The sequence below is a fragment of the Phacochoerus africanus genome, chromosome 7 (assembly GCF_016906955.1).
Source record: "Phacochoerus africanus isolate WHEZ1 chromosome 7, ROS_Pafr_v1, whole genome shotgun sequence".
Taxonomy (NCBI): domain Eukaryota; kingdom Metazoa; phylum Chordata; class Mammalia; order Artiodactyla; family Suidae; genus Phacochoerus; species Phacochoerus africanus.
In genome coordinates, this window is record NC_062550.1 from 83,217,003 (window position 1) to 83,337,503 (window position 120,501).

At 38.8% G+C, this 120,501-nt stretch overlaps 2 protein-coding genes and 1 pseudogene across 5 annotated transcripts in view; 1 reads left to right on the forward strand and 2 right to left on the reverse strand.

Moving 5' to 3' along the window:
- Positions 1–4,733: 4,733 nt before the first annotated feature.
- WASHC4 (WASH complex subunit 4) lies at positions 4,734–61,655 on the reverse strand. 3 transcript variants are annotated; one of them, XM_047788116.1, is made up of 33 exons: positions 61,511–61,655; positions 57,639–57,778; positions 56,690–56,743; positions 56,530–56,595; positions 55,780–55,825; positions 55,239–55,306; positions 51,091–51,173; positions 49,168–49,210; positions 48,343–48,446; positions 47,390–47,510; positions 45,598–45,721; positions 45,366–45,493; positions 43,820–43,980; positions 39,075–39,201; positions 34,715–34,840; positions 32,366–32,473; positions 31,424–31,570; positions 31,220–31,299; positions 29,934–30,039; positions 29,027–29,143; positions 27,508–27,676; positions 27,086–27,240; positions 25,161–25,235; positions 24,783–24,887; positions 23,858–23,992; positions 21,132–21,240; positions 16,560–16,626; positions 15,729–15,815; positions 14,237–14,384; positions 11,347–11,443; positions 10,260–10,456; positions 9,829–9,928; positions 4,734–7,175 (listed from the first exon to the last, which is right to left on the reverse strand). In XM_047788116.1, exons 1-33 carry the CDS (start codon positions 61,644–61,646, stop codon positions 7,108–7,110), a joined length of 3,597 nt encoding a protein of 1,198 aa, XP_047644072.1. In that variant the 5' UTR covers positions 61,647–61,655; the 3' UTR covers positions 4,734–7,107. The 3 variants fall into 3 exon arrangements, with proteins under 3 accessions (XP_047644072.1, XP_047644073.1, XP_047644074.1); XM_047788117.1 differs by lacking the exons at positions 55,239–55,306; positions 57,639–57,778; positions 61,511–61,655; XM_047788118.1 differs by lacking the exons at positions 51,091–51,173; positions 57,639–57,778; positions 61,511–61,655.
- Positions 61,656–79,119: 17,464 nt separating this feature from the next.
- The window catches only part of ALDH1L2 (aldehyde dehydrogenase 1 family member L2), a 59,647-nt gene continuing 18,265 nt past the window's right edge, over positions 79,120–120,501 (forward strand). For both annotated transcript variants that reach the window (XM_047788120.1, XM_047788119.1), the window contains exons 1-15: positions 79,120–79,272; positions 89,920–90,064; positions 92,093–92,327; positions 95,197–95,362; positions 96,082–96,183; positions 96,394–96,483; positions 98,851–98,985; positions 100,105–100,230; positions 100,802–100,893; positions 102,789–102,936; positions 109,546–109,665; positions 110,510–110,637; positions 112,091–112,241; positions 114,991–115,061; positions 115,140–115,245. In XM_047788120.1, the coding sequence (XP_047644076.1) occupies positions 79,225–79,272; positions 89,920–90,064; positions 92,093–92,327; positions 95,197–95,362; positions 96,082–96,183; positions 96,394–96,483; positions 98,851–98,985; positions 100,105–100,230; positions 100,802–100,893; positions 102,789–102,936; positions 109,546–109,665; positions 110,510–110,637; positions 112,091–112,241; positions 114,991–115,061; positions 115,140–115,245 (1,863 nt within the window). In that variant the 5' untranslated portion in view covers positions 79,120–79,224. The remainder of the gene's footprint in view (positions 79,273–89,919; positions 90,065–92,092; positions 92,328–95,196; positions 95,363–96,081; positions 96,184–96,393; positions 96,484–98,850; positions 98,986–100,104; positions 100,231–100,801; positions 100,894–102,788; positions 102,937–109,545; positions 109,666–110,509; positions 110,638–112,090; positions 112,242–114,990; positions 115,062–115,139; positions 115,246–120,501) is intronic.
- Positions 104,794–107,999, reverse strand: LOC125131613 (cytochrome c oxidase subunit 7B, mitochondrial-like; annotated as a pseudogene).

Genomic DNA, 120,501 nt, shown 5'->3' on the forward strand with positions numbered 1-120,501 from the left:
GTGTGCTCCATCAGAGACACAGTGAGCTGCTGGTCAAAACAGTATGAGATTATATACCATAAAATCATTACTTCAGTGTTAACGACTGCCTTAGAAATTTGCATATCATAGTCACAGTAGATCAATAAGCTCTGACGAGCTTCAAGAGCCACAGTCCCCTAACTAACCCTAACCCTACACCGCAGCTGATGGCAATGCCAGATCTTTAACCCAGTGATAGAGGCCATGGATCAAACCTGGGTCCTCATGGACACTAGTCAGATTTGCTTCTGCCGAGCCACAGCAGGAACTCCTCTCCAGCATGTTATTTAAAAGTTTCTCCTTTACTATGATTGTTCAGCTCAGCTCATGTTTGTAAAAGGCACTACAGTTATTTCTAACAGTCCCTAACTAAAAAGATTTCAATTAATAATGTGTGGCCTATGGCAAACACTATGGAGGTTCCTTCAAAAACTAAAAACAGAGCTACCACATGACCCAGCAGTCCCAATCCTGGGTATATATCCAGAAAAGACAAAAACTATAATTTTTAAAAAGATACATGCAGCACTATTTACAACAGCCAAGACATGAAGACAACCCAAGTGCCCATCAACAGACAACTGGCTTAAGAAGATGTGGTGTATATGTGCAATGAAGTATTAGCCATTAAAAAAAAAGAATGAAATGTCATTCGCAGCAGTGTGGACGAACCTAGACATAGAAGTCAGCCAAAGACAAATACTCCATTATATGTGGAATCTAGTTAAAAATTATATACAAAACAGGAGTTCCCGTCGTGGCGCAGTGGTTAACGAATCCGACTAGGAACCATGAGGTTGCGGGTTCGATCCCTGCCCTTGCTCAGTGGGTTAAGGATCCGGCGTTGCCGTGAGCTGTGGTGTAGGTTGCAGACGCGGCTCGGGTCCCGCGTGGCTGTGGCTCTGGTGTAGACCGGTGGCTACAGCTCCAATTGGACCCCTAGCCTGGGAATCTCCACATGCCACGGGAGCGGCCCAAGAAATAGCAAAAAAGACAAAAAAAAAATTATATACAAAACAGAAACTCAGAGAAAACAAAGAATTACCAATTTGCAGAGTGAGAAGAAAGGCGGGAGTAGACAAATTAGTATGGGATTAATACATTATATGTGTACTATCTACAATAGATAAGCAGCAAGGATTTACTGTATAGTACAGGGAACTATATTTGGTATCTTGTAATAACAGTGGAAAATACTCTGAAAAGTATGTATAACTGAATCACTTTGCTGTATACCTGAAACAATATTGTATATAAACTATTTCAATGTTTAAAATTGTAGCTTAAGCTACAAAGCATGCAGATCATAAGAATAACCAAAAAAGAATGAAATCCAATACCTGAAAACTTCATTAAAAAGAAAAATGGCAACACAAAATTAACGAGTATATTAAGCAAGCACACATGACCAACAAAAATTAGTATCCAGAATATATAAAATATTCCTAGAGATACATTGAAAAAAAAATAGAAGTCATGCAGGCATTTCATAGAATAAAAAGGGCTCTTAAACAGAAGTATCAATCATGTAATAACAAAGAATTGCAAATTAAAACCACATAAATATTCTGTTGACCAAACTGCAGAAATTCAGCTGCTGGTAGGGATGGAACAATGGGGAATAATCTCACCTACTGCCGGGATGGCAGAAGAGTTTGGCTTTCTCACCAATGAACTTGCAGGTGCACCTGGCCCCACTTGCCAGGTGCACTTGTGGCACACACCCTGGAGAAACTCAACACACATACAATAATTACAGCAGCACTATTCATAGCATCCCAAATTTGGAAACAACCCAGATCTCATCAACAGAATAGATAAAATATCTGTGTATTCATGTAACAAAATATGGGATAAGTAAAGCTAAACTATGGCTACATACATCAACATAGATGAATTTCAAAAATGATACTGATTCTTTTGAAGTCATAAGCACACAGAATTCATTTACATTAACTTTAAAAAAAAAACACGTAAGGAGTTCCCGTCGTGGCCCAGTGGAAACGAATCCAACTAGTATCCATGAGGAGACAGCTTCCTCTCTGGCCTTGCTCAGTAGATTAAGGTTCTGGTATTGAGCTGTGGTGTAGGTCGCAGATGTGGCTCAGATCTGGTGTGGCTGTGGCTGTGGTGTGGGCTGGCAGCTACAGCTCCAATTGGCCCCCTAGTCTGGGAACCTCCATATGCCACAGGTGTGGCCCTAAAAAGACAAAAAAATTAATGGGGGAGTTCCCTTGAGCAGCAGGTTAGGGATCCAGCATTGTCATTGCAGTCACCTGTGTAGCTGCAGTGGTACAAGTTCAATCCTTGGCCCAGCAATTTCCACATGCTGCAGGTGAGGCCAAACCCCGCCCCCCCACCCCAAACAGTGGATGATTTGCCCTTGCTCTCAGCTTGACGCCAATGTGTATTAATGCATATCAAGGCACTCTGAACAATTAACAAGTGTCATGTAAATAAAAGGCGGGAGGGTGAAAAATATATTATCCGGATAACCTAGCCAACTTTCATTTCCCAGCCCTGCCTCTGGTTGTTAGTCACCTGTCAGACTTACCTTTAGGGAAGAGTACAACCTGCCTTACATTGTCAACACTTTGCTATTTAAAAAGGAAGAGTTATTATAAAAGACCAACTCACTGTTTATTGTCAAACTTTTCCACAGCTAACAGTTATGTGCCAAGTATAGTTCTGCAGATAAGAGCAATCATAGCCATAGCTTATATTTACAGCAATTACAGTTTCCTAATATAAAGTGCTTTATATAAATTAACCCATAAATAATCATGAGCTACATTATTAGGCCATTTTATGCCTAAGAAAGTGAAGCACACAAAGATTAAGGGTAAAAACCCTGGTAAGCAGCAAATCAGGATTCAAATCACAGTCTGGCCTCCAGAACCTATGCTTCTAACTACTATGTGCTACATTATTAGCACAGAGGAAACCGGAGACAAAGCAACCCCCACACGCTTCTCTCAATACATTTGCCTTTGAAGGTTATTCGGATTTCAGCAATTAAATCAACTTAAAGCGCATCTTTAGGGCCTTGTTACCCTTTGTACAGATTCTGAAGTGATTGCTGTAATGCTACTTTTATATAAACAGGTGCTTCTGGGTATACAAGTGTTATTTTTCCTCAAGTTAAAAATAATGACATCGCCAAAGAAAGTTTCAGTACACACAGATCTTACATACAGAATGTACAGTCCCCAAAGATGATCCCAGAATTATGACATCAGCTCTACACTGATTGGGACATAAATTTCACCTACTTTCCTGAGTGTCTCCACTGATGGGAATGACTGGAGCTATCAGGTAAAGTAGGTGGTAAAGAAGAGCCAGAAACACCCATATACTTGCTTGAATTAACTTTTACACGCTACATCTAAGAACTTTTTGTATAAACCCAAATTTTGCCATCACCACCTGAGCTTCCTGAATAGTCCTATGACTTCACTTAATCTCTTTAGACCCACTTATTCTGGATTCCCTTTTTTAAACTGAAGTATTTGACAACTTGTTAAACTGTTCCTAACATCTAAAAACAAGAAAACTGTAGCATTAAATCTCCCTTAGGAAAAGGATTACTGTCAGTCTGAAACTTCTGCAACTTAAGCTGGGAAAGAACTAAAATTATTAAAATTGGTTAAATTCTACCTTTGGCCAACCCAGCAAAAAAGAGTAACATGACAATGGATGTGATGGTATTATCTCATCTTTCCCACAAACTTACAAATTTACTACCTCAGAAGAGAAAAGGACCGGCAATCAGACTTGGCTAAGAATAGTTTCTCCAGCGTAGAATATATGTTTACGGCCGCACCAGCACATGTGGAGGTTCCCAGGCTAGGAGTCCAGTCGGAGCTGAGGCTGCCAGCCTACACCACAGCCACAGCAATGCGGGATCCGAGCCACATCTGCGATCTACACCCCAGCTCACAGGAACACCAGATCCTTAACCCATTGAGCAAGGCCACGGATCGACCCTAGGTCCTCATGGATGCTAGAAAGATTCGCTTCTGCTGAGCCACACCGGAACTCCTCTCCAGCATAGTATTTAGAAGTTTCTCCTTTACTATGATTGTTTCAGCTCAGCTCATGTCTGTAAAAGCACTAGTTATTTTTAACATTAAACTGCAAACAAATGGCCACTTCCCAGGATTAATATTTAAAATTAAACATTCATGTGGGTTCTTTTATTTGAAAATAGCAGAGTAACAGGAAGATTAAGAATGTTCATAGGGGAGTTCTCGTTGTGGCACGGTGGGTTAAGAACCCAACATGGCATCCCTGAGGATGCGGGTTCGACCCCTAGCCTTGCTCAGTGGTTTAAGGATCTGGCATTGCCACAAGCTTTGGTGCAGGTCACAGATGCGACTCGGATCTGGCATCTGGCATTTCTGTGCCTGTGGCATAGGCTGGCAGCTGCAGCTCTGATTCAACCCTTAGCCTGGGAACTTCTGTATGCCATGGGTGCTATAAAAAAGGAGAAAAAAAAAAAAGAATGTACAAAGGAAAGAAAACAAAAGTCTATCACCTGGGATACACGGAGAAGAGCCAATACCAATTTTATACTTGGAATTTTTTGCCTATATGCATGCAAGTATTTTTTGAAAAACATTCACATACTATTAAAGGGAACTCCAAAAAGATTAATAATAAGAACTAATGATTTAAGACACTCAATTTTGAACATAAACATCCAGAGGAAGTACATTTTTGAAATTATATTTATTAATGTTTTTTATTATACATACTGTATTGTCTTAGAATTGGGGGAGAGGAAAGCCCCACTCAAGGGAAGTAAAAAACTTGCCGTCTTTTATAAAATTTAACTAGAACTGACAATGTTATGGTTAGTCCTTAATTCCTGAGAATTTGAACATTAAGTTTTTTATGAATTTACACAAATGCTCACACTGATTTTACACTGTAGTATGTCTGAAAAAAAATGAAAATATTAACATTAACACACTGGCAAGGAAAACAGTCATCTAAATATATGAATTTAGGTGTGAAAACACTGAAGCCCTATTGCTTTGCACCTTAATAGCATTTAAATATGCTTAAGTCTTTTCAGAGATTTTATTTCAAATAAGTGAAATAAACTTATTTGAAATAAAATAACTTATAACTTATCCAGACTGCAATGACATTATTTTGAACTAAAGATAAATTAATAATCTGTCACATTTTCCTCAATTGTAAGTATCCATGGAGTCAGCATGTGAACTCTACTGAATTCTATTAATAAATAATTGATCTGTGTGGCGATAATAACAGAGACATCTGATTCTCTCTCTCTTTTTTTTTTTTTTTGGCATTTTAGGGCTGCTCCTGCGACATATGGAAGTTCCCAGGCTAGGGGTTGAATCAGAGCTGTAGCCGACAGCCTATGCTACAGCCACAGCAATGCGGGATCCGAGCCGCATCTGCGACCTACACCACAGCTCATGGCAATGCTGGATCCTTAACCCACTAAGTGAGGTAAGGGATCGAACCTGCGTCCTTATGGATTCTAGTCAGATTCGTTAACCACTGAACCACAACGGGAACTCCTGATTCTCTTCTAGTGACAGTTTCTATCCCTATTAGATAGGAGATGATTTTAGGGAAGTTAGAGAGGAAAAAGAGAAAAGACTATACTGTTGCTATGAAATGGTGATGAATTTGATACAGTCAAATGCAAGATCATGAAACGTTTACAATAATGGAGATATAAATTAATTACGCAGCATGCTTTAGGGCCATTTCTACAGTTAGTATGAATTACAAATATTAAATACCTTTAATCCATCCATTGTACATAATTTTGTAAGTCATGTTTACATAATAAACAAAAACATTCCTACCTATTCTGTGTCTTATAAATGTGAAGAGTGAACGTGTAGCTTGAGCTGGGAAAATCACCCTGACCATGATCAGTGAGCAGACAGGGCGCTGCACAACATTTCAAAAGCTGGAAATCAAACAACAATGTTAGAATTACTTGCGGGATTTACCCAAAGACATGCTTAAGAGGCAAGTGCAATGGAAAAAAATTAAAAATTTCCTAAAATGATGTTAGAATTACATGTCAAGTTTTAAACTTTTTGTTTTCCTGTAAAGGTATCACTGTAATACATTAAAAGATTACAGGCCATGATTAACCATTTAACTATTAACTGACATAATCTTTACAAAAATAAAGTTAAGAGCTTGCCAGGAACTAAATTTACTCAAAATCTTTCTGTACTTTTTAAATCAGTCTAAATAAGTTATTAGAACTTTATTCTCACAGTGGTAATTTCTAAAAGCCTACACAGTGCTTAATCTGATTTCTTCGATTCTACTCGATTTAAAGAAACAGTCTGCCCAAACCACCACCAAGATTTCAATTCAACCTAATGTCAAAGAAACCTGAGTCTGGATGGAGAAGTAAGAAGTCACTCAGTGTTCTCTGATCTCATACATAGCGCCTTCAACCAAAAGTGAAGCTTCAAGCAGGACTCTATGGCTTTATCTGTATTTTCCTCCACCTTGAGTAATAAGTAAATCTGAAATTTAAAGCAGCTGTTGGAGGTTAAATGTTCTCAAAGCAGTGTAAACTAATTACAAAATATCTCACCAAAGACAGGAGCAGCTCTAGCGAGACACCTGAAAGTAACGATGAATCAGTTCATACTGTACATAAAGGTCACGTAACACTTGTGTCTCACCTCTGATATCAAAACCATCTTCATATATCCCTTTTATAAGAATAGTGACATGTCTGCTTCATGAATTTCAGGCTCAGTTCCTTTTGCTGAAACATATTTACTGGCTGTACACAGTATATGCATTGAATTTCCAATGACTGAGACAAATATGTATCAAAGACCTATGCAAATACAAATTATAAACATTCATGTTGATTACAAGAGATCTGAGTGGCAGCAGAGCCTTCGGAAGAAGGATGGACGTAACTTTAGAGCGCTGCTGTAGAGAGTTGCAGCATCTAAATGTTCCCCAGAGATGTGGCTCAGGAAATACTTCATCATTAGCTTATGAACATCCATTTCACACAGAATTCTGATGATTTCACAGGGGCAAGGCATACCGTCAATATCATTTGACAACAGGATCTGCAGACACTGTGCTGTCAGACAAGTCTCCATTGCTTGTTTTAGTCTCCTCTAGAAGCATGAGAGAAAATAATGAGCATGTTTATGTTCATTTTAAGAAATAAATTAAAAAGCCTGAGAACTATATTGCTAAATTTTAAATTAAGAAAATGTTGCATCTACCAAATAGTTCTCCAATATCACAAATTACATGTAGTTCATTTACCTTAGTTTTTTAGAAATCTAGGTTAAATATTGCAAATGTAACATTTTTCCTGGTTTGTAATGGGGGTGTAGAATTGTGAGAGATCAGAACTGCATCTGGGGTGGAGTTTCACACTGCATGTTGGAAGGCATGCTTCCCCGAAGTCAGTTCCCCCAACTGGGCCAAGAAAGCACAGTATTATTACTGCGAGAAACATGGCTGCAAATTCACACATAAAATTGTCCAGAATGAATACCTTCCCAATTGTATTTCTAATTTATTTTTAAATGCGGTTTTTTATGATGATTGGGATAAAATGAATTTTTGGCTTTTTTGTGCAACATGTCAGATGCACATATTCATCAACAAAAACAACTTAACTAACGCATTCAGCCACTTTGACAGTATCTATGGCAACCGTTAGCTTAAAGAGTCCTAAAAGAGAGGTACGACCCAGTTATAGGGCATGTGGGTGACATTCCTTAAGAACAGTCCAGGAGTTCCCATCATGGCGGCAGCGGAAATGAATCCGACTAGGAACCATGAGGTTGTGGGTTCGATCCCTGGCCTCGCTCAGTGGGTTAAGGATCTGGCGTTGCAGTGAGCTGTGGTGTAGGTCGAAGACGCGGCTCGGATCTGGTGTTGCTGTGGCTCTGGTGTAGGCTGGTAGCTATAGCTCTGATTAGACCCCTAGCCTGGGAACCTCCATATACTGTGGGTGTGGCCCTAAAAAGACAAAAAAAAAAAAAAAAAAAGAACGGCAGTCCAAAGCAAGGAGCTCCACTAAGAACAAAATGTTTGTTTTGCCTTGAAGTAAATATTCAATCTGCCCACAAAGTATTCGCAGCGCTAGACTGGAGACAAGGTTCTGACAACACGAAAGGCTTAAGCAGAACCTAAGCAATAGCTGAGTTTCTTCACAACTTAGATGATACTGACTCAAATTCTTAAGAGAGGGATTTGCTAAATATTATTTTTAAATGAACCCAAACATTAATATGTATTTTTTCATTTAATAAATATTATCTGCCAGGTAACAACCTGAGATCATTTTTTAAGCACATTTTTCAGTCTAGATTCCAGAAATGCCTGCACATGATCCTAATAATACTGATGCAACATTAGAAGTGAATAAAGTAACTGATACAAGTGATCTGCCCAAATGAATCACCTCTATTCAGTGTAAAATATATGTATTTCAAAATTTAACTGACAAAATTAAGACTAAAACATCATGTTTTATGAAATATCTTTTATTCCTGATTTGTGAACCACAAGTAAGAAAAAAAGAAAAAGAGCAAACATGATCATGTTGCTGTACTTAGTTTTGAGCTTCCAAGCAAAGAGGAAACCTAAACTACATACTGTTTTTTTCTTTCTCTTTTTTTTGCTTTTTTATGGCCAGAAGTGGGGCATATGGAAATTCCAGGCTAGGGGTCAAATTGGAGCTGCAGGTGTTGGCCTACGCCACCACCACAGCCATGCTAGATCCTTAACCTACTGAGTGAGGCCAGGGATTGAACCTGCATCCTCATGAATACTAACTAGTTGGGTTCGTTACCGCTCAGCCATTACAGGAACCCCGAAACCTAAGTTATATAATTTCTATAACAGAAAAAAAGGACACATCCATTCTTTAGGGAAGATAATTATTGCTAAATTTCAAATATGGCAGAAATGTATCATGAAGGTTCCTTGTATATGAGCAATGTACACCTACAAGAATATAATGGACAGAATCCTTTCCTTAATGACTCCAGTTCACTGATGTAACTCTCCGTTATTATGGCTGTACTGCTGATTCTCTAAGGCCTGGCAATGGAGAAGCACAGGAGGCTCTTTATTGTGATACTAAAATAGCCTTTACTTTTTATGCCTCCTTAATCACCTGTGCCACACATGTAGTCAGCACCTAGGAATCAGCAGCCCTGCCTTCAGCAACATTTACCCTCTTCTAATTTGTTCCTTCTTATCTGATACAGCTGAAAGAGGAAAGAAAAAAACGAAACTTTTTTTTTTTAATTAAGAGAAGATGAACTGAATAAAGAGTTATCCCCAGAATGAAATATATTAACTATATTAAATTTCTTTTTGGTTTCACAAACGATCCACTTAGGCTTTACTTTTTTTTTTCTTTCTTTTTTCTTTTCTCCAGCCCTACCTGCAGTATATGGAAGTTCCCAGGCTAGGGGTCAAATTGGAGCTACTGCTGCCAGCCTACACCACAGCTACAGCAATACGGGATCCGAGCTATATCTGTGAGCTAATCCACAGCTTGGGGCAATGCTGGATCCTTAACCCACTGAGTGAGGCCAGGGATCAAACCCACATCCTCATGGACACTAAGTCGGGTTCTTAACCCATTGAGCCACAATGGAAACTCTGGGCTTTACTTTTTTAAAAAGACATTTCTGGATCTATTTTATATTTTAAAAAGAAAAGTCTGACTAGATAAATGGGGTATTAGTGTTTGCTAATTACAGAAAGATTTATTGGTCTTTCAAAGTTTAAGCCACTCACCTTCCTTCTCTTTCTTTTCTTGGTTTTCTTCAGCTGCAGTCTTGTCAGCTCTGAAGAAAATTCTTGCACTGCTCAGTGAGAAATAGAGCAATTCAAATTCCTAAGTAAATAAATAAAAAAAAAAATAGAAAAGCTGAATACACTTGTTTTAGCAAAATAACAAAATTACCATATTTAACATCTCTATTATTTCTAAAAAGCTCTAGGGAGTGCAAATCATAAATACAGAAACTGATACAAGTAATCCATCCAATTTTAAGATCTGAGTCAAATGGCCTCCAAATACCATTTATTTAAAAATATATCCCCCTTATAACCCCTATCCATCTTACTTGTTAAAAACGGAGGTTTCCATATGATTTGTTTTTAGTGATCAAGAAGTAATGGGTATTTAAAAAGTCAAAGCAGATTAGACTATTAGTCTCCTCTACCTGTAAATAAACATCCAGTCGCTTCTGAGTGAGATTCATGGTTTGGAGGAGTTTCTCATCCTGACTAGTTGACTGCACATTCTGTTGTTTAGCAACTGCTCTTATCTCCTTTAGATACTTCTCTCTAACAGACTGGAACCAGTGAAGTGAGTCAAATTCCTGGTACTGATCCAAAAGTTTTAGAATGTAAGCCACTCCTAGAATCATCAGCAAAATCAAAACAAAATTAAGGTGTTCAGGAGTTGTATTCTACTCAACCAATAATTCTTAAAATTAAGCTAACCATTTTGAATCAGTGCTCTTTCAAATTACAATTTACAGCACAAATGAATAAGTTTAGCAACATGGCTTAACTCCTCCTTAAAAAAAAAAAAGATGTGAATGTATAAAAATAAGCCAATAAAGAAGAAAAAAAGAAAAAACATAACTCTAAAAATCACCTGGAGGAGTTCCCATCGTGGCACAGCAGAAACGAATCCGACTAGGAACCATGGTTTGATCCCTGGCCTTGCTCAGCAGGTTAAGGATCTGGCGTTGCCGTGAGCTGTGGTGTAGGTTGCAAACGCGATTCGGATCTGGTGTTGCTGTGGCTGTGGTGTGGGCCTGCAGCTGTAGCTCTGATTCAACCCTAGCCTGGGAACCTCCATATGCCATGGGTGAGGCCCTAAAAAAATAACACATAAAATAAATAAATAAAAAAAAATAAAAATCACCTGGAGATAACATGGCTGGAAGGGTAGGGGAAAACTTCCACTGCTAAATAGACAACTGAGGGAACTACAGGGGAACCAGGGAAACAATGCAAGATGCTGAAACTGTAAAACCACAACAAAAACAAAGCCTAAATATTAGGTCCAACTAGACAAAGTGGTTAGCAATACTAAAGGAGCATGAATAATAACAGTACAAATGATGTGAAACAAGTATTATCAATCACTTGGCCCAGCCAAAAAATACACAGTAAACATTACTGCCCCTGAAAAACAAATTTACAAGAACACATGGATCTATTCTCAAGCAGACATTTCTAAAAATCCATTCTAAAGTGAATATAAAATTCATGTGAAAACAATTCCATTAAGCTTACCCATGGCAAAGCCATCATCAGTAAAGGCAGCTCCAATTTTATTTTTTTTATTCAATTTCTCCTTGCAACTAATGGAATGCTCTACAAAGTTGAGGGTCTAAAAAGATATAACAACATATTAGAGAAACAATTGTGCTAAAAAATCTTCAGAATTTAGTTCTTAAAACAGACATTTCAAAAATTATAAATAGAATCTTTTTAAGTTCCTGTCCTTTTGATTTGAAACATTTGCCTCATTTAAATAGCTTCTTGGTGAGGTCATAATTTTATTATAGTTGATTTACAATGTTCTGTCAACTTCTGCTGTACCGCAGTGTGTAGTTCTTAATGGATCTTCTTTCCAAGTCCTTTAAATATGAGCACTCCCTCAGGCACCACTTAACGCAAGCACAGGGCACAGGGTCTTGGTCATAGTTTGTTCTAGAATATTATGCACCTTTTATAGATGAAGGGCCTGAGGCTTGGGAGGTTTAGTAACTTGCCTAAAGTCATGCTGTATATCAAAGTTGAAGTCAAAAGGAGGCCTGCCTAACTTCAAACCTTAAGGGCTCCTATCATGGCAGTCCTTACCCTGCACACCCTATTCATTCTAAAATAGTATTTCTTGGAGTTCCCACTGTGGCGCAGTGGAAACAATCCGACTAGGAACCATGAGGTGGCAGGTTCGATCCCTGGCCTTGCTCAGTGGGTTAAGGATCCAGCAATTGCTGTGAACTGTAGGTCGAAGACGTGGCTCGGGTCTGGCATTGCTGTGGCTGTGGCATTAGCCGGCAGCTGCAGCTCCAACTGGACCCCCTGCCTGGGAACCTCCATATGCCATGGGTGCAGCCTTAGAAAGACAAAAAACTAAATAAGTAAATAAAATAGTATTTCTCATCATATTCTTGGCTAAAATGGCTAATTAGTCATTTGGATAAACAAATTCCCCCCAAAAAGCACTTTCTGGAGTTCCCTTGTGGGTACAGCAGATTAAGGATCTGGTGTTTTCACTGCAGTGCCTCGGGTCACTGCTGTGGCACAGGTTCAATCCCCGGCCCAGGAACTTGCACATGCCACAGGTGCAGCCAAAAGGGAAAAAAAAAAAAGGCACTTCCCTAAAAATTTAGCCCCTCCAAAATACCTTATCTAATCATAACATTTATTCAACAAAGATTTACTGAAACTTACTATGTATCAGGCATTAGTAAATAATTACAATAAATAAAGAATACAGGGTTCACCCTCTATAAAACAGCACTTCCAGCAATGACAGAAATGCTGTGTATCTCTACTGTCCAATACAGTAAGCCACTAGCCACATATGGCCATTGTGTTCTTGAAAAGTGGCTAATAAAACTGAGGAACTAGATTTTTTTTCTTTCCCTTTTTAAGTCCATACCTGTGGCATATGGAAGTTCTCGGGCTAGGGGCTGAATCAGAGCTGCAGCTGCCAGACTATGCCGCAACCACAGCAACACCAGGTCCGAGTCCCATCTGCGACACCACAGAATCCATGACTCACTGAGCGAGGCCAGGGATCAAACCTACATCCTCATGGATACTAGTCAGGTTCTTTCCATTGCACCACAATGGAAACTCCTATACTTCTCTTCTTTATAGTATTCTTAATCCATCTTGTTTTCTCCATCACTGAATTCTGACAGCTGCCCTGCAGATCGCCACTCTTCGTCAAATCCACAAATGGTTCCCCACTGTTGTTTAGTATGGCTCCAAATTAAAGAAACATGGTGAAAACTCACCATGAGTTAATTACACTACTCATCAAAGTAATAACTAAGACTCACCTTGAGTCTGACACTGTCTGAAGATGAAAAGATACTGCCTATCAGGCAAATATGGACATTTTTGCTACATCATATAACAATGACTATGCTGGGATTAACAATAAATGTATTTTTAAAAAAACAGTAGAAAAGAAAATGCATGAAGAAAAAAGCTGTCCATGGACCATCAGCTACTTTCAGCCTATAATAATGGTTATATGTTAGAATATATGTGTTAATTCAGGCAACAACATGAAAAGTTTTTTCTCTTGATCAGTCAGATATAATCAAAAATTACTGCTCAGTGATACTTAGATTTTAGAGCTATTTACAGTTTTTTAAAATAATAGCTTTGTTGATGTTCCCTTGTGATGCAGCAGGTTAAGGATCCCTGATGCTGTCGCTGCAGCAGCTTAGGTTGCTGGTGTGGCTCAGATTTGATCCCTAGCCTGGGAACATCCACACATCCATATACCGCAGGCAAGGCCAAAAAAAGAAAGAAAAAAAAAGAAAGAAAAAAGAAAGAGCTTTGTTATAGAAATTTTTAGAGAAAAATAACTCTCACTGCTATATACCTCTCTAATCTCTTAACTCTATTTTCTCCGTTACAATTATTTTTATATTGGGATTTTGGTTAACTTGAGCCATTTTTAAGATGTCAGCTATAGAATTAGAGCAGAACACACTATATACTATAAAGAAGCAGCACTAAAAATTTAGTTTGGATATTAGTATTTACTACAGAATAGAGAGAAGTTGTCCCCAAACGGTAATGTTTTTAAGAAATACTTCATGCTGTCAAAGTCTACATTAATCACTGAAAATGATTATATAATTCAGCCCCAAAATTATAAGGTATGTAGATATATAATGATGTATACTCAAGAATTTAAATCACACTAGGATTTATCTGGCAGTTATTAAAAAATAAGAATCTATCTTAGCTATAAAAAAGCCTCATTTTGCATAGCTAATATGTAGAAATTCTAGGCTACATTCACTGAGAGCACATTTAATTTTATCACAACCAGAAAACCAACAATACAGTCTGCATTTCCTGCTGCAATAAAACTGTGTTTATTAATACTTTTGAAAAAAAAAATCATTTTGGGTACTAAAATACTTACCAGAGGGGGAACAATGATATAAAAATTTCGGAGATGTATATTCTTCGGCCTGCGAAATTCTGGAGCAAAAACATCTACAAGCATTTTGAAATACTCTGTGCCTTCAGCAGAATTTCGTGTGTGATCACTGAGGACTGAATCCAAATGCCTAAAATGCAAAAAAATTTAATTACTTGGTTCCTTTCCCAAAAGAAAATGTGGCTTTTTAAATCCATCTCTCATTAGCTTAGATGAGAACACTCAAAAATATCAAACATTTTAGGTTCAGAACGAACTCATTTTTTCAGACAGAAGTTAATCAATATTGTTTAATTTACTTTGCCCCTATGTAGGACTTCTCCAAACTGTATATAATTTTGTATTTCTTCTCACAATAAGCCTTGTAGAATTCCATTTCATTGTAAATAAATTCCTTTTCATCTTAAATCTCTTCACTAACACTGTTTCTATGCCTCCTTACCTCAACTGAAACTCATCCTTTTTTCAATAACTTAGCTTCCTGCTCAACCTTCAGAAACATCAGCTGCTTTTCCTCCTACAGCCTTCATGTACATAACTACCATTTTCAAATTACTTCCCTCCACTAGACAGTAGAAATCTCTCCTTTGCGATTCACACGATCCAACTATATCCAGCTACGCCCTCCCCAAAGCAGGAAGGCGGCTTTTACTAACGTATTAACCATTGCTCTGCGTTTATTTATCGTGGACTGTGACACCTATACTCAGGTTCTTCCCCATCATTCTCGAAGATTCAATGTCCATTCAGATCATAAATTCATTATCATAACCTCATAACTCCTTGAATTCACCGGCCATGAACTTTCCTTCACCTAAGGAATAAACGTTTCTGGTGAGAATGCGACATATAGGTTTTACGCTGCATCAGGGGGCCCTAAATGTCAGTGTCCTACTCCTGGTGATGTTAAGTCTGATCACTTGGTTAAGGTGGACTCCATCAGTCTCTCCACGGTGAAGATGGTTTTTCCCTTTGTGATTAGTAAGCAACGTGAGAGATAATTTTTTTCATAGTGAATGAATACTCTGTTCTCCAAAATAATGTAAGAATCCAGTGATGATTTCTGTCCAATTTCAAGTATCACAGTGGTGGTTGCACAACAATGACTTTTCCTCTGAAATTTCTCATCCCTTCTGTATCAGCTCAGATATTTATCTATCAGACCAGATAAATATGGACATCTTTGCTATAACATCTAACAATTATTATGATAGAGCATTAATGATAAATATATTAAAAAAAAAACAGTAGAAAGGAAAATGCATGAAGAAAAAAGCTGTCCATAGGATCTGGCAACCTACACCACAGCTCACAGCAACACCAGATCCTTAACCCAATGAATAAGGCCAGGGATTGAACTCTCGTCCTCATGGATGCTAGTGGGGTTCGCTAACTGCTAAGCCACGACGGAAACTCCTAAGTGAACATAAACTTTTAAAATCTCCAAATTTAAATTACTACAAAATTAGATTACCTTGCTGCTTTTAATGTTTCTTCTGCAAGACCTTCTTCTTTTACTAGTTCTTCAAAATTTACAATATCTTCAAGATCAGGTACAAATCTACGTAAGAATTTGGGGAGAAATTTATTAAGGCAAATTAAATATGTGTGGTTGGTACAGATATGAAAGCAGTACTGTAGGACTCTAAATTTGTCATTTATATCTTTGGAAAGAACTTTGCATTTCAATTGTATTATTAATATCACCAGCACTTTAGTTCCTAAACTGAATTTGATTTTATTTTATCTTTGGTCTTTCTAGGCCACACCCATGGCATATGGAGGTTCCCAGGCTAGGGGTCCAATTGGAGCTGAAGCCACAGGCATTCGCCAGAGTCACAGCAACACAGGATCTGAGCCGTATCTTTGACCTACACCACAGCTCACAGCAACACCAGATCTTTAACCCACTAAGCAGGGCCAGGGATCAAACCCACGTCCTCATGCATACTAGTTGGGTTCCTTAACCACTGACCCATGACGGGAACTCCCCAAACTGAATTTCAGATATATAAATAATCAAATTATAATCCTTAAAGATAATTAATCTATAGAACCATTTACAAACTGTATTGATAAAATAACCTATAACTTGAAAAGAAATAAAGATTTTAAAATGACTGCTATAATCTTAAAGTTTAAGAAAAATTTAACCAGTACAATTATTGGTTTTCTTCCATATTTGATCTCAAAATATATCAACAAGAAAAAAAAAACTGTACTATTTCTTACATTAAAGATAGATTTAAACAACATAAAATATCTAAATGGCATAAACAAGGCAAAAATATGTTTGCATCCATACCTAATGGCATTGCTGCTACAATGAAGGCCACCAGATCTTATCATTCGTACATAGCCCATAGCATTACCTTAAAAACCACACACAAAAAAAATCAGATGTTTATACATATAACTATGTTCTAATAATCAGGAATACAGTTACGCATAGCAGTCGATTAGAAGGTTTCTACTCCTAAGTACCAAAAGGTTCTCCTATATTTTACTTCAGATTTTGGTCCATAAAAATAAAACTTACATATTTGTGCACTTAAAATATAAATGTACTATGTACTTATATACAACTATATTAAATATTTTAAAATAAATGCAACTTTCATTTGATAAATGAAATTAACGAATTGCTAACTGTATTTTTAAAAATCAAACATTTTAAAATTACTCTATCAATTTCTTCCCTCTCAGATTAAGTATGTTTTTGTGACTCTCTCCCATACACACACACAACTGAAAGTGATAACAAGTGATTCCCATTGTGGCTCAGTGGGTTAAGGACCTGATGTTGTCTCTGAGGATGCAGGCTCAATTCCTGGCCTTGCTCAGTGGGTTAAGGATCCAGTGTTGCCACAAGCTGTGATAAAGGTTGCAGATGACAGAGGATCTAATCCAGTGCTGCCATGGCTGTGGCACAGGCCACAACTACATCTCTGATTCTACAGCTGGCCCAGGAACCTCCATATGCCGCAGGTGCGGCTATAAAAAGGAAAAAAACAAAAAAGAAATCCTCATTTGATGCTTCCCAAACTAACATCTCCCAACTGGACTAATCCTCTAGGTTTTTTTTTAATTCAATGTCTACACCTACATGTTTAAGAAGAATCTGTAATTTAATAAGTTCAATTCAAACACAAGATCTTCTCCTCCAATGATACTTTCTATTTCAGAAACTAACAATTCTATCTTTAGGCATCAAAATCATCCCTGACACCTTCCTTTCTCATGCCTTATATCTAAGCAATGGGCAAAAATTATGTTGGCTCTACCTTCAAGATGTAGCCAGAATGTAATCACTTTTCCCTACCCTCACAGCTTTCTTCCTATTCCAAACTACCAACATCTCTTGCCTAGACTACTGCAGTATGCGATGGCCTCCCAATTTCTCTACTTCTACCTTCAGCATCCTGCCGCCCCGCAACGTTTCCTTTACATAATGGCTTGTAGTTCTTTTAAAACTATGCTGGAGCATTTCATTCCTTTTCTGAAAATTCTACAATCGCTTTACATCTCAGAAAAAGCCCCAAATTCCTAACATGCTCAAGACAGACCTGCATGATCTTTCCCTTTGCTGCTGTTCTGGTATCATGCCCTGCCATTCAGGTCTTCACTAACTTCCAGACCCTATTTCCCCCAAATGCTAAGGAGACCCAGGGCTTTTGCATTTACTGCCCACCTCTGTCAGGTATACATTGTCCCTAGATATGCATACATGTGGCTTACTTCTTTTTAGGTTCCTGCTCAAATGTTACCACCTTAGAGTTTTCCATCAAACCCCTAAAGAGCACTGCCCAGCCTCACTTCATCACCTTACTCAGCACCTATTATAGACATCATATATCTTTTTGATCGATCTCTTCCCATTAGAATGCACGATCCAAAATACAGCTTTTGTTTTCTTCTCCGCTCCATCCCTAGAGCCAACATTTCCTACTCAAATGATTCAATGAAATTACTAGAGAGAAAGAACAGCAAACAAGTAAGAAGCAGTTAACATTTCACAACCATATGTTATAGGAATATATACATAAATGATCTCATCTGATATCTTTAAAAACTCTCATCACAGTAATTATATTTACATTACATTTACATTATCTCATCTGACATCTTTAAAAATCCTCAAGTAGGTATCACTGAATCTATTTTAAGGCCTATCCCAATATGAGAGATAATGTTAAAATGTGTCTTTAATATGCATCTTAGAAAAATAAAGTATCTATTTTGACTGTTTTCCTCCAAACCATCAAACTGGTAGCTGGTTGACCAAAATGTGCCAGGGAGAAGCAAATACAGAGTAGCAGTTAAGAACGATCTCTTAGGCCAGACTACTTGGGTTCAAATCAGGACTCTGCACTTTTTAAGCTATAAAACCTATGTCAATTTATAAACTCTGTGTCTTAGTCTCATCTGTTCAATTAAGCTTCTAAAGGGGCAAAGACTTTTATTGATATAGATATATATGTCTATATCAAATCAAACATTTTAAAATTACTCTATCAATTTCTTCCCTCTCAGATTAAGTATGTTTTTGTGACTCTCTCCCATACACACACACAACTGAAAGTGATAACAAGTGATTCCCATTGTGGCTCAGTGGGAGCCTTAGATATAAGGCATGAGAAAGGAAGGTGTCAGGGATGACTTTGATGCCTAAAGATAGAATTGTTAGTTTCTGAAATAGAAAGTATCATTGGAGGAGAAGATCTTGTGTTTGAATTGAACTTATTAAATTACAGATTCTTCTTAAACATGTAGGTGTAGACATTGAATTAAAAAAAAACCTAGAGGATTAGTCCAGTTGGGAGATGTTTGGGAAGCATCAAATGAGGATTTCTTTTTTGTTTTTTATCTATCTATCTATATATATAGAGAGAGAGAGATACATATCACACTAGCACCTAGGAACACTGAAACACTGTGTTGCCCTCAATAAATATCTACAGAATGAATGAATGGAAATAGTATTTACTTCATAGTTGTGAGTTTTACATGAGCTAGAACACAAAAAGCACTTGTAGTAGCCTTGGCACATAATGAATGCACAATAAATGTTAGTGGTGGTGGTGATTATTTTCAGCAGGCAGGTTATCAGACAAAAGGACTTCTCATTTTTCTCCCAGCTCTGAGAGTACTTACTACTCCTTTTCTCAAGAGATTTAACAGACTCAAAAGCAGATTATACTTTCTTATAGGCAGAAGTAAAGAATTTATATTTCCTAAGGAGAGAATAAAGAATAAAATGCTGGAACATAGTAAAAAGGATAATATTTGCCAACTGTGGATAATATTTGCTGGTGGCAACTGTGGAATACCTGTGGAATAGCTGCCGGTGCTATTATTTTTTGTACACTGGGGGAAAGTGTACTTTAATGTGTTATCAGGGGGAAAATGATAAGCATACTAAGCTGTTTTATTAAGTATTTCATAGTATAAAATTATACTTTTAAAAAACATAATAAAAATGTGAAATAAATTCTACACAGGCAGTATTCACATGGGGGGAAACTCTGATATTGGTACATGAATTAAATGAAGTTTTAAACAACACTGCTCTAGAAAAACAGCTCTTTATTCAAGGGCCATACACTAACTTTGAACTTTTTTTTTTTTTTTCGGTCTTTTGTCTTTTTAGGGCCGCACCTGAGGCATATAGAGGTTCCCAGGCTAGGGCGTCTAACTGGAGCTACAGCTGCCAGCCTACACCACAGCCACCCAGATTCAAGCTGCGTCTGCGACCTACACCACAGCTCATGGCAACGCCGGATCCAATCGGAGCTGTAGCCCCCGGCCTACGCCAGAGCCACAGCAACGCGAGATCCGAGCCAAGTCTGCGACCTACACCACAGCTCACGGCAACACCGGATCATTAACCCACTGAGCAAGGGCAGGGACCGAACCCGCAACCTCATGGTTCCTAGTCGGGTTCGTTAACCACTGTGCCACAATGGGAACTCCTGATAATACCTCTTGATTACATTGTTTAAAATTTACAAAGGTAGGCTTCTCTAAGTTCTTGTACTAATAGAAAGGTTTAATAATAATAGAAAGGTTTAATATCACTTAATTGATAAAACTTAAGCTACTGCTCATTATCTTTACTCCCTAAATGCTTATAATACCTTTCACACTAGTAAATTTAAAGCCCCTTGAGAACAAAGACTATCTGTATTCTCAGCATCTAGAAAAATATCTGATGCAATGGATTGTTTATATATGTTTGAGAAATGAATAAATGAATCTCAGGAGGCACAACTTTATCAAATTGTATAGACAATAAGGACTTACTAACTGCTTGGTGTCCTAGGATTATTTTTAAATGCAGTTCTTGCTTCTGAATATAATGTTACACATTTCAGAAGAAAAGTTCTACTTGTAAGGCAGAAGGACAGCTTAGGAAATTACATATAAATATAAAACAGTATACCATAGAAAAATTATTAGTTAACTTTTCACATAAACCTTTTACATCTTTGCAATTCAGCTTAACTTGAGGGAACCCTTTTAAAAAGTCTAAAACAGTGCCTTGAACAGAGTAGGTACCCAATAAACAATTATCAGCTGACTACTGAGTGTGGCCTTTGAGGTGAGTTAGTCATTGTATTTTTAATTTAATTGAAGAGGTTTTATTTATCCACAATATTTAATTATTTTATAATTTAAATTAATCCATAATCTATCAATTATTTCTGTACCAACAGTCTAATCATACTTGAAAAACTTTCGATAAGAAAGGAAATCAGTGGCATAAAGTTGAACTCAAGTGCTCACATGTTAAGTTTATTCATCTGAGAGCCTTAATATATGAAACAAAATCTTGGAGGTTTTTACTTTATTTCTCAACACTTTTACAATAACTTACCAATCTGGCTGATGAGTTGCCTGAACTGATCAAGGTAGCTTTGTCCCTCTGGGGTTATTCCAAGTTTTCTGATACCACGATTGAATTTTTCTGCTCTTTCAAAAGGATACTAAAGACAGAATTTGGAGACTACCATTAATTACTAAAGACTCCTAAAACATAAAATGCCCACCAAATCAACCATGCTAACACCACTTTTCTTTCTAATTTTGTTTACATTTTGCTTAAAAAAAGAAAAAAAAAACACTAAAGTCTAATGGCAAAAAATGTATATATAGCGCAAAAACTACCAATATTCAAGATCAATACAAATTAAGATTTTTTGACATTAGCTAAGTGGAATAATAATGCCACCAAATTTAGGTTTTCCACAATTATTAATCTCCTAATACCCAATTACTCTATTAGAAAAAAGAAACCAATTCTTCCTAGAAACATTTGTTCAGAGATAATGTGACCAAGTTTCTGTGGTCTGAAAAGTATTAGGGACTTATATAAACACACTCCTTCCCAAATAACACATATCAGCTAAGCTAAAATTTCTACTGGTAACTGTAATCTGTAATTTTAGTAATTATTCCACTAAAAGTAGTATTTTGCTGCTCTGACACTGAAAAGAACAACTAGTATATAAGAGAGTTGGAACTAGGTGATATGCTTAAGAGTAATTAAAATAGCTCAGGATATGATATGGCAAATCAAACATTAAGATCCATCTAAGCCTATTGGTTCTCTATCCACACGGCTATATGCCTCCATATTATGACCATTTACAATTCATTTCGCTGTGGGAAAATGGCATTCTTATAAATTATAAATGGAAATGTCAACTGGTGCAGTATTTTTGGAGTGCCTGACAATATGTTCAGATTTTTAAATACTCATATTCTTTGCCCTTTCCCTCTTCAAGAAATCTGTCTTTCAAAAAATAGTCTCTAAGTACAGACGTAAATGTGCAAGGACGTTACGTGCAGTACTGTTTTTAACACAGAAAAATCAGAAAAACCTACATATCCATCAATAGGTTAACAGAGTTACAGCATACATCTCTACTATTGACTCTTAAAAAAAATAAGGCAGGTATGTAACTACTGATATGTGATAAGCACAATACAAAACAGTATGTATTGTATTAGTCCATTTTTGTTGAGAAAAAAGCAGTATTTGTAATGTACAAATATGTGGGGTTTTTTTTTTTTGTCTTTTTGCCTTTTCTGGGGCTGCTCCCATGGCATATGGAGGTTCCCAGGCTAGGGGTCTAATGGGAGCTGCAGCAGCATGCCTACGCCACAGCCACAGCAATGCGGGATCCCAGCCGCGTCTGTAACCCACACCACAGCTCATGGCAATGCCGGATCCCTAACCCACTGGGCAAGGGCAGGGATCGAACCCGCAACCTCATGGTTCCTAGTTGGATTCGTTAACCACTGAGCCAAGACGGGAACTCCACAAATATATGTTTATCACATGGACATCTGGAAAATGTCACGTGACACTGTTAATGTCAACTGCTTCTAGAAAATGGAAGGTAAGAGAAATGAGGGAAGATATTTACTTTATGCACTTTGTGTTGTTCAAATGTTTCAAAATGAGCATATTTTGCTTTTGTATTACTCTGCCTTTTTTTTCTCTTTTTTTTAGGGCCACACCCGCGGCATGTGAAAGTTCCCAGGCTAGAGGTCCAATCAGAGCTGTAGCCGCTGGCCTACACCACAGCCACAGCAAGGTCAGATCCGAGCCAAGTCTGAGACCTACACCACACCTCATGGCAATGCTGGATCCTTAACCCACTGAGTGAGGCCAGGGATCAAACCTGCATCCTCATGGATGCTAGTCAGATTTGTTTCTGCTGAGCCACGATGAGAACGCCTAGTATTATTTTAAAATAAGGAAAAGTAACATTTGCTTACATTGATCATTTAATTTTTCCTTACACTTTCACTTATAGACAATGTAAAGAGTAAGAAATTGCAGAGTTCCCGTCGTGGCGCAGTGGTTAACGAACCCGACTAGGAACCATGAGGTTGCGGGTTCGATCCCTGCCCTTGCTCAGTGGGTTAACGATCCGGCGTTGCCGTGAGCTGTGGTGTAGGTTGCAGACGCGGCTCGGGTCCCGCGTGGCTGTGGCTCTGGTGTAGACCGGTGGCTACAGCTCCAATTGGACCCCTAGCCTGGGAATCTCCATATGCCGCGGGAGCGGACCAAGAAATAGCAAAAAGACCAAAAAAAAAAAAAAAGAGTAAGAAATTGCAAGGAAAAATATAGAAAATTGAAGGCCAAATCAAGGAGACATTATGTGACAAACAATAAAGAAAACAAAAGCTCCAGTTCAGTGACTCATAATGAGTTTTAGCATAAACATCTAGTATAGAGGCAAGCCTTGGAGATAGTGTAGGTTTGGTTAATAAAGTGAGTATCACAATAAAGTGAGTCATGTGAATTTTTTGGTTTCCCAGCACATAGAAAAGTTGTATTTACACTACACTGTAGTCTATTAAGTGTGCAATAGCATTTTTTATGTAAAAAACTACATGCCTTAATATAAAAATACTTTATTGCTAATAAAATGGCAGCCATCATCTTACAATACAGATTTGCCACAAACCTTCAATTTGTAAAAAATGCAGTATCTGTGAAGTACAATAAAGCAAAGCACAGGAATAAGAGGTATACTTATATATTCAACAGTTGACTTAAATGACCTTAAAAAGAATATATGAAAATACCTTATGATCATTTTGGTCCTTGATTTCCCGGAAAAAACGAATATCTTTAATCAATCTGGATTTGATATGTTCATCATACATAAATTGGCTAAATATATAGAACTTCTTTTTCAAAAACTGGTAGGTGAAATTAACCTATAAAATTAAAATTTGAATGGAAAAAGTTAATATAAAAATCAATATTACTGAATAAAATTATTTATGAAGTCTAATTCATGTTTGACCTGAAATATTTAAATGAATGAGGTTTCTACTGCCCACATTTTTTTTCTTTTTTTTTTTTTCTTTTTAGGGCTGCACCCATGGCACATGGAGGTTCGCCGCAGGCTAGGGGTCTAATCTGAGCTACAGCTGCTGGCCTACACCAGAGCCATGCCAGATCAGAGCCTCACCTACACCACAGCTCATAGCAATGCCAGATCCTTAGCCCACTGGGCGAGGCCAGGGATCGAACCTGCAACCTCATGGTTCCTAATAGGATTTGTTTCCGCTGCACCACGATGGAAATTACCACACAACTTTATAAAAGCTCCTCTTAAATACTTTTATGACACAAAAAGAAAAAAAATTTAATGGAAAATAGCTCTTGATTTGCCTTCCAAAGCAACTTAGAGAGACTATCAGATAATCCACATAGATATATATTTATGATGATGTTCTCAAACTCCAATGTTATTTATAATGATGATCCTGAGATGGTAAAACAATCTAAAGTGCCTTCGAAATCAGTTTCCATTACATCTAACACAATTTCAGTGCCAGACATTTTAATTATACCAACCAGAAAAACGGAAATTCAGGTATAACCTAAACAGGCAATAATGTATGTTTACAGGAATACTGCATGAAAAAACTATTTTTCAAACTACCAAATTAAACAGTGGTCTATTACCGCCCCCAATCCCCTGTCCCAAAAGGTTCCTACTGTTGTATTCATGATTCCTGTGCCATGTGTTCGAATTGAATTAGCAATATGCCGAATGTTAATAGTGTTCAAATGTTTGTTGTTGCTTGTTCGTTCAATAAAAATCTGTAATAAAACAAACACAGTCCATAGCAAACACTGGTCAGTTAGCTCAAAAATTTTAGAATCTTTTTCATTAAAGATAAACTAACTGGAAAGTCATTCAAGAAGATAATATAGTCAAAAGCAAAGGAGTAAATAAGATGATCTTAACAATTATTTTCTGTTTTAATTTTCACTATTCAGACTCAATTCTTTGCCCCTCAGCCTTCCTACTATATATCCACCACCAAATTTAAAAAGTAAAAGTAAAAAAATTTTGTTCTAAAATTCACTCACTTGATTATTGAGATTATAGAGATATCGAGACACAAATATATGAATGTTTCTCATAATTTCCAAGACATCCAGGCCCTACAAAACAATCCACACAGAAGTTTTACTATTATTAGTTTAAAATAACCAGTTAGACATATGAATATAGTGACTTACTGCTTATACTAAGTCTTCCAACATTTGAAAATGATTTTAAAGAACAACTATACAGGAGTTCCCGTCGTGGCGCAGTGGTTAACGAATCCGACTAGGAACCATGAGGTTGCGGGTTCGGTCCCTGCCCTTGCTCAGTGGGTTAACGATCCGGCGTTGCCGTGAGCTGTGGTGTGGGTTGCAGACACGGCTTGGATCCAGCGTTGCTGTGGCTCTGGCGTAGGCCGAGGCCGGTGGCTACAGCTCCGATTGGACCCCTAGCCTGGGAACCTCCATATGCCGCGGGAGCGGCCCAAGAAATAGCAACAACAACAACAAAAAAGACAAAAGACAAAAAAAAAAAAAAGAACAACTATACAAAAAGTACAACCAAAGGTTAAAAGAGCCTTCTGACATGTTCAATTCAAGACTATCTGCTTGGGGAAATCTGAATACTTGCTATCTCAGGCCTTCTGTACAGACAGTAAGAGTTAAACTTAAAATTCCAAGGATCTATGACTCACAATTATTTTCCCACCACTCTTGAGAATATAAGTCTTTCCAAGGATCTTTTATATACCTTTTACAAAGTAAACTAAAGGCCAGATTCTAAAAGGTAGCTAGAACATGTGGTGATATATACATACTATTTTTTAGGCATTGTGCAAGGTTCTTTATATGTAATTCAAAAATGAGATATTATTCTTCTAAATTCCACAGCTGAAGGAAATAAAGCTAAGGGAGTTGCCAAGGTCAAATAGCTAGGAAGAGGCAGAACCCAGGAATTTTAGAAAGTCTAATTCCCAATCCTTATGCTTCTTTTAATTATAGTAGAGCACCTTTAATGTCAAAGTTACCTAATAAGGATCCTTCATTCTTCAGTTATTACTCTAATACCTAATGGTATCATAAATTGCTCCACAGCTTTTCTAATTGGGACTCAAAGTAATACCACAATAATCCTCTGATTAAGTTTTCATTATAGATTTTCTCAGGTTTTAATCTAAAAATTTATTTACTCACTCTTTTCTCTCACTAGGCCATGGTACATGAGCTGATACTGTTTCTATTTATCTCATGTATCCCCATATATATAGTTCAGTGCCTAGCATATTTTCAGTAAATATTAAATTTATAAATAAATGAATGAAAAGATATATAAACTAATCCTGGAAATGGCCACTATATATGCACTAAGATTAAGGAAAAATTACAATCCCCAAACTTTGGAACTGAATATACATTTTTTGGTAAATATTATCTGGATTATCTTAGAAAGAATTACATGCAAATTAACTGAAAACATAAACCTTTGCACTCATGAGATACTGCCATATTGTAAATTAGTTTACTGAATTAGCAAAGCTAACTATTTCTTTGCACTTCTCATTTTAAAAACAAATAGATTTATAATTATATAAACTTAACCATTTTTCTAAGATATTAAAATTTATATATTATAATCTAGGTTTTAAATCCTTAACTGTGACTTTGACTAAACTTTCTACAATTCTGCAGAAGTCACCTCACTAACCCAGTATGTTTCTGAAATACTATATACAAATCTATGTATATATCAAATGTTCAACAAAAGGCAAAGTATAAACATTTGGAAGTCTTTGGTAAATTTCTTCTTAAAGCAAACTGGCACTAATTTTTTATTGTCAAGTATGAGATTTTAGACAGCAAATATTTTCTTGAAATATAAACACATACAAAAAAAGGTTAAAAAAATTCTCTTAAATAAATACTATTATGCTACAATCAGACTTTACCAAAAACACTTTACATTGTACCTGTTCCAAAGTCTGACTAGGAAGATGTGCCTCTGTCATAACCAATCCATAACGCTGAGTAGCTAAATTTCTCATTTCACTATAAGTGGCCCAGTCATGAAGAGCTACAGTTGTTAGATTGTAGAAAGTCTTGTCTAGGTAGTGAGTTACATAAGCTACAAAAAAAAAAAAAAATCAAAAAATTTTGATTCATAAAATAGTAGAGAAGGAAGAGGAACAAAACTAAAAAAGAAACTTGTCTTCGAGCATTAAATTTCTTCCTTTAAAATAAAGAGCTAGGAAAATAAAAATGAAGAAATTCAAGAGTAAATGAACTAACTCCAAAAAAAAGACACTCTCAAAGTTTCATTTTTGTTATTTGTTCTTTAACAGATGGAACGAATAGATATAGACTATGACACTAAGGAAAGCAGAACACTCACCTCGAATGTCAATGAAACGGTTGAAAAACCGAATTGGATTCAGAGAGAAAAAAAGAGCCAGGTCTTTCATGCCAACTTTGAAAGGGTTTCTGTCATCCAACTTTAAATGAGTATGCACAGAAAGTCGCAGGTCCTTCTCTATTTCTTTGCACAACTTGTCCAGCAAATGCTAGTAACAAAAGAATTGATACCTTAATTTTTCAAAACAATATTCCAATCATATTGTTCCTCTAGGTGTCTATGTTCTAACCATTACAGTTTTATAATCAGTGCAATGATAGAAAAAAAAGTTTGTCAAACTGGTTTAAGAGTCTAAATGCTGTCTGATAAAATATTTTTATTTGGAGAGTGAAATTACTTTGCTGTCCATTTTAAATCAATGATTTTCTTGACCAGGGAGCAGTTACATAAGTTTTTTTTTCCAGTAATATTCGACACCCTTGAAAAGGAAATCAAAAGCTAATGTCTGACAGCTTCATTACAAGAAACATGAATATACAGAATAAAACATAAAATTTATAGAAACCAGCAACAAAGGAGAAAAGGTCCTGAGAATGTGCAAGAGAGGAAATTTTAAAAAAGCTTCCTTGTAATAGTCGCTGAAAATCGTATAATTCACTGGGCTAAAAGGTAATGAAATTAATCATCTTTTCTGGTCTACCATGGAATTCTAAACACTGGCCAGACATGTATCAGAATATTTAATACAAGAAAATTTTATGAATATTTAATACAAGAAATTATAATTTTCATAGTTTTATCAAAAGTGAATGTTTATGTGATGAAGTTTACTCATTTTTAATTCCTCCCTCCATATAAAATATTGCTAGCTGGAAATTTAATTTTAAAGATACCAGTATTTAAAATACACACTTCATTTAAACAAGGAGAAATGTTCTTTATTCCATTCAAATTATTTGCTACACAGGTAATTGTGTTTATCCTTTTAAATACAAAAGATTTTACTCTTTAGCTCTCCAAATGAAATTCAATAAAACACTGAGAGTTGTCTTAACTGTATTCCCATTAACTGCAGACAATATTCAAACCAATTTTGCATTTCCATTCTTCTAATCAACTTTAAATTCAATTATACAATTTGCTAAAGTAAAAAAAAAAAAAAGGTTTTCCAAATTCCTATCTGGATTTCCATATTAAAATTAGATATTGGCATTCTCTCTATGGTCCAACAGGATTGGCAGTGTCTCTGGTGTGCTGGGTTCAATCTTTGACCCAGCACAGTGGGTGAAGGATCCAGCACTGGCCACAACTGCAGTTCAGATCTGATCCCTGGCCTGGGAACTCCATATGCCATACTGTGGCCAAAATAAAATAAAATATAGAAAAAAATAAAATTAGGTATTAAAGACCAATTTAGCACAACAGTGATATCTCCTTTGTTCTAGACAGTGATTTATAATTTTTAACTTGTGAAAGCCTGCTTTAATCCAAAAAGTTTTTAAAACACTGCATTTCACATACATGTTTTAAATAAGCTTTACAATCTCAAATATGTTACCTCATTTAAAATTTCCATAATTTCCTTGTCATAGCAATCCAGAAGTATTTCATAAGACTCTAAATGCCTTGCATTCATCATAGCTGGTACACAGTCACGTAAAGCACTGAACATGTACTAAGAATAAAATCAGAATGTACATGAATTTAGAAAAACTAAATCTCTAAATTATGTTCCAAAAGTTAAACACCTATCTGAAGAGACAAAACCTTAATCTGAAGGCTGTTTTTTTTAACACGTGATTGTCTTACTTTCCTAAACAAGAGCTGAATTTTATTCTCTAAGGCATGTACTATAAATATACCAAAAACCCACATTCACTTATCCTTTTCCTATCTTTAGCATTCAAAAACACTCATTTACATAAAGAAATGGAAAGATCTGGATAACATGTACCTTGCTAACAAATAAAAGTGAGATTATTTTTACATAAACTAAAATCAAGTGAAGTAAGAATGATTAGGAATATGAGAAGAGTTACATATTAAATTAATTCATTAGTATTAATATAAAATTTATCTACAGACTAAACTTTGAGTTTTTAATTTCCCCTTGAATTTTATATATAGTTTTTTAAGTTAAATTTTTTATTTTTAATTTTAAAGGATGCTTTCCATTTACAGTTATTACACAATATTGGCTATATTCTTGTTATACAACACATACGTGAACCTACCTTACACTCACTAGTTGGTACTACCCCCGACTCCTCGCCCCTATATTGCTCTCCCCGCCTCCCACTGTAACCACTAGTTTGTTCTATTTACATAAATTTTACTGAATATGCACAGTCCTGTAAAACAGCATCTCGGCAGTTTTAAAATGGTTTATTACGTGATCTATTTCAAAACAAATTAAAATGGTTTGTACAGTAACTAAAAAAATAATGGGTTTATTCTTTACTTACATGTAATCTGGCTGCATCAACAGCATTTTCATATACATCATCTAAATAAATTGGGAAGACAGCTCGATGCCAGTATAAAAAACAACAGTCACATTGTGTTTGGACTCTACAACGTAAAGCAGTAATTCATGGTTTCAAAATTGAAGTAACACAAAAAAATAATGAAAGGAATAACATTATATACCATAAGGGTAAGTGCTTTGTCTTACTCATTTTTATACTGCCTACATCACTTAACCCCAAATTAGTACAGAAAAGCCACAAAATATTTTTCAAACTGAACAGTAACAAAACACTCTAATATCTAACATCCTCAGAATTCTGCACATAAGCCTTAGTTTTAAAGCATACTTTAAAAACAATGTAACTTTAAGAGCTTAAAATAAATTTATTTTCAGTATTATTTGATATGACTAGACTTATAATACCTGCATCACAGACATCATTTTACCTGTCTCAAAATTGAAAAGCGGACCACCTTTCAAAAAAAAAACTGTGGCCAAAACAACAAAAATGAGTCATACTCAACCTGTCTATAATCTTTGTCAAGTGACTATTTTACAACTATGGGGCAAGAAAATGATCATTAAGTAAATTATAGTGAAGAAGGCTCAGTATCTCTTCTAAAGATGGAAAATTAAAAGCTACTAGCTACAAAAACTTGAGCTTCTTAGGACAACAAAAGCTTTATGTTATAAATATGAGCATTAAATAAAAACTGTGCTATAACTTTAATTCAGCTGGGAACTGAAATTGAGACAACCCACTTTCCCGTCAAAAACTATACTGCTTATTCAATAAAAAGAAAATAAAGCCACAGGAGCTACAAAAATAGGCCGTCCAAAAACTAATTTATCTTATGACTGACTACCAACAATGTAATTTGAATTCATGTTCCAAATTACATTACAGAAGACTACATGAGATGGCTCCAAGTCTCTCAAAAATATATAAAGCCCTGTTATACAGCAGCAATTTTAAAAGTCCATGAGAGATACTCATCACAACAAACACAAAATGTAACCAGGGTCTGCCAGATGCGCTAAGGGCTATATCACAATTTCTCATGAGAGTTCTTCCAAAAGCCACATCCCTTTTGTAGCAGCAAAGCTAAAGAAACATAATCCCTCGTCAGAGTCTCATTTTCGACATGTTAAAAATGTTTTAAGGAGGAACTAATGGTCTACCTAGGTTTTATTTCTTCTCTTACTAGGCTTAAAACAAACAAACAAAACCTAATGGTTCCCTTAGCCCTATCCTGAGTGTCATTTCATATCCTTACTTACCTTTCTCTAAGTTCACTGATAAGATCCAGCTTTTTTAAGACTACCTGAAGTGGAAAGAGTTCTTCGTCTTTAAATGTTTTCTATCAGGGAAAAAAAAAGGCAGAGAGTGGTAGTTCAAGGACAGGTTTCTTAAATCAGTGACAAGGGAAGTCTGATTTCTCAAATCTCATCTTTATTTTCCATAAGTAATAGCAATACACTTACCATCTGTGTGCCAACACTTAGTGCCAAAGAAACAATAAGTCGTCGTTGCTTTGTGCTTGGTCCATTTAGAGTGTTTTCAGCCAAAACTAGAGCAGAAAGCACATCAAGACGCTGTTCACTATATTTTTTGTCAGAAATTACTCTTTTCTTAAAGAGAAGAGAAAACAGGAAATATAAGCTTTTTATCTGAGGCAGTAACAAAAGATTCAGAAGAAAAACTACTCAATTACTTTCTCATGATTCAATTTAAGAGTGCTTAGACAGGAGTTCCCGTCATGGCTCAGTGGTTAACGAATCTGACTAGGAACCACGATGGTGCAGGTTCAATCCCTGGCCTCATTCAGTGGGTTAAGGATCTGGCGTTGCTGTGAGCTGTGATGTAGGTCGAAGATGTGGCTCGGATCCCGCGTTGCTATGGCTGTGGCGTAGGCCAGCAGCTGAGGCTCTGATTTGACCCCTCCTGGAACCCTCCATATGCCTTGAGTACGGCCCTAGAAAAGACAAAAAAAAAAAAAAAAAAGAAAAAAGAAAAAAGAAAAAAAAATAGTGCTTAGACAAATACTTTGTGTTCAGCTTCTTATGATAATGTTAGATGCTTTACTTGTATAACATTATCACTTAGCACTGTCAGGGACAGCAAATTACTACGCATACTTCAAAATTACCACATAAATTTAATACGGAAATCTTTCTTAGAAAAAGATGCATCATTTTTAAAAAATGCACAATGTCATTTTTAAGAAGAAGTGTGTTAATGTTGCAAATTCAGAGTAACGATAACCCCAATCACTCTAAGAAAAACCACGGAAAACATGGAGATTATGACCAAGAATATTACGTTTGAAGGAACGGAGTAAACAGGCTGAACTAGAAAATACATAAAAGACAACAGAAGGGAAACTCAGAAAGATAATTATGCTGAATGCATAATAACTTTCATACCTTGGCCACAGAAATAGAATTAAGAGCCTGATGTTGAAGGTGCTGTGTTATATGTGAGACTGAATCAGCCACAACCATACTTCTCCTGTAGAACATATGCTCTATTGCCTAAAAATAATCAGAAGTGATTTTGTGAAAATCGACTTAAAAACTTTTAGCCAAAATTACAGAATACTTTATGATCTTGGCCTAGGTAAGAAATTTGTAAATGAGATGCAAAAAGCAGTACCATAAAGGTTAAGATTGGTACAATTAAAATTAACAATTTCTGGGAGTTCAGAAATTGTGGCTCAGCATGTTAAGGACCCGACAATGTCTCTGTGAGGATTTGGGTTCAATCCCTGGCCTTGCTCAGCATGTTAAGGACCCGACAATGTCTCTGTGAGGATTTGGGTTCAATCCCTGGCCTTGCTCAGTGGGTTAAGAATCTAGCCTTGCCACAAACTGCGGCATAGGATGCAGATGCAGCTTGGATCCGGTTTTGCTGTAGCTGTGGTATAGGCCCCAGCTGAGGCTCTGATTCAAGTCTTGGCCTAGGAACTTCCATGTGCCACAGGTGTGGCTATAAAAAGGAAAAGGAAGAATTAAGAATTTCTGTTTATTAAAAGCCAATATAAAGAAAACAGAAAAGCAAGTCAATGTATGAGAAAATATCTGCCACATATAAGGGATTAGTGCTCAGAATATATAAAGATACCAAATAAACACTTTTTTAAAAAGGCAAATAATTTGATAACTGAGCAAAAGACATGAACATATGTTTCACAAAAGAAGAAACAGTTAATAATTGAAATTAATATTAAATATAAAAATTTTTTGGTCATGCCTGCAGCATGTGGAAGTTCCTGGGCCAGGGATCAAACCTGCACCACAGCAGCCACTCAAGCGATTACAGTGACAACACTGGATACTTAACTCGCTGCACCACAAGAGAACTCCAAATATAAAATCATTTATACACATTAACTTGTGCATGCGCATGTGTGTATATATTTGTATTTTGTATATTCACTTGTCAACTACACACACACACACACACACACACAAGTCTGATATACCAATTTGCGCCAGTTAGGGAACACTGGGAAGTCTAATACATTGTGGGAGATATGTAACTACTTTGGAAAACAATCTGGCATCATCTTGAAAAGCTGAGTATGTACATAAACAAAGAACTCAGCAATCCATTCACAGGTACAACTCCTCAGAAAAACTCTTGCACAAACACCAAGAACCAAATCAAGAATGGCAACATTGTTTATAACAGCAATGGAAAACAACCCAAGTCCCTCCCCAGGAAAGCTACACAGTAATGAAAATTAATGAAGTACAAGCTACTCATCCCAACATAGCAAGTTTGAGCAAAAAACTTTGAATAAAAAAACCAAGTCAAAGAAAACACGAAGTATTACTCTATCAGTATAAACCTCAAAAACATTTATAACGAAGTAAATGGTTTACAGATTCATTCATACGTAGCAAACAAAGAAACAAGGGAGTGATAGATATGAAATTCACGACAGTGGTTCCTCTGAGGGTGCAGGATAACATGCAGTCAGGGAGGGACAACACAGGGGACAATGGGCTTTGAAAATACTGGTAACATCCTATTTCTTAAATGGTATGATAAAAGGTCCTTAAGTGTTTATTATTTTTTAAATTATGCTTATTAGATATAAAATACATATTTCATTAAATATATAGCTGACAATATCATATCTTTACAAAAGGCTAAAAAACCAAAGACAATCTCCAAAACTATTTTATTTCCTAAGCACATCTGAAACCAATATTAGCAGAAATTTACCAGCAAATTTTCATTTTAGTTTTTTCAAAAGGTTAAAAGGGGACTCTCCTGCCTATGAAGGATTTTTTAAAATTTATGTAGAATATGCTAAAAAACATTTTATCACACTTCCCGAAGTATTCAAATCACAAGATTACAACACTTTCTCTAAATTACAAAATAAACAGCCTTGTGCTGACTGGCCTCATGCATTTGAAATCTATAAAATAATAAATATCACGTGTATTTTTTTAAACTCCTGCAACATGCTTAAACCTTTCATGAGTAAAACTACTAATATTTATTTAGGCTAATCTTTTCATCTGCCTTCTTTTCTCTTTTACTACATGTTAACTTTCAATACAGTTTAAAAAGATTGGCAATTCATAGAAAATTACTCGAAAATTTCTTTCAATAGTTCCTTTATCCAACTTAGAGTTAAGTGTGTTTTACGTATTTTTTTATTCTCACAATCAAGAAGTCAAATCTTACCAAAAAAATCCTAATTCAATCTCAGATCATTTCCCAATTATAATGACAAAGTAAAATAATCTAAAACCTACCTTGAGAAGTTCAACAAGCCTGCATAATGCCTTAACTGAGGTTTTGGTCATTGGCTTTTGCATGGACATGTAGAGATTCATTGTGGTTTTAATAATGGTACTAATACTATATGCATATAAAAAGCCCTATAAAAATAAAATAAAACACTGGTTATAATCACAAGAAAAGATTTCAAGTTCTAGAATTCATTCTGTAAGTAGTAATGATTTACTTTTCAATTTCCCAATAACTAGGGTTTTTAAAGTTCATTTTAAAATCACCTCTTGGAGTTCCCATCGTGGTTCAGTGGTTAACGAATCCAACTAGGAACCATGAGCTTGCGGGTTCGGTCCCTGCCCTTGCTCAGTGGGTTAAGGATCCAGCGTGGCCGTGAGCAGACGCGGCTCAGATCCCTTGTTGCTGTGGCTCTGGCGTAGGCCGGTGGCTACAGCTCTGATTAGACCCCTAGCCTGGGAACCTCCACATGCCGAGGGAGCGGCCCTAGAAAAGGCAAAAAGACAAAAAAAAAATCACCTCAAGATTTTGAAATATTCTTTCTTACACAATGTTTCTTACACAATGTTATACATAGTGAAGTTTCAAAGCAGCCTTTAAAAGTTATATAACCTATCACATGCCAGAAGTTTAGTACTGTTGACATTATAGCAAAAAATCACAGTTAAAAAATCTTTCCACTAAAAAACCAAAACTTTCAGAGAAATGATTTGGATGTCAGGAAGATATATATTCAGCTTCATCCTACCTGTCAGGCAGGAGGCTAAAGACACCTATCTACTGCAGCTTAAGACCAGAGCTAAGGAGCCTAAGGCAGCAGGAACTGAAAAGGAGAAGGAGATAAAGCTGCTCTCTGGCCAGTACAGACATCCAATGGCATTTCTCAGCTCCAAGCCAACACCCCTCTTCCTCTCCACCCAGGCCAATCCCTACTTATCCATCTGCTATTATGTCCCCTGCTTATGTTGGTTCACTCCTTTCAGTCCCAAACAACAGATTCTCTCCTACCCCTGTATTTATGAAGGAAGCACACAGGTCTTATAGGGTTTTTTTTTTTTTTAATTTAGTGAAATAAACCCAGGGAAACAGTATAGAATAAAAGAAGAAAAGGATATTACCTCTCAAATATATTTTCATATATATATAAGATCCAAAAAGGACATACAGAAATATAATGGAGATTCTTTGTGTTTATAAAGAAGGGCCAAAAAAAGATACATGTACAGATTAGAGATGAACCTAAACTATATTACAGTGAATATATCCAAGGAGCTGGTGCAGAAGCTATATGCCAGTGATTCTCAACTGTCTTCTACTGCCCTACCATCAGCAACAGTGGCTCACTAGAGGAATGATACTCAATGAGGGTGGGGGTGGGGGGGTTTATGTGAATCAATAATAGCTATGTGGTGAAGAGATGTGATAAAATTAAGAGAATGAAGAAATGAGATAGAGGGCAGTATTCTAAGAAAGGTGACAATAAGGCCAAAAGCTTGGGGCATACATGCAGGAAAGAGCCACAAGTCTTACCTTGTCAGCTACAGGACTATTACACCAGACTCTGCCCTAGTGCAGCACTGGGAAAAGTTAAAAAGCAAAGACAAGGAAGAGCAAATGCGTAACTCTAAGGCAGGCAGAAAAAGGGAGTTTCTTTTTTCTGGCAGGGCAGGGGAGGGAGCACAGACTCATGGGCCAGTATCACACCATTCCCAGATGGTCATTAATTTGTGAAGGATATACAATGAAGGATGTATTTTAAATATCTAAGCTGGGAGGGAAGAGGTCTGGGATCTGTTTCTGTCAATGACATAATAAATCATTTGGACCAACCATCCCAAAGAAAACAACTAGAAAATCTGGGCAAAACATCTTTTAAACCTCTTAGAAGGCATCGAAGAGCTATCAAGAAATTAAGGAAATAAAAGAGGAGAAAATAGAAACCCAGAGAAGTGAGCCTGGCATTTGAGGCTCCCATGGAGGCATGTGCCCATTCCAAAAGAGGCTTAATAAAGACAGAAGCCAAACATATTTTCCAACAGCTCATGGTAAGGGAAGGAGGATAAAAATACGAGTTCATGCCCCATCAAGGAGGGGAGGGGATCTTAGTAAATCACCTAGGCTCTGAGTTGGGATTCTTAAAAACTACCCCCTTAAAAGTAAAAGTGAACCTGAAAAAACATCCCACTTCAAATCATCTCAATCCACGACTGGGTGGAGGTGATCTGGGAGTTGCTAGTTGTCCTAGAATAGCTGTGTATTAGAAGCAAAAACTAAATTCTCTCTGGAAGAAGAAAAACAATATCCAGACCCTCAAATTATATCTATAGTGTTTCCTATAGAATGTGTGTTACAAAAAAAAAATTACCAGCAAATAAACAAAAACAACAACAAAAAAAAGAAAAACCCAGATAATGAAATTATTAGACATGGACTTTAAAACAATTATGCTGAATATATTGAAGGAAATAAAACACAAAATTATTTCAGAAAAGAACTGGAACATAAAAAAGAAACAAACTGAAAAGTAAAATAATTAAAATTAAGAACTCAGAGGAAAAAAGAACTTGGTAGATGGATTTAACAGGAGATAATTAGAAAAAAAGAGAAAAGAACAGAAATATATTTAAAGAGTCAATGGCTGAGAATTTCTACAAATTACAGAAGCTCTACAAATCCCAAACAGCATAAACACAAAGAAAATTGCACCTCTGTGCAAAGTAACATTGCTGAAAACCAAAAAGTAAATCTTATAAGCCATTAAACAAAACCGTACATTAAAAAGCAACAAAACCAACAGCTGCTTTCTCAGCAAAAACAGAGGAAACCAGAAGACAATAAACTGGTATCTTTAAAAGCTAGGGAGAAAAAATAATTGTGATAATTCATCAACAGAAAGACCTTTTAAATGAAATACTAACAGGTACTTCACAAGCAGAAAAACAGAAGAGACACAGGAAGGATAAAAAGCAAGAGAATGGGTAAATATATGGGTAAATCTAAATGACAGTATCAACTATTAAAAACAACAGCAATAATGCCTTGTGAGGTTTACAGAATCAAAAAACACAACAGCAACACAGGTGAGGGAGGAAAAACAGAATTTAAGTGGTTTAAGATCCTTATACTGTCTGAAAGGATCTGAAAGTGGTAAAACTACTAATTTATGCTGGAGTTGAATGTTAAATAATGAATCTTAAAATTTCTACAGTAACCACTAAAAAATAGTAAAATGTTGCACTAACAAACTAATAGAAGGCAAAAATAAAAATATAATTTGTAAAGAGAGGAAGAAAGGAAGAGAATAGGGGCACAGAATAAATGAGACAAATAGAAAGCAACTAGTCAGTTACTAATTTTAAACATGAATATCAGTATGAACATAAACAGAAAACATTTAATAAAAAATAAAGATTATCAGATTGAGGAGAAATATATGCTGCTTACAGAAGAAACACATTAAATAAAGGAGTGAGACAGGCTGCAAGTAAAAGAATCAAAATAGATGTACCATGTAGACCCTAATTAAAAAAAAAAAACTGGTACAGCTATGTTACTGTCACATAAGAAAGAGACCTATGCCAAAAAGCATTAGTAGAAATAAAAAGTGACATGTTATAATGACAAAAGGTTTGACTCATCACTAAGAACAATCCTAAATGTTAGGCACTTACTCAGTCTCAAAATACATACAACAAAAGCTGACAAAGCTACAAAGTATAGAGGAAAACACAGTAATAATGGGAGATTCTAACCCAACTTTCTCAGTAACTGACAGAATATGCAGACAAAATCATTAACAAACCTGACCCTACTTGGCATATACAGAAAACTAGAACCAACAAAAGCAAATTATATAAATGTGCATAAAATATTTGCCTAAGTGGTCCATAGGCTGGGATATAATGTGAACTTGAACAAATTTCAAAATACTGTATTTTAGTACCACTAGAAATCAATAATAAAAAGATAACCAGGAAATCCTCATGCATTTAGAAATTAAGAATTATCTTTCAAAATAACCCACCGAGCAAAGTAGAAATCACAATTAAAGTTTTTAAATTTTGAAGGACAGGAAAAATACAACACATCAAAAATTATGGGATACAGCAAAAAAAAAAAAAGTTATGCCTTGAAGGGTATATAGATATTTAAATATACATATATATATATATATACACACACATATATATATATTAGAAAATCTAAATAAGTCACACAGATCCAAACACACATAACCAAATCAATATCAATTTTAAAAAGAAAAATATATCCTATCCTTTACATTTTTTTCAAAACGTACCTTCTGTACACAGGATTAACAAAGATATGACCCCCCAAATACTCTGAGTAAGAAGATGCAACTACCTGTATAAAAACATTACATCTATTGGTGAGGTCTTCAGCAAATTTATCCATTCTCTGCTCTTTAGATAAAATAGATTCCATTTTCATCATCCATGAGCTCACAAAGACGTAGTAAGACTGTACATCTCTAACAAAGGAAAATATTGGAGTTATTCAGCATTGGAAAGAAAATTCACTTCCATGTCTTCATACTGGGTGGGATAAATATTTCCTTGCAGCAGCCATTATATCTTTCTGGTTTTCAAAATACACATGATCATATGTACATACACAATGTACTTATGCAACAAATATTTACTGAATATCTACACAGGCCAGGCATTGTTTCTTAGTATCAAAACCAAAAATGAGCAGTAAACAAAAGAGACAAAAATCTTTGTCCCCTGCAGCTTACATTCCAGAAAGGAGAGTTGTATAATAAGTCAACAGTTGAAATCTGTAAGATGTCAGATATGTGTTATGGAAAAATACATCAGGGAAAAGAGAGAGTGACTCAGGTAGCAGGTACAATTTTAAACGCAGTGATCAAAGCAGGCTCATTGAAAAGGTGATTTTGAGCCAAGATATGAAGAAGTAAGTAATCCATGCAAAGATGTAATAGATGAGGATTTTAGGAAAGTAAGTAACAAATACAATCCTCCCAAAACAGCAAGAGTGTCTGGCATGTTCAAGTCAACAAAGAAGCCTGTATGACTGGAGCAGAGAGCTGGGATGAAAACAAAAAAGGAGACTAGAGAGTTACAGGGGTGGGAGCATTGGAAGAACAGGGCAAGTGGGGAGTGGACAGAGGTTAAGTGTAAGGCCTGGCAAGGAGTAAGGACTTCAATGGAAAGCCACTAGAGGATCTGGGCAGTGATCTACTCCTAACTCTGAAGAGGATCACTATCACTTTGGCTGATATGTTGGAAACAAACTATAAAGGGGATAATGGTAAAAGCAGGAAAACCATTTAGGAAGCTCCTGTGATAATGCAAAAGAAGGGGTAACAGCTTGAACAGGAATTGAAGACTGGAATTGCTTAGAATCAATATAAAACCTAACATTTATTGAATGAATGCTTACCATATGCCCAGCCACTGTTACAAGCACTTTACATGAATTAACTCATTTAATCCTTACATTAGCCTTATTGGGTAAGTATTATGATCTCCATTTTACAGAAGGGGAAACTGACAGAGAAGCTAAGTGATGTGCCCAAAATTATATAGCTAGAACTCAGTTGAGCCAGGATTTAAGCCCAAATCTAGAAAGCTTTTCCATGCTGGAAAGACTAAATCGATAATGTAATTCTACTATGCAGCTGATTATAAACACTAAATCACTCTAAAATGCATTTTAAATCACTCAAGATGAAGAACTTTTAGTCCACAGGCTGTTTAAACTGTATTTCTTTTATTTTAAAAATAAACTAAGTTTAATTTTACTTAATTAATTCAATGTGTTTTAAGGAGGTGAAACCTCAGCATCGGATCTGAGAAAAACGATCTCTGCTGAGCCAGGATTCCGTTAGACAAAAGATACCAATATTTATACTTTTAATTTTGCCTCGAACGACCCTAAAAATGTACTGACTTGTGGATGGCTTGATTTAAAAGTCTGGAACACAGAGATAGAGGAGAATCGTAAGGCAATGCCTTTACTTTAAGGAAGAGGCTATGATCAGAACTCAAGCGGGGATACAATGCACAAAACATTGTGGGGAACAAAACATTCTGAGCAAGGACAGAAGGAAGAAGGCCAGATTGGAATAGCAATCAAACTGACGGCGATGAAGTCAGTCAAATTACGAAGAAGGACAATGTTGTTTGTGATGACCTTTTTTTTCTTTTTATGGTCGCACCTGTGGGGATACGGAAATTCCCAGCTAGGGGGTCGGAGCTGCAGCTGCCACCTACACCACAACAGCCACAACAACACAGGATCCAACCTGCGTCTGTAACCCAGACTGCAGCCTGTGGCAACAATGGAACCATAACCACTGAGTGAGGCCAAGGATCAAACTCACATCCTCATGAACACTATGTCAGGTTCTTATCCCACTGAGCCACAACAGCAACTCCAAGGTTACTTTTCAATTTCTTAAACAGCTCCCCTCAAAGTTGTTTTTGAATAGTCTCGCCATTTTTTTCAGCTGAAATAGTATCAAGCTTTCAAAAAATTAAGAGCCTCAGGGAAAGGCAGTCAAGAATCACTCAGTTTTAGATCAGACAATGCAGGATAAAGAAGAGGTTCATCTGTCACTGTGCCTGTCATTCCCACACCCAGATAATCTTTGTCTCTTGTAAATATTTAAAAATGAAATTGCTTCAAGTTTTAAAAAGCCAAGTTGACAAAGGGAGTCAAAAAAGGGTCCTGTCACATTGTCAGCTTCATTTCAAAGTAAAAGGAGAACCCCCCCCCCCCCCAAATAAACCCACATCTTCCGTACCAATATAAAGCGCTCAACCCTTCAGTTGCCAACAAAGATTCATACCTCTACCCTCCAAGGGCAGTATTCCCAGCATCAAAATGGCTGTGAATGAAAAGCAAAATGCAGCAACCCACAAGTCTTGACTCTGGTCAAGGCGATGGCTGGGGCAGTTGAGGTCTAATGCATAGTGTGGGGACAGGTAAACTATCCCCCACCACTTCCTCTTCCTACATAATGAACCCTGGAGCCTGACTGGGCCAGCTCTTAGTCACTCCCTCAACTTGTGCTAAACTGCCAAACAAAGCTCATGCTGACTGTACCTTCTCTTCTCTCCTGAGTTTCACTTTAGTGTTATGAATTTTAGGTTTCTTTGGTAGAATTACAAGGAGAATTAAAAAAGACACTGCTCCCCTTAGGTCAGAGGAGCTCTATAGTGACTGTATATTTTTCAAAATCAAAGAAGTCAGAAACATTAAAATGTTGCCATACTGGCGAAAGGGGGGGAGGTCTTTGAAAGTCAGCTTATTCAATCTTTTACTTAGTAAGACTCACTTCCTACAGCACCTTGGACTGATGGTCATCTCTATTCTGCCTATGCAGCTCTCATGAAAGGGCACCTTATCTCTCAGGGTGGCCTACACAACTCTGATGCAAAGACGGGAGTAGGATGGGCACAGGTTTGCATGCCCTCTCTGACACGAACCTAGCTGTGTGACCTGGAAAAGCTCATTTCTCTAGGCCTCATTTTCTTTATCTGAAAAGGGGATAAAAACAGTACTATAGAGAAGTGTTAAGAGCTTGTGCTCCAGAGCTAGACTGCCTAGCTCTGCCAAATATTAGTTGTTTTGATTTGAGCAAGTTTAATCTCTCTTATTTCAATTTTCTCATCTATAAATTGGACATACCAACAGTATATACCTCGAGATCTCCTAATGATTAAAAAAAGATGATACATATGAGGTTCCTGGAATAGTTATTGGTTTCTAGAAAGCCTGGGAGAAATATTAGTTGTGACTTTATTATTTTCCACATGAGAATAGGGTTTACTAAGACAACATATTTAAAGCCTTTAGCATGATGCCTGCTACATAGTTACAAACTTGATAATATTGGCAATTAATAATTTCTGTCACCTTCATCTTTTGGTTCTAGTTCAAACCTTCTGGAGTCTGTTCCCTCTTCAGCACGAATGCCCTTCAAATATTTAAAGAAATCTAACACACCATTCTTCAAATTTCTCTTTTAAAGGCCAAACTACACAGAGACTTTTCAATGAGTGTTCAAAGGTCACGGCTCTCAAATCTAACTGATAAGCTTCATCTAGAGATGCTGCAGTTTGCAGCCCTCTTAAAATGTGGCACTATTGGACACTAATTATAATCTGACCAGTAAGAATTCAATGCAACTACCAACTTTCCTAGGCTAGGTATTGTAACTACTAGTTATTAATGTAAGCTACATTTATACTGACATTTTTTAGCAACTATATCACACTGTTAAAGAATATTAAGTCTCTGATAACTACAACATCCCCATCTTTTTAAAATTACTATTAAACCTGATGTCTATCCATCTTACTGAATTCACCTCTTTAATCTAAGTCCAAACTTGGGTCTTTAACCCTCCTCAATTTTTAGAATGTACTGGAAAGCCCTGAAATCCCTACCATGAGCAATCCTGCCTGAACTGAACTGTCATTTTCCACTGACTTTAATCATAGGACTTGGGAGTACTAAGAGATGCTTTAGGGAATCTCCTCTATTCCAGACATACTCCTCCTTTCCCCACTGTACAGGAGTCACCCAACTTCCCTTCAATAGTCAAGATGAACAGAAAGGGATAAGTATCCCTATTACCCTTTCACCACATTACAGATATAATCTGTGTCCAACACTGGGCCAGCGGCAGAGTCCTGTGTTGCTTCACTGAAAATCATCAGCCAGGACAACATGTGATTTTAGCAGTATACTCAAGTGAAAATGTACAATAAATTCAACTGTTTAGGCTAGATGAGAACACGGGGGCTCATACTATTTTCTCTATTTTGGGCATATCTGAAATTTTATATAGTAAGAGAAACTAAAAATAAGTATTTATTCTAAAAAAATATGTGTATGTGTATATTTGCCTACATCTTTGAGTTTAAATCTAAAATATTTAAAACAAAAAAAACACTTCAAGAATATAAATCTCTTAGAGACTGCCCAATCAGTTTGCTGGTAATGAGTAATTATGTTTGATCTTATAATTCAAATGCTTTATATTTAAAACCAGAATAAGATTTGAAAATATAAAACATCTAAATATTTTCACCATGAGTATTTTAAAAACCTACTTGGTAAGAGATTGAGCTTTCTGCTGTAGGAAAGTATCTCTGTATGCTTTAATGGCTTGAAGACTTTTTTTGTCTAACATTTTGGCAGCTGCTGGTATTTTCTGGATCAAGAAATTATCAGGAAACCAAATAATATTAGCGGTTAGAGTGATGGCTGGTACCTGAAATTGGAAATGTTAAGAGGAGAGAAATCATTAAGCGCAAGATAAGCAATAAATTGTTTAATAGTTCTACAATATACAATGGAAGGCAATTTATTCTTGAAAAGTAACAATAAAAAGATCCCTTAGGAGTTCCTGTTGTGGCTCAGTGGGAAAGAAACTGACTAGCATCCATGAGGACGCAGGTTCGATCCCTGGCCTTACTCAGTGGGTTAAGGATCTGGTGTTGCCAGGAGCTGTGGTATAGGTCACAGACGTGGTTTGGATCTGGTGTGGCTGTGGCTGTGGCGTAGGCCAGCAGCTACAGCTCCAATTAGACCCGTAGCCTGGGAACCTCCATATGCTGCAGGTATGGCCCTAAAAAGCCAAAAAAAAAAAAAATTCCTTAATATGAGACAAATTACATTACTATGGCACAGAGTTAAAGCATTCCTATATCTGGTGTGGTGCATGACAATAATTTTATTCTGCCTAAATATTAAACAACACACACACGTACATGTGCTCACAGATTTTCAGATGAATATGCAAAAAATTAAATAGAACTTGAATCCTCATGACCTTTACTTTCATAATACATATCTCAAAAAAGAAAATATAAATATCCAAAATGGCTGTGTACTCATGGTCATGTATCACATGATTCTATACATAAATTAAATTTTTAGTTTTGAAATCAGGTGCCACATCATGCAAACAGTAAAGATATGGAAAAAAAACATTTCAATAATGAGAATGAGAGGTAAGAAGAGGGAGAGAAAGAAAAGAGAAAGTAGTAGTTAACAGTAATAGAAAGTTAATGTATAGAAAAAGATCTAGAAAAGCACTTATTATGTATTTATCCCCATACAAATACTATTATGTGTATGTATTTATTGCTTGGATTGCTATTTTTTTTTGGCCGCACCCATAGCCTGCACAAGTTCTAGGGTCAGAGATCAAACCTGCACCTCAGCAGTGACAACGCCAGATCCTTAACCCACTGCGCCACCAAGGAACTCCAAGTATTATGTATTTATATAATATGAAATTTTGGGGTATTGTCATTTACTGTGTTACTCACTTCTGGAATGCTTAGATTTTAAAAATAAATATGACATTATTTCTGTAATTATTACAAAATATTATTACACAAATTATTATTTTTATAAGCAGGAGTAAAATACATTTTACAATATCTAATTTTGGAGTTCTCTTCTGGCTCAGCAGGTTAAGGATCCAGCACTGTCACTGCAGCCACTCAGGTTGCAGCTATAGCGTGGGTTCAATCCCTGGCCCTAGAACTTCTGCATGCTGTAGGTGTGGCTAATAAATAAATAATCCAGTTTTACCCAAAATATTTTCTATCTACTTAAATTGAAAAAATAAAAGTTCCAAGTTCTTACCTTCTTACAGATGTCCAATAAAGACTTATAAAACTTTTTATCAACAGTTCGAAAAATCTGAAAGTGCAGTACAAAGAGTCCACAAATTCCAACATACTTGTCCCTCTGGTCAATTTCAGAAGGTTCCCCTTATAAAACAGTAACAGGAGAACAAAACAGAATATACTTAAAATTCTGCTTTAAAGGAAATGAAAACTTGATAAACAACAACCAAAAAATGCATTTTACATACCAAGTTTAGCTTCTACATTTGCAAAAATTGAGCGAATACTATGTGCAAATTCTTCGGCAAAAGTGCTATTTTTTGACACAGATATTCCTCCATTGAGAGAATCAAACTGCTGTTCTATACAGGCCTGGACAAAAAACATTTAGAGAAACTTTGACTCTCATAAGCTATTTTGACTCGATATGCTAGTAAGCAGATTTAAATCTAGAGTGATAAACTCCTTCATTCACCATTTTAATTTTTAACTTTAACAGCCTCTAAATCCTATGAAGGGAAAATGTTTATGTACTTACATATTTGAGTACCAGTTATATGAAAATAAAATTGAACCAAAAATCTATAATTCTAAATGAGGTAAACACAGTAATGTTTGGTGATGCACAGAAGATCTATCTGATGAGAAAACATGCTTTATTATTTTATTTTATTTTTATTTATTTTTTTTTGTCTTTTTGCTATTTCTTGGGCCGCTCCTGTGGCATATGGAGGTTCCCAGGCTAGGGGTCGAATCGGAGCTGTAGCCACCGGCCTACACCAGAGCCACAGCAACGCGGGATCCGAGCCGCGTCTGCAACCTACACCACAGCTCACGGCAACGCCGGATCGTTAACCCACTGAGCAAGGGCAGGGACCGAACCCGCAACCTCATGGTTCCTGGTCGGATTCGTTAACCACTGAGCCACGACGGGAACTCCGCTTTATTATTTTAATTTGCACTTTTAAGAGTAGACATCATTTCTCCTTTTACAATTACTTTCCTAGCACTTTATTAGACTATGTATAGAAGTGGCTCCTCGAAAAAGATTCAATAAAAAAAAAAGTTACCTTCTGAAATTAACAGATTAACAATTATAAATAAGATATAAGTAAGAGCTGGGTTCACTCCGCAAAGATTTTGATCATTTAAAATATAAATTAAAGAAGATTTTAAATAGAATATACAGCTGACCCTTGAACAAGCAGGGGTTATCACATATAATTTATAGCTGGCCTTTCGTATCCAGGTTCCTCCGCATACTCAGATTCAATCAATCATGGATTGTGCAATTCTGTAGCTTTACTTGAAAAATATCCATACATAAATGGACCCATGAAGCTCAAACCCATGTTGTTCAAAGGTAACTGTAATGCAATTTCTGGTTAATATTACTCAGAGAAGTGCCATCCAACAGGAATTTCTGTGATGATGGAAACATTCTTCACACATGTGTGCTGATATGATTATTAGCCACAAACTATAGACATCTGACTTTCTCCCTAACTTTATTAAGATATCACTGACATATATGTAAGTTTAAAGTGTGTAGTATGATGATTAGATTACATGTGGCTATGAAGCATCTGAATATTGCTAGAGTGGCAGAGGAAGTGAATTTTTAAATTTTAATTTAAGTAGCCACATGTAGTTAGAAGCTACCTGGATTGAGCAGATCCAAATTATATTCCCTGAGTCTGGGAAGAATCAGAGACTTTTAAAAGACTGTCTTAAGAAGCTAAATCTAGAGGTTAACAACAAACAAAACGCCTAACACAATAACTTAGATATTAATCCTTGAATAGTTTTATCCTTTTACATAAATTTAAAAAACCTTACCCCAAACGCAACTAGTACACTATTAATTTTGTTTGCTACTAGAAACTGATATAGTTATATTTCAGTACACTTACAATGCCTTAAACCAAAGCACTTTAAAGAAAAACAGTCATAACTGAATGCTACAAGTGTCCCACTATAATTCTGAGCTGGGTCAACTAATATAAGTTCATTTATTATAGCCTGATAGAGCTCTCATACCTGAAATACCATTCCATCAAGTAACTGCCCTTCTAGTTTCAGCAAGAACTTTTCAAATGGCTTTAGTTTTTCTTCTTGAATTCCAAATTTTGAAGGATTGTGATGGACAGATTTCAGTAACCTTGTGGAAAATTAGGAGAAAGGCTTTCAATTTGCTTAATAGAGTGTTATAGTAAAAATATTCCCAGAAATTAGAGTTTTATATTTCTATTCCTTATTTGGCTCTACACATTTGAAAACTTGAACAAATACAATCCTAATATATTTATTTTTCTAATATTACCTTTTCATATCATCTTAAATTCAGATACTTGGTGCCTTCTAGATACTAGACATTTAGTGAATACTTATAAATTGAATAAAATAAAATGCCTTGACTTTAAAGTCTTAGAGTATGCAAAAAAGTAAAACCAACTTCAGGATGAACAACTATCACTTGTTCGGAACAAGTAAAAAATAAGTCTGAGTCCTCGGACAGTCAACTTAACACTAAACTACGCTTTAAGACTTAGGATACTTCATGCAAGTATATCATACTCTCAAATAAAGCCATCTGAAATTAAAAGAATCGTTACTGTCTTCAAAAAACTTTGACGTAAGATCCTTCTACATACAGATATTCAGGTCCTTTAAAGGATCTGCACTATTTATATTTATTTTTCACTAATACATTAGCTAAACAAAATAAGAGAATTTTTTTTTTCTTTTCATGGCTGCACTGTGGTATATGGAAGTTCCTGGGCTAGAGTTCAAAATGGAGCTGCAGCTGCAGGCCTACACCACTGCCACACCAGATCTGAGCCATATCTGTGACCTAAACCATGGCAACACTAGATCCTTAACCCACTGAGCAAGTCAGGGATTGAACCTGCATCTTCGTGGAGGCCATGTTGGGTTCTTAACCCACTGAGCCACAAGGGGAACTCCTTCTTTAAACATTTTAATCGGCTTACCTTTTATACATAGTCCAGTGGTCTTTCAGTGTGATGTGATTATCAATAATTTCATCCAGGGTAAGCAAAATTGTTAGCAGCTCTCCCAGGTGCTCATACATAGTCTGTCAAAAAACCTTTAATGATTATCATTTAATCACTAGTTAGAAGTTACACCTCATGTGCTGTTTTTTGGTGTTTTTTTTTTTTGCTTTTTAGGGCCACACTCGCAGCATATAGAAGTTCCCAGGCTAGTGGTCTAATTGGAGCTACAGCTGCTGGCCTACACCACAGCCACAGCAACACCAGATCTGAGCCACATCTGTGACCTACACCACAGTTCACAACAATGCCAGATCCTTAACCCACTGAGAGAGGCCAGGGATTGAACCCGCAACCTCATGGTTCCTAGTCGGATTTGTTTCCACTGCACCACAACGGAACCTCCTCATGTGGATTTTTAAAGTTAAACACACCTGGGCCGATTACTAAATTAAAGCAGTGAAAAAATTAATTCATAGATGAAACTATTAATCCTCAGATGGAATACCCTTAAATTGGGAAACACTTCATCCAACATTTCATCCTTAATAGTGATGCTGTAGATTCTCCAAAGAGACCTCTTGGATAATCAGCATTGGGCAAAAAACTAGGAAAAAACTAAGAGTTACACTGAGAGTGGGTCAGTAACGCCTCAGCAACTTCACAGATGAAAGAGAACAAATGAAGAAAAAAAAAAATCCTTTAGGAGTCCTGAAATAATTGTTGTACTTCCAATCATATAAACTGCAAAGTATAGTACAGTAAAAATTACAGTTTTACAGGTCAAGTTATATTATTTTTTACCTGAAAATGAACTCCAGTTGTCTCTATAATTTTGGGTGCAATCCTGTAATAAAATAACATACAAGTTTTTGTTTGTTTGTTTTTTAATCTTTTTGTCACAGTTCATTTTTATTTTAAGGAAAACACATAAGCAGCAGAAACTCTTGGAATTTTAATATACATTTATCCTTTTTTTTTTTAGGGCTGCACCTGTGGCATATGGAGGTTCCCAGACCAGGGGTCTAATCAGAGCTACGGCTGCTGGCCTACGCCACAGCCATAGCAACGCAGGATCCAAGCCATGTCTGCGACCTACACCACATCTCATGGCAACGTCGGAGCCTTAACCCACTGAGCGAGGCCAGGGATTGAACCTGCAACCTCATGGTTCCTAGCCAGATTCGTTTCTGCTGTGCCACGACGGGGAACTCCAACATACACTTATCTTTATTTAGGTTTCAGTCACCAAGACTTATGAGATCCAAGGAATTACTATCATATTCTACCTTCCCAAGAAGGCAACTAACTTGTACATACAGAATCTGGGCTCTCCTTGCCTATATACAACTCAGTGAGTAGGTATATATGTCAATATGCAGCCCATGAATTACCTTAGCTATTCAAACCTAAAGGACTATAGCTTGGGATGGAGAAAGAGAAATATCAAAACATGTTCATTTCTTTCTAAACTATTAGAATTTCTCAATTCCCAATTAGAATCTTTATTATCCCGTCCCAACTGGCATTTGGGAACTAGTCCTCTCTTCAGATGAATTTATTTCTAGAGTTCTCATTCCAACTGAAAAAACACTGAATAGAAAGGGGATTATACCAAAGTCAAAAGCCACAGGAAAATTGCCATTTCACTTCCTGGAGAGTCAATCTACTCAATAGTAAATAAATTAATACTTGTATAACAAAGCACATATAAATATTCCACAAGATAGAATATTAAAAAAAATACACAAAATTCAAATAAATTTCATCCTTCTAGGACAGGGGTGTGCCAGTGGGGAGTCCCCTTTGAATAACACATCAGGGACTGCCATGCACTCATTCCCTTCTACCATGAGAACTTCAGTGAAAGCACAGAACATAAAATAAATACTTGACTGAGGGGGAAAAACATGAGGATGAGAAACAGTTAAGTCTTCCAGTTTATAAAGAAAGATAAGATGCAGCATGATATAGCAAAAACAATGAGAGGGCTGGTGACCAAAAAAACAGCACCTAAATTCCTATGGAGTCTTGGCAAATAATTCTTTTGGGCCTCAGTTATTGCTCTTATAACTAGGAATCCCTAGCCTTATAATGAAACAAAGTTATTGTAAGATTATAATTAAACAGGAAATTGGAAAAAATGTAAGTGTAAAATAAACTATTACTCAAATGTGAGATATTACTCTGTGGTGGTTAAGAATACTAAGTAAGAGTTCTATGAAAATTTGATCATTTTTCTTGATTTAGAGCAGGGGTCCCCAAACTTGGAAGATCATTAGAATTACTCACAAAATCTTTTTCAGCATACATCCCCTAGCCCTACTCCCCTAAGAAAAATCTTGTGATTCTAATAGGCCAGGGACCCTTCAATGTAAAGGAGAAAGGAAATAAACAGAGAGAATGTGAAACGTACTAATTCTACATTAGCCTTTTTCAATACAATCAAATTTCTTTAAGATTATTCTGTCAATGTTCTCATTCAGATAGATAATGGCTTCATTCACCATGGTAGAAACTGTGTCTTACTAACCTATGTATTATACACATCAAGCAGTGTTTAAAACATCATGAGTGTTCAAAGAATGCTGAAAAAGTCAATGAAAGAATGAGTGAATAAATGAGTGAACAAATGAAAAACTACTTCGGATAGATAATTAGCTAGTTTAAGAAAAACATTTCCTGCATCTCTATTAAAAATACAAAAATATTTCTAAAATCCATTACTTGTTACTGATATAGAGGGCAGCCAACTGATGGACTACATTCATCACCACTTCATAGCACCTCGTAACAAAACAAGACAGTTCCTGAAATGACAAGTTGAGTATATGTTACAAGTTAAGTAAATGTCACCATTTCTGACTGAATGTTATGGTAACAGTGCTAGACAAAAACAGAACGGTTTTCTAATAAAAATCTCCAGTTAACCTGCTGTAAGACAACTTCAAGCACCCTTCAAGGAATCAGTTCTTAACTCCCTCCCCAGATCACTTCTACCTCTTTGCCCCCACAGCATTTCACTCATACTTCTATTTTTTTTGTTTTCATTACTTATGTAATTCCTAAATAACAGAGACTGTCTTATTCCTTCTCTGAATATCCACTGCCATGGCAGCTAACCCTCAACTGCTTCTCAATAAATTTCTGTCCTATTAAATGAATAAATGAATGAACATCTGAATGAATGAAGAAGCTCAAAAGCTGCCAGTTTAGAAAGTATGACAATGAGGCAAAGGGGTCTCCAGAAGTCACTCTGAAATAACTTCAAATGTTAATGACCTTTATCTATAAATAGGCTTGGCACACACCAAATGAAATACTAATTATCCCAGGTATATGCTTATCATTATATAATTAAGTCATATCCCACACCTTCTAAAAAGCTCTAAACTTCTCAACCTGTATCTTAAAGTATTTAAAGCTTGATTACCGGTATCTGCTCTAAATTGTAAGCTCTGTGACGGCAGAAATTTCTGTTGGTTCTGTGCAATGTTGGTTTTACACACAAGCACTAAGAACAGTTTCTAATATATGTTAAGTTCATAAAACATTTGTTGAATGTTTAAAAATAGAATTATATGCAGCTGTTTGTGAAATTCGCAATTTAAATTTTTTAAAAGTGAAAACTGCATTTCAATTTTATTTAAACAGCTCTAGTTTTACACTTCTTATTAAACTTCTAAAGTCTAATAAAAGCAGAGGAAAGAACAGAAAATGCAGGATAAACAGAAAATACAAAGCAAAAGGCAGAAACAAGTGCAGATACATAAGACTATATGAGACAGAAATAGAATTAACCAATTAAAAGATTTTCAGATTATATAAAAAAGCAAAATCCAGAAAGATGTAGTTTTAAAGAAATACAACTAAAACTAATGATGCTGAAAATCTGAAAAATTAAAAAAAGAAAAGAAAATGCTATTTAAAAGAGAGCTGGGGCAGTGATATTAATATTAGGCAAACAGACTTTATTTACATTACTATAGCTAACTACTGTGTACATAATTATACACCATATAATTATTACCACAGCTTAAGAAGGTCACCACGTAACAGAAGATCTCATTTATTGGGAATGATTAACAATTCTAAACTTGTATGCACCAAATAAAACACCCTCAAAATAAGAAATGCAAAATTTGCTAAAACTAAAGGAAAAACTGGAGTTCCCTAGTAGCAAGAGTTTGGAGTTGTCACTGCTGTGGCTCAGGTTCCATCCCTGGCCCTGGAACTTCCATATGCCATGGGTGCAGCCAAAAACAAACAAACAAACAAAACTAGAGGGAGAAATTGACACATTCACTTCACCAGAGCAAACTAACATTTCTTAGACTCCTGCTCGGCAGGCTTCCTGTGTCAGGTGGCACTAAAGGAGACCAGAAGGCAGGAAAAGGACATCCTTTCTACTTCATGCTGTTTTTATCAACATAATCCAGGCAGTTCACCCCAGTCTCCAGCTTCTTCCATCACTACAGAACCAATTTTGTGTTGACTTCTTAGAAGGTACTGGCAGCAGCAAGGCAGCACTGGTTTCTCAGAGCTATGATACTAATTCCCTAGGCTCCCAGATTCTGGCAACCTCAACCTGTTTCTCCTTAGATATAAAGGTGATATTTGCTTCCTGTGGCTTACCTGTTTCCTTTTTTCTTTTGTTTGGTCACACTCCCTGGCATGTAGAAGTTCCCAGGCCAGGGATCAAACCTGCACCATAGCAGCAACCTAAGCCACTGCAGTGACAATGCTGGATCCTTAACATGCTGCACCAAAAGGGAACCCCTGCTTTTTCTCTCAGCTCTCCAATTCTTATATAACCAATTCTCTATATTATATCTCTTTATTTATTTGAAGTACAGCTGATTTACAACATTGTATTAGCTTTATGTGTAAAGTGATTCAATTATATATACATATATATATATATTTTTAGATTCTTTTCCATTTTGGGTTATTACAAGATATTCGGTATAGTTTCCTATGCTACACAGTAAATCCTGGTTGATTATCTATTTTATGTATAGTAGTATGTATCTGTTAATGCCATACTCCCAATCTATCCTTCCCGCTACCTTTCCTCTTTGGTAACCATAATTTTGTTTTCTATGTCTATGAAGCTGTTTCTGTTTGTTATTTAAAATCATTTTTTGGGAGTTCCCGTCGTGGCGCAGTGGTTAACGAATCCGACTAGGAACCATGAGGTTGCGGGTTCGGTCCCTGCCCTTGCTCTGTGGGTTAACGATCCGGCATTGCCGTGAGCTGTGGTGTAGGTTGCAGACACGGCTCGGATCCTGCGTGGCTGTGGCTCTGGCGCAGGCCGGTGGCTACAGCTCCAATTCAACCCCTAGCCTGGGAACCTCCATATGCCACGGGAGCGGCCCAAGAAATAGCAACAACAACAACAACAACAACAACAACAATAACAACAAAAAAAGACAAAAAAAATAAAAAAATAAAAAATAAAATCATTTTTTGGATTCCACATATAAGTGATGTCATATAATATCTATATCTGTCTAACTTAACTTCACTTAATGTGATAATCTCTGAGAAAACATGATACTCTCTAGTTTCGATCATGTTGTTACAAATGGCAATATTTCATTCTTTTTATGGCTGAGTAATATTCCATTGCATATGTCTACCACATCTTCTTTATCCCTTCATCTGCAGATAGACACATAGGTTACTTCCATGTTTTGGCATGGAAGTGTTGTATCATTGGGATGCACGTATCTTTCAGAATTAGAGTTTTCATCTTTTCTGGATATATGCCCAGGAGTGAGACTGCAGACCATATGGTAGCTCTATTAAATCTCCTCTTTTGCTCTTGTTCTTTTTCTTTTCTTTTTTTTTTTTTTGCTTTTTAGGGCCACACCTGCAGCATATGGAAGTTCCCAGGCTAGGGGTCAAATCGGAGCTACAACTGGTGGCCTACACCACAGCCATAGTAATGCAGGATCTGAGTCGTGTGTGCGACCTACACCACAGCTCCCAGTAATACTGGATCCTTAACCCTGAGTGAGGCCAGGGTTCGAACCCGCATCCTCATGGATATCAGCTGGGTTTGTTACCGATGAGTCACAATAGGAACTCTTAAATTTCCTCTTTTGAAATACCTTGTGTGTGTGTTTTCTGTCCTGGACTCTTACATGTATTACATACCATAACAGAGGATAATTTCAACAAAATGCTCCCAATTAAATCAATAAGACCAAAAAAATAGTGAAGATATAAAAGATCTGATATATTAACATACTTAATGAAATATATCAAATCTTATACCCCCAAATAATAAGTGGGATTATGGGTATTTCCTTATCTCCAATTTTTCCTTTTGTCATATTATATAAGCATTGCTTTATTAGCAATGCCTATTATCGGGGAGAAATAGAAATTATTTCAGTCCTTGGATAAAATTAAACCAAAAGACCTAGAATAACTATAAAACTTAGCAGTGATGAAGAGCATATTTAAATTGAAACATTTGGTTAGAAGCATCAAATACTGCTGCTTTTAAAAACCTCATCTCTGCTTATGTAACAGCATAATGTTAATGATCTCTACCAACAACTTTTTCTAACACAGATTATGCTTTATTACCAAGTACAAAATTTAACATATTTTAAAAGGCATGGTGAGAAATTGTCCATAATCAAAATTATACAAAGAAACTTATTCTGATAGCTTATTCCACTAAAAATGCTATGAAAATCTTCCAGGAATTGCAAGCTCCTTAACTGTAATCCAATGTCAACTAAGGGTCCTATCTTCACAGTACATGGTCTTAGCATTTAAGGTTTTGAAACTCTTTTTTGATTAGGCATGATTTACTCAAACTTTTCAAAGAAAAGCCTCAAAAAGTAAAAATAATTTACCTGTAAGAATGAAATAAATCTCCCCATTTGAATTTGGCAATCACCTTCCACCATGCTAGAATCTGTAGCTTCAAAAGGCAACATGAAGACTATTTCAATTTTTTAATTTAAACTCAATCAACATGAAAAAAGAAAAACACGTTTTTTTAAAATCACTACATTTCTAATTTGCATGCTATTAAAAAAGTTTTTTCACAGAAGAGAAAAATGAGGTAATCACTAATCACACAATTAAAAGTAACCATCTGTTTCCCTATTTAATTAATTCAAGGAAAATCCTCATCTAGCTACATGCTTTGTAATTTATAAAAACATCACAAATAAACTTTATAGAGAATTTGTTGCTGCTTCATCACTCAGGGTTGTTTTTTTTTTAATCTCTTTATCAAACAAAAAAATAAACCAATAAAAAATCTGGATGTTTATTTTCTCACACCAAGACTTCATATGATCATGATAGTCCTAGAACTGTCAACTTTTTTGTTCATTTCAATCTCAAAAAAGGCATCACAACATTACAATGTGAAGTTTTAATGCTTACCTCCTTCTCCATAAAACAAGAGACCATTATAAAATTTAGTTTCAGCCTGTTTAAAAAAAAATTAAAATAATTTTAAAGGTTGCCGTTTTGTTTTTAAATTCCTAAACTCTAAGTAATCCCAATTTAATATTAAACAGATGACATATACAAATCACTTAAATTCAAAAACTGCTTAGAATATAGGTACCAAAGATATTACAGATACTCAAAGTTATCTCTTAATTTCTCTAGCCTTCACTTTGTCTTATCTGATCAGTTTAATTGTCCCACATCCTCCCACTAGAGGGAGAAAGCAATTGAACAGTGTCAAAAAGGCAGAGAAAGAAAGACGAAGTTTATCATCTTCTACCAGAGTTTCAATGGCTCATGGGTGAGTAAACACAAAGCATATTAAAAATTCAAGGCTTTTTAAAAAAATCAGTTCTACCTAGAAAGCCAGCATATATGACAGGTAACACAAGACTTAGCAGACCCAGACTCAAATCATTACTACCAGTAAAATGGTAGCCTTTAGTCAAACATTAAGCTTTAGTTACTTCATCTATTCCTCACATACCTCTCTGTTCTGTTCTTAGTATTAACAGGGTTGGCAAGGTGTTTGGCACATAGTAAGTACATAGTGAATGGTACTATTTTCGCTATAGTAAATAAACAGTTCATTCAATATTAATATTTATGCACACTGTACATATATAAGCACTCATTTGCTTTTAAATCGTTTTTAATGTCTTAAGAATACAAAATAATTACCTCATATTTTAATTTCTTGATTTCACAACAAAGTGCGGCATAAACAGTGATGACTTTGTTTAAGACCTAGTTTCATGAGTAAAAACAAAAGGAAAAAAGTAAACTATAGCAGATAACTAAAGCATTTTAAAAACAGATTTTAAGGTTTAGGAATCTGTACCTTATTTTCAGTTTTTATGAGTTCCAAAAGAGAAGACTGTTCATAAGGCAAAAGCTGTAGGAACAAAGGAAAATAAATTATTTTAATTTGAAAAAAAAATTAAAAATTTAAATACACAAATTGAAACCAATTTAAACTTGGTTAAACCAATCTAAACTTGTCTTAGACCCTGTAATAGCACCACACCAGATGGGGAGTGACTGCTAACAGGTATGGGACTTTTTTTTGAGGGTGGTGAAAATGTTGTAGAATTGACTCTGGTAATGGTGGCACAAATCTAAGAATACACTAAAAACCAAAGCATAGTATATTGTGTGAATTACATCTCAAGAAAGCTGTTATTTAAAACGTCAAGATGTGACTTAGGACAAGTCTAGCACTTAACATATGCTCAATAAATAGTTATTACTTAAGCTGTAACAGGCTGCCGTCAAAGACAAAACATAACTATCTCAAAATGGAACAGAGCAGGAATGACTTATTTTATACATTAAAATATCACTCCCATATCAAGATCCCCTAAATAGCATAAAGGAGCTTTCGGGAAATGATGGAAATGTTCTATATCTTGACTGGGATAAATGACATGGAAACAGTTGTTTGACAAAATACACTGAACAGTGTATTTTAAATCTACATATTTCACTGTTCATAAAATAACCTCAGTAAAAAACAAATAAAGCCAGAATAATCTATTCTAACCCTCTTCATTTTCTTGATAATGAAAAACAAAAGCTAACTCATAGAGTTGGAGTATCATTCTTTAAAAATCAAAAACAAACACATGCAGAGCTTAGAGAAAAGGAAATTAACCATTTTTCTCCAAGTTTCTTTTAGTTCTCTAGATTCCAAATAATAAAAATACACATCCCATTGGTGAAAATTGTTTTCAAGATATACTATGTCCTGAAAATATATGTCTAAGTTAAGAAATAAAACAAAATCAAACCTTTAATGCTATGGGATCAAGATTGAAATCCCAAACATCTCCAATTGAATCATCCAGTGCATCCTCAATTCTTCTCAACTGAGAGGTATACTCCTCAAGAAATTTTCCATAATTCTTAAGTTGGACTTCAGCATGAATTTCTAAATTTAAATTTTAAAACAATTTGTGAGAAGTAATGAAGACATTTACTTGAAATAATTTCAAAAGTCACAGCAAAGTAGATAGTAAGCACTGTTAATGTATTACTTTGGAATGTGTGGACTTCTTGAAAATAAAGTTTCAAAGTTAAACAATAATTGAGCTTTCAATCTTTCCCAAACAGATAAAGTAATTGTAAAAGCAGATGTTACTATATACAGAGATATCATCTTAAAACCAAAACTTTATAAAGTATGATGAAAAAGTCACTATACCACTTACCCTATAATCTAAACAATCTGAATAATGCCTTAGACAATTCAATGTCCTGATTCTGTTTTATTCATAACTTTTTTGTGCAAAAAAAAAAAAAGCCCACAAGATTTACATCCAAAAATCTGTGTTGTCATAAAAGCAAAATTTTTAAATGCAATGCTTAACTCTATACACCATAAACTTTACCTAAAAATACACCTAGGGAGTTCCCGCTGTGGTGCAGTGGGTTAAGACTCCAACTTCAGGGAGTTCCCATTGTGGCTCAGCGGAAATGAATCAGACTAGTTATCTATGAGGATGCAGATTTGACCCTGGCCTCTCTCAGTGGGTTAAGGATCTGGCATTGCCGTGAGCTGTGCTATAGGTCACAGATGAATTGGTTCCAGTGTTGCTGTGGCTGTGGCACAGGCCGGCAGCTACAGCTCCAATTTGACCCCTAGGCTGGGAACCTCCATATGCGGCCCTAAAAAGACAAAAAAAAAAAAAAAAAAGAATCCAACTGCAGCGGAGGTGCAGGTTCAACCTGCAGCGGGCACAGTGGGTTAAAGGAGCCAGCATTGCCCCAGCTATAGCTCAAATTTAATCCCTAGCCTGGGAACTTCCATGTGCTGCAGCTGAGGACAAAATATATAAATAAAAATGAAAATACACCTAAATGCTGTTTTTAAAATGATTATAGGAGTTCCCATTGTGCCGTGGCACAGCAGAAATGAACCCGACTAGGAACCAGGAGGTTGCAGATTCAATCCCTGGCCTGGCTCAGTGGGTTGGGGATCTGGCGTTGCCATGAACTGTGGTGTAGGTCAGAGATGCAGCTCAGCATCAACGTGGGACGTTGCTGTGGCATAGGCTGGCAGCTACAGCTTGAATCTGACCCCTAGCCTGGAAACCTCCAAGTGCCTTGGGTGTGGCCCCCCCCACCCCAAAAAAAAGGTAAAATCATTTTAGATAGACCTGCTTCATCATAATAATATTCCTGTAATGCCCCAAATTTACCAAAGTATTTTGTTTTAATTATTGATCACAGTAAGAGTTGGGAAAGCCAGTAAAGAACACTGGGTACAGAATATTGTGGTGATATTTACAGAATTTACACATAAATAGATGACTCTAGGCACTCCTTGGAATAAACTGAAGAAAGGTATACTTATTAATCAAAATTAATGAAAGTAAATATTCCACCTTATGCATAAGAATTCACTATTTATTCCAAAGGCAGCAAATTTGATTCCAAGTTTCTTTTATTGATATGAATAACTTTATTCAATTGTTGTCTCCCAAAAAAAGTAAAATTTTCTCTCAAATTATCAATGCTAAGCAACTCTAAGTATGTCCTACTTAGGATACAGACCTAGATTCATACTCTTCTTCTATTTTCAACTAATGCTCCCAATCAAGTGGGTTAAGTTAGTTCATTAAGGTTCTTATCTCATTATAGCATTAATCTAGGCAATTCTGGGAAACAATTCATCTACATATGATTCGTACTCCAAAAATTAATGAAAACCAGGTACAGAGAAAAGAGGTCTTCTCTTCCCTACAGCTTAACTTTTAAAAACTGCCTAAGATTCTCATAATCCCAAGTATAGGTCTAATTGTCTGTTACATGGGAAATGACCAAAGTTGCATTTAACCAGCAAATAAGTTCTTAATGACATTGCTAAAAAAAAGTGCCAATCAATTATTCATTTAGGAGTTCTCATTGTGGATCAGTGATAACGAACCCGACTAGTATCCATGAGGATGCAGGTTTGATCCCTGGCCTTAGTGCGTTAAGGATCTGGCATTGCCATCAGCTGTGGTGTTGGGTGCAGATGTAGCCTGGATACAGCATTACTGTAGCTGTGACACAGGTTGGCGGCTGCAGCTCAGATTCGACCTCTAGCCTGGGAACTTCCACATACCACAGGTGAGGCCCTAAAAAGAAAAAATGTCCATTCAGCCTGTTTGAGAATTCATAAAATAACAGGCAAAAGAAAACCTGTAATAATATTAAAGTTCCTTACTGATAACAGTTTTAAAACTGATAAGAGTGATTCGAAAGAACTCCACAGTGATTCTTCGAGAGTAAAATTCTATTTACATGCTTATCTCTTCCAAAAGACTGAATTCCTCGTTTTATCTTTGTATCCCTAATATCTACCATAGGTGCTGGTATGCGGAAAATGCCTGAGTGAATCAGATCATTCTACTGATTGAACCATTTTCAAACCCCAATCATACTTTCATTCCACTATTTTGCAGACACTAGACTAGGGAGTCTCTGTCCGTAAAACTTCATACATGACAAGGTGCAGTTCACTTTAATAGTGAATATAGAATCTTCCCCACAAAAAAGTTAAAGAATTTTGTTATTACCAACAGGTCTGGTTTTTCACGGTGCATAAGAGCTAACAACTTACAGCATGTTTTGTGAAAAACCGAATCCTGAATTAAACTCAGACCACTTCGAGTAGTTAATAAAACCTAATTACATCTAATTTGTTTTTGTAAAATTATGCAAAAATCACACGTAATCTTTTAAAATTATGTTCACCTTCTGAAAAACCTACATCAAAAAAAAAAAAAAAACAAATTCTAGCAGTATGTCCCAAAATCTCTTTTATCACCTATAAAGATTAATACCACCAATGGCAAGAAACAGGTTGCCAATTTGTATTCATCTTAAGCAGAGTTTCACCAAAATAATTTGGCATCTAAACTTTGCTCCATGAAATTGAATTTGTTAAGTTTTGGGGGGTTAGACTTATAAGGTAAAATGAGACAACTCAATTTTGCATAGTAAAAGCTGAAGTAGACGTACTATAATTTCTGAAACCTTTCTAGGTGCGCTGAAAACTACAGGACAACACTGAAAAAGACCACTTAACATAAATAAAAGACCTCGAGGGAGATAAACTGACATTCGCGTGTATATATTTTACCGCGTGAAGAGTTCTTTTTCGCTATCTTCTACAGTAATAAGAATATGAATGAAAAAAAACACTCAAACTTCCACAAGTTGGTTTGGGAGGAAAAAGAAGAAAAACAGGAAACCGAAACAGGAACCCGGACTTCAGCCTCACCTAGAACTGAACGTTCTGAGGATCTGGTTGAAGCCCCAGAGGCCAGAGTCGCGGCGGCCTCCCCTCCCCGGGGTCCTGGCCTCCCGGGCGCGCCCCGTCAGGGCCCGCGGCTGCACAAAGTGGACGCCGCGCCCGCTGGCCTCTGCGGTCGCCCCAGGACAGTCAACGCCCAGATAGCCAAGCCCTGGCCTGGCCAGCCTGATCCACCATCGCGTGGACTCCCAACCCCGAAAGTTACGTTTGGAAGGCGTCCCTCTCACATCCTAAGGCGCAGAAAGTATCCCGAACCCGGGGGCTACGCGCCGCTCCAAGAGCCCTGCTGCACAAGCGCTGCCCTGGCTGAGGCGGGATGGGGAGCGTCCACCCGCAGCCCTTGCCCTGCCGCTCCCTTACTCTGTGAGCCGTCGTCAACGCGGTCGAACTCCCAGTCCGGGGACAGCGTCTCTACCGCCATCGCACCGGCGCCTCCCACAGTCACAGCCCCAACCAGCCTGAGCAACAACGGCGGCCTCACCCCGGCGGCTGTCATAGCACGTGACTTCCGGCCCGGGCTCCGCCCCTCGCTCGCAAGGGCCAGCCGGGCCCAATGCCCCTCCCGGGCCGCGGGGGCCGCTGGGAAAGCGAGTCCTCCGCGGTGGCCGAAAGCGATGGCCGTGGCGGCGGCGGCAGTGCTCGCGGTGTCCTCCCGCTGCTACTTCGGCCTCGCCACCATTCAGTTCACGTCTCACGCCCCATCGTTATCTTCACTTTTGCTCTACTGTCTCCAAGCCATTTTTATACCAGGGGAATTTATCCCCCAGTCTAGCCTGAAAAGCACAAAATTGATGGAGCAGCGGTTGAACAAGAACGTGTGGTCCTCGAGGACGTGGCTGTCCAAGCGCTTCTTCCAAGAAGCCCGTACAGCCAACGCCTTCCCGGTCGCCCCTGTCGGAGCTCTTTCAGCTCTTATCCTGCACACCTTTTCTTGAGTGGGGGAGGAAAAAAAAAAAAGGTGTTCAAGAGAAGGGGTTACTTTATGAACACTTAAGCGAGGAATTTTACTTCTCTGCTTATCTTGTTCTCATGTGCTCTCTACTCACCTCCTCTAAAAAGGCAGGGCAGGGACGACGGAGTGGAGAAGAAAAGCTGTTTTGAGTTCTAAAATGCGCCTACCTACCAAGTGGCTTTTCGGTGATCAGTGATCTATGTTACCCAGTAATACTGCATGTGTACAGGTAATTGCGTGGCAGTGTTCACTGCGGCATGGTTTTTAATAGTAGTAAGGAGATTTAAATGTCAATCAATAGGGAGTAAATACATAAAGTTTAATATGTGCATACTACGAAATGCTAGATCGGTGTTAAAAGAAATGAAGTAGATTTATAGAGACACCAGAAACTGACAGAAGGTAGCTGCAGAATAATGTGTATTTGTGGTTACATTTGTATTTTTCTACAAACGTGTACTTGCATGTGTGCATGTAAATACTAAGAGAACTCAAATCACTCTCAACAGGAAGTCAACTGGAAAAGAGTAAGTGTTGGTTATTAGTGAATTTTCAAGTTTTATTGTGCCTACCTATGTCTTTAATTTTTAACAATGGGAATTTTTTTAATGTCTTCTGTAATCTTATAAAGGACCAAAAATAATTAACTTTATCAAAGCAAGTAAGCAGTCTCTTGAAGAGTTTTCCCTGAGGCCGGTGAATCTACAGTAGGTCAAATATTTGAATGCCCACTATGTACCAGACACAATCCTAGATGCAGAGATTATTATGAAGAAGCAGATGAGAAAAGTGGACCCCACCCCCATGGGGTGCTTGATGTCTTCTTGGGCATTTTAGAAAAAAAAGAGGAAGAAAACTTGAAAATAGCAGGTAACATCAGTACCTAACGGCTGGCACACTTTTTTCCTTTTACTACCCGTGTGATCATGAGTTTGACTTTGCTGCATTCTTCACATTTGTCTTAATCACTGTAATTAATCTCCCAATAGCTCATTATGATACATTGAAATCACAAGTCAGAGCAATTTGAATCTGCATATTCACTAACCTATTAAATCAGGGCAACAGGAAGTGTAATGTAGTAATTAAAAGCACAGATTCTACAGTCAAATTGTGTTGATCCAAATCATAGCTCTGCCACTTACTAGCCATGGGATATTGGGCCAAATAATTTAACCTCTGCCTCAGTTTCCTCATTTGTAAAGTGAGAATAATAATAGTAAGCTCTTAAAGGATTATTATAAATGCTGAGGTCTTAGTGAACTTATTTCTTTTTTCCTTTTCTTTCTTTAGGCTGCACTTGCAGCATGCGAAAGTTTCCCAGGCCAGGGATTGAACCAGTGCCACAGCTTCAGCCTATGCCACAGCTACGGCAACATCAGGTCCTTAACTTGATGTGCCACAAGGGAACTTCCTGAACGTATTTCTTAATGTACATTTAAAATATGTTTCCTACAATAGGAAAATCTATGGTGAAAGCTCACTAAAGACATTTCTCTTAGTAATTTGTCGGAGTACGATGTGTACCTGTCAAGAAGATTCCAAATCTGTTCATTCATATATTTCTTTACAAAATAATCTAACCTGGAAAAGAGTCTGGGTCTTCCTAACCATTTTACTATAGATGCATGACAGATCTTTTCTCTCCATTGTCCACACACTGAGTGAAGTTCCTCAAAACCTGTCTGATCAGAGAATGTTCTACTTTAAGTCCTTCAGTGAATCCCATTGTCCTTGGCATGGAGTTTATGCTTCACAGGATATAACATAAGGTTTCCCATCCGCCCTCTTATTATTCTCTAAACTTTCTGCCTCATCTATTCCCCAGTTTATACCCACTTTGCTCTGCTGAGGTACCAAACCATTTGCAGTTTCTCAAACAGGTCCTGCTGCCTCCGACCTTCTTGAGTTTACACATGCCAATCCATCCCTTAGACAAGAGCATGCCGTCCAGGCCTGGTCCCCCAACCAACTATAATGTTGTCAAGAGTTAGTTCAGGAGATCCCTGGTGGCCTAGCGGTCAAGGATCCAACATTGTCACTGCTGTGGCTCAGGTTACTGCTGTGGCTTGGGTTTGATCCCTGGCCTGGAAACTTCCACATGGTGAGGGCAGAGAGAAAAAGAAAAAAATAGTTCAGACATTAATTTTTCTATCAGAGATTAATTGCCTCCCAAGACACATTTTCCTTTCTTCCCACTAACAGAAACCAGCTTTTGGTTGGACCATGGCCACCCAAATCAAAGATTGCCTTTCCCAGCTTCACCTGTAGTCAGGTGTGGTCGTACCATTAAGTTCTGGCCAATGAGATTTAGAATAATTAGGAGGGGGAAAAAAAGGAGATTAGGTGTGATAGTAAAGATAGCAGCATCTAACAGTTATTCTGCATTTACAATGTCCCAGGAAGCATTTTAAGTCCTTTATATATATTACTTTATTTAATCCTCATAAGACTGAGATTCAACCCTCTGACCATCAGTGCTATCTTTATCATGTGTTAGGTTTCCACATGTATATAAGTCTGTGTTATTGGACAATTCATCCATCCCTATGCCCAAAACTCCAGTCTTAATTACAACAGCTTTTTAAGTGTTGTTATCTAGTAAGGCAAGCCCCACACCTGGTTCCTCCTAAGGAATATTTTTATTTTTGATTCTTTGATTTTCTAAATACATTTTAAAGTCCACATTTGTGGACTTCCATGGGAAACCCTGTTGGAATTTTGATTGGGATTGCGCTAAATCAATTTAGTGAGAGTAGATCTCTCTAGTGGTGTTGAGTCTTCCTAAGACTATTATTTATTCAGGTTCTCCTTAATGTCTTTCAATAAAAGTTTATGATTTTCTCTATAAATTTCCTGGAATCTTTTGTTAGACTTAAACTAAGTCTGCTTTCAGTGGTTGCTCTTATAAATAGCATCTTTTTAAATGTTTTCTAACAGTTTCTTGCGAATATATCAAAATAATAGATTTATAGATACTAAACTTATATGCAGCCACCCTGCTAAATTCTCCTTTTAACTGTAACAATTTGTAGATTCTTTTGCATTTTCTACATAGTTATATCGTCTATGTGTAATGATGTTTTTGTTTTTCCTTTTTAATCCTGATGTATTTTTCTTACTGTCTTTCTGCATTCTTCAGAACCTTGTTCAATGCCAAATAGAAGTGATGATAGCAGACATCTCTGTCTTGCTCCTGATTTTTTGAAGGAAGTGCATACATGCAAGTTTTGGTCATGAAAAGAAAGGTGTTTGCTATAGTTTTTTTTGGTTTGTTTTTGTTTTTGTTTCTTGTCTTTTTGCCATTTCTTGGGCCGCTACCGTGGCATATGGAGATTCCCAGGCTTGGGGTCGAATTGGAGCTGTAGGCACTGGCCTACGCCAAAGCCACAGCAACATGGGATCCAAGCCTTGTCTGCAACCTACACCACAGCTCACGGCAATGCTGGATCCCCAAGCCGCTGAGCAAGGCCAGGGATCGAACCCGCAACCTCATGGTTCCTAGTTGGATTCATTAACCACTGCGCCAGGACAGGAACTCCTGCTATAGTTTTTTAAAATGTACATTTCATCAAGATAAAAATAAAGTCTCCTTCTAGTTTCGTTTTGCAAAAGGCGTGTTGGGATTTTATTTGTTTAATATTTATAAATGCACATTGTTTAGAGCAGTGATTAGAAAACTACAGCTCAATCCAAATCAAGTCTATTCTTACACAGCCCATAAACTATGAATGATTTTTTTCATTTTTCAAATGAAAAGAAAAAATACTTTATGACAACTGAAATTACATAAAATTCAAGTTTCAGTGTCTATTAATAAAGTTTTATTGGAATGCGGCAATATCCATTTGTTTATGGATGGTCTATGGTGCTTGTGCACCACAAAGTCATCGTTAAGTACCTGCAACAGAGACCATATGGCCTGCACAGCCTGGAATATTTACTATCTAGCCCTTTATAGAAAAGATTTGCCAGCCCATGGTCTAGAATCACACAGTTATATACGATTTGTTATGAAAAACAGCAAAACCGCACTTACCTCTTCCCTCATTATCCCATCCCCAAAGGCAACCACTTCTATCTCTTTTAGTTGATTATTTTAGTATTTACTTCTGTTTCTCTCAATAGCATAACTACAGTATAACTTCTTTAATCTTTGACTTTGGGAACTATATATTATCTTTCCACTATGGGAGATGAGGATATAACTATCTTCTTCACTTCACCCCACCATCCATATCTCTGTCATCCATCTTTTTCTCCAATATTATATATATTATGTAAACTATATAATAATTTGGGTAGGTAAATATTCTTTGTTATGACTCTGTTAATGCAACTCATAGTTGAGCCATGTAGTAGACTTTGGTTTCTTTTCCAATGCAAAGCTTTTTATTTTTCCTGGCATAATTATCTTTTTTTTTTTTTTTAATGTTGTTTCCTTAGTTTTGTTTTTACCAATTCAACCTGAAAGTATTCACCAATTGTCTAAATTTCTTCCCAGGATGTTCAGATGCATTGGCAGCTTCACTAATCTCACCATCCTGAAGAAGTTGACTAGAGCTTTCTAGCTCACTGCCATCTGGACATTTTTAGTAAGTTCAGTGTTCATTATAATTTCCTCTTTGACGCAGCAATTATTTTTATGTGTGATGTTGCATGTGTTTTTAAATCTCCAAATGCATGGGGATTTTTAACTTATTTAATATTGTTATGGTAACTCAATTGCATGTAGTTAGAGATGACTGTGTGATAACGATTCTTTCAAATATTATGAGACTTCATTTATATCCTAATTTGTAAGCCAATAAGTGGTAAAATGAGAAAATTCATGTGAGCCTGAAAACAAAGTTAAGTATCGAATGTAGAGTAGTGTGTTCATTAAATCAAACTTGCTACTTAGAGATACAATGAAATTTTGTTTCAGCCTCCTAATTCCTATAAAATCTGCCACTCAGCATCCATGGAGTCCAGCATCCATGGGTAACCAATGATTATGGGACCATGTACGGTTACCATCATATCTGATTCTGTGAATCTCAGTTTGGACTGAGCATTCCACCCTTGTGTTTCCATCATATTTACTTCTTCCAAATTGCATGTTGATATAATTGTCTCCCCTATTAGGCTGGGTGTTGGTTTTCCCATTATTGCTGTAACAAATTGCCACAAACTCAGTGCCTTAAAACACCACAAATGTATTGTGTTACAGTTGAGGCCATCAGGAGATGACTCTCACTGAGCTAAAACCAAGGTGCTGGCAGAGCTGGTTCCTCCTGGAGACACTGAGTGCAGAATCTACTTTCCTGCCCTTTTCGGCTTCCATGCATTATTTCCATCTCTAGCTACTGCCATCATCTGTACTACTGACACCGATTCTATTGACTTTCTCTCATAAGCACCTTTATAATTACACCGGGTCCATCCAGATAATCCAGCATGATTTCCCTTTCTCAAGAGCCTTAAGCTTTAACTTAATCACATCTACAAGGTCCCTTTGAATGAGCAAGATAACATAATCATAGGGTTGGGGATTAGGACATAGACATATGTTGGAGTCTCTTATTCAGCTCTATACATATAGGACATCTTTCCTGGTAATTCCAATATCTAGATTTTTCTGTATGTCTCTATTCTAGTTTGGTGTCTTTGGTTTTTTGGTTTTTTTTTTTCCCCCCTCTTGGTTTTCCACCGTTTGGTCTTGTTCCTTGATAAGCTTGATACATTTTTTTTAGTGCACCCTGGTCTTAAGCTTGAAAAACTATAAAGATAAGTTAAGAATCTGCATGGTGTTATCTTCCTCCAGAGAGGATTACTGTTTCTGCTGGGAGGTTATTAGAGTAGGGGCAGATTACCTTATGCCAGAATAGGACCATTCCAATTCCAAACTGAGTTTCTGTCTTTATGATGGCTGATCTGTTTCTGAACCATCTTAATCCTGGAATGTAACTCCACAGGGACACTTGACAAGTCCAGCCAAATTGCTGCCCAGCTTTTCAGTCTCACAGCTACTGCTTTCTGCCACTCAGCCTCTCAGATTCTTAGCTGCCACTTACAAATCAGAAAATGCCTCAGGGTTCATCTCTCAACTTTTTCTCCTGAATCTTGGCTTCTCAAAAAGATTTGATGCCTTTTCAAGAAGATTTTTAGCAGAGTTCTTGTGTGACTCAGTGGCTTAAGGACCTGGCATTGTTATGGTTATGACTCAGGTCGCTGCTTTGCTACTGAGGCACGTTCGTCCATGGCCTGGGAACTTCTGCATGTTGTGAGTACAGCCCAAAAAAAAAAAAAAAAAAACACCCATAAAGATTTTTAGCCACAAAAGCCAAAGTGGACAAATGAGACTACACCAAACTTAAAAACCTCTGCACACTGGAGTTCCCCCTGTGGCACAGTGGGTTAAGAATCTGACCACAGTGGCTCTCAAAAAAACAAAACCAAAACAAAACCCTCTGCCCATTAAAGGAAACAGTCAACAATGTGTAAAGGCAACCTATAGAATGGGAGAAAATAATTGCAAATCATGTATCTAATCAGAGATTAATATCCATTATATTCAAAGAGCTGCTACAGTTCAAGCATAAAAAAAGTAACCCAATTAAGAATTGGGCAAAAGACTTCAATAGGGATTTCACCAAAAAAGACATATTAATGGCCAATAACAACAAAAAAAAACAAATCAAAACTGCAGTTAGCTATCACCTCCCACCCATTAGGATAGCAACTGTAAAAATATTTAAACAGACAAACAGAAAAAGCAAGTGTTGATAAGAATGTGGAGAAATTGGGACCCTTGTGCACCACTGGAAGGAATGCAAAATGGCACAGCCTCTATGGAAGAAAATATGGACGTGTCTTTAAAAACTAAAATTAGAATTACCATATAATCCATTTCTGGGTATGTATCAAAAAGAATTGAAAGCGGCATCTTAAAGAGATATTTGCACACTCGTGTTCAGTTCACATTACTCATAATAGCCAAGTGACCAACAGCCCAAATGTCCATCTGCAGATAAATGGATAAAGAAAATGTGATATGCACATGCAATGGAATTTTGCTCGGCTTTTTAAAAGAAGGAAATTTTGCCACATGCTACAACACTGGATGCACCTTGAGAATATTATGCTGAGTGAGATAAGCCAATAACAAAAGGACAAATATTATATGATTCTATGTGTAAGAGCTATTTAGAGCAGTTAAAACCATGAGAAAGAAAGAAGAATGATGGTTGCCAGGGGTTGAAAGGAGGAGAAAATGGGGAATTGTGCCAGGGAGTATGGAGTTTCAGCTTTGCAAGATGAAAAAATTCTAGAGATCTATTAACAGTGTGAATTAACACTGCTAAACTATACACTTAAGAAGGTACATTTTATATTATTTTTTTACCACAAAAATTCTCCCCCCTCAAGAAGGGAGTGGGATGGACTGGGAATTTGGGGTTAATAGATGCAAACTATTGCCTTTGGAATGGATAGGCAATGAGATCCTGCAGTATAGCACTGGAAACTATACCAAGTCGTTTATGGTGGAGCATGATAATGTGAGAAAAAAAGAATGTATATATGTATGTGTGTCTGGGTACCTTGCTGTACAGTAGAAAATTAATAGAACGCTGTAAATCAGCTGTGATGGAAAAAATAAAAATCATCAAAAAGAAAATTCTCCCCCTGCAAAAAAGATTTTAAAATATATTTTACTAACTCTTCTAGATGTTCTCAGCAGGGGTTTTTCTTGATATAAGCTAGGCAGTCATAGCCAGAAGCCCTAAAGCCTTTTCTATTTTTGGTTTTAGTAAACATGGTTGCTGGCTCACCTGCTTCCATTCTTTTCCTCCCTCCAGCTAATTTTTTTTTTTTTTTTGACTTCCCCACAGCATATGGAATTATGGGGCCAGGGATCAGATCTCAGCCACAGTCGCAACCTACATGGCAGATGCAGCAACTCTGGATCCTTTATTATTATTTATTTATTTATTTATTGTCTTTTTGCCTTTTCTAGGGCTGCTCCCACGGCATATGGAGGTTCCCAGGCTAGGGGTCAAATCGGAGCTGTTAGCCGCTGGCCTACGCCACAGCCACAGCAACTCGGGATCCGAGCCGCGTCTGCGACCTACACCACAGCTCACGACAACACCAGATCCTTAACCCACTGAACCGGCCAGGGATCGAACCCGCAACCTCATGGTTCCTAGTCGGATTCGTTAACCACTGAGCCACCACGGGGAACTCCGTGGATCCTTTAACCTACTGTGCTGGCGGTTGAACCTTAACTTGACTAAATAGTCACAGCTTGATTTTTAAAATACAGAGTATCCTACTTCTTTGTTTTAAAAACTGTTAGTGACTTTAGTTCTGCTTTGCAGCAGCTCAGTTGGTTAAGGACCCTACATTGTCTCTGTGAGGAATGGAATGTACAGATTCCATTCTTAGCCTCACTCACTGGGTTAAGGATCGGAATTGCCACCAGCTGTGGTGTAGGCTGTAGATGGGGCTTGGATCCAGTTTTGCTGTGGCTGTGGCTTAGGCCTCAGCTGCAGCTCTGTGATTCCCCCTACCCTGAGAACTTCCACATGTCACAGGTTCGGCTGTAAAACAGAAAAGCAGAGAAGAGGAGAGAAAAGAAACTGTCAGTGACTTCCAGTCATGCTTACAATAAAATATAGCTTTTATAGGAAAAACCTACCCACCTCGCCAACATCATCTTCACCCTTTCTTTTTTGCTCATTGTGATCCAGCCAGATTCATCTTTTAGTTCCTCCAACAAACCAAGCTCTTTTCCACATCAAGAACTGTGTACATACTCACAGAAACCATAGGAAACCATTTACCCAGCAACTAGTAATAATCATGCATCTGTGGGTCTTTACCTGATCGTGTCCTCACCCCTTCAAATCCAGCTGTGAAATGCTACAGTCTTACTGGCTCAAGGTGGTGGCAAATTCAGGGTTGTTTGAAGAGAATCCGGAAGCTTAGGGGGTGGGGGAATCCTGAAACAAAGGGCCCACAGAAACGGATGAGATCCAAATTCAAGTATAAACTCTGCAAATCCCTGGCTGACCTCTGAAATTATTCTGCTATCTCGGCAGACCCTTGGCATGCATTTCAGAGGTCAGCCAGGGAAGCAGCCAGGATTCCTTGCGAAACAACAGCGCTAGGTGAGAGGTGTGTTTGCTGCCCTCTGACAATATAGATTCCCCAGCAGATGTGCGCCTCAGGTGGCAAAAGCTGAAGCCCTGTGGGTTTACAATAGCAGAAAACAGAGGCTGGGTTAGCAGAGCAGCTTGACATTCAGAAGGGAAAACTGATCATTAGGGGAACGACAGAGGGTCAAGCCCATAGTCTGAGCAAAAACACCGGCCAAATATTTGTTTAAATGAAGAATTAAGCAGAAACATAAGCTGCTGCACTCCACAGGGAATGAGTCCAAGCAGATTTCTTCTTTCTAAAGCAAAAACCCCAATATTTTTTCTTAAGAACATAACAGAATCCAGAATGTCTGTGAATTGGCTTTTTTTTTATACCAAGAGATAGAGTTTAATTAACTAAAATCTGAAAGAATTACAAAGAAGATATATATAAAGTAATAATTATAGTTGGAAATTTTAACGCTTCTCTCTCAGTATTTGGTATAAAATGTAGACAGAATATAGAATTGAACAATACTCTCAACCAGCTTGTCTTAACTGATATTTATAGAACATTTTACCCCAAAACAGTAGACATTTCTTCAAGTATAAAAGAAACACCCAGCAAGGTAGTCCATATGCCAGGTCATAAAATAGTCTCAACACATTTAAATGGATTGAAATGTTACAGTTATATCCTCTGACCACAATGGGGTTATATTAAAATCAATAATGGAAGGACCTCTAAATCCCTGGAAATTTTCTAAATATTTGCACAAATCTCAAGGGCATTATTCTGAATGAAGAAAAGCAATGTAATAACTTACATACTATGTGAGTCCATTTATTGACATTCCTGAAGAAAACAAACCACAGTGGAGTTTCCTGGGGGCATAGTGGGTTAAGGATAAGACATTATCACTACTGTTGCTCCTGTCACTTCTATGGCATGAGTTCCATCCCTGATCTGATACATCAAGGCAGCTTTTTTTTTTTTTTTTTTTGCTTTTTAGAGCCACACCTGCAGCATATGAAAGTTTCTAGGCTAGGGCTTGAATCAAAGCTACAGCTGCTGGCCTACGCCACAGCCACAGCAACACAGTATCCGAACAGTATCTATACCACAGCTCATGGCAACACCGGATCTTTCACCCATTGAGTGAGGCCAGGAATTGAATCTGCATCTTTATGTATACAGGTCAGCTTCCTTTCCACTGGGCCACAACAGGACCTGCTCAGGGTATCTTTTTGATGCCTTCAGATAGATATGCCAAAATATTTTATCCAGATTTCCTTGATATGAATGCAAGTCTTCTCAAAGGAGTATCTCTTTTATGTTTTCAATGTCTATATGATCTGTACTGATGTCAACTTTTCTGTTCTTAACACTTGTTATTTCACCTTTATTTTTTATCAATCTCACCAAATTTTTATTTACTGTATGTTTTTTCGAAGAACCAAAGAATCAATTTTGTTGATTCTTTTTATTACATATATTTGGTTCTTCTTTAAGCAGATGCCAAGATAAGATTAAACATGCAAGAGATTCTTTTAGGGGAAATAGCTTTGAAGGAGAATGAGGAAGAAGCCAGGGGATGCTTGGGAGAGCCATCAGGCTGCAATTCAGGTCTGACCCTTTGTGAAGGAGAGAGAGAAGGAAAGTAGGCTAAAGAGGAGAATCAAACTTCTGTGAGGTTCAGAGAAAATCCAATAGGCTAATGGGGAGTCACCCCATCAGCAGTGATCTGGATCTCGCTGCCTTAGTATCCCAGGCATGGACTCAGTGTGGATGTGGAGATAAACCTTGAAGTGCAGCAGCTGAAGCCATCAGTCAGTAATGCTCTCTACAGCTGAAGATTCATCAGTGGACATGCTCGAGAGTATCATTACTATAATTTGGGATCACAGGAAAGTTATACCAATGGGATACAAAATCCAAAAGAACTGCCTGGTCCAAAAGCTGGAAGTGAAAGATGAAAAGTGAAAGTGAAAGATGAAAAGAAAGAACTGAAAAAAAATTTTATTTCAGGCCCTTGATGCCCACTGTCATAATGCATCACTGTAAAGTTATCCCAAGAAACTTTTTATTAAAATTCATACACTTAATTAGATCAACTACAGAAAAAAAATTAAATGAATATTAATCCTGAAGTCATATTTGTAGAAATAAGAGATCTAATTATTTACCAGGGACATATTCAATATAGTATTTGAATTATGCACTCTAATTGTATCAAGGTTAATTCACTTAACTCATCAATGAAATCATTAACAGAATTCAGTCTTTCCCATTATAGATTCCTGGGTCAGTGCTCTCAAGTATTTGTTTTATCATAAATTTATTTTCACTTTAACTAAACATTAATAATAATACAGGTTCAAGAGTGGGTTAATTAAAATGAAAATTTATTTATTTATTTAGTCTTTTTAGGGCCACCCCCGTGGCATATGGAGGTTCCTAGGTTAGGGGTCGAATCGGAGCCATAGCCACCAGCCTATGCCACAGCCACAGCAACACCAGATCCTTAACTGAGCAAGGCCAGGGATCAAACCCACGCCCTCATGGATGCTAGTCAGATTTGTTTCCACTAAGCCATGATGGGAACCCCCTAAAGTGAGAATTAATAAAGAAAACACCATTCTAAAAATATTCAGCAGAACAAATTAAAAATAAATATACACAGCTATGTTTCCAAATAGTAAAAATGGCTGCATGTTATAGTCAAATAAGCAACCAAACGAGAGGAGAGAATGAAAACTCAAAGTGTTTTGGAGTTCCCATTGTGGCTCAGTGGTTAATGAACCCGGCTAATATTCATGAGGAGGTGGGTTCGATCCCTGGCCTTGCTCAGTGGGTTGAGGATCCCTCGTTGTGTTGCTGTGAGCTGTGGTGTAGGTCACAGACATGGCTCGTATCCAGTATTGCTGTGGCATAGGCCGGCAGCTGTAACTCTGATTTGAATCCTAGCCTGGGAAGCTCTATATGCTGCAGGTGCAGCCCTGAAAAGACAAACAAACAAACGAAAAACAATAGAAATGAGATAATTTACAATTCAGCTTTTTTACTAAGGCAGTTTGCTAGCCACAAGGAATGGTATGTGGAAGGTCATGTCAAGTGGGAATATGATCCTTGCCTCCTCTTTCTTAGAGTTCCCTCTGTGGTGCACTGGGGTAGTGATCAGTCTTGTCTCTGTGGCTTCTCCAGTTCAAGCCCTGGCCCAATGCAGTAGGTTAAGGACCCAGTGTTGCTGCAGCTGTGACATAGGTTGCAGATGCCGCTTGAATTTGATCCCTGGCCTGGGAACTTACATATGGTGGTGGTGGGGGGCAATGGAAAAGGACGAAAAATTAAAAAATAAAGATATCTTAGTCTCCTCCGTCTTATCTGAGGCTGCTTGATCTTTGGGAGGAGGGGCAAAATAGAGGTAGGGAATTAGATACAAACTACGACTGATGAACTAAGCTACAGGGATATAGTGTACAACACAGGGAATATGGCCAATATTTTATAAAAACTGTAAATGGAACATGACCTTTAAAAATGGTGAATCGCTGTGGTGTGCACCTGAAACATATAATATTGCACATCAGCGATACCTCAACAAAAAAGTTATTTGAGCTTCATTTTTGTTTCATCCATGCTGTAATTGCCAAAATTTTTTAAGTGGTCTTTTTGCAACTATTTCCTCAAAAAATCTACACCAAAACTTTCATCTCTGATGAGAATAACTTGCTTTCCACATTGCTTCTTCAGCTTTCTCTAGGCCCTTTTTCCTCCTGTTTCCTTTATCTCAGCAAAGATGTCTCAGGAATGTCTGCAGACACAGTGCTCCCTTGTTCATCTGACACTGAAAAAGCAAAGAACATGCCCTCTCTTCTAGTGACTTCCCCTATCAATTTCCAAAGAAGTGGCCACTACACCAATTATCTTTATCTATTTAAAAAGAAGGCGCCTTTGGTAGCTGGATGCTTTGAATTAGGCCAAGTTCTTGAATCATCTGTTTTAAATATTCTGTGTCATTGCTAATATTTTGCCTGCTTCTACCAGTTCTTAAGTATGTTAAAATCTTCAAGTATGGTTGCAGGTTTGTCTGCTTTTCCTTGAAGTTCTGTAATTTTTGCTTTATTAAAGTTGAGGCTGTTATTAAGCATATTCCAGTTTAGAATCTTTATGTCTTCCTGTCAGATTAACATTTTCTTTTGGTTAGTGTTTGGGTTTTTTGTATTTTTATTTATTTATTTATTTATTGTCTTTTTTGCCATTTCTTGGGCTGCTCCTGCGGCTTATGGAGGTTCCCAGGCTAGGGGTCAAATCGGAGCTGTAGCTGCTGGCCTACACCACAGCCAGAGCAATGTGGGATCTGAGCTGCGTCTGCAACCTACACCACAGCTCACGGCAACACCAGATCCTTAACCCACTGAGCAAGGCCAGGGATCGAACCCACAACCTCATGGTTCCTAGTCGGATTCGTTAACCACTGAGCCACGATGGGAACTCCAGGTTTTTTGTATTTTTAAAGAAATCATCCTTTCTTAATCTTTATATTTTATGAATCTCTCTCATCAGAGTTTTGTTTTTTAAGCAACCTGATCATCTATGTCTTTTTTTTAAGCAACCTGATCATCTATGACCTTTTTTTTTTTTTTTTTTTCTTCCCATTTTTGGCCTGCCTGGCAATATATGGAGTTCCCAGGCCAGGAATCAGATTGGAGCCAGATCAGTTGCAGTTGCAACCCAAGCCAAAGCTGTGGCAATGCTGGATTCCTAACCCACAGTTAGGACCCAGGGATCAAACCCAAGTCCCAGCACTCCCAAGATGCCACCAATCCCGTCGTGCCATATCCAGAGATCCTATGTCGTTGTTTGTTTGTTTGGCCTTGCCTGCAGCACATGGAAGTTCCTGGGCCAGGGATCAAACCCTGAAACAGCAGTCACTTGGGCCATGGCAGTGACCTCACTAGATCCTTAACCACTAGGCTACCACGGAACTCCCTCTGTGTCTTTTAATTAAAGCATTTAGTCTGTTTTCATTTGCTGCAGTTACTGGCTTAAGTCTAACGTCTTACTAATTTTTGTCTAGTTTTTCCACCTCTTCTGTGTTCCTCTTTCTCTCCTTTCTTGCCTTCTTTTGGATTGATTTTTTAAAATCATTTTATTATCTTGATAGTTTTATATTCTATTAATTTGGTAGTTATACATTGTATTACCATTCTTTCAGTGGTTGTGCTAGAGATATTAATATGCATCCTTAACTTATTAAAGTCTAACGTAAATTAGTACTTTTATTTTGCTGCAACCTTAGGCAGTGCTGCAACCTTAGAACCCTTTGACTTCAGCTTTTCTCCCTGAAAATCATATGCTGTTGTCGTGTATTTTAATTATATATTTTTTTGAACTCCAAAAAACATTAAAAATTTTTTTGGTCTTTTTTAGGGCCGCACCTGCAGCATATGGAAGTTCCCAGGTTTAGGAGTCTAATTGGAGCTACAGCTGCTGGCCTACACCACAGCTTGAAGCAATGCCGGATCTTTAACCACTGAGTGTGACCAGGGATTGAACCCACATCCTCATGGATGCTAGTCAGGTTCATGTCCACTGAGCCACAATGGGAACTCCCATAAAACATTATTAGAACTGTTTTAGACAATATTCACTTAAATTTGCCTGCATATTTAGCCTCTTCTATTGCCCTTCATCAGAATTTTCATCTCTGAGTTCTATCTAGGATTATTTTCTTTCAGCCTAAAGGATATTTCATTCCTCCCAGACCTACACATTTATCCAACAATTTTTATTATTGTTTGTATATTTTAATATATAAATGTATACCTTGTGGATATATATACCTACAAGATTTTATTATTATTACTGTTCAAATGGTTAGTGTTTACTTAAATTCACTCACATATTTGCCTTTTTTGTTGGTCTTTATTCCTTCCTGCATTTCCAGGCTTCCAAGTAGGTAATTTTCCTCCTGCTTGAAGGATACTTTAATATTCTCTTTATTGTATGTCTGCTGATGACAAATTCTCTTAAGTTTTTGTTTCTAAAGTTGACTTCATTTTATCTCCATTTTTGTTTTGTCTATACCCATGGCATGTGGAAGTTCCCGGGCCAGGGATTGAACTCATGCTGCAGTTTTGAACTGCACCACAGGGGCAACAACATCAGATCCTTAACCCACTGCACCACAGGAGAACTTCCTCATTTTCATTTTTGCTGGGAAAAGAAGTTTAGACGGGCGGGGATTTTTTTGTTCGTCAAACCCTCTAATTGCATCTGGCCTAACCTCCGATTATCAAGAGAACTACATTTTTGGTTCTTAAAGAAGAAAATCTTCCGACATCAAGGACATCTTGTTAGATCTGGATGAATATAAAATTATTTTCTAAAGTTGAGTTGGAGTATATAATAACGTCACTCAGGAAAAACCGCATTCCTTGCCCACCCTCCCCAGTTTAGAACAAATAAAATGAATACAAATATTTGGAAGTTTAGTAGAAGCAAGAAGTCACAAAATGCAGTCAGGGAGATGGGTTGAATTGTCAAGGAGTAGTTCCCAAGACAAAACCTTGGATGTTTGCAGCAATTCTCCAGGCTTTAAGAATGGTCTTTTTTCTTTCCTTCTTACCTTCTTAAATACATTCATTCATTTGTTCTCTCTCACTCTCTCTGTGTTTTTTCTTTTTATGGCCATACCTGTGGCATACGGAAATTCCCTGGCTAGGGGTCAAGTTGGGGCTGCAGCTGCTGGGCCACACCACACCCGCAGCAACATCGGATTCAAGTCACATCTTCGACCTACTCTGCAGCTCGCAGGCAACGTCGGATTTTTAACCCATTGAGCGAGGCCAGGAATTGAACCTGAATCCTCACGGACACTATGTCAGGTTCTTAACCCACTGAGCCACAATGGGAACTCCTGTTTTCTCTTTCAGCAAGTATCTTCTAAGCTTTTCTCAGTGGTAGATACTGTACATCCTGATAAATAAGGCATGGACTCACCTGCTATGAGCTTCCTGTAGAGAAGATGACAGAAACATAATTACCAGGAACAGATTCAGGCATCATAAGAAATGCATAGACAAAATCCTCCTCAGTTCAGAGGAATGAAAACTTACCCTGTGAAAATGCCATGGAGGTGATGAGGAAAGCATCACAAAAAGTGCCTACAGGAGGCAGCATTTGAGCTATACCTTTAAGAAGAGAGGAATTTGGTCATGCCTAGATGGTAAGCTTTCCTGGGAAGCATAAACCAGGAAGGAAGAGGTAAGTACTACGGTTTGGCTTTATTACACGTGCAAAAGAGCAGCAAGAAATCAGAGGAAATACCAAACTTCAAAAGACCTTGAAGGCCAGGTTAAGGAGTTCTGTTTGGGACAAGTGCTCAACTAAAGCATATCTTGAGCGTTCCTTTAGAGAGGTGAAGGAAAAGGACGTCTATCTTCTATCTACCTGTCCATCATCTGTCAGGACCGGCTCTGTGCCAGGCTCTCTGCCCGGAGCTTTATACGCCGTCTCTCGTTTATCAGACAGGGAGATAGGAATCAGGACCCTCACGTGGTGAAGGTGTCCTCACCCGTTATCTTTCGCATCTCCACGCACGTGCCTGTTGTCCTCTCAAATCTGTGTAAGGACATGGCTTAGGGTGTCAGGCTGACCTTTAAGGCAGATCCTTTTGTACCTAAGAGGGTGTGAGTAACAGGTAGAAGACCCCGCAGCGAGTGAGTCTGGAACCTAGGCAGCCGCCAGGAGCTCAGCACCGCACGAGCTCGGGGGCGGGCGGCTGGAGCACGCCCCGCCCAGTCGCACGGGATTGGCCGCGTTAGCCCGGCCAGCTGGAGGAGGCGGGCTCCTGGGACTGGCCGAGGCCTTTAGCTGCCAGCGCCTCCGCCCCGGGCTCGGAGGCTGTAGGCCGCTCCCAGGCTAAGGCGCCCCCGCCTGCGTCCCGCACCCCTTCGCCCCCGCGCCCCCAGCGCGAGCGGTCCTTTGCAGCATGCTGTGGCGGAGCAGCCAAGCGCTCCGGCGCTTCTCTACTGGCCGGGTGAGTCCCGCCGGGGCGAGCGTCCTGACTCTTACAGGGGACTGGTTTCCAGACCCCGGGCTGGCGGGTGGGCCGGGCGGCGGGACTAAGGGTGAGCAGCAACGTTTCGACTTTGCTAAAAGCCAAGACAACGTTTTTTAAATTGGGAGACTGAAGAGACGGGTCCGAGGAGGTTCTAGGATGGGTCTTGTCAAACGAGCCATTGTCTCCTACGGGGAAGGGGCTGAGGATGTAGTTTTTGAACATCTAAGGGCTGGCTGGGATTGACAGGGTGGAAACAGTCACTTGGCAAGGGGGACCGAGTCGGCTTCCTTTCTGCTTTCATTTCAATCCTGAGAGCCTTGCCTAGTTAAGAAATGGAGCCAAGATTCTGGACCAGGGTCATCCCCTGGAGAAGAGTAGAATCAACTCAGCGGAGTTCTTCCAGGCCTGAGAGGTGTGAGCGCCCCGAACTGGTACACAGGGCCCATTCAGATAATGGCATTCCGAGCTGGTGGCTGCAATCTCTTCATTCCTGAGCTGCATGCAGCAAGATTTCTAGCATTACCAGGCGCTGCAGAAGCAGCCACCCTGGAACACTAGTAAACTATGGTGCAAGAACTGAGCCCTGGCATAGCCCCGAGCTTTGGAATTGCATCAGCTTCTCCAGAACTGGAATATGAGAGGACACGTTGTGTGCAGCACCGCTGCCTTCAGCACTTCAGGGCAGCCTCAGGAGAGGTGCCTCGCTGCATGAAGGCAGACTCAAGCTGTTTAGGGAAGAAAGAAATCCGTCCCATTGTACATTATCTCTTTTCAGGAAGTGCACATTTGCTGTATTATAAAAGAATTTGCTTTTGACTGTCTCTCTCTGCCAAAGTCATATGCACATGTGTACATATCCAGATGTTAAAAACTTGGAAGCAGAAGTCTTGAGTAGCATCAAGAACTGGCCCAAAATTGCATAAATGGAAAAGCTTTTGTCTTCCAGACAGCCCCAAATAATGAGAATTCATTTTATCCCAGTCACTTCTAGTTAATCTGGAAGTTACTTCTAGTTAAACTGGAGGTATTCATCATTCTTTTTTAAAATAAGGAAAAAGAGACCTACTCTGATGGAGATTTTGTTTGCTCTCCTTTGCCATGGTCTGGACTCCTTCTTGGCTTTCTCCTGCCACGTGGCATAAGGGAATCTGGGTTGGAAAGCGAGGGGCTTGTGCTTGCCTGTTTTATTAGCTTTCTCTGTCAGGACTGTTCATTTAATTGCCTTTTTTGGAGAGCAGAATGGTTTCTTCAAGGATAAAAAGATGTCAGTAGTGGGGTTTACATAAGATTTCAGTAATAAAAGGTGAACATCCCAGGTGGCAAATGGCACACACAAAAACACCCATTTGGGGAAGTACTAGGCATGGTCAGTGGTCAGGGGCCTGAGTCTGTCTGCAGGAAAACATGTGGAAGAGCTGTGACATATGGCTGGGAAGAAGGCAGGTTCTTAAATGGCCAAAAGGAAAAACATGGAGTAATAAGTAAAGAATTTGAGATATCTCAGTCCATAGAAAATGGAGATTCATTATTTGGATTGTGCTCTGTAAGATTTGTTCAAAATCAGACATGGCTGGTGGGATTGTACAATGGTACAGCCACTTTGGAAAACTGACCTTTTTTACCAAGATAAACCTACCATATAACCTAGCAGTTGCCTATGTAGGTATTTACCCGAGAGAAATGAAAACTTCTGTTCACAAAAATACCTATTTGTGGATGTTTATAGAAGCTATATTCATAATCACCAACTTAAATGTCTTTCACCTGGTAACAGGATAAGCAAAGTGTGGTGTATCCATCCATACAATGGAATATTACTCAGAAAAAAAAAAAGGGGAGTTCCCATCGTGGCTCAGTGGAAATGAATCCAACGGGGAACCATGAGGTTGTGGGTTCAATCCCTGGCCTTGCTCAGTGGGTTAAGGATCCGGCGTTGCCATGAACTGTGGTGTAAGTTGCAGATGCGGCTCGGATCCCGTGTTGCTGTGGCTCTGGCGTAGGCCGGCAGCTACAGTTCTGATTAGACCCCTAGCCTGGGAACCTCCATATGCTGCAGGTGTGGTCCTCAAAAGCCAAAAAAAAAATGAACTACTGATACATACAATAACATGGATGAAACTCAAATACATATGCTAAGTATAAAAGATAAACTCAAAGGGTTATGTTTTATAGGAGTCCATTTATCAGACATTTTGGAAAGAATAAAACTATGGTGATAGATAAAAAAAAGATCAGTGATTATCAGGGGCTGAGATGGGGGAAGGGGTTGACTGCGGTGGGGCAGGAGGAAATTAAGGGGGGGAAATGTTCTTTATCTTGATTGTAGCAGTGGTTACTGGGGTTTGCCCAAACTCACAGAATTTTACACTGAAATGGTGTGTTTCATTGTATCTTTAAAAAAATTCAAAAATTACACAATGCGCGTTCCTCCTGTGGTGCAGGGGGTTAATGATCTGACTGTCACTGCAGCAGCTCAGGTTGCTGCCAAGGCATGGGTTTGATCCATGGCCCGGGAACTTCCATATGCCAATGCGTGCAGCAGAAAAAAATAAATAAATAAAAAATAAAAAATTACACAATGCAGAGTTCCTGTCACAGCGCATCGGAAACAAATCTGACTAGGAATCATGAGGTCTCGGGTTCGATCCCTGGCCTCACTCATTGGGTTAAGGATCTGGTATTGCCATGATCTGTGGTGTAGGTCACAGACGCGGCTCAGATCTGGCATTGCTATGGCTGTGGAGTAGGCCAGTGGCAACAGCTCCGATTAGACCCCTAGCCTGGGAACCTACATATGCTGCGGGAGCGGCCCTGAAAAGACAAAAGACAAAAAAAAAAAAAGAAAAAATTACACAAGGCTTTTGAGTTTGGTATTAAAGCAGAATGAAGGAAGAATAAAAAAATTAATAACAGCAAAATCCAAGGGGAAAATTAGTTTATAACAATTTCTGATAGAATTATTTTTTCCATTCTCTCTCTTAAAGAAATTGACTTAGAAATAGTTAATGATATGGCTGGATCTTTTTAATTAGTGCAACTATATGTCATGATAAAAGCCTTTGTCAATTAGTTATTGTTGTCCACTTGCAATATATTGCCCAGCTCACTGCTCCTTAATTTCTCCCGATGGCGCAGGCTATTTAGCCCTCATGTTTATTTGGCACTCTATTATTTATCTTCCTCTGCCAGTGTCTGGGACAAGCCTAGCTGGTGTTCTGGGTTCATAGCCTGATTCCAGGACTTGAGGTTACTTTATGATCCAGTTCAAGAGGTCAGACCCTTCCAGCTCCTTGGAGCCAAGAATTGGCTTTATACCCTAATTCTTGAAAGTAGGTTAACTTGTTTCCTTCTGCTTTGGTGTCTAGCTTGTTTTGGGACCTCCAAATTCAACTCTGAATCACATTAAATTGTGTCTTTATGTACTGAGCACTTTGTCTAAATCCTGAGGGAATAGCAATAATAACAACAATAATAATAGATACCATTAATATAGGACTTGGTGTGCACCAGGCACTGTTGTAAATGCTTTGCATATATACCCATTTAATCTTTAAAACATCTCAGTGAGGTGGGTACTATTATTATGCACAATTTACAAATAAGGAAAACAAGGCCCAGAGAAATTAAATAACTTCCTGAGTCTTACAACCAAAAAGGATAAAAAAATAATAAATAGTTCCTGCTTTCAGGGGGTCCACAGATTAGTGGGACAAATGATTAAACTTGCCTTTAGATAAAGAATAATAGCAGACAGTACCATGAAAAGGGAATACAAATAGGCAATAAAATATGGAAAGATACTCACCCAAATTAGGGCTGGGACCACGTTTTCTTTGTGCCTTTAGTGTAGGAGTCCCAAAGAAAAACACCCACAGAGGCAAAGAGGTAAAACGAATGAAGGATTTGGGCCAGATGGAGTGAAAGACCACGTGCAGAGTAAAGGCGGCAGCTGCTGCTCAGCTTCAGCTGACCATTGCCAGATGGGAATGTTGACCACGGTTGACAAACCTCCTGATTTTTTTTTTTTTTTGGCTTTTTAGGGCCACACCCACAGCATAGGGAAGTTCCCAGGCTACCACAGCCACAGCAATACCAGATCTGAGCCGCATCTCCCACCTACACCGCTGGATCCTTAACCCACTGAGCGAGGCCAGGGATCAAACCCACATCCTCATGGATCCTAGTTGGGTTTGTAACCTGCTGAGCTGCAACAGGAACTCCTGATTTTTAAAGAGAAGTCAGAAATTCAGCTAGCTAATGTGAAGCCTCCTAAAAATCTAATCACGGTTCTTTTGCAAGCGCTCTGTGGGCCAAATAAAACACCCTTGCCAGGCTCTTGATTTGCATCCCCTACCATGCACTGTGCCCAGAGCGTAGTAAATGCTCAAAACATGCATGTTGAACAGATCTGGCATATGTCAGGCACGATTTGGGGCACCATGTGCCAAAAGGTCCCTTAAGTGTTAGACATCTCATTGTCTCAGAAAAATTTATTTTGTTTTATTCTTTTATGGGTAGGTCCTTTCTCCTTTCCAAGTCTCATTTGGAAAACTGCCATTTCTCACACTTCTAATGTGGACAGCTTTGACCTTATTTTATATCCAGCTCAAATGGTTCTATTAAGGTAGCATGGTCTTCAGATCAGGGCAGACTCTTAGCACTGTGCTTTTAAGTTTTTGTGGAAGACCATGTGTATTTTTTTTAATCTCTGAAGCATAATCAGAATTCATGTGAACTTGCTTCCTGAAGAATTTCACCATGATGTGGATAGCCTGGGAATGCAGTATTTGATGGTTTAAAAAGCAAAAGCTCTATTTCCTACAAAAGGCTCTTCTAATGCAGAAGGTTATCTCTAGAGAATGCCAAGATGATAGCACGTTATCACCTGGATTTAGAAATGTTGCTGGACCATTTTATGCCCTCTTCTTCATTCTCATCAATATAGCAGGCACCAGTAGTGCCTAAAAGAATGTTCTCTGCTTACCAGCCTCCCCTGGTGTGTAGTGGTATCACCCATGTCAGGACCACCATAGTATCCCCTTAGGAAGTCTGATGGAACTCTTTCCCATAACTGACCTGTCGAACTATCACCATGTTTTTCTTTAAAAAAACAAATGGGGTGGGGGAGTGGAGAGACCACCCACACCGGAAAACCACAGAAGCACATCGAGTGAAGCACATCCAAGTTTGAATCCTGCCTCTGCCCCTTACTAGCCCTGTCTAATTTCTTCATCTGTATCATGGCTTATTAATGCCTGTCTCTGGGAGTAATTGGGCAATCACAATGAGGGAACACATATTAAATACCTGGCACACGCTAGGGTCTCATTAAAATGTCTGCTGTTATTTCCACCACTTCTTCCCGACCCAAACTCTTCAGGGCAGAATCTTTTTTGTAGGGAGTGGACACACATTCCACACAGCAGTGATTGGCAGGCTTTAATGTGCCTTTCAGTCAATGGAGAGCTTGTTAAATGCAACTTCCCGGGCTAGTGAAGTTCAGAGGCAGGGTCCAAACTTCCTCATAGGCTTTTGAGTTAAAGCCAGCTTCCTGAGAGTCTGACCCAGTAGATCAGGGGTGGGGCACAGGAAACCACATTTTTGACATTTCCTCCCAGCTAATTCTGCCAACACTGGCCACCAGTCCTCAGATCATATTTGGGGAAATAAGGGTAAGATTAAATATCCCAGCCCTGAATCTGTCCGCTCGTTCCCCAGACTGAGCTGCAGCCGCCTCACCCCCACCTCCAGGAGTCTCTCCAAGACCAGCAAGACCAATTAAGATTGAGGCCAAACTGCTACCCATACTTCTGTTCAGAGAATGAAGATCATTTTGTCACCGTGAAAATAAACTGCTGGTAGTTCTCAGGCTTGAACATCGAAAAAAGGGATGAGAGAGCCAAAGGATGAGGAGTCAATGTTAATGAAAGAAGAAATTGAGGAGATGGGATTAAGATGGCAGAATAGAAGGACTGGAGCTCAACTTCTCTCCTAAAAACAACAAAATTCACAACTAAAGGCTGAGCACTCTTCACCCAAATGGACCGGAAATCTTAAAAAGATATCCTACTCCAGAAGAAGAGGAGGCCACATCAAGAGGTGGGGGAGGGGCGATTTCACAATATAAACAACCCCATACCTCCCGGGTGGGAAGCTCCACAGACTGGAAACTAACTGGTTCACAGAGACTCACCTACAGGAGTGAGAGTTCTGAGCCCCACATCAAACTCTCGCGTGTGGGGATCTGGCACGGGGAGAAAGAGCCCCGGAGCATCTGGCATTGAAGGCCATTGGGGCTTGTGCGCAGGAGCTCCACGGGACTGGGGGAAACAGAGACCCCATTCTTAAAAGGCACACACAGACTTTCACGAGCCCTGGGTCCCAGGGCAAAGCAAAGTCTCCATAGGAATCTGGGTCAAACTTGACTCTAGTTCTTGGAGGACATCCTGGGAAAACAGGGGTGAACGTGGCTTGTTGTGAGGGAAGGACATTGAAAGCAAAGCTCTCAGAACATTCAGCAGCCGTACCTTTCTCTGGAGGGGGCCGTTTTGGGAAAATCTGGCCCCACCTGTCAGTCAGCTGCTGAGAGAAGCCCCAGGGCAAACAACAACCCAGGTGGGATCACAGCCCGTCCCACCCCTCAGTAAACAGTCTACCTAAAGACACTTCAGGCATACAGATGCCTCTAATCCCATCCAGAGACTAAGCCCCACCCACCAGAGAGGTTAGAATCAGCCCCACTTACCAGTGGGCAGGCATCAGCCCCTCCCATCAGGAAGCCTACAGCAAGCCCCTATACCGACTTCAGCCACAGGGGGGCAGACATCAGAAGTAAGAGAGGCTACAACTCTATCATAGAGTTGCAGAAAGGTCACCACACCGAAAACCTATATAAATGAAAAGACAGAGAACTATAACTCAGACGAGGGAGAAAAGAAAAACCCCAGAAAAACAGCTAAGAATGAGGAGATTCTCAGCCTCCAGGAGAAAGACTAGACTGTTGATGCTGAAGATGATGCAAGACATTGGAAATAAACTGGAGGCAAAGATGGATAACTTACAGGAAACACTGAGCAAAGAGATGCAAGATATAAAACAAACAAGAAGAGATGCAAAATACAATAACTGAAGTAAAAAATTCACTAGAGGCAGCTAACAGCAGAATACAGAAGGCAGAAGAACAAATAAGCAAGGTGGAGGACAGATTAGTGGAAATTATGGATGCAGAACAGAAAAGATAAATACCCCAGTCCTATTATTTGCAATTATATAACTCATTATAAACATTTAAAGTCATAAAATCTGGGAGTTCCCACTGTGGCACAATCGGTGATATCTTGGGAGCACTGGGACATGGATTTGATCTTCATCCCAGCATAGTGCGTAAAGGATCAGGCGTTGCTGCAGCTGTGGCTTGGGTTGCAACTGCAGCTCAGATCCGATCCCTGGCCCGAGGAACTCCTTAAGCCCTGGGGCGGCCAAAAAATCCTAACAATATTAAAATTTCTCCCTGTTAGAAACTCATCTTTATAGTTTCAGCTTTACTGCTAAACTCAGAAAATGTTGCAATGAGTGTAGAATTTCCAGAGTTGCTGACATGGTTTCTTTCAATGCTGTCTTTCTGGGGGAATTTGGCTCTGAAATTGAACTCCCAATAACCAGATGCCAGCTGAGAGCACATTACATTTGAGTCAGCTCATCCTCCTGACTCTTGTGTGTTTTAAGAGTAATATTTTAGAAGTCTTAAAATATTTGGTGTTGGTAACGGTATGAGGGAAAGCCAACTTTTGTAAGATAGTCAACCTGTCAGTTCTATTTCAAGCTACAGGATTACTTATAGGATTTGAAGATAGACTGTTTACAGAACATTTTGATTTTTTGATGAGAGGAAATGGAAACAGTCGTGCATTATCTGTAGGCAAATTGTGTTCTTCTTACAGTTGATTTGTTTGTAAGAATATGTTAGACATTGAAGCTCTAGGCTCTTTTGGGATAGCAACTTTGGCCCTGGAAAAGGAATTTTAAACCAAAACCTTGATTGTTTCATTACTAGCTCGTTTACAGGGAAGGTGTGAACCTGTATGCTTTTAAATTCATACCTAAAAAGCGATGCCATCTACACCCTTAATGAAGTGGGAAATAAGAGGAAATTAAGTTTCCTCGTAGTCAGACTTTAACCACTGAGACTTTGCTAGTTTAGAAGACTTTCAAAACATGAATGGAAAAACATTCTAAATCCAAATCCTGGAAATTGTGTTGTGGCTCAGCAGGTTAAGAAGCTGACTAGTAGCCATGAGGATGCCAACGGGATCGGTGATATCTTGGGAGCACCAGTACATGGGGTTCAATTCCTGGCCTCGATCAGTGGGTGAAGGATCTGGCGTTGCATCAAGCTGGGGTTTAGGTCACAGATGGGGCTTGGATCTGGTGTTGCTGTGGCTGTGGCATAGGCTGGCAGCTGCAGCTCCAATTGGACCGCTGGCCTGGGAACTTCCACATGCTGCGTACAGGCCTAAAAAGAAGAAAAAAATCCAAATCTGGTGGAGCTATATTCTAATGTGGAGGAATGAAAGGTGGAAAGAGTTCTGGGGAGCTGGGGCTGGTCCTTTGCCTAAACGGGAAGCACATAGGAAGTTGTGACCCTTTGGTTACCATCTCTGCTCCCATGGTCCTGCATCTTGCCTGCTTCCCCTGATGGCTTTTCATCACCATCTTCACAATCATCACGTCAACATGTTACATTAAACTAGTGAAAAGGCTTCACCTCGGGAGAATTGACAGAAGGCTGAATTGCTTAAAGACAGTCATCAAAATCTTTAACCTTTTTTTTTTTTGTCTTTTTGTCTTTTCTAGGGCCACACCTGAGGCATATGGAGGTTTCCAGGCGAGGGGGTCTCATCAGAGCTGGAGCCGCCAGCCTACACCACAGCAGTGTGAGATCCGAGCCTCCTCTGCAACCTATACCACAGCTCACGGCAAGGCCGGATCCTTAACCCACTGAGCAAGGCCAGGGATGGAACCCTCAACTCCATGGTTCCTAGTCGGATTTGTTAACCACTGAGCCATGACGGGAACTCCAAAATCTTTACTCTTTTAGTGCCATCTACTCTTATCTATATGGTGTTTGCATTTATTGACAATCACTATATTATTGTGCATCAGTATTAAATGTTCTAAAAAGAAGGTGAACAAATGGGTGGTGGAGGCTCATTTTAAGTAGGTACATGGATTTGGAGTCAGACAGACCTGGATTCAAATCCTACTTCATCCTTGTTTTGTTGGTATGACCTTGGAGATATGCTTGATGTTTCTAAGCCTTGGTTTCTTCATTCAGAAAATGGTACAAAATGAGGGATAATAAAACAGGCTAGATGTGAGGATTACATGAAATGAAATGATGCACCGCCATCAATTCCTTACCTGAAACATGTAGGGCCAGATGTGTTCAGGGGTTCTGCATTATTCACATTTGAGAAAGTCAATATGGTACATCACATACAACTTATAGAGAGTCTGGTAAGATCTGTAACTGAGCATATTGATTTTTCTGCAGCAAAACATACCGTAAGTAAAGACTATAAATAGCATTGTCAGTTCAGGTCAGGTTTGAAGCCAAATGAGTTTGTGCAAACTTAGCAGAAACCTGTAAGGACTATACAGAACATTCCGTTAGATCAATCCAGGTTTTGAGACCAAATGAGTTTAGGACACTTACCAAGAATTTTGGAATTCTGGATGATGTGAAAAACTGAATTGTCTAGAAGATAGAAAAACCTTTAAAACTTCATTAAAACTTTGACTTAAATGGTGCTTTGTGTCAGACACTGCATTAAGCCTGTTGCATGCCAAGTCATCTACTTCCATCAAAATTGTGTGAGATTGCTGTTATTTTCATTTTACGGATGAAGTGAAAAGACAAATAGAAGTTAGTTACTTGCTTAAGGCCATACAACTAGTAAGATGTGGGTGGCACTAGATTTTGATTTCAGGCTGTCTAGCTTAGGGTCTGCTTTTGACCCCTATGTTATACTAGATGTTCACTCTTGGTCTTTTAGAGGTAAAAGATGATTCATCTCTTATTTCTATATTTCGGGGCATTGTCACATTGAAGTAGATCTTTCTCAGAGTTATCTCCTTTTTTTGTTTTGTTTTGTTTGTTTGACCACATCCATGGCATGTGAAAATTCCTGGGCCAGGGATCGAACCTGTGCTACAGTTGCGACCTGTGGCACCACAGCTGCAGCAACACTAGATCCTTAACCTACTGCGCCACAAGGGAACTTCCAGAGTTATACTCCTTTTAACTATAAACTAACACTTGACATCTGGCCTCATTTCATCAAGGAGAAGTGCCTTGTAAAAATATATACAATCTCAATGATTATGCTGAAGAATCAAGGGAATTAGAGCGAAGGGAAAATGAGGAATACTTAGGTGTGAAATTATTTTCACTACTCTCTGTATATCATGTCTAATTCCATGTATGTCAATGAATATTTTCTTTTGTAGATCCTTGAGCCTTTTCTAGTTCTCAAGTCATCTTGTCTGATTGAAAAAATAATGCGTCTTATCTATATGTCCTATATCTGTACTAATACCTGTCACTATTGAATTGTTTCTCAGGTTTATTTCCAAAACAAGCTGAAGTTGGCACTTATTGGTCAGAGCCTTTTTGGACAGGAAGTCTACAACCATCTGTGCAAAGAAGGCCACCAAGTGGTAGGAGTCTTCACAGTTCCAGATAAGGATGGAAAAGCTGACCCACTGGGTGAGTGTTTCTGGGGACAGCTGGATCAAGGACTCTGCACCAGCTTCCACTCTGCCTGTTGAAAGCCTTCTCAGGTCATGTCTATTTGTTTGGTGGGTACAGACGCAAAATTCCCTTTTCCATGGGCCTCAAGACAAAGATGCAGGCCCCTTTTGTACTAAGAGTTTCTCCACTTACCTCCATGGTAATCACTAGGTGTATCAGGGGAATTTCCAAGCATATTTTTTTCCTGAATTATGTATTTGTGACTTTCCAAAGGTGCTGTGGAATGTCTAGAATAATGTCTGAAGCATAGGTTCCAATAGGAATGAAGGGAAGGCCACACTCAATAATAGCAATTGATGCGGGGTCCTAAAGAATGCATTTATCTCGGAACAAATTAGAGCTCTGGCTGCTTGGCCATGAAGGTAGGAAAAGAAGATAGCCATCCTCAGAGACAACCTGCAGTGTGATTCTGATTTGGACGCTGCAGTTATCAGAAAGAGTGCAAGACGCAGAGATAGAAATAGTCTACAGGGGAGTTCCCGTCGTGGCGCAGTGGTTAACGAATCCGACTAGGAACCATGAGCTTTCGGGTTCGGTCCCTGCCCTTGTTCAGTGGGTTAACGATCCAGCGTTGCCGTGAGCTGTGGTGTAGGTTGCAGACGCGGCTCGGATCCTGCGTTGCTGTGGCTCTGGTGTAGGCCGGTGGCTACAGCTCCTATTAGACCCCTAGCCTGGGAACCTCCATATGCTGCAGGAGCGGCCCAAGAAATGGCAAAAAAAAAAAAAAAAAAAAAAAAAAAAGACAAAAAAAATAAAATAAAATAAAGTAAAAAAAAAAAAGAAATAGTCTACAGGAATGATGATGAGCATCTAGAAATCTTGGCTCATAACTTGAATCTTGATAAATCACTGGTATGATGCAATATATTGATTGGAAAACAATATCTGTGATAACCCTAAAATTTTACATTTTTTTCTTGGAGGAAACAGCTCTGGGTTTTATCCTAGTTTTTGTTACTGGGGGAATTAGACACATGGTTCAGGGTGGCCATGTGGTCAGTTAAAGTAGAGGAATCCTTGCTAAAAGGAGAAAGGGGGCAACTAGCAATCTCTACCATGTACGTAAACTTCAGAAGGATTGCAAGCATATGATTCTTAGCCTCCTTTCAGAGTTTGTCCCAGGAAATGAACTTTTCCCTAGTGCCTGGTCCCAGCGTACAGTTAACTAGAATCATGACACCAGTTCAAACTCTGCCATTTGATAGCCATGTGTCCTTGGGCAAGTTACTTAAACTTGCTCAGCTTAGTTCAACAGTGCCCATCTCACATGGTTAAATGAAATAATGTATGTAAAGTGCTCAACACTGCACCTGATTCACAACAAGGATCAATGATGACAGCAGCTGTTTTGTTGTCAGAATAGTCAACAAGAGCGGCCCAGAATAGTCTTGGGGCAGCCAAAACTCAATATGGGAGAGTGGAGTTCCTGTCATGGCTCAGTGGAACCAAATCATCCTTGGCCTTGCTCAGTGGGTTCAGGATCTGGCATTTCCATGAGCTATGGTGTAGATTGCAGACGTGGCTCAGATCCGGCATGGCTGTGGCAACACCAGATCTGAGCCCTGTCTGCTACCTGTACCACAGCTCATGGTAATGCCAAATCCTTGACCCACTGAGCGGAGCCAGGAATCGAACTCGCATCCTCATGGATAATAGTCAGGTTCGTTACTGCTGAGCCACAATGGGAACTCCATAATTTTTGACCTGTGAAAGAAGCAACTTCAGCTAAAATCTCAAAATGGTATCTGGCCACAAAGTTTTGAATTCATATTATGCCTTCAATATGCAGATAAAAATCCCATTAGAAAAATGGATGGATCTTGATAAAATTACAACAGGGCAAATCCTGGTCTGAATCTAAATTGTTCATCATGTTTTATTTGTGAATGTTTTTATGAAATTACCATGTATGAATCCATAGTAATAGAAAATTATGGCTAAAACTTTTTTTTTGATGAAAATAATCTTCTCTTTCACGCTCAGCTTTGGCTGCAGAGAAAAATGGGACCCCTGTGTTCAAGTTCCCTCGATGGAGAGCCAAGGGCAAGACCATAAAGGAGGTGGCAGAGGCCTACAGGTCCGTGGGTGCTGAGCTAAACGTGCTTCCCTTCTGCACACAGTTCATCCCCATGGATGTAATTGAGAGCCCCAAGCATGGTTCCATCATTTACCACCCGTCCATCCTTCCCAGGCACAGAGGAGCCTCTGCTATCAACTGGTGAGATTTTTTTTTTAAATAACCAAGATGGGCCCATTTCTCTTGCCTGTAGTCTTTCTTTTTCACAGAGGTGATCAAGGAACCAGATATGCTTGAACAGTTCTGAGGTCCTGATTGATGGCTACTGTGGCACAAACTCCCCTGAGATCTAGAGGTACTGCGTAAGCCAGAACAGCATTTCCCAAGAGTAATCGATGGCGAATTGGCTCCACCGAATGTAACTAGGTATTGAGCAAGCAAAGGTCCTGTGGTCAGACAAGTTTGTTTTTTGAAGGTCCTGTTTGTTTTTTGCTGGATTTCTTTCTCTCAGCATTTGGAGATTTTTTTTTCTTTTTATGAGTGCACCTGCAGCCTTTGGAAGATCTTGGGCTAATGGTCACATCAGAGCTGCAGCTGAGGCCTGTGCCACAGCCACACAAGATCCAAGCCACAGCTTGCAGCAACATTGGATCCTTCACCCACTGAGTGAGGTCTGGGATTGAACCTACATCCTCATGGAGACAGTGTTGAGTCTGAGCCACAATGGGAACTCCAGGACTTGGAGATTTTAATATGTACTTTAATAGGAGCAGTAGCATCATCTCCAAGAGGAAATCTGAATTCAAAGGGTTCCCAAACTTATTTGGCCATAGAACTTTTTTTTTTTTTTTTTTTTTTTTTTTTTTTTTGCGTAGAATTATCTTAATTCAGCACTTCCTGAAATATATTTATCTGAAATTATCTTTCTATGGTCTGTCTTCCCCCATTCAAATTTAAGCTTCTGAGGGAAGAAAGGACTATTCTAACTTTTTTTTTTTTTTGCTTTTTAGGGCCGCACCCATGGCATATGGAGGTTCCCAGGCTAGGGGTCAAATCGGAGCCACAGCTGCTGGCCTACATCACAGCCACAGCAAGGCCAGATCCGAGCTGCGTCTGCAGCCTACCCCACAGCTCACAGCAACACGGGATCCTGAGCGAAGTGGTTCCTAGTCGGATTCGTTTCCGCTGAGGCACAATGGGAACTCCTGTAGTCTGACATTTTTTACTGCCGTCATGTCCCAGTATCAGGAACACTGCTCCGTGAACTGAAGGTGCTCAGTACCATGGGGACAGTATGCTGTGGGCAGAGGTAGGCCTTTCTTACCTCCTGTACCTTCTCTCCCTTACTTGCCATCTCCAAGCCGTCTCTCTGTGTCACATTATCAGATAGACAGAAAAAAATCTACCCTTAGTTTAAATGCGGTGAAAAAATTTCATCATACTTAAAGACTGATTACATGAATTGATTTCTTTTTGGCTCTTGTAAATAGTACTATAGTGGATATCTTTGTACTTAAATGTGTATTTTTTTTCTCATCTCACATTGCGTCCACATACAGAATCATGGGATCAAAGTATATGAATATTTTCAAGGCTCTTGATGTCAGTTAATTCTTCAGTATTTCTGATGAGTGGTTGATGGGTTGGTTGGTTGGTTGATTGACTTAGGTCTTACTTGATTAATAGCTCATGGCTGACCTACTAGTCCATACTCTGTTTATATTCATTCACCTACTCTCTGATTATGCTTTTTTATTTTTATTTATGTATTTATTTGTCTTTTGGAGGCCTCACCCGCAGCATATGGAGGTTCCCAGGCTAGGGGTCGAATCGGAGCTGTAGCTGCCGGCCTACCCCACAGCCATAACAACACCAGATCTGAGCTGTGTCTGTGACCTACACCACAGCTCATGGCAACACCGGATCCTTAACCCACTGAGCAAGGCCAGGGATCGAACCTGCAACCCCATGGTTTCTAGTCAGATTTGTTTCCTCTGCACCGCAACGGGAACTCCTGTACTTTTTTTAAATTATTTTTTTTTTGGCCATACCCGAGAGAGGCATGTGGAAGTTCCCGGGCCAGGAATTGAACCTGCTTCATAGCAGTGACCAGAGGCACAGCAGTGACAACACTGGATTCTTAACCCACTGCACCACCTGGGAACTCCTAATATGCTTTTATGTATATATATTTCCACATATCTGGTTTGTTGTGTGGATTATAAGGTCTGTAGGGCTAGACTTTATAGAACACATAATAAAAATAGTTGAATTAATAAACTATTTTTTATTACAATATATAGACAGTCTACAACTAATTCTAGCTCTAAGTGATGCTCGTACCTGAATTGTGCAACCTAAATTAATAATCAGTTCTTTTTTTTTTTTCTTTTCTTTTGTCTTTTTGCCATTTCTTGGGCCGCTCCCACGGCATATGGAGGTTCCCAGGCTAGGGGTCCAATCAGAGCTGTAGCCACCAGCCTACACCAGAGCCACAGCAACACAGGATCCGAGCCTCCTCTGCAACCTATACCACAGCTCACGGCAAGGCTGGATCCTTAACCCACTGAGCAAGGCCGGGGATCGAACCTGCAACCTCATGGTTCCTAGTCGGATTCATTAACCACTGAACCACGACAGGAACTCCAATCAGTTCTCCTTTTAACATTGCACGGATCATCCTCTGTTTTATCTTTCATTATTGTATTCTAACTAATAGTCAAGTACAATGTAGGAATTGGACCCGGGCAGGCAAAATTGATGCAGTAGAAAGCTGACACCTGGGAGTCAGTGACTGGTGGTAATGATGGACTCTAATGCCTTTTTGCATATGCAGGTCATTAGAATGTGTTAACAAGGAAGACTACAGACATGAGGATGTATAAAATAGCAGTACCATTAAGTTCTGCTTTTTATGTGTGCTGACATCACCCAGTTCTGCTGTAATTTCTCACAGTAGCTTCATTCACTGTATACTTTCCATTGAAACTACCTTGTATTTTAATGTCACTATTTCATCACCTTATGGTACAGTTACCCAACATTTTACTTGAAACTCTTCTTTTCACAGGACTCTAATCATGGGAGACAAGAAAGCTGGGTTTTCTGTTTTCTGGGCTGATGATGGTTTAGACACAGGACCCATCCTTCTTCAGAGGTCATGTGATGTCCAACCCAATGATACAGTGGATGCACTTTATAATCGATTTCTTTTTCCTGAAGGAATCAAGGCCATGGTCAGTATATTTATGCCATCAAGGAGAATTTAGTAAACCTTTCAAGTTTTGGAAATGTTTTTCTTTTGCTGAGAATTTGCTCCTGCGAATTTTTACTAACATAAAAAAGCTGAAAAACAAAATTAGATTTTTATTTGCCAGTAGGATGGTATATTTAGGGTAGACGTCTGAACATTAGAATTTCTTAGTCTGTGAAGCTGACCTGTTCTTCTGCAAGCAGTTATCAGATGGATAAAGTAGCAGTCAAATGCCTTCATTTATTTTACCGAGTACCTGAATCACCAATCCTGTCTGTAAGGACGTGTGGTGAAGAAGTGTACGGAATCTTAAGAAAAGTTGCCATGTAATTTGGACTTCCTTTGAAAGTATTTGAAATCAGTCTCTGGGACAGGGTGAAATTTGTCATTGGTTTATTTGTTCTGATATGCTCTGGGTAAAAATCTCAAAGCATGTGCTTGAAGCTCTTTTCAGCTCTCCTTTTCCTTATCTGTAAAACAGGACTAATAATGTCCACCTTGTAGGACCAGTGGGGTGTTGCAAGGGATCTTTTACATAAAGTAGCTGCCACACTGCCTGGCACAATTATGGATCTGAAGAAGTGGTAGTTATTTGTAATCAAAGTCTGATTTTCTGGACAGATTTACATGTAGTCTGTCAAACAGAAACTTCAATCAAACAGTTGACCACTGGGCTCTAAGAGGTAACATTTTTGGCTTTAGGTGGAAGCAGTCCAGCTTGTAGCTGATGGAAAAGCTCCTCGTATTCCCCAGTCGGAAGAAGGGGCAACATATGAAGGTATCCAGAAAAAGGAAAATGCTGAGGTATTTATATCAATTCAGTGACACATCTCGGAGTTCTTTGTTCTGTACCTTTAAGCACTTCCCAGTGTACCATTTCCTCACCAAAAGGTAGAGCTCCGAGCCAGCTCACCTTATTCCTTTCTGTGTCTGCCACTGATGGACACAAATGTTTCTGTTGCCTTTGAGACTTGGAGCATTAGGAAGTTCAACCTGTGCTTTGTGCATCCCTAGATTTCTTGGGATCAGTCTGCTGAAGACTTACATAACTGGATCCGAGGTCATGATAAAGTCCCTGGAGCTTGGACAGAGATAAATGGACAGGTATGTTCCAGGGACCCATTTTTTTTCCCTTGCATATGACCTTTGTAAGAGGTATTACACATGAGTCTAGGTTTCCTCTGGTTCTTCCTTTGAACCAAACATGTTCTAGGCACAAGTGAGCCACTCGCTTTACTCAGCAGGTATAGAGCATTGGCTGTGAAGCAGATTCTAGGCACAGCCTCTGCTTTCAGGGAAATTGCAGTTTTTTGGAGAAATTAGAGAAGTGAATGAACATTCACAATGAATATGACAGATGCTATAACTGAGGCCCAGACTCAAATGTCTTAGAACATCCTTTTTGCTTGCGCTATGAAAAGAGGTCAACAGGTAGGGAATGAGATGAAGAGTTAAAGACCCAAACAGGGACTGGCAATAGTGTTCCATGAAGCCAGAGCCCCAGGTGTGAGGAGCGGGTGTGAGAGGCAAGGGGAGAGATGAAGCAGGGACAGTGGGCAGGGGCAGGGGCGGAAAAGGCCTGACCCCTGGGGAATCTCCACTCGACTCAGCGTCTCAGCTTTCACCTCTTCTGGAAGTCTCCTGACCTCACACACCTAGCCTGGTGGGATTGGGCGCCCCTCTCCACTCTGTTCCAGTGCATACATAATACATGCATAATAGGCTGCCTACCTCTGACACAGCATATTATGCTTTGTAAACGTCTCTTTATATATCTCTCTCCTGATAACCACCCCCTTCCCATAGCCTGTGAACCAAAGGCAAGGGCTTCGTATTATTGCTTTGATCATCTCAGCACTTAAACAGCATTCTTAGTGTGTATTAGGTGTCAGTAAAAGTATGGGAACAATGTAATGGAATCAATCAAGGACAGGGGAGGAAGTTTAGTACAGTGGTTAAGAGTGTGGGAGTGAAAGGTATCATGCTATGTGAAAGTCAGGCAGAGAAAGACAAATACTGTATATCACTTATCACTGTATGAATCTAAAAAATATGACAAACTAGTGAATATAACAAAAGAATTAGGCTCACAGATACAGAGAACGAACTGGTGGTTACCAGTTGTGGGGCGAGCAATGTAGTTATAAGGGATTAAGAGGTACAACCTAGGAGTTCCCCTGTGGCTTAGTGGGTTCAGAACCCGACTAGAATCCATGAGGACGTGGGTTTGATCCCTGGCCTTGCTCAGTGGGTTAAGGATCGGCGTTGTTACCGCAAGCTGCAGTATAGGTCACAGGTGCAGCTGAGATCCGGTGTTGCTGTGGCTGAGGAACAAGCTGGCAGCTGCATCACCCATGTGACCCTTAGCCTGGGAACTTCCATATGTGTGGGTGTGGCCCTAAAAGAAGAAAAAGAAAGTACAACCTATTAGGTATAAAATAAGCTACAAGGATATGTTGTATAACACAGGGAATATAGCCAATATTTTATAGCTATAAATGGAGCATAGCCTTTAGAGAGTGTGAATCACGATATTGTATACTTGTAACTTATATAATATTGTACAATAGCTATATTTCAATAGCAAAACAATGCTACTGTAGACAGCCTTGCACATGTTCCCTTGATCACATGGGGAATGGGGGGTTTATATCTGAGACTATAGTGACAGCGTCATAACCGAGTGTGGTATCTGAAGCCAGAATGTCTCCATTCAAATTCTGGCTCTGGCACTATTTGCTATGTCACCTCGGGCTGGTTCCTTAAACAGTAGGTGCCCTGCTTTCCTCATTGTGGAATGAGACTAATATTCGGAATTTTGGGTTGTTGTGAAGATGAAATGAATGAATATATGTTAATTCATCTAACTACTTAGTCCCTGACATAGAATAGGTGTTCAATAAATATTAACTATGATAATGATCAACAAATGACAGATAATGGCCGTAGAGTTATAATAATAACTATAATAACAAATCAGTTAATATCCAGTTCTTTTGGCTGCAGTCTGGAGCCAGTCCTTTTCCATGAACTGACCCACAAAGCACCCTGTACCCCCCCCCATCACGTACCCCACTGCGGTGGAATAGTCTCTTTAGGACTCTGCTTCTGCCCTCCCTGACCCCTCACCAACACCTCCACTTCCCCCACAAAGCCCACCTTCAGCCTGCAAAGTCTGAGAGGGCTTTTGTCTCATTCACCTCTGTGTCACTGTGAGTAAATGATAAATGTCTTTGTGTCGCCTGGATGTGGGGCAGTTTTTAAACTCTTCCGTCACACATTCACAGACGTCTCTTGCCTCCTGTCATTTCTGTGGATGCTTGTCTCTTACATTGAGAGTCGGGAGTCCCCACTTTGATCGTAAATGAGAATTCCATCTCCAGCATCTTGGCAGGGAGTGCTGCTTGCACACACCCTTAGACACAGCCTTCACTGCCTCCTGTCACCCTCTGGCTTTGATCTCTTTATTAGGTGGTCACTTTCTACGGCTCATCATTGCTGAATAGCTCCGTCCCTCCTGGAGAACCACTGGAAATTAAAGGTGCCAAGAAGCCTGGCCTTGTTACCAAAAATGGACTTGTTCTTTTTGGTAATGATGGAAAAGCAGTGAGTGTTCAATATGGTCACCTATAAAATGCCTTTTTTTGTTGTTGTTGTTTCCTTTGAGAACCCAAACTGTCGAGGCTTTCACAGGGTAGTGTGGCGTTGCAGTCGGGTGGGAGGCTTACACTGTCTGTGCCCTTTCTCTCTGGACATGCAGTGGCTCTATGTGCCTCCATAAGAGCAAGGCTTCTCAGGATGGGCCCCGTGACTTGCACAGTCTGCTCTGCGATGCAGTAGACAGAGCTTGGAGTTCAGTCAGGAAACCGGGTGTGAATCTCTGCTTCGTCACTTAATGGTCTTCGGCAGGACACCACATCCTCTGAGCCTCAGTGGCCCCATCTGTAAAACAGAGAGTAATCCCATCTGTCTGCCCTGCCCCTGCTGGAGTCTGGGAGGGTCACCCATTGTCGCCCTCTTCAGGTGCTCCTTCCATCCTCACTGGGCAGATACCCGCCCACACCACCTGTGCCTGGGAATTTGGACCCGGGACCTCAGTGGACTCTTGGGCAGTTGCCCAAGGAAAAAAGTGAAAGGGAACCTGCAACCCACAGATACTTGCTGGTGGCTCACGGGGTAGATCAGGTATTAAGGTTGTAGGCTTCAGAGTCCAGCTAGTCCTGGGCAACCCCAGTTGTGACCACAGTTCCATTACTGGCTGTGTGGCACTGGGCAAATTACTTAACCTCGCTGAGCCTCCATCTCCTCATCAGAAAAATGGAGACAATAATGGCACCTGCCTCCATCAGGATTTATGAGCTCAAATAAAACTTCATGTACACAATACTTAGCACTGTGCATTCTACAGAGGCAGTTGTAATTATAGTAATAGTAATAGTAGTCACAGTGGGTTTTAGACTAAATGCCTACGTCCAAGTGTCAATTTTCTAGGGACTTATTACCTATTTTGAGGTGTATCTACCCCTCAACCTCTTCCTTTCTGCTGTCATGATTGAAATACTGTTCCCGTCCTTTTACACAGAGCGGCAAGTGCTTCTAATTCACGTTTTGAATTTGCCAATAATCTGGTCCATAGACCCATATGAGACCCCTTCTCCCACCAGCCTCATTTTTGGAATTGTCCTAATCCTCCCCTCTTCTGTTTGTCGTGTTGTTATTTCCTAGCTGATGGTAAGAAATCTGCAATTCGAAGATGGAAAAATGATCCCTGCCTCTCAGTACTTTGCAGCGGGTGAGACGTCCATGGTGGAACTTACAGCCGAAGAGGTGAAGGTGGCGGAGACCATCAAGGTGACCGTGTGAAGTTCTTCGTGTTTCCTGTCTCTTGGAAAACATTGCCTTTTCTGTAACTGGTGCAATTAATCCTCGCAGTTACTTGGGATGCAACTTTATTTCCTCTTAGTTTTTTTTTTTGTCTTAGCCGCGAAAAGAAATCAGTGCCAAAATGTATACACAAATGTGTTTTTCCTTCACATTATTTATGAATAATAAATAACCAGCCGCTGCAGGGTGGTGTGGGGGTCAGGGGTGAAGCTGGAATTCGAGGGTTGGGGAGGAATCATGCAGGGCCCCAGGCTCGCTATCTTCAAGGTCCCGCTGGGGGTCACCCCCATCCCTGATGGCCAAGAAGGGCACAAGCACACGGAGAACTGTGGGCGGGGGGGGAGGTTTTTCATGGGCCAAGACTGGGAGGTCACTTAGATTCACTGGCCAGAAGTCAGTCACATGGCTGCAGCTAACTTAAATAACTGCTGAGAAATGTCATCGAGCCATGTAAAGAAGTGGGCTTGATGAAGAGCTAGTTGGTCTCTGCCACAGTGTCCTATGTGGCACCTCCCTCATGAAAGTTTCCCTTGTGTAGGTCATCTGGGCTGGAATTTTAAGCAACATCCCTGTTATTGAAGATTCAACAGACTTCTTTAAATCTGGAGCAAGCTCGATGGATGTTGCCAGGTAAAAACCACCACTCAGTTTGCTTGCATCCCCTCCACCAGGCATTTTTTGGACCTCAACTTTGAAAAGCAAGCCCACACTCTTTGTCCTGGATGTCATCTGAGACTCTTTCCCACCTGCCCCACCCTGTTTCTCTTTTCTTCATCTGTTTCGGTCTTTTTTGTTTCCATGGTCAAATACATGCATTTATTCCCTTCTTTGTTGCTAACCAGGAGCTGTTTTCATACTTCCTATGTCCCTAGAAAACAACCTTTCTAATTGTTTCTTTTAAAAATCTGTCTTCATATTTCTTAGGTGATTCTCCTCTAATTTGACATTGGAATTGGGAAGCTCTGGTTGAGAATGTTAGTTGGGAATTTGCTTAGTCTCATCCAAAAGAATGCCTGACATTGATCGCACTTACCCTAAATCTTTTTTTTTTTTCCCATCCCCCCAAGTTACCCATATGACATGTCCAGAAGGAGGATTATCAGGCTACTTGCAAGAGTCAGGATCGTCACCCTAGAGTCAGAATTTCTCTACAGAGGTTTAGAACAAGTTGAAAGGCCTAGAGGAATAGAATGCCCCCTCTGTGGCAGGAAGAGCAGACCACAATCCTAAAAATGAAGCTTCTTGCAAAAGTGCCTTTTCTTCCTGGACTGAACCATGGCCATTCACTAAATAAACAAGGTGAAGGCCTCTTGACAGTCTTTCATGTTGACAGGATTCTCAATGCAGGATGAATTCATTACCCTTCTTGATGAATACTCTGTTTTATTCATTTATTCACTCATGTATGTAACACAATTTATTGCACGTTTAAGATGTATCAGGAGCTGTTTTTCGCACCGGGGGTACAGTTATGAACAAGCCAAAGTCCCTTCATTCATGGATCTTTTTTATTCCAATAATTAGCAGATATCATTATCAGAAGTCAAGAGTTTTGGTCCCTTCTAATTTGTTCAACTGAAACTTCTAATTTGTTCAACTGAAGATTGCAACATTGTACTTTTAGTCTTTCTTTCTTAGTTTTTTTGTTTTTTTTTTTTTTTGCTAGCAAGATACTCCTGCAGGAATTATCCATTTCCTGTTTGAGTGTCTGACTTATCACCATCATCTGATAGCATTTCGAACTACCAAGGCGCCTTATCTCTTTTAGAGAATAAATGGCTGAAAAACTATGATAGGCTTTCTCCACTGCATCTAGTACACTATTGTTGTTCAAGAAATGTCGAACTACAGCTGTCATTTAAAACATTAACAGTGAAAAATCAAAAGGTTGGAAAGGAGTTTACAAATTATATGAACACACTCCATAGTTTTAGTTTGTACCTGTCTTATCCATGGAATACAAACAAATGTTTATTTTATTCTCACATAGGAGCTGGAGAACATATTCTATGATATGACTTTTGTTTCTCATCATCTTCCCAGTTCAGAAATATCCTTTATTTCTTTTAAAAATTTTTATTACAGTATAGTTGATTTACAATGTCGTGTCAATTTCTGCTGTAATTAAAGTGACCTGGTCATACCTGTATACATTCTTTTTCTTATCTTCCATCATGTTCTGTCACAAGAGACTGATTTCTTAATCGTTGAGTACATTTAGAAGGAAAGAAACTGACTTTATGTGCCATTTATCATCTTGCTTGCAAGTTAATTAAAATGTCTTTGCCTTGATTTCTTATATTTCTCGTCATGTGTGAAGTTTTTTATTTTCTAATTGCCCCTGTCCTTCAATACAGCTTTACAATTTTTATCTCCCAATCTTATCAACTTCTCTGATTAATATCAAAGAGACATAAATGGGCATGTGACATACATCTGACTTCAAAGCAACTTAAATGTAATGATACAGCCTCCCTAAACTCTTTAATAGAATGTCAGTCACATGAGCTTGTTCTTCCCTTCAGGCTGGTTGAAGAGATCAGGCAGAAATGTGGAGGGCTTCAGTTGCAGAATGAAGATGTTTACATGGCCACCAAGTTTGAAGACTTCATCCAGAAAGTTGTGCGGAAACTGAGAGGAGACGATCAGGAAGAGGAGCTTGTGGTGGATTACGTAAGCCTGCCTACCATGTACTGCGCAAAGAATGCGGGGCCTTGCCTCCATTGCTTTTTACACTTACAACCTCTTAAAAATGACAGTGTTTTTTGGTTTGTTTGTTTTGCTTTTTAGGGCCACACCTGCAGCATGTGGAGGTTCCCAGGCTAGGGGTCGAATCGGAGCTGCAGCTGCTGGCCTACACGGTAGCTGCAGCGACGCCAGATGCGAGCTGCTCTGCCGCCTACATCACAGCCCATAGCAACACCGGGGTCCTTAACTCATCGAGCGAGGCCAGGGATCAAACCTACCACCTCGTCGTGGTTCCGAGTCAGATTTGTTTCTCCTGCGCCACGAAGGGAACTCCTAAAATGACAGTTTTATTGAGATTTGAATTCAGGTACCATACATTTCACCCTTTTAAAATGTACAATTCATTGGTTTTTAGTGTATTCACTGAGTTGTGCAACCATCACCACGGTCTGATTTTGGAACATTTTTATCACGCCCCCCAGAGAAACCCAGTATTCACTGGCAGTCATTCGTGCTCTCCTCTCCCAGCTCCTGCCCCCTGGAAACCACTCATTTACATTCTGTCTCTATGCGTTTGCCTCGTCTAGATATTTCATACAAATGGAATTCTAGAACGAGTGACCTTTAGCATCTGGCTTCTTTCTCTCAGCATGATGTGTTCAAGGGTCATCCACGTTGTAGAGAATACTACCGCTCTATTTCTTTTTCTGACTAAATACTACACTGTGTGGATAAACCACATTTTGTTTCTCCACTCCTCAGTCGATGTTCATTTGGGTTGTTTCCACGTTGCAGCTATTATAAATAATGCTGCTCTGAAACTTCATGTATGAGTTTCTGGGTGACCATATGTTCTCAACCCTCTTGGGTAAATATCTGGAAGTGGCCTTGGTGAGTCATGTAGTAACTCTGTGTTTAACTTTTTGAGGAACTACCCAGCTGTTTTCCAAAGTGACTACCCCATCTTACAATGCCACTAGCAACGTAGGAGGCTTCTAATTTTCACGTCCTCACCAACATATGCTGTGGTCTGTTTTTTCTGTTTCAGCTCTTGTGGGTGTAAAATCCTATCTCCTGATTTTAATGTACATTTCCTTAATGACTAATGATAAACCTCTTTTCATGTGTTTATTGGCCATTTGTATATCTTCTTTGGAGAAATATATATTCAAATCCTTGGCCTGTTTTTAAGTTTACAAGGCCTTTCTATATTTTAGATACTGGACCCTAGTCAGATATATATTATTTCTAAATATTTTCTCCCATTCTACAGGTTGTCTTTTCATTTTTTTTTTTGATAGTGTCCTTTAACACACAGAAGTTTTAAAATTTGATTAAGTCTAATTTATCTCTGTTCCTTTGCCACTTGTGCTTCTATATGTCTTATTTTATGGGTTTCTTTCTTTTTTTCTTTTTCTTCCTTTTTTTTTTTTTTTTTGCTCCTTGATTCCTCCTTTACTGCTTTCTTTTTTGTTAAGTGATATTGTCTAGTATGCTAGTTTAACCTCTTCTCGTTTCTTTTGCTGTGTATTTTTAGTTATTTTCCTAGTGATTGCCTTGAGGATTCCCATAGACATTTTTCTTAAAACCTTCTAGCTCAGATTAATACCAACAAGTGTAGAAGAACTTTGCTACTGTGTAGCTCTGCTTCCAACCCTCTTATTTGTGCTATTGTTGTCATGCAGATACACCTCTATACATTATAAGTCCACTGGCATAGTTTTATAGTCATTGCTCTGTGCAGTTGTCTTTTAAATCAGATAAGAGAAGGAAAGAACTTAAAACCAAATGCATTTTTTGAAGATTTCAAATATACTTTATTTCTTCAGTCATGCCATATTTTAATGGGTACAGAGAGCTTTTACTTGGCATCAATTATGAGGTGGTTTTGAAACAATTCAGTATTAAACCAGTTGGGATGATTGCTCTTCTCTCCAGTCCTTTGGGGTGACTCTGCCAACAGGGGACAGGTTCCATTTGATTCTAATTTGTGTTGCACCACAGCAACACAGAAAGTGGCTCCACTAGCTAATATAGCATTACTATATTTGTCATGGAAATCAGGTGCCTGCTTCTGGTGGCTCCGCCTTGCCATTGTTTGCTGAATGCTTCGAACTCTGAGATGACTTAGTGCATTTTTGGCCAAGGGAAACGTAGTGAAGCTTTAGACAAAACTGCCGCAACTGCTAGCTTCTTGCAACTACACATTCAGTACCTTTGCAAAGAGCCCTGAAAAAAAAAAAAAAACCCCAAAACAAATGCATTTATACTGACTTATATTTACCTTTCTCAGTGTTCTTTATTTCTTCATGTAGATTTAAGTTACTATCTAGTGTCCTTTTGTTTCCACCTGGAGGACATCTTTTAGTATTAGTATTTTTTGAAAAGCAATGTGCTAGCAATGAATTATCTCAGTTTTCGTTCATTTGGAAATGACATAATTTCTCCTTTGTTCTTAGAGGATATTTTTGCCATATATAGAATTTGGGGTTGACAGTCTTTCAGCACTTTGAATATGTCATCCTATTGCTTTCTGGCTTCCATGGTTTCTCAGGATGAATCATCTATTAATTTTATTGAGGATCCTTTTTTTTTTTTTTTTGTCTTTTGCCTTTGGTCGTTGTTGTTGTTGCTATTTCTTGGGCCACTCCCACGGCATATGGAGGTTCCCAGGCTAGGGGTCGAATCGGAGCTGTAGCCACTGGCCTACGCCAGAGACACAGCAACGCGGGATCCGAGCCGCGTCTGCAACCTACACCACGGCTCACGGCAACGCCGGATCGTTAACCCACTGAGCAAGGGCAGGGATCGAACCTGCAACCTCATGGTTCCTGGTCGGGTTCGTTAACCACTGTGCCACGACGGGAACTCCTGAGGATCCTTTTTATGTGATGAGTTGCTTCTCTCTTGCTGCTTTCAAATCTCTCTTTCTCTTTTGACCATTTTATTATGATGTGTCTAGGGGTGGATCTCTTTAAGATTTTTCTACTTGGAGTTTATTTATCTTCTTGGATGTGCAGATTAATGTTTTTCATCAAATTTTGGACATTTTCAACCATTATTTCTTCAAATATTCTTTCTGCCCCCTTCTTCCTCTCTTCACATTCTGAGACTCTTATTCTGCATGTATTGGTACATTTGATGGTGTCCTGCAAGCTTCTGAGGCTCTGTTCATTTTGAAAATTCTTTTTCCTTCCTGTTTCTCAGACTGAATGTATCTTTACTGACCTAATGTCTGGTGTGCTGATTCTTTCTTCTGCCTGCTTAAATCTACTGTTGAGCTCCTCTGGTGACTTTTGCACTTTTCAAATTTAGAATTTCTATTTGGTTCTTTTTTAATAATTCTTATCCCTTTATTGATATTCTCTGTTTGGTGAGAATATTCTGTTATTTTCATTTTATTTTTTATTTTTTGGCTGCACCCAGGTCATGTGAAAGTTCCTGGCCCAGAGATCGGACTGGCACCACAGCATTGACCCAAGCCACATTAAGGACAATGCTGGATCCTTAACCTACTTTGCCATGAGGGAACTCCTCCTTTAATTCTTTAGACATACTTTCCTTTAGCTCTTTTTATATATTTATAAAAGCTTGTTTAAAATCTTTGTGTAATAAATCCAATGTCTAATCTTCTTCTAAGTGATTTCTATTAACTGTCCCCCCCCCCCTCGCCCCAGTGTGTGGGCCTTTTTTGTTTGTTTGTTTCCTTGCATTTCTTATGATCTTTTGTTGAAAATTTGACCTTTTTGTTTTTGCTTTTTGTTTCATTTCGTGGTATGTTTTCTTGGCTGTGCCTGCAGCATGCAGAAGTTCCCAGGGTGGAGATCAAACCCATGCCACAGTGGTGACCCCAAGCCACTGCAGTGACAATGCCTGATCCTTAACCTACTGTGCCACAAGGAAATTCCAAAAAATAGACATTCTTAAATAATAGAATATGACAATTCTGGAAATCAGACCCCACCTACCTTCTTAGGGATTGTTGCTGCTGGTTGTTGTTGCTTTTTCTTTGTTTAGTGATTTTCCTGGACTAATTCTGCAAAGCTTGTATTCTTTGTTGTTTTCCACTACTTAAGTCTCTGCTTGGTTAACTGAGTGGTCAACTAATGGTTATACATAGATTTCTTTAAATTCCTTGAACCAGTAAGTCTCCCAGCTTTTAATGAGGGCTGTATGTTAGGGTATACATTTAAAGCCCCAGCAAGCAGTTTACAATGCTTTCGTAGTCTTCACACATTTCTTACTTGCACAGAGTTTCAGGTCAGCCACAGGTAAGAAATTAGGGCTTTTTAAGCACATGCACAAGTCTTATACTAGATTGGTCTTCTAGATTCCCAGGAATATGTCAGAGCTTCTTAAAGATCCCTGTGGATATCTCATGCCCATTTTTCATTTTAAGTCCTTTGATCACCTATTTGTTAGCCCCAGTTGGTATTAAGCCTTGGGCAGCTACAATATTAAACAGTTGCCACTGATTATTTTGACAAACGCCTAGAGATAGGATGTTTATGTATAGAAAGCTCTGAATCAGGTCAAATTAAAATAAGCCCTGAGAATGGAGCTTTTCATGGAGCTACCAGGCCAAATAATAATAACTGTCTTGGGATGAGGCTTTTGGAGAGCTCCAGACCAATTTTCTCCCTCATAGCTAATAGACTGCTGTTTTTCACAGCTCCCATACTTGCAAGGATGTTGATTTTCAAGTTACTGCAGAGCTGTCGAGAGAGATGGGAATGGGATAAATTAATATGCCACAAAGCTCACTGTTCTTATAAACATTCTTCTTGATTAAATGGATTCTTGCAAGCCTCTGATTAATTTCCAGAGTCCTGAGAAAAATAATTTTGACAGTATTTTCTATTGTCCGCTTTGCTTTTTTCTAATGTTCTTTCAGATTTTCAAAGGTCCTTAATTTACTATTCCAGAAGTGCTTTTTATTCCTTTTTTTTTTTTAAATAAAAGGTAAGTTTGGAAAGCAGTTTAGCATCATCTGGTTGAGAACATGAATTTTGGAGTTAAACTAACCTCAATTTGAATCCAAGTAACATTGTTAGCTATGTGACCTTTGGCAAATTACTTAATTTCTCTAAGTTTCAGTTTCTTCGTATGTTAAATGGAATAATACTAACACCCAGGTGATAGGATTGCTGAGAGAATCAAATGTAAGACGTTTAGCATATTTCCAGAATGATGAGTTTATTTTTAAAATTTTTTAATTTTTTGCTTTTTAGGGCCTCACCAGTGGCATATGGAGATGCCCAGGATAGGAGTTGAATTGGAGCTACAGCTGCCAGCCTACACCACAGCCACGGCAACATGTGATCTGAGCCACGTCTGACCTATACCATAGCTCATGGCAACGCCACATCCCCAACCCACTGAGTGAGGCCAGGAATCAAACCAGCATCCTCATGGATGCTAGTTGGATTTGTTTCTGCTACACCATGATGGGAACTCCAAAATGATGAGTTTAAAAACTGGACTAGGAGTTCCTGTTGTGACTTAGTGAAAATGAATCTGACTAGTATCCATGAGGACACAGGATTGATCCCTGACCTCACTCTGGCATTGTTGTGAGCTGTGTTGTAGGTCACAGATGTGGCTTGGATCTGGCATTGCTGTGGCTGTTGTGTAGGCCAGCAGCTGCAGGTCTGATTTGACCCCTAGCCTGGGAACCTCCATATGCCGCTGGTGTGGCTCTAAAAAGACAAAAAAAAAAAAGGAGGGAAAAAGAAAACTGGACTACATGCAGGGGCTGAATACATCAATTCAGATTGTTTCCTTCACTATAACTTACACAAACAAATAGAAATATTCTGTGGAACATGAGCAGTTGGTATTGGACAAGGCAAGATACCCCTCTTGCTATTTTTGTTTCTTTTCTAAGCATCATCAATTTCTCTATATAAAATAGTTTCTTAAATTATTAAATTTCCTTTTTAATACCTTTCTTTGATGTGAAGTTTTATGCCAATACTGCTCTTTCACATGTTGTTTTAATTATTTCTCATATTTTTGAAAAAGTATTTCTCATATTAGCTATATGAAATAGGTATATTATCTGTATTTTGTTGAAAAAACTGAGATTAATAGAGGTTAATGGACTAGCCTAAATTCATTTGCTAGCTAATATTAGAGAGTACAATTTAAGCAACACATATGTAAGAGACCGAAAGTGAAAATAGAGAAAAACACAGGAAAGGAAACTTAAAATGGCACAAGTGTAAAAGGAAACTTACTGACAAAGGCAATTTCAAGATTTTAAATGACAGCAGTTCCTGCATTTCACAGATGTTGCCACTAGATGGTGGTGTTTCCATTGTATGGAGGTCTCAGTTATCTTTCATCTCTATGAGAAAGAAAATCAGAGCTTTATAAAGCATAGCCTCCAGCACTTTAGTCATCACAGATGCTGACTCTCTGCTTCCATGGCAATCTGAGAATCATGAGGCCTAAATATTATGTGTTCTTGTCTCTTCTGGAGTGTAAGCACTAGAATCCCATTGATTTAAATTTTCCCTCTGCATTAGTGAATAAGCTTCAAATGCATAAGCACAGAATCCATTGAGTCTATTAATATGATTTCTTTCTTAGGTTTCCAAGGAGGTCAATGAAATGACAGTAAAAATGCCATATCAGTGTTTCATAAACGGACAATTCACAGATGCTGATGATGGAAAGACCTATGACACTATCAACCCAACAGATGGATCTGTGAGTAATTATTTAGTGTGGGCAGTGGCCATTGATCATGGATTTTTTGTTTATATACAGTTATAAAACAAAGCATTATTAAGAAGTTTCTTTATTCTGTTACTTGGCCACTGAGCACTCAATATATGTGTATTTCATGCATTTCTTTCAACTGTTGAATTCTGGTACTGGCTCTTGTTAGCTATAGTAACCTACTTTGTAGAAGGAGTATTTGTGATGAAATTAGACAGAAGCTATACTTACACGCATTAGAGGTATAATTTCACATAAAGCTATATGTGTGAAAAAAATCTTAGTCTCTGCAAGCGCATGGTGAGAAATTCAGCTTCCCTAAGGCACAAGAAGAAATAGTTACAGTTTCCTAAATGTGTCTTCCTGTCGTGTAGCCTGACATGAGAAGCAGCAAATTTTAGACTCACAATTTTCATGGTAAAATTGTTTCTTTCAGAGTTCCTGTCATGGCTCAGTGGTAACGAATCCACCTAGTATCCATGAGGATACGGGTTTGATCCCTGGCCTTACTCAGTGGTTGAAGGATTTGGAGTTGCAGTGAACTGTGGTATATAGGTCGCTGACATGGCTAGGATTCTGTGTTAGGCTGTGGTGTAGGCCAGCAGCTGCAGCTCCAATTTGACCCCTAGCCTGGGAACTTCTGTATTCCACAGTTGTGACACTAAAAAGCAAAAAAAAAAAATTGTTTCTTTGTCTTTACTATATTACTGGAAGTATTCATTTTCCATCAGAAAAAAATTCTTTGGATTTTATAATATTAATTCCAAGAAACATATTTTTGTATCTCTTTATATAAATAACCCATAATCTATTTTTGCTTATGTTGAAATAGATAATATGCAAAGTATCCTATGCTTCTTTGGTGGATGTTGATAAAGCAGTAGCCGCAGCAAAAGATGCTTTTGAAAGTGGTGAATGGGGAAGAATGAATGCACGAGAAAGAGGAAGATTGATGTACAGGTATGTTTTTAAGAATGCAAGTCTGTGGCCTTCAGATATTGACTAACATTGCCAAGATTTTAAAAACTTCCTCTGAGCATTTTAGTATGCACTGATTATACAGCATGTCTTTTGTTACTTGCATCCTGTAAAATCCCATGTATATGAGTTGCTGATTTTTGTATTGTTGTTTATTTTGGTCTGTGTCCCTGTACGAGAAGTTTAATGAAGGACTACGTAGGTACAAAGATGTGAGCCAAGGTCAAGGGACTCCAGCAAAGGATCATGAAGCATCCAGTAGCGATAGAATAGGGGGACGCGGCTCCTCCTCCAAGGCATGAAGGGACAGAGGGAGGAGCTGATACTAGAATCTGGCAAGATCAATAGCTGTGGAAGGCTCTGCAGCTGCCAAACTACACATCATCAGTGGGACAGCCAGGGGATTCAACCCCCGACCACTTTCTCCTCCAGTTTGCCATTTTCCAGCCATGCCTCCTGTTGGCCTCTCATTAGCCAAGCCCAGGGAGAGCGCATGGGAGCCTTTGAGGTAGTCTATAAAGGTCATCCTCCAGGGAGTCCCAGAGCAGGGTGGAGAGTGGAGCAGGAACAGCCCATGGAGAATATCCAGCACCCTGCAGTTTCCAAAGACAGATTTTAAACCTATTTGACGTGCAGCAAGTTGGAACAAGGAGGAAAAACACTAAGGCCCAGGAAGGGTATTACACATTGTAGCTGAGCGTGCCAAGAGCAGTTAGATTCAGTCAGGAGTTCAGTCTTCTCTTTACTGAAAGCCAAATAGCAGACCTTGGAAGAGATATTAGGAGAGGAGGATGTCAAGCCTGACTTCGGAATGGTTCAAAGGGAAAAGCTCAGAAAACACCGAAGGAAGGAAGGAAGGGAAACAAATGGAGTTGAACGCAAAAGGTGAATTTGGACTCTTTTGTAGTCATAAGACAGTCCTACACTTATCTTCCCATAGAACCTAGAAACCAAACAGATAGCTGCTGTGGTGTTTGTAATTCATTCCATGTTTGTCTTAGTCCTCCTTAGTTAGTGTTGGAAATATTTCTGTACCAGCCAGAAACTCCCAGATGTTCGTGGGATCTCAAGGGGGGTGAGTTGCCCTCGAACATCTCCCTGCAGAGTCACGAACAATCTGCATTCCTTCCCCCTGTTTTCTCTCACTGACCTCCTTTGATTACTGTGGCTCAATCCCTGTTTCACTTCTTATACATCGAGGATGCAGGCGATACAGACGTTCAACACCCTCTGCTTCTGCATTACAACCCTGACAACAAATTACTTATGAAATTATTGGTTTAATGTCTGAGTTCGCTGCTAGGCCATATTCTCTGTGAGGACAGAGACCTGGCCCATGTGGGTTCACCTCTGAATTCTCAGCCCTTAGGACGGTGCCCTTTACATAGTAGAGACTCAGTATGTGTTGAATGGATTTCTTTCACTGACGAAACAGACTTGCAGACCTCCTGGAAGAGAACCAAGAAGAGCTGGCAACCATTGAAGCCCTCGATTCAGGGGCCGTCTATACCTTGGCTCTGAAGACTCACATCGGAATGTCCGTGCAAACATTTAGATATTTTGCTGGCTGGTGCGACAAAATTCAGGTAAGTGCAAATATTATTTGTCTCCGTGTGGATCATTCCCAAAGGAAAAGAGACGAATGTTTCTTAGTTTGTAAGAAGGCTGTGTCAGAGCCATCTCTTGCCTAGGTTTTCTCATTTAATCCCTTTAATCATCATCTGCAGTAAGTAGGTAGCTGTTAATTCTTGTTACAGGTAAGGAAACTAAGGCTTGATGACAGTCAAGGACTTATCTATGGTCGCGCAGTGAGTAAACCATAGAGCTAGGATTTGAACTCAGGATCCTCTGGACCTAAAATCTAATCATGTTCTTTGTACTTTACTATAATGTCTCCTGAGAGCAGCCAGTAGTGTTGTTGGCATACAGAGAGATCCTTGGTATCGTGGAGGTACTGGAAACTCAAACGCTCACAGAGTTCAGAGAGCTGACACGGGCTATGCAGACTGGTTATAGGAAAGAATTTTTTAAAGACACAAGCACAATAAAAATTTCCATTTCCTTGTTTCTATGACAAAATAAATAGCACGAGTGTGATGATAAATGGCAACTACTCTTGGCTTTGGTATTGGATCCAAAGGGAAAGTTCAAAGTCAGGGCTTGCAGCAAACAGCAAAATGCATGCCCCTCACAGACTCGTGGTAACCATGAAAGCACCGGCCGTCACAGCTGCATTCCCAGTAGCGAGGAGGATGTGGGGAAGAGGGAGAAAAGTAAAAGGACTTTGAAAAGCTTTCCCAAGCTCCCTACACCTTGTGTTTATATCTCCCATTGGCCACTTCTTGCTGCTGAGGAGACTGGGAAGTGTCATGTTTTATCTGGGCACGTTGCTGCCACCACCATTAATGTAGTCAGAGCCCTGGTTCCAAGCCTCACCTCTGCCACTTACCAGCTGTTGTTGTTAAAATTATTTACCTCTCTCAGCCTTACTTTCCTCATCTGTAAAATGGTCTCAATAATATGGTATAATAATACAATATCTAATAATATGATATATAATAATATATAATCTATGTTGTATAAATTATATACTTATTTACAGATGATTATTAGCATAATAATATATGATAATAATAATACGATACCTCACAAGTTCTCTAATGAGGATTAGAAATGCGCATTCATATACTACAGGATTAAAGTCTGCAGCATGGTAGGTCCTGCACATGAATTTAGGTTTTATTATTGTTCAGCCACAAAGTGATACCTATCTAAGCATTTAACGATAGTGGTTCAAGTCCATTCTTTATCCTGGATTATGGAATCCACATTGCTCTGAAACCCAAACATTGATTTGTCTGATTATTTCAAACTCATTTGGTGCCACAACCTGACCTGAACCAACATGAGTCTATAATCTTTGTTTATATCACTTAGAGTGAATATTCCTATTTCCACTGAATAAATATTAATGTGTTTGATCATGGGGGGCTCCCCCAGACCTTACTGGAGGTTATAGATAATATAACACTTCATAAGGCTGTATGCATTATATTTTGTTTCTAAAGTCAAAAAATGCTGAATCCCAAACACACTTGGCCTAAGGGTTTCAGATAAGAGATAATATATGTACTTGTATTAGTAACAACTGTCATATTTTAATGTTTTAAATATTTACTGTCACGAATCAGCCGGGATGAAGTGTGGCTGCATGTAATAGAAAACCCAGTTAAGAAGTTTGGTCTTGTCCCTCATTCAAGGAGTCCAAAGGCAGGCCATCAGGTCTAGTGTGTGAGATGAGGATGCCTTCTCTGTCTCTGCCAGTCCACCCTCAGCAGCACGTGCTCTCTGCCCTCATAGCTGCCTCATGGTCTCATGATGGCCACTGCAGTGCCAGCCTTTTTAAGTAACATTCTGATCAGAAATCAGGAAGAAGTGAGAGTGGGGCAAGGGTAAAAACACCTGTCAGAGCTGAGTCAGCCTCCTTTAAAGCGCGTTCCCCTTCCAGTGCCTTGTGCTTACATCTTCCACTGAGCATCCCTATCTGCTGTGGGAACTGGGAGACAGCACACTTTATCTGTGCACGTTGCCACCCCCATTATGAATACAGGATTTGTGTTACTAAGGACAGAGGGAAGACGGATATTGAGCAGTTAACATGCTCTGCCTTGCCAAGAAATCGGGACTGGAGGTGACTTCATTTGAGTAATGTTTATTCTCCTGTGTCCCAGTTCTTTCAAGAAAGAAATAGCAGTTCCTTTTTAGGTGTGGATATATTTCTTATAAATTAAATGCTACTTTTCTTTTCTTCTTCTTTTTTTTTTTGGCTGCATGTGGAAGTTCCTGGGCCAGGGATCAAGCCTGTGCCACAGCAGTGATCTAGGTGGCTGCAGTGACAATGCTGGATCCTTAACCTGCTGTGCCACAAGAGCATTTCAAACACTGGTTATTTTATTATCAGCTAAGAAAAAAGAAGAGAAGATTGGCGTTCCCATTGTGGCTCAGCAGGTTAAGAACCTGACATGGTCTCTGTGGGAATGTGGGTTCAATCCCTAGCCTTGCTCAGTGGGTTAAGGATCTGGTATTGCTGCAAGCTGTAGCATAGGTTGCAGATGTGGCTTGGAGCTGGCGTTGCTGTGCTTATGGCGGAGGCCACAGCTGCATCTCTGATTCACCCCCTGGACTGGGAACCTTCCGTATACCCTGGGTGCAGACTTGAGGGAAAAAAAAGGAAAAGAAAAAGGAAAAAAAACAAGAGGAGGAGACAGAAAATGGATTCTTTGCGTTTACTCACTTAAATCTGTAAAACAAACATCAACCTTTTTTCTTCTTTAGGGTTCTACAATTCCCATCAACCAGGCCCGTCCAAATCGCAATCTGACCTTCACCAAGAAGGAGCCACTCGGGTAAGGCAAGGAGAGTGTCTCTGAGTGACGTTTTCATTAGTTCGAGAAGACTGAGGATGTCTGTTTCTCCCCCCACAGTGTCTGTGCCATCATCATTCCCTGGAACTACCCGCTGATGATGCTGGCGTGGAAAAGTGCTGCATGTTTGGCAGCCGGCAATACCTTAGTGCTCAAGCCGGCACAGGTAAGCCAACTGGGGCCAGGTGCAGCCTCTCCTCCTCTCTTATTTATTAAAACTGGAGACATACATTTACAAATATCATGTCTTTAAACAAAAACGAGATCATCTCTTGTAACATCTTTTCATATATCATGGGCATCTTTTCGTATTAGCAGATATTTCTTTTTAATAGAATGCTAATTTAGAACTTCCATAACAATGGAACCAAGCAGAGTGTAAGTCACTGAAATCCATTGAATTTCCACACACTCATTCAGTTCTGGCAAAATGTCAAATGCCCAATAAAAAGGAAGTTATGTAGAGAAGCTATGAGGTGTCAAAAGAAAAAGTATGATGCAGGCATTCAAATTTTAATTATTAAAAATATTGTAAAGGTATGGAAGATGAGGGGAAGCATGCAAAAGATTGGGCATAATTGTGGTAGCTGTGTGAAAATATATACGTGTGGAAAATAAGGAAATAAAAAATAATTCAGATGATAGAATTCTCAAAAACATCTTTTTAATGCTACAGTAGCTTTTCAAGAAAAAAAATATGGCCAACCTAACACCTGGCTAAGACTTTCTGCATAGTAGTAGACGGTGAGGTACCCGACTTGTGGAGAAAACTCAATGTCTATTCTAGGAGAGTTTGCAGTTTGTTACGCATTAACTATTCTTTCATTTCTTCTCTAGGTCTTAAAAAAATACAATTGCATTTAGCATAACTACCTATTCATGTGACCATACCATCTTGTTTTCCTCATTAGAAACAATTTAAGTAAAACAAAAGTTATACATTCAAAAAATTTTAAAACCAAGAATTCGATGGTGAAAAAATCTCCCTCCTGTTTGCCCAGCTAACAAATTTGCCTCCCAGAGGCAACCAATGTTATTGTTATTTATTAGTTTTTAAAGTATTCTGTAGATACCCTTTGCATATACAAACATCTGTTTTTAAATTAAATAAATAGATACTTTTTATTTTTAAAATATATGTTTAACCCATTAAAAAACAGAGGAGAAGAGGAAATGCATAATAGGTAATGAACAGGTATAAAGTTTCAGTTGTGCAAGGTAAGTTCCAGAGGTCTGCTATATATCATTTTGCCTGTAGTTAACAATAGTGTATTGTGCACTTAACAGTTTGTTCAGAGGGCAGATGTCATGTTAAGTGTTGTTACCACAATATGAATTAAACTAAACTACACTAATAGCATTATATCCATACTTACCAGAGAGCTTCCTTTTTAAAAAGTTTCCCATGTATGGATAAACAATATTTTATTTAACCAATACCTAATTAGTGGATATCTAGACTTTTCCACTCTTTTGCTACTGTAAACTGTGTTGCAGTTAATAACCTTTAAAGTATGGCATCGTGCACATGTGCAACTATCTTTATAGGGTATGTTCCTAGCAACAGCATCACGTAGGTAAAAGATACCTGTATTTGCGCGATAGATATTTGCTCATCCTTCCACAGGAATTGAACAGTTCACCATCCTTCTGCATGAGTGCTGTTCCTCCCAAGCATCACCCCTCATCAAACAGCAAGAAGCTAGTAGAGTGAAGAGAGGAGGCAGATAACCTAGTTTAGTGGTGCTCAGTCCTGGCTGCACATTAGAATTGTTTGGAGTTCTCTTTTAAAAATCCTGATATTGGTCCCGCTCTGATTTAACTGATCTAGGTCAGAGGCCAGGCATTGGTATTACTTAAAATCTTCACCTGAGTTTCTAAGGAACAGCCAGGGCTGAGAACCGGCATCTGGAACCCAGTGAGAGTGCCCATCATCAGAGTTCCAGTGATTATATACAGTGTTCAGAACTTACAGGGAGTTCCCGGAACGGCGCAGTGGAAACAAATCCAAGAGGAACCATGAGGTTCTGGGTTTGATCCCTGGCCTCGCTCACTGGGTTTAGGATCTGGCGTTCCGTGAGTTGTGATGTAGGTTGCAGATGTGGCTCGGATCTGGCGTTGCTGTGGCTGTGGTGTAGGCCAGCAGCTGCAGCTCCCATTTGACCCCTAGCCTGGGAACTTCCGTATGCTGCAGGTGCAGCCCTAGAAAGAAAAAAAAAAAAAATTACAGACATGTTTTGAGGGAACACTCGTTGCCAGTGACAATGACAAAACTTCTGACTCCATGGAAATTACAGTGTGGCTCTATCTGTGATTTAAACGTGATAGTTTAATAATCAATGATAATTTTAATCCAGAGAATAAAAGACCCCAAATTGCCATTGTTACATGGGAGATATCTTTTTATTACAGTGTGAAACCATTGATAGTATGAAGGCTCTGTGGGAATGTCAGGGCTGAACCGGATAGCTTTTCCCCCTTGAGTTACTGTATAAGAAGGTACAGATCTCCATGGCCTAAACCAGTTGCGGTCTGCCAGGTTCTAATAACCTAACCTTTAGTAATGATCTGCTTTTGCCTAGAACACTGCTAAATGCTCTCCCGTGTATCATTTAAACCTATAATCCTGCCATAATAAAAACTTATATTCCATCTGGTTAGCTGAATGAAAGAAAGCCAATAGAAATGAAAAAGGATGCGCTAAGAATGAAACAATTTGTTGTATTTATTAATGGCTTAAAATATTGTTATTCTTACTTTAAAAGAATTATCATTCTTTCAGGATAGTTTTTAAAAAGTCTTTCTAATTATGACAACTTCATATAAAGCATCATAATATATACTTTGAGCTAGGATTGTTTTTTTTTTTTTTTCTTGCCTTTTCTAGGGCCGCTCCCATGGCACATGGAGGTTCCCAGGCTAGGGGTCCAATTGGAGCTGTAGCCGCTGGCCTATGCCACAGCCACAGTAATGCGGGATCTGAGCCGCGTCTGCAACCTACACCACAGCTCACAATACCACGGCGACACCGGATCCTTAACCCACTGAGCAAGGCCAGGGGCCGAACCTGCAACCTCATGGTTCCTAGTCAGATTCGTTAACCACTGCGCCACGACGGGAACTCCCGGGCTAGGATTGTTTTTAACTGTAGTAGATATAAATCTACTATGTGAAATACCTTCTTGACAATTTCAGTGTTTGGGGGTTTGAAATTTCTTATCAAGTCTAACTAGATTGCCATGTTTTAAAAACCTCGCAATGTTTATTGCCATAGACCTGTTACCAGAGGGAGGACAAATGTTAACCGTGCCCTTTTCTTGTCATTTGCTTGTGTTCACCCTATTAGTGTTATTGATGATACAGTTTTTATACAGATTCTTTTTTAGTCACTTGACCATTTTATGAAGTTTGCATTAGTTAAAACAACAATATAGACTGTGGATCCATGCAAGCATGTACCCAGGCCTGAAAACTTCAACACATGGCCGTCTTATGAAAGCACATGAGCAAGTCAGGAAACCACTGTCTTTCCCTTGGCCTGTGAGCTCCTAGTTTTTCCTAGGACACCACACATACCTCTGTGCCCAGGGACCATCTGACTTTCACTCAGACAGAGTGAGAGTACCATTATCCAGCCACATAATAAATGTTAGCTGTGTTTGATTTCTTTCGTATCCGTCTCTGTTAAAATATATAAATAGAAGCGCAACTATTCTTTATTCACAACTCAATTTTTGCACATTCCCTTTTTTTGAAGCCAAGCTAACAGAGTACTAATTTAAGACTTAATCAGCTTTGCTTTGTAAGGGTGTAAAAATATGCCTTTCATTTTGCTTCTGAGATCGGCATTGCTGCAATAGATCTTTAAAGCGAGATCCATAATTAGGCCCCCCATTTTTTGTAAAAAGAAAGAGAAAATAAGCATGTGTTCATTTGAGCAAAAGGAAACATAGGAAGGATAAATCAGACTAAAGAGCTTGATTAACTTCAAGTCAGGGGAGGATGAGGAGGAAAGTATGGGGGGAGGGTGCACAGGAGAATAACACTTCTCTGAAGGTACTTTTTTTGGTTTGTTTTTAATTTCTTTTTCTTTTTTGTCTTTTTAGGGCTGCATCTGTGACATATGGAGGTTCCCAGGCTAGGGGTCAAGTCGGAGCTGTAGCCACTGGCCTACACCTCAGCCCCAGCAACATCAGATCTGAGCTGTCCCTGTGACCTACACCACAGCTCACAGTAACGCCAGATCCTTAACCCACTGAGCGAGGCCAGGGATTGAACCTGTGTCCTCGTGGATGCTATTCAGATTCGTTTCCACTGAACCATGACAGGAACTCCCGAAGGTACTTTTGTACAGGACTTGTTTGTTGGAAGCGTGTTTCCCATCCTGTCAGCAATGACAGCAAATGAACAAGTTAAAAAAAGAAATATAATCAACATAGATGGGGCAAACAAAACATAAAAAATACTTTTTTTTTTTTTGTATTTTTGCTATTTTCTTGGGCCGCTCCCGTGGCATATGGAGGTTCCCAGGCTAGGGGTCAATCGGAGCTGTAGCCACCGGCCTACGCCAGAGCCACAGCAACACGGGATCCAAGCTGCGTCTGCGACCTACACCACAGCTCACGGCAACTCCAGATCCTTAACCCACTGAGCAAGGCCAGGAATCGAACCTGCAACCTCATGGTTGCCAGTTGGATTCGTTAACCACTGAGCCACAACAGGAACTCCAAAAATACCGTTTTTGCATACCAACCAAAAAATCAGGTAAAGCCGTATTTCGAATGAATAACATCACCACACCAGAGAGAGTGATGAAGCACCAATTCTGGTAGCTTTTGACGGACCTTTGCACTGTATGTGCTCAGACTAGAGGCAAAAACACTGCAAATAAGTATTGAAGTTAGTAGGCTTCTTTTTCATAGGAATATGGCTTACTAACGCTCACATTACTTTCAAAACATTTTAGCATTAAGCAAATAAGTCAATATGTGGATACTGGGAGCTGTGTTTCTCGCTGTTGGAGAAGAAAGTTCCAGAGATGAAAAGAATGGAGAAGAGGATGAGTCCTGGGCTATGGGATGGGCCTGTCAGTGTAAAGTTATGGGTTTTCATCTCTTCAGAGAGCTAGATAAAGAAATGCCTATCAGTATATGTGGGGATAGACAGATGTAGACAGATAGGGGTGTGTGTGTGTGTGTGTGTGTGTGTGTGTGTGTGTGTGTGTGTGTGTGTGTGTGTGTGTGTACATCTGTTTCCCAGCCCTGTCTGCTGGGCCTGGAAGCAATGGCATTTTGATAGTGTCCAGATCTTTGTTTCAAAAAATTTTCAAAAATTTTATTCACAGCCCTGTTGACACCAAATGTGGTGTGGGATTTCTTTCTTTCTTTCTTTCTTTCTTTCTTTCTTTCTTTCTTTCTTTCTT

Bases quoted from the DNA above. Each gene is read 5' to 3' on its own strand.
- WASHC4 (XM_047788116.1), bottom strand. From the start codon at position 61,646: ATGACAGCCGCCGGGGTGAGGCCGCCGTTGTTGCTCAGGCTGGTTGGG. The intron at 31,571-32,365 runs GTATGAAAGTTA...CTTCTCTTTAAG, and splicing joins ATTCTATTTCTGTGGCCAAG to AAAAGAGTAATTTCTGACAA. The intron at 9,929-10,259 runs GTAGAGGAGACT...TTATTTACTTAG, and splicing joins GACTGGATGTTTATTTACAG to GAATTTGAATTGCTCTATTT.